The sequence below is a fragment of the Haemaphysalis longicornis genome, unplaced genomic scaffold (assembly GCF_048455015.1).
Source record: "Haemaphysalis longicornis isolate Haplotype H1 unplaced genomic scaffold, Haemaphysalis longicornis Haplotype H1 scaffold_9, whole genome shotgun sequence".
Taxonomy (NCBI): Eukaryota; Metazoa; Arthropoda; class Arachnida; order Ixodida; family Ixodidae; genus Haemaphysalis; species Haemaphysalis longicornis.
Genome location: NW_027526460.1, coordinates 76,971,282 through 77,114,671, shown reverse-complemented (window position 1 = coordinate 77,114,671; position 143,390 = coordinate 76,971,282). Strand labels below are relative to the sequence as shown.

Sequence of the window (143,390 nt, the reverse complement as noted above, 5' to 3'; positions counted from 1 at the left end):
GCTTAGCTTGAGTAACCACGGTGGTGATATTTGGAATTAATGGAAAACGGAATGTCATGTTTGTAAACTCGCGTTTGGAAATAATGCAAATCATAGAAAGCGGCATGGAGTCAGAAACATAAATATCACATGCTCTCTGGAGTTACCATGAAAGAGCAAGTGCCTTTATGCCTCCAACCATATTGATTGATCGATCAACTGATCGATCGACTGATTGATTGATTGATTGATTGATTGATTGATTGATTGATTGATTGATTGATTGATTGATTGATTGATTGATTGATTGATTGATTGATTGACAGCGTCAGGTGCAGATGTTACGACCACGTGGTTGGGACACCCGCCCGATGGAAGGCGACCAAGATACCCTTGCTGGCTGTTCGGATTTTCGTCCCCGGGTATTGCTAGGTATCAAAATACAGGCTGGTGAGGAAGGCCATCCACATAGGGGGCGTTCGAAGTGAAGTTTGGGGCTATTAGGAATTCCCATCAGATCAGGTTTATTTCCAGTTTTACATTCCAGTTTTCACGTGATGGCACCGGGTGCCAACGGAATGACAAAAATACGGGTGGAGGAGTGCTTAAAGATGTATATGGCAAACAAAAAGGGTGTTGTGGGAACGTCTGCTGGTCTGAAGCTTAGGGAAGATGGAGGCGGCATCTCTTTTTAGCCTTGGTCGCGGTGACGGGTATTCGCTTCGGTCCTTACGGAAGGTGGTCAGTACTTTGGAAATTCTGAAAATTCTGCAAATTTACCAGCAGCGCCCTAGAGAACTTTTTCTTCCACCATGGACATGGGTAATAACTACACAAGCGGGTAGGAGAAGGCACTTTATTGGTGAGCACAAGCAGACGAAAACAGGGCGACGAACATTTGCAGTGATTACATGACAGCGGGCAGCGCTTCTGTCGGTTCTCTATTTAATGGAATAATGCTGTCCCCCCATCCCCCCCTCCCCAAGAAAGGCGAAATGCGATAAGGTTGTTTGTGTAAAGCAAGGCCAGCGCCGCTTGCGTAACCTTCCCTACCGCGTGAGCTGATAATGGCGAAACATCTAATTTCGTGTTGCTTTCTAATCCTTACCCTGCCCGTTGCCCTTCCGCTTGCGGCTGGCCTGAGTGCTGTGCTGCCGGGCAGCGCTGCGTTACGAAAACTGTAGGAAACGACCTACACGGTTCTTCTAGCCTTCACAAGGTGGCGGTTCTACGCCTCCATGTTTAGGGCTCCTAGGATGCGTAGCTTCACTGATCCGTGGTGCGGCGCGTGGTGGCAGACATGTCTAAGGTGCCCCTACTGCTCTTTTTTGAAAGCGGCTGACGCGGCAGGCAATGTTATACAGGTGGTGTTGGCACGGCCGAGGTACGTCATGCTGTGCCTATTCGTCATAATGACGTCACTTCCGGAGCACGTTTTATTGCTGCGTCGACAGCAATGCCAGCGTCGGCTGCCATCTTGTAGAAAGCAGAATCAGGATTGGAGAGCAGAGCTGCTGGAGAACCGTACTCCTTCACTTTTCCTTCTCCCAGGACGAGTATCCTAGAAATACCGAGAGTTGGCATCAGCGCCAGTTCATGAGAGAATACAACGACGTTTAACAGCGCTTATCATGGTGCCCTCCTACGACAACACGCACCTTTTATCACGCCATTATCAGAACAGCATTGCCGTTCCATACAACTATCATCGAAAAAGCACCTTCCGAACCGCATGCCGAATTATAGGTGCGTATTTCCTCGCTAAACAACAACTGCGTGTGCCAAGATTGCAACCAAACTAATGTTGAGCATGAAGTTATAAGTAACTAACTTGCCACTCACGAAATTGCCTCGAGTGTTGCACTAGGTTTGTATTAAGGACTGTGCATGAGCCTATTCAAGTACGAAAGCAGTAAAAGGGGCACTGCTGCGCGCGTAGTAGTCTGATACTAGTTGGGCAGACTTGGAAATGAATGGTGAAAAGAAAAATCCCCTGACAGTCTGGCAAACAAAGACGCACTATCTACAGCACATGCTGATCTTTAATGCTTGCTCTATTGGCAATACCAAAAGTACAGCTCTCGATTTGGTATTGGTGTCATAATTTCAGGCTAAAAGAGACGCCCCAAATTGCAGGGTACGTACATTTGCGCCCATGTAAGGTGTACCTAACAGTGAAGCGAAGGGACAGTTACTACTAGTGACACGTTTGACAGCTTCATGAACCTTCAAATATTGTTCGTGCAATACTATTTTAATTTGCGTTACTTCCAAGAAGTGTTCTGTAAATGTAAAGCCCTTCAAAAATCAAAACACAAAACATTTGAACGCTACCCACTCTATACCGAACAAATGACAGATGTGCTGTTACACTACACTATCCGGCCGGAGGGGCGCACCTGAGTTTCAGTTTCAGTTTCAGTTTCAGTTTATTCTCGTTTTGAAAATACAGTGTGTAAGAATACATATACAGAAAGGGGTCCCAGAGTTATAAACTGTAATGGGACCCCTTCCACAGCACTACATTGTTTTCCTGCGTTAAATTTGTGCTTGTAGACAAATGCAGATTTCTGTATAGTAAAAAAAAAAAGCTTTTCTGGAAGGACCCATCGTTATGGCTGCATTGATTTATTTATGCGAGGTCGAACTGATTCCAACGTTATCCTGTAACAGATTTCTACAGGTACGGTACAGCTTTTGGACAGCCATGCAGTAGAAGAAGCCCGTATTTCGGCGCGTTTGATCTCAACTATAGAGTGCGTACCGCCATCTTAGAATTAATACGGAAGTACTTTTTCAGGTGTGCTGATACGGTTGCATCAGCACCGAGAACGTGCACCTGCGCTGTACCAATATCGAAGGTATTGTTCAGCTTAGTTATTTTAATTCATTTTGGGTTGACCCGTGCGCCAGTAGAACACAGTCGGCAACGCGATTAGAACACGTGATTTCGAGTTGCGATATTCGCTGGGATTGCACAGTGAAGACTGAATTTATCTCTCAAAAGAGAGTGACAAAGCCTTCTGCAAGTTGCCTTCTCTCGTAGTGCAAGGTAAGCCCTTCATCTGTTGCAGCGGGCTGTAACTTCGAAAAACTATTGCAGCATTTTCGCGTCTTTAAGATTTCGAGGTAAAATCCCCCTAGATCCGTCACACATCTCAGAGACGGGAAAGGAATCTACCGACATGCCTCCGGCGGGACGTTCATCATCCACTAGAGGCAGGTAAGACCACCGTGCCACCGACAACGGCAACTGATACCGATAGCAGGCGCCATTTACACGCAGGAGTGGTCCCGACCGCATCAACCTGCCCCGAACAAGAAGAGCCGAACCTTGTTTGCTTCACCGCGTAAGAAAAAAATTGGTGCAGCCTGCACCAGTGGTGCAGGCTGGAGAAACAACATGAGCTGGCTTTGGAGATCCGGTTGTTGCACCTCGTATGAACTTTAGAACGTGCGGCTGGAAGTTCTTCATGACTGGCAGGCCCGGATCGTTTTGTCGGCAGGTTTGACATCTCTCCCAATGTGGACCGCATTAGCACGCGCTAGAACCCGCGGCAACCGGCTTCGCGATCTCGGCGTCAGCAGCGCGAACTCGGCGACTGTGCTCCCCACTCCAGGCACGAACGCACGTGAATTGGCGAGGAGAACAGCATGCGAGAGATAACGTCACGAACGCTGGGCAGAGTGTTCTTGAAGGTCGAACTGGCCGATGCCTGCTGCTTCTCACGAAGCGCACGTTCACGTGCGTTCGGTGTTTTTTATATTTTTGTGGGCTCATCACGTGGCGCAAGCCCACGCTCAAGCCTGGACGACGCCAGGCGCTCCTCATGAGGCGCGGGCTCATGTGCACGCAGCTGTGCTGTGTTTTCTGGTAATGCTTCACGGAAGATCTAAAGCTTAAAAAGCTCTGCTGTTAAAACCCAATCACAGCCTTAATCGCTCAAAGTCGGCCTCCCCTAATTCCGCTCGAGAACTCCATGCGGTGCGCATTTTGACATCCGCTACTTACCCATCGCTGTTTTGATACCAACCAGGGGCACATGAACTTTTTAACGCGAAAGTGTTTTACGCCCGCGTACACCAAGATCTCACTGACTTCATATCGGTCACGGAAGTGAGGTTGAGCCCACGAACTATCTCGCCTCTCGCCGCAACGGGAGGTACGAGGCGCTCTGCCGACCGCACTGTGAACAGAGACGCAAGCAACTCTACGAACGCGCCTTTTGTCCTTCCCTATGACTCATTCAGATGGTGCTGCCGTCTAGGAGAGGCGAAGCGGAGTAGCGCATGATGACGCTAATGAGCGCCGACAGTTGGCGCCTTGATGCCAGCGCCTTCTTGTACGGGGAATGCGCGTGAATTGAGGCACCTTCTGCAGTCGCGTTATTACCATGAGCGTTACGTGTTTCGACCTGCTGTTCCTGTTCATGTCATTTTTGGTTTTGTTGTCCCGGAATGAAAAGGTTATTTTTTTGTTTCTTGCGTGTCGGCGTCACTTCGTCTGGCGGGGTCAGGCTCGCGAACCCTTGGCACATGAAGGAGGTTCCTTCAACATTCAACTGCTCCTGTGAAGGCACCTTTCACTTTCGTGTCTTATCAGTTCCCGTGAAAGAGGAATCAACCACAATTTTTGGGTATTTTGTGATACGAGCACCCCTGGGGTCGCACCGTATCTCACCTGTCGTAGTCCAGTACAGTGTGCACGCGATGCGCGATCGTCAGGAGGGTGCACTGCGCGAAGGCCTCCCGCAAGGTGATCTGGATCAGCCTGTCCGTGTCGCCATCCATCTGGGACGTGGCCTCGTCTAGAAGCAGGATCTTGGAACCCCGGAGGAGAGCTCGAGCAAGGCAGACCAGTTGCCGTTGGCCCACACTGCACAATCACATGTGCAACACATATATGTAATTCCCTTCATTGTCCTGACAGGGGATACCTGAATGTAAATAAGCAAATATATCAGTGTGTACTTAATAACAGTATGTATCGAAGTACGTCGCTTCTCATGACAGTCACCGGTGAAGATAATGCATGCTCACCTGAGATTGGCACCTCCGTCAGCAGTCTCGAGCTCGAGACCGGCTGCGTGTTCGGTAACGACGTCGGCCAAATGGGCTTGGCGCAATGCTCGCCACAGTTCTTCGTCCGAGTGCGAACACGTGGGGTCGAGGTTCAAGCGCAATGTGCCCCGCACCAAGCTAGGGTCCTGCGAGCGCGATGCATTGAGAAGAATACAGTCAGATTCACTAACAAATCTTTTTTCAGGTTGTTATAGCCGCTTCATGCCTAGCTGCCTTTTTATGCAGATTTATTTGCAGTGGCGTAAGAGGTTAGTAACTAAGTGAGGGGAGGCGTGGTTGCCTAAACTGACATTTTTAATTGTTGAACAGTAATCTGCACGCTTCAGGAGAGCAAAACAGGACTAAAAGGTGGAAGGGAAAAAAAACGTTCTCGCACGTGGACCTCAACTGGTCGAGGAGACAATGTAGGACTTGCGAGATGTTTCGAAGAAGTATATGCTAGTACAAGCCCCCATACCATAAAAGAGGTGTCTGGTTTTTACCCCCCCCCCTCCCCCCTCCCCAAAGAAATGCTTGTTATTTCCTTCTGTCCCGTGACCCCCTAGAAGCGTGTTCATGAACTGCGTTCTGGTACGAATATAATATTCCTGGGACATTTGACAATATTCCAAGAGCGGCAAAAATTTTTGCTCATCTACATTGCAGCCAACCTATGGAAGCAGAGCTTTAATATAAATCCGAGATTAACGTTGGCAAGCACATCAGCTGGAGCAACGATTGCCACAAAAATTTCAGGTCTCTTGCCCCTGCTATATTTGGAACTGGAGGATGAACCGTCGAGCGAAGAATTAACGGCCCAGTACAAATATTTCCATCTTTCCGTCTAATTTGTACCCGGAAACAGGCATCAAAACATATCAACCAACTCGGTATTTTGGTACAAAATAGATATTGAGCCCCGGTGAAACATCTAGGACTCCGCTTTTCACATAGCGAGGGCTTTATGTGAATACTTGCAAAAATATACAAAAAATTTTGGTGAATTTTGTAACCAAGGTATCAACAGCCAACAGAGCAGTACAGCGTTTCAGTATATGCCTGATTGGGAAGAAAAAATAATTTTAGTGGAAGTCCATTCTCTCGATCCAGTGTCTCTAAGGCCGCGTGAATTCCACTAGTTTTGCACGCAGTCTTCATTTACAGGACTTCAGTTTAGTGACGTCACGTTAAGCCACGTTCGGAAGTGATAGAACTTCCGGTGCGGACATTAGTGACGTCATAACTGTCGTAACTTTACTGCTGCTGCCACGTCTACCGAAGATATTTGCACCAACTACTTCCCCGAACTACTTCACTTTTTACCGAATGGATTTGCACTGCCACTCCGATGTCTTTAGGTGTCCCCTTGTCTACGTAACTCGATCAGCTCACAAAGTGGACATGGCGACTTTATCTATGCTAGTGATGGGGCTATACTCGGTTACAACTCAAGAACGGCACCACCTCATGTAGTGTATCACTCCGCCAAAGCGCCGGACCCGTGACGTCAGTGCGCGCGCGTTTTGAAAGGGGTTTGCTATGAATGCGTGATATCGTCTGCCTTGTCTCACGCAGTTTGTTTGTCGTCACTGGAGTCGTTTATAAGCATATTAAGCCCAAGAAATCACGGGAACGGCTCACGCCATGTTCAAAATATTCCCAGTAACGCCCTACTTGCGCCGCGCGGAGAAACATCCGGCTACGGTGATAAGGCACAGCGGCAACTTCCGGTGCCGTTCTTAAGTTGTCACCGAGTATAGTATGCTACCCCACACAGGTCACCTTTGAGCAATTACCATTGCAACATGTTTGACGTCCGCAACATCTTTTATTATATGGCTTTTTTTACGCCATGCGGGTAATCGATACACGGAGACGGACGTATGCTACTTACAGTATTATTCGCAGCGTCCAAGTTGATAGCTTTTTTTAAAGTTGTGTTAGTTTTTAACGAATGCGTTCGAAACTTGGTGAGGCCGAAACTTGGCAAGGCGTCCTTTGACGGAGGTGCTGGTGCGCATCGCACCACTCCCGCAGTTTCATTTTTTTTTCTGGTCGACCTTTCAACAGGCCGTCAGGAAATTAACATGTTCGAATATCCATTTCGGAATTGGTTATTCTGTAATGCGGATGGCTGCTTCGAAGAGCGAAGTGTACCTGAGGGATGACCGTGATGCTCCGTCGAAGTTTCTTCAGTGGCACGCTGGCGATGTCGAGACCGTCAATGAGAATGCGACCTTCGGAGGCCCTGAGCATGCGCAGCATAGCGAGAACGAACGAAGATTTTCCCGCCCCTGTGCGGCCAACGATGCCCACCTGTTAGAAATGAGCCGCATCAACAGATTCAGTGCGCTACCTCAGGTACTCCATAGCATTTTCTTTATCAATAATTGATAACAACACTGGCAGAAACCAGAATCACATAATTTATACAAACAATTCTACGCAGGAACACAATTAGGGCCTCAAATGAGTCTCGGGTTACATTCTTAGCAGTCACTGAGTGCCATGGCGCAATGCTGAGCAGAGATGGTGATGTTAGTGTGATAATTTTAGTGGTATTCCCTTATTTGGTCAAGCCGGAATTCCCGAATCATTTGTCGCATTTTTTACTCTTTTCTTAGGGCACGAAAAGAAAAGAGCACGTTGTGAAGAACGTCTCCTTTTCATAAAATGCTAACGATACGTCACAGGCGTTCTGGGCAAATGCCGTTTACAGGCTCAGTGGACAGTACAGTTGGAGCTGCACATTAATGAATCAGGTGAAGTGGTTGTGGGGACTTGGTGCGGAGAAACGCCCGTAGCATCAAGATACTAGGATGCTGGGATGAGTCGGGCAGATGCTTTGGGCGGTGATCTGGATTTCGCCTATGGGATCTCGTGGATAGCCGGTACACACATACAGGTTGTATATGAAGCAGCCCACGCATACAGAAAAATTTTTAGTGGAATCATGGAATAGTTACGTGATACTTTTCAGATTTGGTGCGGTTACAGGCCACTACGCGGTTTTATTATTTTTTTTGTCCAACTAAATCTTTCGGTGCTCACGACTAAGGCGCGAGCTTTTGGGAACTATCCAATGAACGCTCTGTCTACAGAAAAAACAGACCAGTTATATTAACTGACACCAAAACCAAAAGCCCTTCGCCCCTTTCCTGCACAGTGAAGCAGAGATACAAGCACTTCATTTGGCGAGGACAATAAAAAATGGCCTTATGTTAGAATGCAATGCTCATAACCTCTTTTTTTAGACAACCCGACAAAAACGATGATGTCCACCGATACTTGCTCAAAGTAAAAGTCGATCTTCAGGAAGCGTGTACCTACGTTTTTCTATAGGTTCGAAGCACAAGACAGAAGTGTTTCTTTAGACGTCGCGAACGAAAAGCACAATTACATGTGCACTGCAATCGTCTAAGCATACTTATCAAACGTGAGAATGCCCAATAATCAAGATTTATGCTACTTTACGCACATTACATCTCGATTGTAACACCAATATGCACATTACATCTCGATTGTAACACCAACCACCAAGCGCACTTTGTCTACACTCTAAAACGTCTTGCGCACTTATTTTCGCCCTTTATCAACCAATCCTTAAGGTTAGCCTCTCACCTTATTCATTGGCTCCACAGTAAATGTCACATTGATGAGCACATCAGGAGTAACACCCGGCCGGTATGAAGCTCTGTACTTTTCGAACTCGATTCTGCCTTCCGAAGGCCAGCTCTTTGCACAGTCGTCGTCCAGTGCTCTCTTTTCATCGCCGGAACCTGTTTCAACGTCAGTCTGCGAAACAAGGTTTAATTAGCGCGAACAAACCACTTTGATTGCGACGGCCGAAGCTGTAGCCCCGGCAACCAACTTACTTCTGGAGGGAGTTCCGCATACTCTAGGCAACGCTCAAAAGACACCAGCATTTGAAGAGTGTTGAACATCATCACGCAAAGGGTCATCAAAGCCAACGGAACCTGCATTGAAAGTTAGCAAGAGCGTTTTCTTTTATCGGCGCCGGCACCCCACAACATCCAAATCTGTAATGCGCAGATGAATTGGCACCGTGAGCCTTTCGCATTCATGCATGTTCTTCAGGTCTAGTAGCAAGGTCACTAGCTCCCCACTCTTGGGCAGAGAACAGAACAGCTGTTTCTTCGGCTAGTGCTTTTGACAGTACGCGTGGAATAATACCGCTGGCTATCCTGAGGTGGGAATGGGACTTTCTGAGGTTCCCCTGATGGCGATAAAAGTATATCCGAAAGGTGCGTAAGATTGTCGTCAATTTTTCCAATACATGGTGGTAGTCGCTGGCAGCAGCGCAACATGTAGAAGACAGATCGAAGCCATTCGAAAGCGTAAGGCAAAAGCGGAGGAAGTAAAGCGTCTCGGGAGTTCAAATGGACACCAGAGTTTCCACATTCAGAACCGTTAAGAAGTTCTTAAATGTCATCAAACTTTTTCTCCCGTTTTCGCGATTTTAGACCCACAGCCCGCGTACACTGGGTATCACTGCACTCTCACCGATGTGGCGGAGCTGAGGGCGACTCCTAGGCTACTGGCGCTGGGAAGGGAAGAGCCGGTCGTGTTGACGAGAAGAGTAGACATGACGACAACGAAAGCGCCAGTGGCCGAGATGGCATGTGTGAACAGGTAGCACGTGCAGAAGGCCCCGTAGCCACGCAGACAGGTGTCGGAGAGACGGAAGAAGTGGCTCCGGAAACGTTGGACGACGCCATACGCACGGACACTGCTCAGGGCATCAAGGGTTTCGGTCATGTGTTGAAAGAGCCTTGATGACGCCGTGCGGTCGTAGAAGCGGGAGATGTGGGACGCACGGGAAGAAAGGTTCTGCATGGGCAGGGATGAAAACACATATCATGTTAATACAAATTAAGTTTTGCAGGTAGGCAGATGTTCATGAATGCAAAAATGTCTCATTAGAAATTTCGGCTAGATCGAGCGGGTCATAATTACCCTGCACCTTTTTTTTCAGTCCGCTTCGACTCGCCCAGGTGCATTCATCATTTCATCTTTCTTTTGCGGTCAGCTCCGTAAAACATCACAGAGCACAAATGAATCACAAATTTTCCCTTCATGAGCTCTGAGATCTTTACCAACACCTAAGCCTGGGAATCAATCGAAACACTCGCTAACTAGTAGTGAACAAATGGTGGTCAAGCTTATATGACGCAAGGTTTAGAAAATTCACCCAGGCCATTTCTTCTTTCTGTAACCCTGCCCGATCGGGAAAGAAACCAACTTCCCAGCCTTGTATTTTACGCACACCAAAAACCTCTCCACTCCCCAAGCTAAAAACCCGTATTAGATTTCGCCATTTGCAGAAGATTTCTAAGAGCAGAGAGGTGCACCTACAATGCCCCAGGCAAAGATGATGGCGACCACGACGGTGATGAGAACGACTGTGGGTACTTGCGTTCCAACCACGGCCACCCTGGCGGCCGTGAGGAGCACGCCTTGAACGCTCTGCTTTCCGCTAACAAAACACTCCGCGTCCACGAAGTCGATGTCGGACGTGAAGCGGTTTAGCACGCGGCCGCGCGGGGACGAGTCGAAAAATGACACCGGGCTTCGGAGGACGCCGCCAAGCATGCTCTCCTGGAGGGAGCGCGACAGGCGACGTGCAGTGGCCGCCAGGAGTACACCGCCTGCTACTCGGCACAGCACTGTAAAGAAAACAGACATTATCCCGGTGCTGTAGGTAAACGTTATTGCTAACGAGTTTCTAGGGATGATCCAAACGACGAGAAAAAGTAGGGGCTGGATTTACTATGGGTTTGGGTGCATTCGAACAAACCTGTAAAGGGAAGCACGGTGATTTATTTTGGGGAAAATTAGTTGTGTTCGAGTACAACTAATTCCTACAAGAATGGATATTATCTATGCGCACCTCCATCGCAAACGTATGTGAACGGAACTTGGAAACCTACTAGGCAACATCAGAGAAAGCTTAAGTCAAACCACGGAGACATGCGAAGAGAATGACAGGTTCACCGTGCGGAGATTACAAGAATACTTAAGGTTATTCGGGAACAAACTCGTGTAGGCGATATCCGAGCTGAACCTAACAGTTGGTATGGTAGGTGTGATGTGGTGGAGAAACAGCAACAGGTGGGACTTTAAAGTAACAGAACAGCTGTCAAAGGACAGGACTTGAAAGTGGGTATAAGTATCGATTGCGGAGTTGGAAGAAGATAAAAATATTTCCTATTTAGAGCAGCAACAAGTAAGCAATTAATTTATCCAAGTAATCATGCCGCACTTATTTACATGTAATAGCCATTTGAAGTGTCATAATACACCACGCTCAAAATTTCCTCGTGAGAGCTGCAGGGACCCCTGCGTGGTGACCTCTGGACATGTCGCTGCGAATTTGGATATGACCGCTATTTCTTCACCGGTCAGGTTAATATTGTCACGTAACACCTATGTGGACAATGCCCCATAGCGCCATAACCCGTCACCGAAGACGACGAAGAGGATGCGGCTGGCCCGAGCGATCATGGCCGCTTGTATATAGATCGCACAGCTCTGCGGCAACATCTTGCAAATACATCACTTCATCGTCGCCCATGGTTCGCCTCATCACTGTCTTTCCGCCACGTAACAATATGATTGGCCCAGAGAGGCTCATTAAGGGAGGCCACAGGCCCCGTCAGATTAGCAAATTACTCGTCCAGCTAGTCGGGCGTATGGATGTGACTCTCTTCAGAATTGTCGTGCTCTACATGATGTTGTGGCACGACATCCGCGGGGGTATGAGAGTCCGTAGACTGCTCCGCAAGCACTCACGGCCGTGAAAGACAATAGTGACCTACAAAAGGAGCATTAGATCGCTATAGCGCCGCATGTTGATGCCGTAGGCCCCACTTGACTTTTATCCGCTGCTCCGAGTTCTGCGGTCGGAGAAGGTGCGAACATCGTTCCTCACAAACCTCTGTAGCGGGGAATACCCCAATGATGATTTTATCGAGATGGTTGAGAAATACACACGAAAATTGGCCACGTAAGCATGGAAATCTTCATAAATTTTAATTCATTTGTACCCCACAACACACGACGGGTTAGGACTCTTTTGTGCAGTGGATATCCACAGCTGATGCTGCTAAGATGACAATTAATGGGACATTGGCTTAAATTGTAGCCCCATGTGCAAGATATTGCCTCGCTCTAATTAAAATACTTTTCGAAAGATTTATCTGTTTGAAAAACACTCGTATCAAGCTCAGCTGAACGCGATTTTTGATTGGCACTGGTCGGGGCGTACAGGATATAATAAAGTTTTTCTTTTCGGAGCAATGAAAGCAATGCAGATCAGAAACAAAAATTTTAAACGATGCACTCCACACAAACAAAATAAATTCAGCTCCCCATTTTAGAAATATTCCCGCTGTCGTTACAGAAGCCGGTATAAAATTTTTGGCCATTACCTTATATATATTTTTATTCTTTCCGCATAAATAGTAGAACATAGCCAGTAATGATAATCACAGTGGTAGATTATGGCGTGAACGGAGTCGCTTCGGCTCCACCAATTTCTTGCTTAGTGACAACCCCCAGCAAATCTCGAGCAAGAATGGCCTGTCGCTTAGCCCGGCGAGATTTTAACAGCGGAGCTGTTTAGGGGCTCGCAGTGTCCGGCGGTGCCCGTCACGCCAGGCGAAGGTACGTCGCTGGGCCGACAGATGGCGCCACCGCTTTGACGACCGTCCGGTCGGGCGCCAGGTGTTGGGGAGGAGGAGGGACAAGAAAGGAGAATGTAAGCATGTAAGAGATAGCGCGGTCATCAGACCTGTGCCCTGTATTGGGAGGCAAGACTTTGCCTTGTAAATATTACACGTTCAATAAACGCTTTCTCCGACCATAGACGCCGAATGGCTGGAAGGTCCCAGTGCACTCGCCCGTGAACGCTCGCCCGTACGCGCTGCGGAAACCAGGGACGCACTAGGGCTAGAACGTCAGCGTTCGCTCGCCCGTAAACGCGAGCATCAACTCTATTGTATTATCTGATTTTAGAAGCATGGAACTGGCTTCAATTTTCTCCAGGAGTGCTCACCGTCGACGAGGCAGAGGCCGACAAGTCCCCCAATCCAGAAGCTTCTTTGCTCGGCTGTCAGAACGGCGTCCTCGGTCGAGGCATCCGTCCACCCTTTTATCCAGAGCTGCTCCCACGCCGACGCAGCAGCCGAAACCATCAGCACGGCCACTGCAGCCAGGGCCGGCCACTCAGAAAACCGGACGAGGGCGCAGAGCAGTTGCCACCCCGACTACGAGAAGGACAGCGCAACCGCGAAACCACAAAGAAATTAGCTTTGCTCGAATAGTCCTTCTACGCCCCCCCCCCCCGACCCTCCCAATAATAAAGTACCTGCAACTGTTGCCCCCAGCCCGGCACTCTGTACAAACAAACCCCATTCCTCACACGCAGTCCCCGACCCACGTACGAGCACTGGGTGAACCGGCTGTCAAGCTCCAACCCCTCGACCCAGCGCATGTTGATATAGAGGACACGAGCAGCTAGCAAGGACCAGCGCATCCTGGACCAGAGGACGCCCCCCACAGGGCCGGTGCTCTCACCTCCATGCACCAATGAGCTCGAAATTAGATATGTTTATTCTCTCTCTCTCTTCCTCTCTCTCCAGTTCTCTCCCAGAAGGCACGTACGTTGCGCAAGAATGGAGACTGAAAGCGTATGTACAAAAGACCTAAAAGATACAAATAACAGGCAGAGAGTGCAGAGTTCGACATAGAACCTGCGATGACTCATCATTTACAACTGAGAGAACGCGAAGTTCTGGACACAGCCCGCTGCTACAAAGCCTAAAGCTTCACGGCTTACGGCCACCATACGCGCCGCATATATTACCTGCCTGTGATCATGTGTATACAGTTGAAACAAATTATGAAACAGGTTGATTCAGATTCATTTTATATGTTTAAGCAAGCCTCATTTGGATCACTTGCATCCTAGTCGCGCCCAAATGGATGTTTGCACGCTTTAACATGTGCGCAACCGGTGCTACTCAAATCTCGGCTTATGCGTTGTACATTGCGCCTCTACATACCTCTTAGGATAAAAGCTGTTCTGAAGGATGTAATATTGTGTTACGCTTCATATTTGGCGCAGAGGCCTCCTGTGGTTGACATTCCAAGTTCTTCCGCATTGATTGATTGATTGATTGATTGATTGATTGATTGATTGATTGATTGATTGATTGACTGATTGATTGATTGATTGATTGATTGATTGATTGATTGATTGATTGATTGAACTTCTTTACTGATCAAGATGGCATAGATGATTACGCATTTTATAAAGCATTGTACCATACGCCTCTACGTCTATGGGCTGTTCTATGAACACGCAATACTGTGCTAGGCCTCAATGCATTCGCACAGGCTTCAGGGCACAGAGATATTTGTGGTTGACCAGCCCAGTACTTGTGCGCTAAAAATTTTAGTTTTATTGTAACGACAGTGTGCTAGCCCGGATGGGTTTGTGTAAGTTCGTGGTGCTATTTCAATGACATACCAGCCCTAACATGTCCAAATGCTGCAATAAACAGCAACGTGGATAACGTGCGACGGACGTTTATGCCTTAGTCTGAAGCTGTATTTTTCTATGAGCTGATTTTGTGTTCGTTCGAGGAGTTTAGGATGCTTGTTTGAGCGGAAATCGTACATGAGCATATTTATGGATTAAGCTCACCAGTGAATATTTGTATAAACGCGTGTGTGTGCGTGTGCGTGCGTGTGAGTGTGCGTGTGCGTGTGCGTGCGTGCGCATTATGCATATATGTGTAAGCCCGCCTCGAAGCTAGGCAGCGGGAAACATCACAAACCATTTACTAAATCCTTCGCAATTGGCGTGGCGTATTCCCCATAACGCAAAGGCCTGCCAACGTTGTTTTTTTCCTCCCCCGTATGTTGCGCTGACAAGCATACATATGTATCCGTTGTCGCCGCTTGCGCGCCTAACAGGCATTACGCACAACCTGTACTTCTGGTTCGTTTCCGGTGGAACGAGCCCCGCAGATTGTGGGCGGAGTCGTAGCCGCTTACAAATATACCTCGGTGATGGTCGTACATGTAGTTGCTTCTCTTCATTCAAGCAATAGGAAATTACACGTCATTTATTTCTCATCCCTTAAACTATTTCATTTGCCCTCCTGAACAATAAACTGTAGCTCCGAGCAACTCGGCCAAAAGCAGCCCTGTACGCACCACGCCAGGCTTTCGAAAGCACATATATTAGACTGCTGCACTTTCGCGCTGGAAGCGGCTGACATGTGTTCAGATTCTGTGGCACTTTTAGCGTAGTGTCGCCAAAGGATGCGGCAGCACGATGATCGCAATCTCAACGAACCCTACAAGTCAGCCCATAAAGAAACTGCCTTTTGGAACTGTAGCTGAACGGTATTTGACCCAAAGTAAAGATGAACGCCGGGATCATGCAAAACATTCGATCTCTTGTACATATTGTTATGGGGGAAGAATGTATTTACGATGTTTCTACATTAGGATTCCAGGTACCACCTAAAACGAGCAGGACCGAGCACATGTGCCTGAGGATGAAGGTGATGATAATCGCGATAGATGGCGCCACATCGTGCACCTCTGGCCAAGTGTCCTTGTCGCGCGTAGCATAGCTACGCCTGGTAAGGATATTTGAATATTTCGGAAAAGAAATACGAACTTGGCCAGCTTACCTTTGTCGACTCTGCAAGTTCTTCTTCAGTAATTTGACCCGCGGCGTCACTGTCATTCACCATATCTCCACCCGTGCTTGAAGCAGTCGATTGAAAAGAAAATAGTCGTGTCAAAAGAAAAGATTACAGGCAGGCACAATATTAAACCTTTTTTTTTTCAAGTAGAAATAATGTTGCTCCACTCTCAGGGTGTGTCCATGTGTGTGTATGTGTGTGTGTGTGTGTGTGTGTGTGTGTGTGTGTGTGTGTGTGTGTGTGTGTGTGTGTGTGTGTGTGTGTGTGTGTGCGTGTGTGTGTGTGTGTGTGTGTGTGTGTGTGTGTGTGTGTGTGTGTGTGTGTGTGTGTGTGTGTGTGTGTGTGTGTGAGTCTCGGTGTCTGTTCTTAGAACGCAAGTTAGAAACGCTCCAATTCAGCAGTGCATTAACTTATGCAACGCTCTTCCTCCGTGTTCCTCGGCTGTACCGCTAAGTGCTTCTCGCAATTGGCGAAACATTTACAAATATGGCACTGGTTTTTTTTAGTGCAGTAGCTACAGACAGATTTTCGCTGATATCAGGATGACATGTGGTGTGAAATTGTGACCTCAGGGAAAGACCTTTTGTGATTGTTAACGATGCGTTTCATCCCGAAAATAAGCATTTAGTAAACCCGCTAAAATATTTTAAATGCAGAGCATTTCAGTAACTCATGATGTCACCCGCGTTGACGTCCGCAGTCGTAGTCCGCACCGTCGTTGTCCGCACCCATCCCCTACACTATATAAAAAAAATACTATGCGGCGCCTGGTTTTGACCCCTCGACCCTGCGGGCGGAACGCAATGTACATGGTGCTCTACCCACTGCGCCACAAAGCCGACACAGAATGGGAGGCTACGAACGCGCCTTATATCCTTGACTCATTCACACTATATATAAAAAAAAATACTATCCGGTGCCTGGTTTCGATCCCTCGACCCTGCGGGCGGAACGCAATGTACATGGTGCTCTACCCACTGCGCCACAAAGCCGACACAGAATGGGAGGTTACGAACGCGCCTTATATCCTTGACTCATTCAAACAACGTCAAGAAGCTGCTGATACAACGCATTCACTACCACCAACTCCCCAAACACTAAACGTTAACGCAATACACCCACCCCCTATGCGACGCATTTACTCGAGTCCCCCTCGCGGGGAGATGGGCCCAATTTTTTTACAGAGGCAGGAGACGTCGAACGAGGTGATCTCAGCGACCTCGGGTCTGTTTCCTGGCCACCACAATTTATTCTGCATTTTCCTACTGCGTTCCATGTTCCTACAACGTTCTTACTGCTGTTGAGCATTTCGTGAAAATGTTATTTGGAAACATGAAGCAATAAGGCGTTCGCTTGTTTGACCAAAGTACTCCTGTAAAATTTGCCTCTTGTCAAAGTAAACAGTATTTACAATTACTAAGCGAATAATATTTTCAATGAACATAATTCTCTATTTGTAAAGTTGGTTTTATTGTTGTTTTTGTTGTCGCTTTTCTACCCATTTTATGATTTTGTTCACCTTATGAACAACAAAATTAGCTTTTCCGATTCGGAGGCTTTCAGGCTTTCGTCCGTATTTTGTGTGCTACTGCGAGCCACACTAAAGTGGGAGCGATAGATGACCAAAGGGGCTATATACACTGAAAGTGCTTAGTTTGCTGCAGGTAAGTAAAATGGTGTTTAGCTTAAAACATAAAATTGCAAAATGTAAAATTCATTTGCTGGCATTAAACCCAAAACTTTCTTTTGTCACTACACATTGGCGAATGTTGAGACCTAACTAAACTGAAAGATAACAGAAATACTAAGCCACGAGCAGTTGCGTAATCTTACCAGTCCTCAGCTTTTGGCTCGAGCAAATTCTCTTTCAGAGCAAGGCGAAAATTTTGTGGAGACGCGGGGTCCTTAAGTAGTTCTTGAAGAGACCCATACACCTTAGCGCCTTTGGCGTGCACCAATACGATTTTGTCCATGTGTCGCAGGTATATTCCCTGACTGCACACCATAATTCGTGTCTGGAACAAGAAAGCCACCAATAAGATCAATTCTTTTCAAAGTTTTCATGCGTGTCTTCAACCTAATCAAGGCTCTTTTTTACCTCACATAGCATTTAACCTTTATTTCTAACAACGTTGGTATGTTGGCAACAACCGGCAGGTAATGAAGCGTAGCGGTTTCGCTAATTAACTTCTCCCGAGTTATCAATTAATTTATTATTACGCGCCTCTTTTTATCTCAGTGGAAATGGGAAGCTTTTGAAGTTACGGTATTTAGATACTCGGTTAATGTCGAGGTTAGTGGATGTTATTGGTTCGTACCTTAACTATTTGTGTCATCATGTTCAAAAACTTTCGGCATCTAGAGAAATTTTAAAGGCCTCCGCCATTTTTGCTTCTGCCTTAAACATGGATGCCGAGTTTGACCATATCTGTGCTAGCTGGAGTTGGACGGTATAAACATGGCAGATACACTGAAAATGTTATCCGGTCAATGGTTAAAATGGGGTTGGAACATTGCCACAAATATTGGCAGAAATACGCGCACACGGCAGCTTGGTTTGCCTCATCAGGCGTCCTTTACATGCTGGAAGTTTTACCTTGCCAGCAAAAATTATGCTGTTTTAGGGCTAGCAGCGATAATATTCTCCTTCAGAATAAGCTTGCCGTTATTCATGCTGCACCTGTTTCGCGCCGCTCAAGCCATAAAAAACATACCATGAACCCGTACTTCAGCAAAACAAAAAAAAAAATGTGGTTGTTATGCGCTCCGGTATACACATGAAGAAGTGTGTAGCGAAAAAAAAATACTGGTGAGGAAATAGGCGACATATTGTAAAACCCAGCGTTGGTTTTGTTCGTTCCTTCATTGATCGATGTATTTTTTTCGCTTCTGGTAGCCACCTGAGGAGATGAAGGAATTTTTTGTTGGAACAGAGACGAATGTGCAGGTGTATGTTTAGTCGCATTTGCATTCGTTCTCGCTCGACTTCTCACGATAGGGCTCGTCTTGTGCCTTATGTTGCCGTTGTTCTAGCGGGGGTTCCTTGTAACGTCATTGTCTTGCAACGCTCTTTGACCCACTCACTCTTTCACCAAAAGACACCATACGCATTGATCAGGATAATAACTATAGAAACAGTAGTAACCATAATAATCATAATCTGATCATAATCATCCTCCAAGCCATGAAAGTGACGAGTGAGGGTTTATCAACATGAGTACATCTGGACGAACATACAAGAAATAGGCAGTTATGAAACACAACCTATATGCACTTTGGGCTTTTCCCTTGCATCTTTCGTCACAGCCTTACAAACCACTCCCACTTCATCTACTCAATAAAGCGTTTCTTCCTACTACTACTACTACTACTACTACTGCTATGCTGAAACAGTATAGTCGCAACGTTTCTAGGCGCGTGTCCTTCTAGTAATGGCAAAGAAAAATATTCGAAGCTTGTTTGATGACCAAGCTCTGATGCTTAAACCACCAACAATGTACTTTTAGTGGACTGTGCCATCAAATCTTTCCGTTTCTTTAAACTTTTATGAGGTGTATGCCAGCAAGCAAGGTGAGGGCGTATGTCTGGGCCGATGGAGTAGAGTCAGAAATGCTGGGAAGAAGGCACCGGCATGCCCACCTTTTTTCTGAGCAGGCCGGAGTGGCCAAGCACATCGTTGAACACGTTGTTGGCCACTGCCGGATCGAGTGCGTTCAGCGGGTCGTCCAACAGGTAGATGTCGCTCTGGCTGTACACAGCTCGCGCCAGTGAAATGCGCTGCTTCTGGCCGCCGCTTAGGTTTGTGCCCTGTACGAAACCCAACGCACCTTTTCATAAAGAACATTGGAGTTGGCCTAGAAAAGGTATTTGTGCCACTCGAGGGCGGAATATTTAACGGTCTGGTTTTTGGACAAGACCGAACGCAATTAAGCGCACCCATGAATACTTTGTCTTCATGTGTGTGGAGCGGTTTGAATGTTGTGAGTGCCTGTCTAAAACGTGATTTCTAAAACAGGCTACCAGCGTCCACATTTAGGCCAGGAACAGCCATACAAAAGCCAGGAGTGAAAGCCGTGGGATTGAAAGTACCGCGGAGACACGGAGCATTATCCTATCTGGTTTTTGTAAGTCCTAAACTGCGATGACAGGCTCAGTTTAATTGTTACGCAGAAGGACGTTCACTTCACCGTGAGAAAATAAGTATTCGCCAACTCTCCAGTTCACCGAAACACAACGTCAGAAGAAACGTCGTCGATGAGGCACCAAAAACCAAGTTTTGTGTTTTAACCCTATGCAAACGTTCAATCGGTGCAACAAAACTGGACCAGCGCTGCCACTGCAATTGCGTAAATCAGTTTTGTTGGTGTCCCCCAAATCCAACACACTAGTGGGTGGATATGTGAATGAGCGTGACCAAACCTTCTATAGCGCCGCCGCAAGGTATTGCGACAGGAAGTCGTGGAGAGAGAGACCTAGCGTTGCATTGCACGTCGTGCTTTTTACCAACAATTACTAAAAACGTGTTCGGAGCACTGTGGACACATGGATTCGCTTTAAGCAAAGCTATGTCGTAACCTGGAGTATGGTAACTACTCGGCCGTTCCTCCCTGTTTTGGGGTTCAGGGACTCATTTGCTTGCTTTCAATTGTTATTTGTATAGTTACTGAGTTGTACAGATGGAAGTATAGCGACTAGCCAGATGATTTCTCGCACTGTATCTCGTATGGAAATGTAAGCGATTAGGTTGACCGGGAAAATGCACCGCTCACAACCACATGTGTGCGATTGTAGTGGGGACTATGGTTCAGTTTAGCCCACTGCTTGAACGCTGGCATAAAGTTAATACGCAAAGTACTCTGTTCTTGCTTCAGCAACGACGTTTCTGCTTATGGTGTGTACCGGCACAATGGAAACTTTGGCAAGATTTGTCATCTTACGGTGAACAGAGAACTTCAGGGTCGGAATAAAACGGAGCCTGAAAGAGGTAGCCTGTGATCACATGCTTACTTCTATTCTGGCATTGCGTTACTGACAGAATTGTTTTGAATAGAATTAGAATTCGCATACTCACAGACTGTTCTTTTTTTCATTCGGAAGATGAAAAAGGTTGCACGGTCGAAGTTCTATCGCACGGTAATAATTAAAATAGGTGAGCGCAAGTGTGCCACATGTTCTTTCTTAATTTTGCTGCACACTGCCCAACCTCACTTTCTACAAAAGCAGCTGCATCTCGTGGGCCTCCCCTTACTACGCGACTAAATACAATCCGAAATGTTCACACATCGCAGCTCACAGTCGAACTGAACTTTCTACGACAGCCAATGCACTTTACAGAAGGATTCAGCAAGAAGTGTTCCTAGCCGCTACACACCGGTTTCGTACCTTCTCTCCGATCTCCGCCATGTCCCCCGCCGGCATCTTGCTAAGATCGTTGAGCAGCTGGCAGCTGCGGAGCACGCGCTCGTAGTTTGCCGGGTGCATGGCCCGACCGTAGGTGATGTTGTCACGTATCGTCATGTTGTGAACGTTGGGAAGCTGCGGCACGTATGCGATACGACCCTGCAAAAAGAGAACGCTTTGTTTTGGCTGAAAGCAAGACACCGGCTGCAGTGAGAGCGCATGTAATTGGTGGGAACTACTGCTGAGGCGTTATGTCACGCTTGATTGTGCGTACAAACTGTAGGAAAGAACTGAGAGAGGGAGAAATAAACGTTTAATAAAAACGAGCAAAGTGAGTGAGTAGAATGGGTAACTTTGAAGCGAGTGGTGGAGGAGGGCTTGATGCTGTGTCGTGTCACTCCGGTGCGGAGCGCAAGTTGTAGTGCCAATTAGTTTGAGGCCGTAGTGGTGCCGCCCCTAAGGCTCACCTTGGTAGGCGAGCCGCTAGCTTCTATGGTTTCCTCACTGAAGGGAATGTGTTCATAGTTACCACAAAACGCAGCAAAAGAGCAATAACACGATCTCCCCTCTGGTAAAATAATATGGGGTTGGCCCATTTATCACCAGCTGATATGAATATTTGATTGCAAAAGTCTATGGAGCCTCTATCATGCGAGAGCATGCTCTGCAGTATTTTAATTGAACCAACCTGATAATTTTCATGAACACGCCTTGAGTATTCTTATAGCGTTTATTTTGCCACATGGCATAGATTAGGGAGTATGAGTTGATGATTAGGAAAGTTGATTAAACGAACATGAAGACGTTCACTTCGCGGATGATGTCGGAGAAGGAATGACGATGAGGCCCATGTATCCACGTGGTGCATGTGGTCGCGTCGTCGACGTGGAGGCCCATGGCCTCAAGATGTCGCATCCTTGTCGGACGCAAGGCGGGGCAGGACCACAGCAAGTGGTGGATGTCAGCTATTGCATCGCTTCCGTGGCAAACTGGGAATCGGAGTTGGCAAAAAAATCTCGGAAGTGAGGCCACTGGCGGGTCACGGCGGGAGTTCAGGCCCACCCGAATCCTCCTAAGCGCGACCTCCTCCGCACGAGTAAGACCCGGGAGGGGGGTGACAGCACACTGTAAAATGAGAGCCCGTGTGCGGCACCGCACGTGTTCCTTCCTCGTCAGCAGGAGAGGGACAGCATCCAACTATAACGGGGAAGCCGGAGATGGAACAAATGCTGCTAGCCGGGCTGCTACATCTGCTTTGCAGTAGGTCACGCGGAACCCACTCAACTTGAATCTCGTGAGAAATTCGTGCCGCAAGTTGGTGAAAAATTTGGGCCAACATAGGGCTACATCTAACTAACCACAGTAAGCGGACTGCTCGAAGCGCATCCGTTCGAATCACGATGCGTGTCCCGGGCTGCAAAGTGATTCCGGTTATAGTCAGCAGAGTCTCTCTAGTGGCTACAAGTTCCGCACAGAACGATGCTGGAGGTTTCGTGACCTTAAATCTGTACGTCTTGCTTCGAGCTTGATGGCTAGTCCCATGAATGGCAATGGCAATCACAATGTCTTGAATACTGGCGTCTGTATATAATATGGTGGAGCCGGGTGGAAGGTGGCTATCCAATTCGATGATGCGTTGTTGAAGGGCAGTCGCCGAATAGTTCGAATCTGGACGACGAAGGTCAGTTGGCTTGTTGCCACTCAATCGTCTTCCATGCAAATGCTGCCCTTTACCATCCTTGCTTCCATCTTCATTGACAAAATCCTCTCGTTCCATTCTCTACTGATTTACAAACAATAAAGCTACACTGCTGGCATCGCTTTAACGCGTCGAGAGGCCGTTTCGGCTGCTCAGCCTGTCCATGCCGTGTCTCTACTGCTTTGGCAAGGTCACGTGTCATGTCGCTGTTGTTGTTGTTGAAAAACCTTATTCTGAGCCTGGTGATGTGGGAATGGTTTCTTATTCCAGGAGACCATTTGGACGACCGTGCTGTCTCAGCCCTGGACACCAGGAGTTGCTGGGCATCCAAGCCGGCGGTGGTCATGAGGTTCTCCCACAGCTCGCGTAAGGACAGAGCCAGCGAGATGCTACAGGGATGGTGCTGCGCTGTCATTTACTGTGCAGAGCACGCGCCTATTATCGTCTTCCGCTCGGTATCTATCACTGCGCAGGTATCCAGTGGAAACCTGACACGTGCTGTATCGCTTATCGCTGCGCTTGGATAACGTCTATATCCACAAAACGTTGGTTTCAATTCATGACGCAACATGAAGTTACATCTGTCTAAAATGGTTAAAACAAACGAGAAAATTATGTGTCACACAAAGAAACTGCGTAACCTCACTTAAATTTGGTACACTTACTACTGACATTGATGTTCCTTGGACGCGTTTCATGTCACCCAGGATGGCGGACAGCAGAGAAGACTTGCCACAGCCAACAAATCCAACGATGCCAATGAGAGAACCAGGGTCAACTTGAAGCGTAACGTTCTGGAGCTGCGGCTCTTTGATTCCATTGGTCTGACGTGCCCACGTAAAGGAACACTTTTCCATCTTCACTTCACCTGCAGAATGTTTTCAAGAATAAACGCAGCTTAATTGGTATGTGTTTTTTTAATGCGGACGTTTGCAAAACACTGTTGCCCTCAGTTATCAGTCTGTCACAAACTCGAATGCACAGCGCCTTGATTTACTGCGCTTTTCCACTTCGGGCACGGGGTACAGTCTAGGACATCCTGGCCGGCGCTGACTCAACGCACAGTCACGAACATTCGGAAGCCCGCACAACTGAGCTAAAAGAAACAAATCACCCGCCCCCTCAGTCTCCCTCTTTGCACAAACCGCCGCTGCAAAGTACGTTACAAAAGAAGTACCGCTGCTTCAGGGTATCCAGAGAGTTGGAGAACGATCCCGGAGCCGCGTCGCTTCCCCGCCGTGAAACGCAGAGGTTTCTAGATAATGGATAAAACGAAGACAGACCAACTGCGTCGGACGCTTTGAATAGTTGCCTCTCTCTGCTTGGTTACGGTCGGGTAGAAATTGTGTTTAAGTGTGTAGTGCCGAGTCCACTTTGTCGAGACAGCTCAACATATATATGTGTGCGTGCCTACGTGAGGGGGGGGGGGGGGACTAAAATCTACAACTTTACCTTCGAAGTGAACGACTGCTTTTCCTATATAAGTGACAAATTGATTCGTTGCGTCGTATAACCAAAACAAAATACTGTTCCTCAAAGGATCGACCGAGAGAGAGGGACCATACTATAATCTTTAATAAAAATATTGAAAGGTAAGCTACCTATGTCACTGGAAAGACTAGTATACAACCAATAGGTGGTATTCATTGAGAGGTTTAGCCGTCAGTTTCTTCGCTTGGCAACACTGAAATGGCCACGGACATGGCCGAAGCGCCACGGACATGGCGCAGCTTACGCCACTGCGGCCGCACGCCGAAGAAACAAAATAACACCGGCGTGCGTAGTCTGCCCCGTTTCAATCCGATTCTCAACGGTGGTGTAAACAGAGGAGTTATTATTCCCATTCACATTGGAGTCGAGGCACGGCGGGATAGAGCTTGGAATGCCAAACCCATATCATGGGCTTAGCACGGACAAGTACCGCCATCCCGCGGAGCCCGACGTAACCAGTGACGGCGCATTCACATGGTTGCTTGAATGAGTGCCTCGCTATTGAATACAGGCTGCCGGCGATGACATACGAAGTGGAAACTTGGCGCCTCACTAAACAACTACAAAGCAAACTTAGGTCGGCTCAACGGGCCATGGAACGAAGGTTGATAGGAGTAACGATCAGACACAGGAAACGCGCTTCGTGGATCATGAAACAAACTTGAGTAGAAGATATCATGGTCCAAATCAAGAAAAGGAAATAACCTTGGGCTGACCACATAGTTAGGCGAAATGGCAACCGGCGGACAACCAGGTTAACAGAGTGGCTAACGAAAAACGGGACTAGAAGGGGAAAGGTTCCATAACTCTATGGAGCGACGAAATGCGAAAATTCGGAGGCAAAGATTGGACTCATGCATGGCAGGATAACAGCCGTTTGAGGTCAATGGGAGAAACCTTCGTCGTGCAGTGGACTTAAATAGGGTTAGAGTGACGACGACGACGACGACGACGATTATGATGATGATGATGGTGGTGGTGGTGGTGATTACTATTCAATGCAACCTAAAGTGCACGAAGACTTTCAGCAACCATGGCCTTAGCTTACCTTATATGAACATTTATGATGCCTTTAATATTTGAGCAACCCAAGTCGTAGATCTGCTGTTACTTGAGAGCTAATCATCCACCTAGCATTCAGCGAATTTAGTGCTATTTTATGCATATTATTGTGCTAAACGTAGTAATTTCTTTTAGTTTAAACTGGATTTGTTATTTGACCAGGAATAACAACGATTATCTTTTGTTTCTGTCCAAAGGTTTTTATGAAACCATTCGCGTTTAAGCGTTGTTTCAGCTATTTTCACCAAAAACAGAGAAACTACGTTGTTACCTTTTCGTTTCCCAAACTCCGCCCCTTGATCTCTTTTTTTCTCGTCGATCTCTTCAGCGCTGCAAAACGCAGCAATTCGCCTCAGAGCAACAGTCGCCTGCAAAATATCAGCAACAAAAATACCAGTACAGGGGCACGTACCCAAAGGTTCGTCACTGCCGTTACAATGTCGCGATATGTCATGCATGCTACATAAACTATGGAGAGGCATGGGCGTTCAATAAATTGCAGCAATGGGAAGACGGGAAGAGAACCGTCCCTATTAGAGCGTTCTAGGTTGTTCTGTTTGCAAAATTAAGAGCAGAAAGCTAGCTCAAGGAAACCAAACATTTCAAGATATTCTTCACTATAAACATCAAGTTAGTTAGCCACACATCTTATATGTGAAACAAGCACTTATAGCTTGTCCTAGAGTATAACGGTTTATCTATGCATACGCTCCTTCAATTCTCACCTCAGGGAGATTTTCATAAACGCCAGTAGCGTTGAGAAACTAAACCAAATGTGGAGGCGCTAGCCATCCTCACAGGAGTAGCACATCCCGCCACCTCGAGGCCATAGCCCGAATTCCGGCTAATGTACCCATCTTCGATTTGTCGATTATTTTGCTGTAGCGTTATGAAGGTGCTGGTATCGTCGTTGGCTAATTTTGTAAACATTTTGCTGTGCTAACGCTGAGCTTCCACGTTCGAACCGAAAAAAGTGAATTGAGTAAAATGAGCAAGTTATCTCTGAAAACTGTTACAGTGGTTCCCTTTTGCCGTATTGCGGCATGTAGGTGGATAAAGAGCGGTATTTCTGCTTTGTGACGCACATGGCAGAATTGATGACGAGCATGCGTTTAAATGGCGGTGTCCAAAAAAATTGTCACGCTTCCACTAGTGGTGCAAGGTTGGCGAAACAGCAGAGCTGGCGGCTCCTCTCCCTTCGTCGGAGACCCGGCTGTTGCATCTCGCATGGATTCCTGCTGGACTGAGGACCCTAGCGCACATTACAACGCTAGTAACAAAGTTTATTCTCTCTCTCTCTCTCTCTCTCTCTCTCTCTCTCTCTCTCTCTCTCTCTCTCTCTCTCTCTCTCTCTCTCTCTGTTTCCGAACTTGCCGCTGAAAGTTCTCCGTGACTGGCAGGCCCGTATCGTTTTGTTTGCAGGCTTTCACTTCTTCCGCAAAGTGAACCGCGTTAGCGCGCGCTAGAAGCGGCCTCAACCGGCATATATGCCTTTTGTCTCAATACTCCGGTACATACCTACAGGCGCGTCGGTTTAAAACTGCTGCTCAAGGCACCATATTTGTTTTGAGCGCTTATCTTACCGCAGGGCGTAGATGAAGCGAGCATATGTTGGCGACTTTCGCGTACACTGAAGCTTATGAGCTGTACATTCGTGCATGAGTAAAGAAAGGGCTATGGCAGTAAAAATCTGAACTGTGCAAATGATTCTGCTGAGACTCGTTTGAATCCACAGCTAATCAGTAAAGATCGCTTTTTGTGGCCATGGCTGTTGAAAATTTAACCATTCGCTACTTCATCAGGACCCCTCGACAGACCCTCCACCCCTGTTATCCTATATTGATTTCGTTACATACCCGCCACGGTGGCTCAGTGGCTAAGGCGTTGCGCTGCTGAGCACGAGGTCGCGGGTTCCATTCCCGGCCGCGGCGGCCGCTTTTCTGATGGAGGCGAAAAGCAAAAACGCCCGTGTGTACGAGATTTCGGCGCACGTTAAAGATCCCCAGGTGGTCAAAATTAATCCGGCCCTCCACTACGGCGCGCCTCATCGCCTGCGTTGCGTCGGCGCGTTAAACCCTACAATCAAATCAATCAATCGATTTCGTTACATAAAGACTAAAACCAGCGGTATAAAATGACCAGTTCTTAATGATTGCACTAGATATATAAAAACAGACCTGAAGGAGAAAATACCTTGCTAGCAGTTCTGAACACTTCAGAGATGCTGTTCGTAGTCAAGTCGACAACGTACAAGAGTGATATGCATGTGAAAGAAAGAGCTGGGCTTAAAACAACCTGGTGTCCAAAAAGATCCATTGTTGAGAAAAGAATGATCATCAACTGAAACAAAAAGAGCAAACCATTACTTTCATGTTTTCATTAAAGTGTTTTATTGCTCCTTTCATAATATATATCTTTCTTCTATTTACAGGTGTGTTGAACACGTGCAGCCGGTTTTGTCCCGGCCTGTCAATTTTTTTTCTGGAAGGGGGGGAGGGAGCATGCGAGGAAGCCTTGTTAACTAGGTCGAACATTTTTTTAACTCCACATTATTTCGCAGACCTAAAATTAAATTCGCTATTTCACGCACACCAATCCCGCAGGCCAGCCTGTACCTTTAAAACTACGAACTTTGTGCCTTGTTAAATGTTTTGTCGATTTTCGACGCGAAGAAAGTACTGGTCTATTCTAGCTGCTGTCATGCATTTTACCATAGTTACTTTTTTTCGTTATGATATTTAATAAGCCTCCGCGTCAGTTTTGAAATGTTAGATGGCATTTTAAATGTGTTCTCGGAGACATTTATCAGCAACGACGCCAATTTAGAAGAAATCCGCATTGGCAATATTACACACAAATTGCAGGAAACATTTCGTTTGGCGTATACTTGTAAGCATAAGACTGCAGGTTTTCCTAGTTGTCACAGGTTATTGTCAGGATATGTTGTAGTAATGTGGAAACCCACCACTGCACTGCAGGAGCCGTACAGAGAATCGAGAACGGCGTCAAGAACATTGGCCCGGAACAGCCACTTGAGCTCGACGTCTCGCGACCGCAGTGCGTTTTCTCCCAAAGCATCTTCCCAAGCGTACATCTTTACCACACGGACGGTCGATAGTAGATCGGACATGTACTTCAGCCTTTCGTCACGAGCCTTGATATTTCTGCGCTGTAAGAAAAAAATGTGAATGCTTCATGATATATTTTTTTGTAAGACGAATAAATCTGCGTATTAACAATGTTCGTCAACCATACCTTGAGGGGACGCAGTCGCGTCACTAAATTCCTAGAGGAGTAATATTGCCAATTACAAAAGTATAAAAGCACCTTTAAGGCAAAGCTTATATGCAGTGCTAACTAGGGTTCTTTAGTATGTCTAGGCCACAGTGAGGGAGAAAAACGCCGAAATCGGAGGAGCATAATGCAATGGTATGGAGATGACCCAATCACATTACTATACACGTTTGTGCGAGCCTGTGCTGTCTGTGGTGCGACGGACTTTGAAGTGTCTATAATGACGCCGCAGCTGTAACACGCGGCAGCCCACAGAAATATGCCTAGGAATGAGATGGAATGGAACACAAAATTGTCGCGCGGCGAGAAAAGGGACAGGCGCTCACTACAGCTACAACCACCACCAGCCGAAACCATCGCAATCGTTACGAAGAGAGGATTACATGCCAGGCATAATCCCTCTCACGATGCAGATACTCTTGCAACACACGACAAAACCCCGACACACCTACCAGTAGACATAGAAGATAGCGTAGCTTAAAATAAAACGTAATGCTTTCACATTTTCACAAGTAAGCAGTTCTTAGTGCCCCTCCGAATTCGTCTAAGCTCTGACATCACCGTTTTCATGGGTAAGAATTAGGTTCGCGTTTCTCCATGGCTGCGGTACCCTCACAGTCCTCGCATCTGTCCTGTTACATCAGTCAGGGTCTTATGTTTATCACATAAATGATAGGAAGGCTGAACTTCCAATTACGCCTATTTTATTGCCGAATCGAATGTCAAAGGCAAGCGATGGGCAGATAGATGCAGGTACAAGAGCTGCAGCGTCTTTCATCTGCTCTAGCGACTGTAAAGCTCTTACGACTGATCACCTCCTGTGAGTGCTCGTTCCAGGCATTCACCGATCTTTCAATGTTGTTTTCTGTCAAACTTCTGTCCTCATTGCTGGATACTTCGGTCACCACTCTTACCCAGAAGCGTTTCTGAAGCGGTGCTGACACCAGTGGCATGACCAGGGTCAAGACCACCCAAGCAGCACAGCAGAGCGCAGGTCCCACGCCCGCCCTCTGTGCCAGCATCCAAAACAGTAGGGGCATGGTGGTCACGCCGCAGAAGGTCAGCGGCATGGAGTAGATGCTGACGCACAACTGGTTGCAGTCCACGCCCAGCAGCGAGGCTACATAGCCCGTTGGTTCGGTGGCAGTGCTCGATAGCATCGTCGCCTGCACAGCGCAAAGTTAGGCCGAAAGGGATGCGCGTCAATAGTACAAGCGCGTGTTGCCACTGGCCACGTGAGCAAAGAACGGGGCTCCGTTAAAGGGACCCTGTAACACTTTCGATAAGCCCTTTCACTCTTTCCTTCCCGTCTGGAACCACTGCAAAAGCTATACTTATCGCCAGCACGGAGCGGCGCTGCGTGATTTGCTCGTCGCACCAGATAAGCCTTTCATTTCTCCTTTGTTTTTGTGGCTTTTTTTAAGGTTGCTATCGAAAAGTGTTAATTGGTTGAACTGAAGGAAAACCGGCCAATAGCCGCTACATGGCCTTAGTGACGTAATTCGAGCCGTCGAAGAACGTCAAGACCGGGAAAGAGAGAAAAATCTTTCGAGCGAGTTTACAAATTGTCTGATGGGCATAAGGCAGTAATGTTTGGCTGAGGTACTTTGCGATTCCCTAATCTAAGTACTCGGAGTGTTGGGTGACTACGTTCTGCCGGCATTTAAGATTTCAAAAAAAGTTGGAAAAAGTGTTGCAGGGTCCATTTAAGGTTTAAACACAAATGCGGAAAGCGACTCGTTTCGGCACTCGTTTTCCGTCGCTGGAAACCGGTCCGGCAGCGGTGAGGAACATGCGTGAAGGCTACAGGACCAGCTAAGAAAAATCGAAGATATGTTTTTTTTTATATTAGCATCTGAAATTTGTCTTTCAATTTTTTTCTTCACACTTGCGTGCCCGCTGAGTCTTAACCGTATAATATACAATTATAATATTCGACGTGTTTGTTAAGAAGTGTACGGAGCACACGTGAGTAGAATTTCAAGTTTGTAACTTAAGTACTTTTTGTAATATTTAAGCTGAAAGTTCGAGCCAAATTGCGCTCAGAGCCGAATTTAACATTTTGTTGAGAAAAATCTATACGCGTGACTGAAGCAAAACTTTTTAAAATAAATTTACACCAGGTTTAAAATGTGCACAAAATTTACAAATTGCCCCTAGTAAATATTTTCGTAGCTAGACGTCACTAAAGTTGGCCGAGCCGCACGTGCATGTAGCGGCAGGGGTCCACCTTGTCACGTTCCAAATTTTTTTGCGGTTAGACAAAATATTTCTCGGGAAAAATATTGCTGATTCTCAAAATTGTAATAATCAAGCTATCATATAAAAATATTTCTACAAATTGAAGTGGTCGACCAGTTTCACTTCGTTCGATCTTATCTAAAATTACCCATCAGCGAATGGTCGAACCGTTTCGTCGTGAACCGGTAACCGCTATTTCTTTTTTTTCTTTTTTTTCAGTTCCGTGGCTCAAAAATAACGGTTCGGGTTCTGATTCAGTTCTGAGACAAATACCGGTTTGGTTCCGGTTTTCGGTTCGGTTCCGTTTCGACACCCTGCATACAACTTTTAACACATTCCGGACATTGTTGTGAACTGGTCGGGAGGTTTTCCGTCGAACTACATTTAAGCCCAGCGAACGCTTAGAGCTGAAGTTCACGTGACGCAATCCCTAAAATAGCTTTTCCTGATTACGTACCTTCTGGAAAACTACACCCTGGAGGAGCGCCCGCGTGCGTGAACCGATCACACCCAGCAAGTCCATGTAGTAGCTCGACATGAGCCACTCGCCTATGCACGCGGTCGTGAAGAGCAACGACGCTGTAGCCATTCCCGCTCCACCAACGCTGGTGATCATGAGCCTGCGCAGATAAGCAGGTTACCGCAACAACCTAAAAGCCCGGTTGAAGGGACAATTATCTTAGGATTACACTCGCAGCCTGTAGAAAAGTGTAGGTCCTTACCGAGGTTGCCATACTGGTTTCGACACGGAAGAGCACACCTTTTGGCTACCCAAGCTGACGGTCATCCGAACGCAGTGCCCTTCTTACGCAGCAGCAATATATTTGTAAATAAGTTATTTTTATGCCAACGGGCATTCTATCGCAAAAAAAAAAAAGCTCTTCAGGAGGCCTTTCCAAACAGCTCTTTCCGACCCCTTAGAGTGCAATAACACGACAGCACTCGGCTATACTTAGACAAATACAGACCCGGTCCCCTCCCACTCCTTACATGATACACAAATTAAAAAAAAAAGGAAGGCACCGTACAATGCCCATACTGCGGCGAGCACCCGGACATGTATCACACACTTTTCAAACGCGCCCAGAAACCCGCCCATACCTCACGCCACCGTCTACCTTCTCGAAGTGGCAGGAGTGGCTGGCTGACTCAAGCGCTTAAGGCCAGCGACGGCTAACTGAGCGGGCAGAGAAGAAATTCTTGCTGGGCTTGTTGGTGAATAATTGCCATGATATTTGAATAGCGCCTGTCTCGTCTACTCTGTTCCTTCGTCCGTGTTTTTCGTACCGCTTCAAGTCATGAACGGGCAGAGTTGGCCCTCAGTTTCATACCCGGACCACCGGAGCACCCTTAATTAATAAAATTATCTCGCGCTCTCTCTCGCTACGTTATACCGGCTGCGTGTAGACAAATAAAAATTGTTTCGTCGAATTCTACAACTACTCCTGTTTGGAATATTCCGACAAGCTGCTGTATCGTGTTAGCATAAAATTCTCACTACCCCAATACCACACCTACTTTCAAACTGATTAATGCGCACTTCTGGGCGAGTTTGTATTGAATTTCCAGCAATACTGCCAGCAATACTCATCAATACTCAGCAATACTGTCAAACCCCTCGCGCCTATACCACTTGGTGTAAGAGCGCCAGCAACTCCCGCCCTTATCACCCATCTCCAACCCAACCTACGAGCAGCGAGTTGACCGGCTGACCAGCTCGGAACTTACGGCCCAACAAAAACATTTAGGGAAGCTTGGCCTCACGCGAAGGACTTCAATGGCGAATATGTTATAGGTGGGAATTGCAGGACCCATAGTTAAGTTTCAGTATCATTGTTTATTTGCATAGTTGCGCTGCTAGAATTAATCGTCGTGTGCCTAGAAAATTGTTCGTCGTCTTCTTCGCAGCGAGTGGGGGACGCAAAGTCATCCTCAGCATTGCAAACTTCCAGCAGCTCTTCGTCATCGACCAGAGGCAGCGGTGGCGGTATCTGCAAATCGTCTCCGGAAGGACTGGCACACACGTAGGCGTGTCTCAAATTATCCATAATGGCTTCTAGAGAATGCGACGGTCGTGGGGACCTCTCCCATGCAGGGTGTCTTTTCATCTTTAGCATTATGCAGAGGTTTTCTTACATGCGCAGTAGCGCTTGACAGCAGCGGTGGAGGTGTTTTTTTTTTTTTTTGCTATAGCCACTGCGTGTGCGAGGACGCTCGGTGGTCGCCGCGAGGCATGCGCTAGCGAGTGCACAGCATTTTCGTGGTATTTTTTCCCGCAACGGCGAACTTACAGCAATGTCAAAGATGTTTTGGTGCTAAGCGAAGCAGTGTTCGAGTAGTGGATCAACAACTACTAAAGTGACAAAAGACATGAGGGCATAACTCACTCGAGCGCCGAAATCCTGGCGAAAATACAGGCGAAGTAGGCGAAGAGGCACAACAGCACGCGAAGTGCATCTATCCACATCACGCGGGTCAGATTTGCCACGAATGACCATTTTGGTGACTGAGATTTCGCCTTCCGGTTCCTGGAGAAAGAATAAGGCCGTCACCGGTCACATTGTTTTTTCTTTACTGTAACATACACCTTCTTGTATATACACGCAGAACTTGCCGAAATGTATTTTGCAAAGCTATGATTCTAATGAGATGAAAGCAGCCTCAAGAAAAAGACCCCGCACAATCTGCCGCGATTCCAGAACTTATGGTTTACTTGTAAGGGTAACAAGAGCTTGTCGGTGTGCTGTAGGGGGAGCACAGGTGTAGTGGGGTGGAACACGAACGTGCAGAGATGCAGTTATACCAGAATTCATTCACCATCTCGCACTTAGTGACATGATTAGGTATGGCCAACGACATATGCAATGTGCACGTCACTTAAAAACATGCACACATACGAATAAGTTGACGCTTGCACACGAAAGTACAGTCCCCTACCATGTGGTGTCGGCCTGCCAGCACACTCCATCTCCCGCCTCCATCCTTAACGTTTCTCCCGAGCAGTTGGGAGAGATGTTAGGTATGGTCAGCTCTGACAACGCTAGCCAGATGATATTCCGGTCACCTTCCAGGGGCTAGAACCAAGGCCCAACGGCACCTCAACTGAGGTCAGCCCATCAATCGAGTGATGGGCTGGCCTCAGCTAAGGTGCCGCCGCCATTTGTTTCAGTAAATGTTTATTTTCTCCCTTTCTCTCTGACAAACACCTGTATGGTGGCCCCGTTTTTAAGACCGACCTGCATAGTCAGAATTTACCTGCCAATTTGGCAATTCTACGCCCCTTATGCGGCGCAGCAGCTTTCTTTTGTAAAAGGTAAATTGCAAACGATTGGCACGGTCTATTAAACAAAGCCTGAAATACAACTTGCATGCCACTCAAGTCTCCTGATGCAAAAATCAGTATTTGAGGACAGACACCACCAAGGGTACATGCCTGTGGCGTTCAGGACACCGCGATAATTATAAAGCTAAAGTTCATGTTCACAAAGGAAACATCTCAGTCTACTTGGTACATGCGTTGCACCATAGCAGCGAACTGCTACAGAAAACTTGTAAAAACAAAAATAACCCCATTTTTCGCATTGCAGACATGACCGGCAATGGGAACAAAAACTTCCGTGTGCGCTGGTGTGGAAACTTTAAACTGCAGCAAAGAAGTATAGGGTAAGCGCAAAATACGCACGTCTCGTAGTAAGTTTATCTTCAACCCGCAAGCTTAAGTGCACTTCAGTAAAATTGGCGAGCGAAAGTGTGAAGCTTCCCAGCTGTAAGAGGGAAGGAGTGAAGGAATAGAAGGGCTTTCGGAAGAAGAGAGAGAAGTGAATGGCGTAACAAGGGAGGAACAAAGCGCTGTACTGTCACCAAAGTTCAACGCGGACGCCCATCAGTAATTAACTAAATACGAACAAAAGCACCGGATAACGCACCTCCCTTTCTCCCGGGAAAAGACCAGGTGAATTGCTGAAAACTGCAGATTCAATGCCACGCCATCGACACGTGTACAGCCAGCTACCCATCACGTGCACATCACCGATACGATGAACGCGATCGTCTGTCCAAGCTAGGATTTCGCTACAAACTGAGCCTTCTACTTTCACTTCAATCGCGAGACCAATATCTGAACAGGCAAAAACAAGATTAATTTTTGCGATTTTATTTCTAAGAAATTCCCTGTTCTCTATTGAGCTATGTTTGCTATATACCAAAACTTATTGGAGTCATTGATTGATTGATTGATTGATTGATTGATTGATTGATTGATTGATTGATTGATTGATTGATTGATTGATTGATTGATTGATTGATTGATTGATTGTAGGGTTTAACGCGCCGACGCAACGCAGGCGATGAGGCGCGCCGTAGTGGAGGGCTCCGGATTAATTTCGACCACCTGGGGATCTTTAACGTGCGCCGAAATCTCGTACACACGGGCGTTTTTGCTTTTCGCCTCCATCAGAAAAGCGGCCGCCGCGGCCGGGAATCGAACCCGCGACCTCGTGCTCAGCAGCGCAACGCCTTAGCCACTGAGCCACCGCGGCGGGTTGATTGATTGTTTGATTGATTGATTGATTGATTGATTGATTGATTGATTGATTGATTGATTGATTGATTGATTGATTGATTGATTGATTGATTGATTGATTGATTGATTGGCTTAACGCGCCGATGCGACGCAGGTGGTGAGGCGCGCCGTATTGGAGGGCTCCGGATTAATTTTGACCTCATGGGGATCTTTAGCGTGCGCCGAAATCTCGCACACACGGGCGTTTTTGCTTTTCGCCTCCATCAGAAAAGCGGCCGTCACGGCCGGAAATCGAACCCGCGACCTCGTGCTCGGCAGCGCAACGCCTTAGCCACTGTGTCCCCACAGCGGGTTTATTGGAGTCCTATAATTCACCGAAGAGGTTGGGGTTGTTGACCAGAATAACGAACTGCAGCATCACTTTTTTTGCGGGATTATTTATTTAAACGACTTAGGGTGTCAGGCTTGGGGGGCTACACGATTTGACGCCAGCCTTCACGTCATGTAAAGTAGAGGATCCTTCCAAGATGTTTAAGCTTCAGTTGCAGCCGTACCGGGCGTCGCTCAAAAATCGGTGCAGCAAAATAAAGCGGAGGAAAATGCTAGGCCAAGAAGTGTGAGAAGTGTCGAGGAGCCAAGGGGCCGACTATCAGGTGTGGGGAGTGCGTGCCGCACCGCAGGTATTAGTGTGGGGACGCGCGCGTCGGGGATTGGCTGCGCCTAGTGATGACGTAAGCTCTGACGTTCTGGTGTTCTCCTAGTTGAGAGAAACGGCGAGTACTCGGCGCCATCAGTGTCCGATCTACCGATAAGATGGGTGGCCCTAGGAAAGTGCTCTCTCCCGAGGGAGAAGCAGAGCGTCGGCGAAGGAAGCGAGAAGCCGATCGTGAGCATGTCAAGCAGCGTAGAGAAGCTCCGTAATTCCGGGCGAGAACTGCGGAAAGTAAAAAATTTGACCACCTCCGCAATATAGATGCGACGACTGCGGAAACAGCGGAGTTGGTGGTCTTCACTACCAGCAATAGCAGCAGCTTTACTAGAAGAAAAGAATACAGTTGTGAAGGGTGTGGGAGAACACTACTGGAAATCTCAGTTAAAAGGCCGTAGAAGAGGCCAAGTCAAAGCTACCGAACAGCTAATATAAAGCTAAAAATAGCCAAGTCAAAGCAATGGAAAATGTCAAGTTAATAGCCATAGAAAAGGCCACGTTCAAGCTAAAGAAGGGAAGAAGGGACAAGGTATAGATGTATAAAAGCCAAGTTACAGCTGTTTAAGATAACCAGCTCTGCTGTTTTCTCAGTCTTCGCATCTCAATTCCGAAGGTGGCCGCCTTTTTTATTACTGCGACTGACAACGGCAAAGTAATACGAGGAAGTTCACGGAAGACACAGTATTCTCTTTGAAACTTCAACACAAGCCCACCTCTGGACTACAATAAACGCTTATTCTCTCTGTGTGTACATTTTCGAGCTAGGATAAATTAAAAAGTCATACTTAGGGGCTTTGAAAAGTCCGCAAATGAACCTATACCGGTAACTGAGCAGTTGTAATTATTTGATAGGCCGCTTGGCACAGCGCGGCACACCAGGCTTAGTGGTGTTTTCTTACAAACAATTTTAAATAAACCTGGAATCCCTAGTGCCGATCTATATTTGTAAAGGTCACTTTAATCCGTACATGAATTGAACAGCGACGTCAGCTTTCTCCTTTTTTGCCAAAAATCCAGCTGAAACACGCAAAATAATTAAGTGGGCAAGGGGTAACACAAGATTCAACAGGAACTACATCTGTCTAATCTGAAACGATCAATGTCTAGTGCGCTGCTGTCATTTCGATACGAAAAAAACGATATGTATGCCCCCCCCCCTTACTGATAACAACAAAGCCATGTGGAGCGTTATACAATCTGAGATAGTCACAGCTGATTCATTGTTGCAGAATAATTACGTCATTACGCCTAGTGGCCTGGTACTTAACTTTCAAAAGTACATTATTGATTTTCGGTGGAAATCCTCCTTCCATAACTATGTTTTTGCTCTGACATTCCACGAGATTTGGCCTATGCAAACATGTGCTCGGAGTACATATCTAGCTTAACGCAAAAACTGAGTCACGTGTCACAATGTTTCTACACTTTTTAGCGGTTACACAACGTTTATAATTTTTTGCTTGTAAAAACTTACGGCAAGATGATAATACAGCTTTCGAACTTTTCAAAGAATACCATAGGCATTATCCGGATTAGCACACCGAGGTATATGAGATCCAGCTAGGTATTAGAATCGATGTGCCGGCAAAAAGCATTCCCCAAAAACAACCTAAAAACAGAACAATATTTTAGCTTGCGCCTCCTCTCTTGTCACCGGGATTTCAGTAAGCCCATCCTAATGCACAAATGCTGCTCAGTGACGGGTACAAACACAAGGAGACTCCTAATACACTTACCGGTTCGAAAGACGAGAGGTGAAAGCTTCGACAAGCAGCTGGGATCGGACGCCCCTCCGGAGGATGGGGATCTGAGTTCTTGATTTGGATTTCGTCAGTATGTCATGGAATAAGCTGCGCTAGAACAGATTCGAGGGCAACTGTAGGTTACATTATGCTAAAATGGCAAGGATAAGCTGGTGCGTGGCGAAAAGCCATGGAAGGCCAAATTGACATTGGTGTTTTTCGCCGATTTCGAAGTCAAAGTTAACCTTTTTACTCTCAAGAACAAACTTGCTCATTAAAGCTTCTAAAGCATCACGAGGGCTGGTCAGTCAACTTTGTGCTATCATCATTGTTAAAATCGGCTTTCAATGCTAATTGTAGTGACACGTTGCAAGCTGAGGTAAGAGCCAAAAAATAACAGTGCATCTGCTTGCTTTGTTGCCAATGTCATCAAAAGACGATAGTCGCCCCCCGCAGATGCCACGTACGGTAAATGCCTCTTTTCTTTACCGCTCACCTCTCACACACTTCTCCCGACCCACTTCTACCAAGATAAAGGCGATTGAGGTTTGCTAAGGTCAATTCAATTTTGCGGCGTTCCGCTCCTCGCGCGCCATATAATGCAACCTTTCGTTACTACTGGGCTTAGTATGCTACCACGAGGGCTGGTGGGCTAGTGTCCCGCGGGAATGCTTTTTGTATTTTGATCAAAACATTTTACTCAGCAGGTTTTTTTTTTCACTATCTATTACAAAACTTAAGCAGCCATGTAATTCTAATTACAAGAACACTGAAAACCACTTATGTTTTAAGGTTTTGTTTCAAATATGCCCAATGTTTTCTTTTTGTTCAGCAATTTCCACAAGTATGAACATTGCAACCAGATTTAGTAGTTTGTAAATGTTTTACCTATATAAACGTTTCGTTCAAGACTTCTATTAGCATTCGGCCGGGTGGCTTAATCGAGAGGCCGACAGACATACCCAAATGTCCGAGTTTAAGTATCCAAACAAAGACTATTATGAACACATTCAAAGAACATCGACATTCAAAGAACATCGACACATTCGAAGAACATCGTCCGAGCACATCGACCAAAGAACATAAAGTTAGATTTTGCCACTAGCAAGATGCCTTAACTAGAATTTTGTTTCTTCGTCTTAAAAATGCTAATGCTTGATGATCCTCTGAGACTGCGAAGTTGTTTCACGTTTCGCCATACAAGAGTCTCGGAGGTAGTTACTTCCGCCATATATTTTTCATTACCCACTAAAACTCTGATGTAGAGCTCCCCGTAACCACGGTGAAACAGTGATCCTTAGCAGACCAAAAAACACCCTTAAAATTGAGCGATATCTGAAATGTGGCTCAAAATTTTATACAGAGTTTAAAAACATGAAGGAACACGATATGAGTGGCTTAACCAGCATCTAAACGAAACATATAAAGCAGGACAATTCCTTGTGAGTCTCCGCTGCATTCCAGCCTCAGCTGCCAGGGCCTTAACTGAAGGCGTATTGAGCAGAAGGAATTTTCGTGGACCCACTTTTGGGCACACACAGAGAGGCAGAGAGCGACAGAGTGAAATATTATTAAGCAGAGCCTTGCGAGTGTAAAGCTTTTTACAAGTAGCTTTGCGTCATCTTGACGGCTACCGATCTCTCAACCACCGGGAGTTGATTGCATGCAGGTGGGAGCTCGACAGCACGGTCTCCTACTGCTATATCATACAACTCCTTATAGACCAACTCACGTGACCCTTATGCTGTCCCATTCCTAGCAAGCAGTTTTAAAAGCCTAAGGCTTATGTCTTAATTGTCTTACGTTACTTTTGGTTGCTCTCAATCCTTGTCTTCGATGATGCGCAATGTTTAATGCTTCAGAAAAGTGGTTTTGTTACTTACGGAAGCAGTGTTGTACAAGTTAACCGTCCTAATACAGAAACACTGTCATTGTCTAGAAATCGCCAGGACACCTGTGGAAATCAATGATTCAAATACATTGGTGAGGGAAATGCAATGCGTGCACACCTCAACAAGAGCACTTCACTACGCTAAGGCTCCGCGAGCTGTAAAAAAGTGAGCCAGAACTCTAAAGAGTACACTATTTGCGATTTTAGAGTGGCTGAAACACTTATTTTACACTCAATGAATCAGGGAATAGTTTACTTCGCCCTCGAAAGAACTCACTGACACACACATTTGTAGTTTTTCACAACTCGAGAAGCGCAACGTTGCATCAGAGTGGAGTAGGTGCTGCTGCACAGCTGTACCTGCACGAATTATTTTTTTGTTTTTCCCAGCACGCAAATTTTAAAAATGCACTTGTTTCATTCGAAACTTTACTGAATTATTTACAGATCCCACAAGCCGGGATGAGCAGCTTAACAAATGTGCACTTCTGTTACGAAGTATAAGGTTAAAACTGTACACCGCAGAGGTCTTGAGGGGATATATTTGGCATCGAAGCTGCCCCAGGGTCATGAGGTGCGGACCATTTGGCGATTTTTCACGAGCGGCAATATCTCTGGACACTGGTTATGCTTTTCCTCAATCAGTAGCCCAACGCCTTAGCCCATAAGCACTTAGATTGGTACCCAGACCTTTTCATGTGATGAAGTGTTAAATAACTTTGTTCGTATAAATGTACATTTCGGCTGACGTCCACAGCTAGGTTAGCAGCCGGCAACGCGGTGTTGAATGTCCAAGATGTCGTGGAACGTACCTTCGAACGATTTCGTTTGAGAAGCACGAGGTCCCGGATACCGGACATGAAAAAATTTCCAGCCGTGCAAGCCGCCAGAAGAAAGGTGATAAGAAGTACATCACTCTGAAAACTCAGATTCGTGAATGTTATCTCCTAAAAAGAAAAAAATTGAAAATTAAGAACATATCAGTGGATGTACATAAAAAAAAGGGCACACAAAACATGCGGAATATGTCGCCCACTGCGGAAATACAGCTGCCGTTCCAGAACGCGAGGAATACTTTGAAAGCGTTTCATTTCTTTAAGGCGAAGCTTTCAGTGTCTCACTGATAGCATATCTCGCTTCAGGAAAGCCAACTTTCTCTGACGATGATGCTGATCGGGGTTCAAGTAAAGACAACACTTTTGCAAGGGTCCTTCTCGTTATGAAGCCAATGCCTATCCGGTCGCGCCATTCCGGCACCATCGAAGCAGTTTGGATTTGGAAAGGGGTGCATAAACATGCAAAATTAGAAAAATCATGCCCCGTCTACGACGACGATGGTTGAACGCGAAGCCTCCTTCGTGCGCAATTAAATGGTGAATAGTCTAAGACAAAGCCACTGCGATCAAAAGTGCAAACTCGTTGCAAGTCAAAGTCCACGAGCCCAAGCTTTTTTCTTCACTCTGTGGTTTAGCAACGCAGCATATGGAAGGAGGCGCCAAAGTCCAAACCATCTGCCAGTTAAAGTGCAAACTCAAGCGACAACAAAAGAATCTCTCCCGAGAAAGCTTCGCGTTCAAGCACCGTCTTCGTTAGACGGCCGGGTGCATGATTCTTTTTTTTTTCAGCGATTTTTTATTTCGCTTACGGCAACATTTTCCTTTTTGGTGTAAAAAAATGGGTTCATTACCGCCATTCTACTGTATAATGCTGTATAAAACAGGCTCTACAGAAATGTAACGCTTAGATAAAAATAGAAGGTTATTAGGACAGGAAGAAGGAAAGGGAAACCAGTGAAGTGTGTGCATTTACTAGTTGATTAACTTTATTACTCGATTGAAGTTTGTGTTAACACTGGCATTGTTGTTATTGGGAGAAAGTAGCCTTTAGAATGAACCAGAAAACTTATGTTTTATCTTCATGCTTCCTCAAAGTTTATACCCATGCATCAAACCAATAGTGCTTTATAATTCCCCTTGGTCACAAAGAATTGCACCCTTGCTGCTCCTGAAGAAATATACTTCTCTCTTTTTTTAACAAAGCTTTGATCATATGGTTAACAATGTCAGTGCTAATTAAAATTTTACACCCACCTGAAATGCAGCCGTACGGCTACAAAAGGAAGCTATACAGCTTGCTCAAACTTCGCAGCTGAAGAAAAATTCCAGAACACAAATACTTACTTCATTTTGGGGATGTCCCCTAAATCTGGCCGATTAACAGTGTTAGTGTGTGACAAATAACGTAAATCGATGTTGCAACCGAAATCCAACATTATGATCTCTTATAATTTTGCATGTCCATGGCTTTTTAACAGGGGTTGGCGTACGGCTACATAGGGCGCATACCCACCTCACCACCTCATCTTTATTACTCGCAATCAAATGGTAAATAGTCAAAGACAAAGCCGCTGCGATCAAATGTCCAAACTCGTTGCAAGTCAAGTCAAAGTCAAAGACAAACTGAGCTCCTTGGCCCCAGAACAGACCCGCTGCAGATTACGCTGCAAGGAGTGTAATCTGACCAATTTGATGAATGCGGTTTCTTGCAATAAGTATCTTGACAGTTACTCTAGCTAACGTTCGGAATCTCTCGAGGAAGGTAAACGTGTCACACCTGTGTTATTGGCTGTAGAGTCGTGCAGTCGTAGAATGCATCGAACACAGCGGCTGCAGTAAGGAATCCGAGCATTGCGCAAGCGAATCCAGAAGGCGGTAGACATCGCCTACATCGCTTCCAAATAAGATGCAATAAAATCCCCTGAAAATATTGCAACATGTCAACTGCGCCGACTGTGCCGATTATCAGTGCTAACAATTTCGGACTGGATGTCCTTAGAAAAATGTAGTATAAGTGCTTTAGACACGCTATATTTTTCACTACAAGCTTTCGCTTCTAACACTAATCTTGCAAGATCGTGGATGCCAATGCCATGCTTGCGCACTTAGTAACGAAGTGCTGCTGGTCATATAGTTAGGCGTGAGTGCTTTTGGCTTTGTGGAACCTGTTCGTACCTCATCGCAAATCGCAAATACTATCTTGAACGCAAAATAATGATTCATCTTCAAGTGTAACTACGCAAAACTGCTTTTCACATATCTCAATCAGCAGTAGTTCCACCAGTCCACGGTGTAGGAATAGTCACCGGTCTCACCGCATACTTTCCCGCCTGCCTCCATGCTGCCATGAGCATGTGTTACAACCTGGAGGCCAAGTTAAATTGAGCATTTCTCTAGGAGAGGACAGGGCATCGTGCCGTTAGAATCGAATTATGCATGCAGCACTTATTTTCACTAGGTGAAGAAACGAACGAAATAGCCCGCAGTCACTTCTGACAACCCTCTTTATTGGCGTTCCACAAAACTAACGTATATTATTTCGAAGGTTGTTGGAACACATGAGATTTGTAGAAGAGTTTGGATGGTTACCCTAGTCCAACGCTCCCGTAACGTACTATATAAAACACTATTTTTGTAACATGTTATTTTTCCTCCATTACCGATTTGGTCAATTAGGGCAAACGGAGTGGATACCAAGAGATGGGTCTAAAAAAAGGGGAAGGCCTTTAACGCGATCGAGGAATGAAATAGAGAAATTCGGGGCCAAACAGTGGACCCTGGGCCCAGAAAAATGGGAAGGCCATTAACCCGATGGAGGGATGGAGTAACGAAATTCCGGGGTAAGCAGTGGACTCGAGCGGCGCAGGACAGGGATGGTTGGAGGTCAGTGGGAAAGGCCTTCGTCCTGCAGTGGACCTGAGTAGGCTGATGATGATGATGGTAAGATCGATTTATGCTCTTCCGACAGCTCTATGTCGTTAAATCTACATGAACACACTTAAATTTACCGTATGACGTAAGCAGCATATTTAATGCCTGATTTTTCTACTCGGTTATTGAAGGGATTCCACAAGCATTAGGATGACGCATCTAAGCTAATTTGTTTTGTAAAGAATTAAACTTACAAAGCTAAGCGCCATGCAGAAGTCGCATGTTGCAGCCACCAAAACGGGACTGCTCACAGCATCCGCCACCCGTCCATCCGCCAGAGTCAGGTATCCTTGCACGACTCCAGAGGCAGCGGCAAGTATAAGTAGGGCCTGTATTTTGAAAAAAAAAAAAGAATCCGAAGAATTTTCTGTAGCAAATCATTCAGGGATAATTTGTGAAGATGGTGATCAATAGACACCTGCAAAGTTTGTCATCCTCTCCTTTCCACGACCAAGTAGAGGGCTTCGTAAAAAAATTGGGTACGCGAATAAAAAACCTTGTGCATTCCTGGCTCCAACACATCTGCTCCATTAGTGCGCACGTTCGTACGGCATGGCAATTCCTTGTCGTCACCAAGACCAACGCCTCACTCACTAGAGACGACCCGTTTCTCAACAACCAGACCGACCCGTCTCGCTCACGCTCAGAGAATGTAAGCTTGCACTGCCGCGCACGTTTTATAAGCATGCCACATCTGCTAGGAACAGCGATCGCTCAAGGCCATGTGACATAACACCTCGCTTTGCGACAACAAAGAAAAGCTAGCACTACTGGCTGCGTGACGTCAACAGATCACATGAACTGCACATTTTTTTCTACACCACTGTGACGCGCCTAATTAGGGCGCAAAGTGAAATATAGCATTGCCGCCTCTGCTGCACTAGCTTCCTTTTGGAGTTCGAGCCTTCCCGAGCTTGGGTCCTGCAGTCGGTGCGTTTTTTCCACAAAAACATATCGGCTCGGCCGCTGACAACCTCTCGACACGTTCGCTGTAAAAGTAGTGATATACTTCCATCATCATTAGCCAAAGAAACACAACAATAAACTATTGCGATTACTTTTCGATAAGAACCACGTCCCGTTAAGTTAAAAAGTGGCCCGCTCTTTGTAAAAAATGTTTGGCACCATCTGTCAATGGAAGTCGAAGTCATATTCTAACTGTAGGTGCTGGTCATGGCTACCCTTTCTTAGTTTAAGTGCCAGCTTGGTATGAACTGGCGGAAGTGCACAAAATGGCCAGTAGTGGCGGCCTTTAGTTTAGGTTCACCGTTCTTGTCTCTTTGCAATGGCGTCGCCCTGCACCCGTATGTTTCGTCATGCGCCAGGACATCTTTATCCCGTATCCCCCTTCGACACTGGCTTCTTCCGACTCGAAATACCTGCTTTCCGTCCCCTCAACATGTACCGCCAAATAGGCGCTTCAATTTCAGGGGGAGCAGTTTGTTAGCCAAAGTGTGGAGCTTTCAAGTGCTCCTCACACCTTTTTGTTTTACTTTCGTTTAAGTAGGTATATTAGGCTGGCTGGTTGCCTGACCCACTGAGTGAAACACGTTGGCATTTACGAAACAGGACTTAAACAGGAATAGTATGAGTTACTAATGCCACTTAAGTGCAATGCCCGCTTCCCTTTCGTCAAAGACATTGCGTATTAGAAGATATCTTCCAATGAGCTCTACAATAACAAAGACGGTTTATTAATGTGCTTGGGGTGGAGTTGAGTTACAGTTATTGGTGAAGTTATGATGCCGAGATGATGTAGGTGCGGGTTCTATGGTGCTTGCCCAAGAGGTGATCTTGCTTCTCTGGACATCAGCTTAGATGATGAGCTACAAGTGAGGTAGAAAAAACTGCTTCCAGTATGAGAGGAGATTGGCTAGTGACGCACTTTTCCCACATTATATGTAGCCTGATTGTACCTGCAAATGCAGTGCATGTATACCTCACGTGCTCGCGGCGGGAGTGTTGCACACAAGCGATTAGCCGACGCGCACACTTTTGCGCATGGGTAGGCCGCATTCTGTTGTCGGAGATTACAGCCAAAACCGTCCAGATGATTCGGTGATGAACGTGCGTGTACTGACGACCTGAAAGCGTACTTTCACAATTCTACTCTTAGCCAGTCCCCCTTAGCTTCACGTTCGTGAAGCACATGCCAGATACTCTCCCTACAACAAGGTCGACCTTGGAGTCGCCTATTGTCAGTATGAGTTGTTATAATCACGTTCTACCTTTATACATCGTAAATAATATTTCCAGGCGACCACTATAGGGCATCCCGCATGAAAATTGCACTTTGTGAATGATATTCAGAAAGGGTATGGTGATGCTTCAAGGGCGCTTGCTGTGTGTCCAGACATCCACTGGTAATCATCCACGATCTTAGAATGCGTTCACAAAGAGAGTACCACCAAAATGCATTGAATCATACATAAACAACCACGCCAAGCTGTACATTAGTACGACTGTCTCTGTTCCCATACATTCTTGAAAAAGAGTGAAGCCCCATAGCGTGAAACCTACAAATTGAACGATGTCCAGAAGCGTCCAATAGGGTCCATGGCTGAACACCGGGTAGTTGTTTTGATCAGCCTGGTGGGACCCGAACACCAGCAGGACGATGAGGGTGCCGACCTTGAGAAGCTGCGCCGCCACTTCGATTGCATTCTGAGTGTTGCCTGCCTGGAAGAAAACACCAGACACGCTAATGCTCGCACTTGCAAGTGCAAGTGAACTGAAGAAATAAACTTGAGTACCGCAGTAAATTGGGCGAGTTGTGTGTTTGCGCTGTATCCTTCCTGTGAAACAGCGCAAACACAAGGACTGAGCAGAGGAAAACGAGGACACACAAGCGCTGACTATCAACTGCTTTTTAATAAAGAAAATCGCAAATATGTAATATTGAAAGAACCACGCGACACACCGTGCACCGTGAACAAGGAACAGAACCCATGTTTCACAGTCACATTCCGTCTGTTTCTTCAATAAAAATCATCAATAGCCGGCCAAAAAATAAGAGAGAACTAGTACATGACCAAACTACGCCCGTTGACCTCAGATTCAATGGTGGTGCAGTGAAACAATATGGCATAACTTTGATATCGACAAGAAGAATCAACGAGGCGTTTCTACCCGCTCAAGATCAGTGCAAGTGTATTATTCAGCGCAAAACTTTCCTTTCTTCCATGCAGTGTCATGAAAGATCGTGACTCACAGTTTTTCTGTCAAAATTATTACAGTTTCACGTTTCGGCTCTGTACCATCGTCATGGTACAGAACCGGAACCTGAAACTAATAATTTTTGCCCGGAGTTTAAAACTCAGTATAACGTAATTTTTGAACTTCAATTAAGTCAGCTCATTTTATTACCGCGTACTGACGCAACTTCAAGCGAGTGTGTAAGACCTCTTCTTTTTACTACCCGCAAAAAAAAAAAACAAATTCATTGCCTTCTTCTGCACCAAATAATTCGAAAGCTGCTGCTTTAAATACGAAACGTGCCCCCATCAACCATTTCGAATATTCAAAGTTATAATCACTCCGCTAGGAGTTTTTAGATTATTATTACAATACGAAACAAAGCTGAAAAACTGATAAAATTTAAACTGCTGGCGTACGCTTTTAACTCGCTTGTAATAACTGGTCGAAATGGTAACTGGCCCTGAGTTTTGCGGTGAAACTTGAAGGACGTCCACATGGAAGTCCCTGTTAGTGTATAAAATGTGCAAAATTCCTACGTTAGGAACATGTCCCTGCCGTTGGCGACACTGAACTCGTATTGTCCTGTGCCACCCGCATCGTATTCCCGCTTGAACTAACGCACTCATCTCCGAATTTCATGCTGCTTCTCGGTGGAAAACCGTTGGCCACGTCGCTCGGGCCTCTTTGCGGCGCTTCGCTTTCTCTACAAGTAGTGGACACTTTAATTTCCCTTCTTAGTGTACTGTCCTGTATATATGTACATATGATGTATGTGCCCCTCTCACTCTTTCTTCTCCCTTTCCTGCCTGTCTATTTTTTCCGTCTCCAACACCCCAACACCAGCAGGAGTTCCGGTGTAAACCCTTAGGTGAGACAAAATCGACCTGCTGGGGGACGTTCCTCTCTATTATTCGTAACAATAAACTCCTTTACTCATTCCAGTCCAGCGAAAACCACCTGTGTGCAAAGAGTTTACCGTTGTCACGTGGAAAGTATGAACAGATGCGCAAACACATTCCAACAAAGGGTTAAAAATATAGCCATACGCTCGAAAGTGCGCAAGCCATGGCTATACCCACTTAATAACTGCACTGAATGAAAAAGAAAATTGGTTTTATTTCCCCCTTCAGAGACCCAGCTACAGAAGTCTTGTCAGCGAATTATGCAAGCTTTTAAGTTCCCCATGTAAGCATGTAAGGCTCCCATGTAAGGTTCCCTTGGCTGGTTCCGCCAACGACAATGTGGGGCTGACTCGATTGTGCTGCATACTTCACAGAGTTGCTGCTCGCTGGAAGTTTGTAAAGCCATAAAATTGTTCTTGTTTGCAGTGTCAAGTACCGCAGTCCCGCGATGTTTATGGCTGGGAACGGCACCTGTTTCCGCCCGGGCGGATACGACATACAGTGGCCATAAAGCGCACGTGGTTCGGTCAACTACTTTTCCCAACATAGCAGCGTAGATGACAGACTCAACGCACTGCGGAAGCTGTGGTGTACCACTGCAGGTCCACCATGAGAACCAGGGCACAGGACACAGTGGAAAGCCGTGGACATTTTCGGCTGCTGATAAGACAATCCTATAGCCTGCCTTTGCGACACTTCTGAAGACCAAGGAAGCATCCTGGGAAGTCATGTGGATAGACTCCGTGTATGATGTACGTAAACATGTTGTACTCTATTGAGGTGCATTCCCCCGAAAACAAATGAATGGGTCGGCGGGAAAGTCGTGGAAACGATTGGAAGGTATGGAAGATGGAAAACGCCTACAGGACCCCTGGAGGACAAGTACCATCACCGATGTGAGCCCATAATCGGCGTCCCACTTTCAAAGACAGTGCAAACTCGTCAGGATTCCGTCCAAAGCCAGCACAACGTATTGGACGCGCTGCCCACACGTGCCGTCGGACAAGACCAGTATCACAAGAAGGCGGTGTGACAGCCAGGCCACTTGCCTGACTGCGGCTCGAAGCGTTTTGTAAGCCGCAGTCACCGCAGTCTGCATAGCGATCGTAATGAGTATGTAGCGGCAATCGCGTCATCGCTACAAAACGCACTTGCGCTATCTACGTTGATTGCGCAATTAGTAAAAGAGCAGTTGTCGTCGTTTTGTAAAAGCGAACACGTGGGCCTGCGAAAAGGGAATGGCACTGCCTCTTAGCACCGACGCACGATTTCTGACCTCTATGCAACCACCGAAATAGTTTCGCAGTGTCGTCGGCGCAATGTTCAACAACGCCATTGCTCCACACATGTGTTGGGCCGATGACGCAACAACCGCTGACTGCGCTTGCTTTCTGAATACATGTGAGAGCAGGATAAAACCTCCCCAGCCTTACACTCAATGTTGAAACATCAGATTGGAGACGCACGAGGCATGCTTTGATCCTAATGCAGGTTTTGATGACCCGACAGTCCGGATTTCCGGCCTCCTGTCACAAGTACGTAGGCAGGCCCATTTCCGAACTGCTAGTACCGGTCGGGCGGTTCGTACATGCGAACATTACTTAGCGCAGAGGAAAAGCATTTGAAATAATCCACAAGTAGATAAGCGATGGGTGCATAACCTAGGTAGCACTGTTGTTTTAATTAAAAACCTATGTGAAATCGGTGACCCGCCGCGGTGGCTCAGTGGCTAAGGCGTTGCGCTGCTGAGCACGAGGTCGCGGGTTCGTTTCCCGGCCGCGGCGGCCGCTTTTCTGATGGAGGCGAAAAGCAAAAACGCCTGTGTGTACGAGATTTCGGCGCACGTTAAAGATCCCCAGGTGGTCAAAATTAATCCGGAGCCCTCCACTACGGCGCGCCTCATCGCCTGCGTTGCGTCGGCGCGTTAAAACCCTACAATCAATCAATCAATCAATCAATATGTGAAATCGGTTGATGCAAAAACCAATTACAGTGAATGCGTCTAGGTTAAACAACTGCATTAAGATGAGGGGACGTCACTCCACAAAACTAAAAACTGGGGCACTCAAGCGCTATATGGGCATCTTCAACGCTGGCGGATTGTTTGTTACGAAAACAAATTAAAAACATTGCATCTAGGCTAAAACACTCCTCGGGGCACATAAGTGAACTTACGGGTTTTGAATGCGAAATCTTTATTGCTATCCCTGGCAACATTTATCAAAAACTCACGCCGCCTAGGTTATACGTACACAAAAATCAGACGGCGTAACTGCACGAAGCTTAAACCGGGCTAAGACGCGCCATGTGACTCAGCATTTACGCTGACGGATTGCTTGTTACAAAAATGAGTTAAATCAAACGCATCTACGTTTAAAAAACTACATAAAAATTAGGCTACATTATTGCACACAAGCTAAACGGGCCTTTCACAGGGGGGGGGGGGGGGGCAGCATTGACCATTGACGTTGAAAAATGAGTTACGATTAGCTGCATAAAATCGCCGCCTCTAGGTGTTACGAAAATTCCACGAAGGCGCTAAACTCTGCTTACGTTCTTTGAAGGCAAAGAATTATGGCTCCCAGCAAGCAGCCAAAGCATTGTTTTTCATCGAAGCTTAATACTTCAGGACAAACCCGAAAAACGGTTCGTTCCTCGGAGCGTCAATCTGACCTTCGAGCTCAGTGAAGGTCAAGCGAGAGCATCGTGCGGTTGCGCAGTGTAAGCGTCTGATCGCTCGTTCATTCAATATGGAAGGGTGTGGAGAGGGGGATAGGAAAAACACGAAGGGTGCATGCTATCATAACAGGAAGGACACAAGGAGGCGCTGGCTGCATCCAAATTAACTGTGCGTTAGCGCCTACAGCACCGACTGCGCCGAGCAGCGTCTGCGTTTTGTTTTGCAGTGCCTTTTCGTGCGCGTTTACTGCGTGCTCTCGGCGAGAAAAACACGGTCTTTCAATCGACAAACTTCGTTTAGCCACGTTTAACAACGGCAAATTTATACATAAATTCAGTTGCACTACTATGTTGTGTGCTACAACCGGTCATCCATCTTCGCAGCTCATAATTTTTTCTTTTTTTTGGCACGACGAGAGAATCTGCCCTCACGACATTGGTAGGCAAGGGCTATGCGGAAAGGATCTTCTGCCACCATGAACTGCCCATCAAACGTTATGACGACCACACGAGCATTAGTAGAAACTTTTATTGTGCCCGTGATGACAGAAACAGTTTTCTTTTTCGCCATTCACTCCGGAAAAATCGTTCCCTTCATTGCCTCGTTCAAATCCGTCCCAGTAGCGTCAAATCAATCCCTCACGTTCTTTGAAGCCCAAAAGGCCCATTATTACCGTTATGTTCTCGTCGGAAATGTTCTCAATTAACAGCTCTCTAAAACATTGCAATCCCCATTCACTACGACCTACACCGGGGCTGCCGGTGAAAATTACCGCACTTGTTCGACGCTGCCATTGTTCACTAAGATTGCTACAAAGCATATTGGGAATTGCTCTGTAAAATACTGGTTAAATTGTGACATCCTGTAAACTCACGAGTATGAATGTCTAGTTTGTTTGTCGACTAACTGCGCCTTGCTAGAATATACAGGTAGGTATGCTTAACAGGGCAATAAACTTAGGTAATTACACCTCTGGGTACTTTCTCTGTCTTAGACGTACGTATACACTATATTTCTGGCTAAGGACAGAGTCATCGGCATAGCTGAACTCGCTTTTACTTCATTAAAAACTCCATATCGAAAAAAGCAGGCCGTTTCGGAACGTAGCCCACTACTAAGTCTCTAAACCATATATACAGGGGTTCCATGAAACTCCATCGCCAAAGTGACCTTATTTTTATTAAGCATTAGGATCTACCCACTTGCCTTACTAGCTTTAAATTGCTCCTTCACGAGAGGGATACTACCATAACACTGGATTTTAAACCATTTCTACCCCGTTTCTACTCAGCTATCAAACTCGCCAATAACCTTAATACCATTGTAATTTTGTGCCACACTAACACCCTACAGTAAACGAAGCTGACAACTAGATGTCTTTTTTACTTCACAATTAGGCTTTCAGCGAACCAGTAGTCACACTAAATTGTTGTTCCATTTTTAATGTTTAGTTTTAACTCTCGGGTATTGTTTATGACAACAATTTGACAAAATCCCATTGCTTCTGTCAAACGACAAGCTGCTTTTCAAATCCGTATTTTAGTAAAAGCGAGCCCGTTCTTCGAAACACTTTAGGTCGTTTTGCTTTTACGTTGTCCTTTATTCTCGGTCCGCTTAACTAGTTCATCGAGTTCTGGCGTAACACACATGTGACCCACTTCTGTCCTCCCTACATTTCGAAATACAACTTCCAGGTCGTACGGAGAATACTGAGCTGCTGGCAGGAGGTCGCCTCCGAAACTGCATAGCGTGAAGGGAAATGCGATATTTTTCAGCGACGAAATATTAAGCAATTTTTGCTCTATCGGCTGTAAATCGACAGCAATTTCTGCTGTAATATCAAATGCGTAAGCATTGCGCTACGTGAATTCAACGGGGGTACATGCCTGTCCGTCTGTAAATATTGATGTGTCACTCTGCCACCGCACACGAAAAATGCCATTAAGAACAGGCCCGTAGAGTGCCAAACCATGTAAATCACCCCTTAAGGTTGTATTCCTGGCAATTCAGCTGGGATAATTGTGAAGCCGACTTTAAGGGACTCAGTGTACAGCGTTCCAGAGCAGGACATGGGTTACAGGGACAATTAATCAGAGGCGCTGGGGCCTGGGTACTTCGATATCAAACTGCTTATTGCACTGCCCCTGAAAAATGTCTTGCCAACAATGCATTGATTTAACTTAGCAAAGCGGATCTATAAAATGCTCGCTATATAGCGTTTTATAGGGATACATAGGATGTCTTGCGCGGGAATTTAGTAAGAAACCACAGGGGCCTCCTACTTTGATAGCAGACATCTGATGCAGCCATAAAAATGTTCTCCCAGCAATGCATTCCAGTCCTCCCTGTTCTCATGCTCTCCCAGCAAATGTTCTCCCAGCTAAGTAGCTTAGTGTGTAGCATTGCGGCTTGCGCGTGTTTTTGACAACGCCCACTCGGAAGCTAGTTTCTCCAACCTTTTCCTGTAATTTTCTCATAAACTGTAACGCTGCGGGCACATTATCTCTCACAATGACAAGGCTGTAATCAGTTATATAACCTTGTTTATAGGGATAAGGCAGTTGGCATTGTGGTCTTTACCTCTCTTTCTATATCCTCTCTCTCTCATGCTCTCTCTCTCTCTCTCTCTCTCTCTCTCTCTCTCTCTCTCTCCGTGTTTCCTATGTCGAAACTGACCTCTGAGCCGAGAAACAAATTGCAGATTTCGTTTTGCTCTCCAATTACATGGGCCAATCGCTCAGTGTTTTTTCGTCACTGTACATTGGTTACCACTACGATCGATGAGCAGAAATTTCGAAGTACGGTAGGTGAACCAATAATTAGAGCGAATCAGCATACCGTGCGTACCGTATGATCCGTGTCTAAAGTGTGAACTGGGACGCGACTGCGCACGCGCGCGCGGGCATGTACGGCGTTGCGGCTACCTTTCATCTGAACGAATGCGTGGGCAAGGTAAGGGCCGGCCGCCCGTCAGTGGAACTAACCTACCTGAACGAATGCGCACATTCCCAGTCGGGTCCCGGTACACCCGGTACGCACGGAATACACGGTATACACATACGCTAATTCTCTCTATTTTTTACCAAACTGTTTTACAAAACTTCCCGGGTATTCGGCTGTCCAAATCGGTCGTTCAAAAAGGCGCAAGAAAAGCCCTTGCTTACCATTTCGACACGGTTTCCCATTTCTGGGCTACAGATGAGTACGGTCGGCACTTAGCAATCAGGGATCCTCGCTGAACGCGCAGACTGCAGCCCGTTCGATTACACCTGTTTACAGTGCGCAACTGACTGCACAGCTGTTGTGCTTCCTCCTTTTTCTGTTTCAGTCCGGCTTTCCGGCCGGATGCATCCCCTACGCGCCATCTACGTCACAAATATATGAGCGTCATAGTTTTTCCACCGTTCGTTCATGGCGGCATTTCCCCTGCACGAGGAAATGCGAGGGCAGGGGCCCAAGTCAGGCATCAAGACTTTAGCCTCTGCTCCGTTTTCTGTAAAGAAACAAAGGAAGGAAGGAAGGACGAAAGAAAGAAAGAAAGAAAGAAAAGAAGGAAGGAAGGAAGGAAGGAAGGAAGGAAGGAAGGAAGGAAGGAAGGACGAGAGGGAGAAATATAGAAGGGAAAGAAAATGGAAGGATAGAAGGAAGGAAGGAAGGACAAAGAAAGAAAGAAAGAAAGGAGGAAAGAAAGAAAGGAAGGAAAGAAGGAAGGAAGGAATAACGAAAGAAATAAAGAAAGAAAGGAAGGACGAAAGAGAGAACTGAAGGAAGGAAAGAAAATGGAAGGATAGAAAAAAGAAAGAAAGAAAGAAAGAAAGAAAGGAAGGAAACGAAGAAAGAAAGAGAAAAGGAAGGAAGGAACCAAGGAAGAAAGAAAGAGAAAAAGAAGGAAGGAATGAGTAAAATAGAAGAAAGAAAGAAAGGAAAACCAAAAAATTAATAAAAAAATACAAAAGAAATAAAGAAGTCAGTAAGGAAGGAAGGAAGGAAGGAAGGAAGGACGAGAGAGAGAAATATAGAAAGGAAGGAAAATGGAAGGATAGAAGGAAGGAAGAAGGAAGGAGAAAGAAAGAAAGAAAGAAAGAAAGAAAGAAAGAAAGAAAGAAAGAAAGGAAGGAAGGAAGGAAGGAAGGAAGGAAGGAAGGAAGGAAGGAAGGAAGGACGAGAGAGAGAAATAAAGAAAGGAAATAAAATGGAAGGATAGAAGGAAGAAAGAAAGAAAGAAAGAAAGCAAGAAAGAAAGAAAGAAAGAAAGAAAGAAAGAAAGAAAGGAAGGAATGAAGGAAGGAAACGAAGAAAGAAAGAAGGAAGGAAAGAACCAAGGAAGAAAGAAAGAGAAAAAGAAGGAAGGAATGAGTAAAATTAGAAGAAAGAAAGGAAAACCAAAAAATTAATAAAAAACAAAAGAAATAAAGAAGTCAGTAAGGAAGAAAGGAAGGAAAACGTGTGCAGCCTAGAAGGGAGTCGTGAGTTTTAGGCTAAATCTCTCGAGCACACACACGCAGTTATTTAATACATGCTACTAGGAAGTACAAACAGGAAGCAGAAAAAGCGAGGAATATAGTTCACGCGTAGACGTTTGTGTGCGTTTTTCAATCCACATGCCTCCTTTCTTATATGCAGCGGAATAAAGGCTTTTATTTTAGACTTATCCTAATCATACGTACTCTTTTCAACAGTCGACAGAGAACACATAACGCTGAGAATCAGAATTATTTCGACACGCTTCAGCGCGACTTTTTACGTGATGTTATTTATAATGCAGCTTGCGCAAGTGAGGTCGACAGACAGGCAGCCACGAGTGCTGTGGCGTAGGTGTTACGTCGGTGCTGCCACAGACAGAAACAACGCATTTTTCTGTCCTTCAGAAGAACATTTTGGACTCTCGACTGAGATCGTGTACAGCAGCACACCTATTGATTCGCTCTGAGAATTAGCGAGATTCACTTGACCAAGACTAAACGCGCTTGCCATTCGGTTTATGTGGCGTGGAACTAACGTACGAGGATCAGTCCACAAAACCTGCGATTCTTTTCTTTCGCTGAAATTATTTCCACAGCCCAACGTTAATATGATTTCCAACCAATTTTGGCGGGGTTTGATCCTGGTTTGATCTTTACCTTTAAGCCTAACAACTAGGATGCAGCTGGTCACGGGACACCAATGGGGGAGGGGAGGGAAGGGTAAAAGGGCAGAGAGGAAATTAAGGTAATTGATTGGATTTGGAGGAGAATTAGAAACGAAAAAAGCGGGTAAATGGAGGGAGACGTGCGCAGAAGGGGAGGAGATGTCAGGTGCGTAAAACGGCGAAACAAAACATTGTCATGTTAGGCATTACAATCTTCCCAACCATTGGGCATAATTTTCTTATGTAAAAACAGCGTTCGTGCTAAAGCTGTGCCTATTATCTCCCGTTATAAGTATGATTTAGTATATTTCAGGTCGTATTAGCATGGAATGCAGCCTAACTCACTGCTTCTATTACGTCAGCAATGGAAGTGTTATGCGGCCAAAACGTAACCGGCGTCATTATGTGAACACAAGAGGAAGGGGGCGGGGGTGAAGAGAAGAAAGAGGAAAAGTGATTGTGAAGTGGAGCAGCTTGATTTATGCAAGGGGTAAGTGACGTAATGCAGCTGCAGCCAGTCAACGGCGCGCAGGGTGGGGCCACGTCGAACCATCTCGGCCTCCTCGCCACCGTTGCTGCAGCCGCTACTCCCGCCACCGTCGGAGGACCATGGAACACCCCCTTCCTCCGAGGACTCATAACTCCGCGGCTCGGACGTAAGCTGCCGAATAAAGTTTGCTCTTTCTCTCTCTCTCTCTCTCTCTCTCTCTCTCTCTCTCTCTCTCTCTATATATATATATATATATATATATATATATATATATATATATATATATATATATATATATATATATATATATATATATATGAAAAAAAGGGGGACACACGTCGAAAAAGGAATGGTTTTTAACGTTTCGGCCGGAGGACCGGCCTTCGTCAGAATAACAGCGGTCAGAATAACAACCGCCATCGCTGTTATTCTAACGAAGGCCGGTCCTTCGGCAGAAACGTTAAAAACCATTCCTTTTACGACGTGGTCCCCCTTTTTTTTCATAAGTTTGACCGCTGTCCAAGAAACTGTTGCTTGCAACTATACATAATATATATATATATATATATATATATATATATATATATATATATATATATATATATATATATATATATATATATATATACACGTATACACGTAGGGAGCAATAAAACTTGGAAGATGGTAGAGAACACAAGAAAAGAAAACTTCGAACAAGGTAGAAACCACGATTGTTGCCAATGTTTCAGCAAAAAGACTTGCCTTCGTCAGGGAGGCAAGTCTCTGACGGAGGCAAGTCCCTGACGAAGGCAAGCCTCTTTGCTGAAACGTTGGCAACAATCGTGGTTTCTACCTTGTTCGAAGTTTCCTTTTCTTGTATATATATATATATATATATATATATATATGGTTCATTGTGGGAATGTCCCTGAGGAAGGAATTTCCACTTCCGAAACTGTCGGACTAATTTATAATAAACAAGTTAACCGCAAAGTTGTTCTTATCTTTTACCCCTGACCGTTCTTTTGGCCCGTTGCAAAACTCATCGAAATCTATATATATATAATATAAGTAAAGAGTCGGATACACAGCAAGAATAACAAAGAAGGTTTACTCACGTAGACAACAAAAACATGTAACTGTACTCTGATGAAGGCAAGTCCCGTTGCCGTTATGTGAGTAAACCTTTTTTGTTATTGTTCTTGCTGTGTATCCGACTCTTATACTATTTCTGCGCGCTTCGTGAGGTTTATCTTTCTCTGAATATATATATATATATTGTAGCATTGATTATGGACGCGATGTCAGTAATTGGCACAGTCGTTCATTAGCTGCGAAGACCTATAAACCGCGCTTCAATATATATATATATATATATATATATATATATATATATATATATATATATATATATATATATATATATATATATATATATATATATATATATATATATATATATATATATATATATATATATATATATACAGTAATACCTCGTTAACTCGAACTCGCATATCTTGAAAAATCGGGTCAGTCGAAATTTTCCGCGGCACCGAACATTTTCCTATACGTCCCATGTATATTTTTCCCTTTATCTCGAAGTATTTTTGGGTCGGATTGCGGATAACCCGAAATCTTGACGGGGAGTGCAACGAAAATTCCGCCGCCGGACCATTTCACAAGATTCGCGCGATGCTGCCACGCCTGAAGTCCGTCGATTTTTTTTCTTATTTAGCTGCGCCTGCCATACGTCGATGCTTTCCGCTAACGCAGGGGACGGCGGAGACGACGGCGATGACGAACCACCTCGAGAGGTGCCGACATCTTCTGAGACGAGAAATTGGCTGCGCTTACTTCGAAATAAGGTCGAGTGCAGCGGCGGGGAAGATCGACTGATGCGATGCGTCAAGCAGCTGGAGGACGCCTTCCTAGGCCCGAGTACGACCGCAAAGCAGACGAGCATTAGGCAGTTTTTCTCTGCTAAATATTGATTGATTGATTGTAGGGTTTAACGCGCCGACGCAACGCATGCGATGGGGCGCGCCTTAGTGGAGGGCTCCGGAATAATTTTCACCACCTGGGGATCTTTAACGTGCGCCAAAATCTCGTTCACACGGGTGTTTTTGCTTTTCGCCTCCATCAGAAAAGCGGCCGCCGCGGCCGGTAATCGAACCAGCGTCTTCGTGCTCAGTAGCGCAACGCCTTAGCCACTGAGCCACCGCGGCAGGTTCGAGTGATAGCTCGGTTCTGGCAAAGCGGTTGCGAGACAGACGCTTTTGTAGCAACAACTACCGCGCCTAAAACTGAACCGCAGGCCGCACGCAGACGCTGCTTGGCATCGTCATCGCAAACGGGCAGGGTTGTTCTAATGAGCCCAAGGACGCGGATTCGTTTCCCGGCCGCGGCGGCCACTTTTAGATGCAGAGCATCTGATTCTCTCGCCTTGTCCCCCCGGCGTCGTCGTCGTTGTCGTCGGTGGCGGCGTTGTCCACCCCTCCCCCATTCTCCTCGCCGCGCCAGCTGCACTCTCCGCCGCTCACCCCCTCTCCTCTCCAATGGCGAACACTCTTTCGGCGTTGTCCACCCCTCCCTCATTCTCCTCGCCGCGCCAGCTGCGCTCTCCGCCGCTCACCAACGCCACCTAGAGGAAATTCTAGGTGGCATTGCGCTCACCCCCTCTCCTCTCCGATAGCGAACACTCTCTCGCGAGGGGCATAGGATTGGATTCGATTGGATTGGATTGGCTTGGCTTGGATTGTATTTGGATTGGATTAAAGTGGATTGTGTTGGATTGTGTTGCGTCATAGCCGCGGCACGTTGCGTCATAGCCGCGGCAGACGGGCTGGGGCCGGCGCATGTGCAGTACTCTCTTCCGCGGTTTCCTCTCCTTCGGGCGCGCTGCGCATATAACCGGTGTGCCGTTCTCCGGCGAAGCAACATCCACGCTTGTCTCAAACACCTAGAGTCCACGCCGCTTTACAAGTATGCCAACGTCGTCATCGACTCGGACCGGCTTACGCAGTCCCCTCAACGTTATGCGCGCTATAAAACGCGGTCCCTTCGCCGCTCCGCCTATGCGTCGCATCTACACAGGGGTTCCCGCGAGGGGAGGTGGGAGTTTTTTCTGATGGAGACGAAAAGCGAAAACGCCCGTGTGCTCGAAATTTCTGCGCAGGTTAAAGATCCCCAGGTGGTTAAAATTAATCCGCAGCCCTCCACTACAGCGCGCCTCATCGCCTGTGTAGCGTCGTCGCGTTAAACCCCACAATCAAACAACGGGCAGGGGAGGCGCAGAGTGCGGAGTGGGGCTGAAGTTAGTCGAGTGACCTTGGTTTTCGCCTCGAGAGCGCGCACTGAACGCACACATTTTCTGGTGGCATGCGCCCTCTTTCCCCAAGTCTGCACCCCCCCCCCCCCCCCTCCGTTAGAAAGAAACTAACGATTCGATACTTCCACTCCGAAGCAAGGTTTTAGGGGATTAAAAGGCGCATTCACCTATTTTGCCAGCTTCTGACACATCTGAATAATTTGAAGCTGTATCCCGCACAAGTTTGTAGCACACGAGGAGAGAGAGAACAATTTACTCGGTGCATCGATCAGAAGGTCGTCTGTAACTCGTCCTTTCAAGCTTATTGGCGAGGTTCAGCGCTCAGAGCTCCTCGATAAGTACTCAAAATGCGTAGGCTTCACCAACGTATTTTGAGATGCTCTTATGAAGACTCAACAGTCTCTATAATGCTGCGCACCAAGCAGCGGGCACCAACACGCGCATCGCACAGCAGGAAATAGAACTGCTGTCTTCTATTTATTTCATTGTTGTTCACTTGTATCAGATGCACATTTTGGTTTCTCTTCCCAACGCTTTCATTTTTCTGCACCGTCACAAACGCCTTATTTGGAGATTTGGGGTTGTTTGAAGGCTCACAAAGTTCGTGTGGATATTTTCTTCAGGGCCTTAGGCGGGGAGGAGTTTTCATTTTCCGGAGGGGGCTCGGCCTCCCGACTTGCAGACCAAGATGATGACAAAATCACCCATCATATATATGTATACATACACACACAGAGATACCATCATCATCATTATCATCATCATCAGCCTATCTACGCCCACTGCAGGGCAAGGGCCTCTCCCACAGATATCCATCATGACCTCACCAACTTGACCGCATGCGTATACGTACGTAAAGACGCACACACACGCGCGCAGGCACGCACGCACACGCACACACACACACACACACACACACACACACACACACACACACACACACACACACACACACACACACGCCTCTCGTACGCTTCTAGTGCGCTTGTCCTCCTATGGCAATCCTTCGAAGGAATACATGGAAATCATGCAAGTAAGCCGTCCATGTCTGCGCCAATTCAATGATGCCGTAAGCTTTTGACCTCAATGAAATTTTAAATGATAACGTAGAGGCAACTCTAAAGACATGTCAACTGGTAATGGCATTGGTAATGACACTTCGGGAGAATGTGGGGGAGGGCCTGGGTCAGCATCGCCGGGGGGGCCGCGTATGCTTCAGGCTATAAGGCATACAGCACATTCTTCACAAATTGGCTTTCGTTATGGCTGCGTGCAAGAATGTGCATATCCGTAGCGTGCGTAAATGCAATGAGAAGGTTTGTGCGACGCCACCGCGAAAGGCGCAGACAACGTACGCCCAGAGTACTCGAAGGCGGCGTTTGTGCTCTGAATTTCTATCGCAACCATCGTTATCATAACGAACTGACTCTCATCCCGAAACCCGAACAGTTATGACATTATTACGGTTTTGAAGGCTTGATATACTCGCTAACGAACGCAATAAATATTATACGCGCCGGTTTTCACTATAACCAGAATCAAAACCGGATACGTCCAAGCAGCTCTTTATTGTTTTTAAACCCTTCCAAGCGTAAAGAACAAATCCTGGCATACTTGTGATGGCGTTCTGTGAACTGATGAAAATTAAAAAATTACTCTTACTCTCTTGTCCTGGACTGAGGACTCCGCCCTCCGACCAGCTCAATTTTAATGGTAAATAAAGTTTTCTCCCCCTCCCCTTCCTCTTGAGTGCTGTTTTACAATAACGCATATTTGAATATTGGGAGGATATGGCTGCGGGAAATGTACCGAAATATTTCTAGAGATCTGAACAAACATAGTAGTACTATATTTTTACCGTAGACGTGACTCGTTTTGCTCAATAAGATAGACAACATCGCAGTCCTGCTTCGCCGGTGAGTCCACCCCCACCAAGAAGCATGAATCGCGCTATACCCAAGCGCAGTATGTCAAGAAAGTTAATGCAAATATATCGCGAGCAGCTCGCATGCCGATGAACATTCCGCGAGAAGAGAGCAAAATCATTATACGGCCGAAAGGCGGTCTGAACACGGGACGCGTCGAAGCCCCAACCCTCACGGCAGCCATATGGACGTCCGTAGGGATTACCAAAGCAGAGGCCATGCAGGATACGATCTGCGCCAACGTGGCACAGAATATCATTGTAGTTAGCACCCCGGACGAGCAACGAGCGAGACGATATGTCAAGCTGCGCTCGCTGATCATTGGGGGACAGACTCACGAAGCTAACGCCTACTTCGCGGCTCCGCATGATACTTCGAAAGGAGTCATTCATGGGATTCCAACGCCGGACACCGCGGCAGACATCTGCGACAACATCATACACCCAGGGAACCCTACAGCCATCGAGGCCCATCGTATTGGAGAATCAACAGCGGTACTAGTCCTTTTTCAGGGACAGAAAGTACCCTCTACCGTGAAATACGGCGCGACACTCGTCCGATGCAGCCTGTATTGTCAACACCATCAAGTGTGTCGAACCTGTGGCAAGATAGGCCACCGGCAAGATGTATGCCCGCAACCAAACGTGAAAGTGTGCTTCGCTTGTGGTAAGCCTAACCCAAGCGAAACGCACGCCGAAGACTGCAAGCCACGTTGCAAGTTATGTAACGGCCCCCACCCGACGGGGGCGCCGGGTTGCAGCAACCGCTTCAAGATGCCATATTTGGTAAAGAAGCGAAGATGGGATCACGCGAGACCTACGTCACCGAAACGCGTCAGCATAGCGAGCGGGAACCCTGCAGAGTTTCCTCCTCTCCAGGCCAGCCAGCCAATGGGGAGACGCCAGCGCAGCACGAGCCGCAGATGCACACGCGCTGACTCCGCCCAACCGAATCGCGCCACGTCGCGCGGGCGGGAAAGCAGGAGCAGAAGCAAGCAGCGCGCCGCTCAACCTGCACGCCGCGAGTCTCGCTCCCAAGAACGTGCCACGTGGACTGTTTTGGTAACTAACCGGCGCAGAAGCAAGAGCCGCACACCACAGCTCGAGGACAAGATGCGAGCTTTACAACAAGCCAACGCAAACCTACAGGCGGAGAACATGAGCTTGAAAGCTCAGGTCAGGGAATTGAAGCAAGGCCAGGAGGAAATTCTACGACTACTGCGTACGGCACAGCTACCCGCGGGAGCGCCTCAGTTAAACCCCACATGGTCCCTGGGGACTGCACAGAGACCACCCACCCTAACGCCGCGATCACAGCAAACGCCCGTTCAACCACAGACTACGCCACCTCAAACAGAGGAAACACCTGCAGTTACTCTCACAACACCAGAGTTCACAGCACCGGCCCCGCAACAAGAGGAGGAAGACATGAACGAGCAGGAGGTAGAAACATCCCGATCCTCGTTCAGAGACCGCAAGGCCGTGAACAAAGAACGTGAAAGTACTAACGTACGCTTGAGTAGGCTCGAGAAGCGCAGCGAACTGCAGGACAAGCGCCTAACTGCGCTCGAACGCCGAGTCACTGCAGGCTTTGCAAAAATGGAGGCACTATTGAACCAGCTTATTAACGCGAAGAATGGAGAGAGCAATCCCTGCAACCAATCGCCAACACCGATTTAACCAACATGGACCGAAACCTCACAACCCGCACAGGACTGAAGATCTGGCACTGGAACGCCAACGGCTTTCGGTGTCGAAAGGCGGCACTACAGCAACACATGACAAGCGCCGGACAACTGCCAGACGTTATAATGATACAAGAGACCCACATGGAGGACACACCGTCACTGCCGGGATACCGAGCCTACTCCAGCCCGCCCAGTGCGCGGGAGTGCGGCAAGGGAGCCGCGCAGGGTGTGTGTACCTTTGTGCGGAAGGGACTCACTTCCATCCACCACGAGAACTTTCTCGGCCGCAGCTCCATTGAGTACTGCGTTACCGAGATCGTGGTGGGCAGAAGGAAACAAGAAGCCATACTACTGGTGAACGTTTACAGCAACCCCACACACGGGCAGCAGAAATTCAAGGCACTCCTACACAAGACTGTGAAGACTAAGCCCAACGACACGACGGTGGTGTGCGGCGACTTCAACGCGCCGCACAAAGAGCTGGGGTACAGCCGCACCTCGGTCAAGGGAAGGGAACTATTAGAAGAAGCGTCGAACGCCGGCTTCGTGCTTTTCACGGACCCGGACACTCCGACAAGGATCGGCACATCGACCACAAGAGACACCAACCCGGACCTCACCTTCGCTCGGCTCTCTGGCAAGACAAGAGGAACGGTGACCTGGCACAACACCGGCCACAACCTAGGCAGCGATCACTACATCATAGAATTGAACGTACCCACAACGGTGCACAACGACCACAGAAAATTCAAGCACAAGCTCACAGACTGGACGCGCTTCCGTGCCACCCTCGACGAGCTCGACCACAAGATTGACGACATCGAGGCATGGACGGGGCGGGTCGCTTCTGCGGCCGACTCGGTCACCACCGAGCTGGACGTAGAAGAAAATATCAAGCAAGTCGACAGTAAGCTGGCTCACATGATTGAGGCCAGACAGTCCTTGCAAAGAAGATGGCAGAGGCAGCGACACAACCGGCGGCTCCGGAAACGGGTCGCCGAGCTGGGCCGCGCCATCGAAAAGTACAGCAGAGAGTTGTGCTCACAGCAGTGGTATGCGACGTGCAGCGCCGCCGACGGACAGCTGCACAAGGGGCAGACTTGGAAGCTGCTGCGGCATCTGTTGGACGACAAGTCCACCAGGGGCCACCAACAGCACAAGCTCGCCCAAACGATCTACACCGCCGTCAAAGAGCTGGGCGAAGAGGAGGCCAGCAAGCGTATCAACGCCAAGTACCTCCCCGTCGAAGCCAGCGAGACTCACACCGAGCATAGCGGCCCGGACAACCCTGAACTGGATCGGGAGATCGAGGAATGGGAGGTTCGAGCGGTACTGCAGGAGCTTAACTGCAAGTCGGCCGCAGGGCCGGACCGGCTTCACAACCGAGCGCTGCGTAACCTCAACGACGGGGCGATCGCAGCGCTTGCAAGATATTTCAACAAATGTTGGAGAGAAGGTAAACTACCGAAGCAGTGGAAGGCGGCCCGCGCGGTCCTCATACCGAAGCCCGGCAAGCCGCCCAACATCGAAAACCTGCGACCCATCTCCCTGACGTGCGTCGGGAAGGTGATGGAGCACGTCATGCGAAACCGATGGAACCGCTACCTCGAAGAGAAGGGCCTGTACCCGGACGCCATGATCGGCTTTCGGGAGAAGCTCAGCACCCAAGACGCGATGATACAGCTCCAGCACGAGATCCTGGACGTGTCGGTTCCCACTAACGACAACAGAGCCGTCCTTGGCCTAGACCTGCAGAGCGCTTTCGACAAGGTGCGCCACTCGGCAATCCTGTCGCAGGCCTCGCGGCTGGGACTTGGACGAAGATCCTACAACTACATCAGGGACTCTCTGTCGAACCGGACGGTGAAGATCCAAGCGGGCAACCTACAACTGGACGAGAAGACCCTAGGCAGCGTCGGCACGCCGCAAGGGTCCGTGATATCACCGCTGATCTTCAACCTGGTCATGATCGGCGTTGCGGAGCGGCTGAACGCGCAAGTCCCGCAAGTCCGTTACACGATCTACGCGGACGATATCACGCTGTGGGTGCCTGGCGGCAGCGACGGGCACATCGAGGAGACGCTACAAGAAGCTGTGAACGCTATAGAAGACCAGCTGGAGGGCACCGGGCTCCGGTGCTCGCCGCAAAAGTCCGAGCTCCTGATCGTCCCGCCGCCGGGGCGGTACAGGAGGAAAGCTACCGAAGACTCGGAGCGGATCGTGCTCCGAACGGGAGACGGGACCGTCATTCCGAAAGTCTCGAGGCTCCCCGTCCTGGGCATGGTGCTCGAGGCCAGTAGGAGCAACGGCGCTACCGTGGACAAGCTCGTCACGAAGATGGGAACTGCAACGCGACTCATCAAGCGAGTTGCGACGCGACACAGGGGGATGAAGGAAGCCAGCCTGCTACGACTGGTCCAGTCCTTCGCCGTCAGCCACGTCGCTTACGTCGCTGCGTTCCACTACTGGAAGGTACAGGAGCGCGACCGGATCAACGCAGCCATCCGGAAGACGTACAAAGCAGCGTTGGGCCTATACAACTGCGCAAGCACAGCCAAGCTGCTGGAGCTGGGGGTACACAACACCCTTGAAGAAATTGCAGAAGCGCAGCGGACCTCTCAACGCGAGCGGCTCCTGACTACGCAGACGGGAAGAAGCATCCTGGCCAAACTCGGCCTGGGCGCGAGTATTACAAGCAATGACGAGCGTGACGGCGGCGCTCTCCCGGAGGGAGCCCTCCGCCGATTAGTGGTGGCACCCTTGCCGCGGAACGTGCATCCCGAGCACAACCGCGGTCGACGGGAGGCGCGGGCCAAAGCGCTCATCGAAACCCATGCCACCGACACCGGCGCCCTGTACGTGGACGCCGCCAAGTACAAAGATAGAGAAGACACCTACGTAGCCGTCGTCGTGCGAGCTACGACGGGCGAAGTCTACAGTGCCTGCAGCGTTCGCGTGCAGCGGGCGCATCAAGCGGAGGAGACAGCCATCGCGCTGGCTCTCACCGACGACAAGTGCACGACGATCCTGAGCGACTCCCGCACAGCGATCCGGAACTACAGCAAGAACAGTGTGTGTGCTAATGCAGTGCGCGTTGTGAAGTGCGGTGTCAGACAGTGCGACGAGAGACTGCGGACTCATCTCCGCTGGTTCCCGGCGCACCAAGGCTACAGTTGCGGGAGCTCCCCCAACCGCAACGAGACGGCGGACGCCGCCGCGCGAGGACTCACTCGCCGCGTGGTGGGAGCACCGTCCCTCGTCTCTGCGGAGGAGCAAGCTGAGCAAGCTGCTGCGAACGACGCCAGCGACGGCGAAGACAACAGCTGCGACGATGAAGACGCCGAGCCCGTAACGAGCTACGCGGATGTATTGGACTGGTATCGGAGCGCACGCCGCTCTATGCCGGGCCCGCACCCGCTGCTCTCGCGGGAACAGGCGGTGCTCTATAGGCAGTTGCAAACGAACTCGGTGCTCACGCCGGCGCTCGCACGCTACATGTGCCCCGACGTCTACGACAGCGAAAAGTGCAGTGTTTGTAAGAGTGCTACTGCTACGCTGACTCACGTGTTGTGGGATTGTGAACTGCATCCAGAAGAGGCGGCTGCCTACCCAGGCAGGCTGCCGAAGGACATTGCTACAGCCGTGTTAGCACAGGACTCAGTGAAACAGTTACAGGCGGTCCAGCGGATCGAGGCAGCTCTCGCTCGCCAAACGCGCAGGGATGCATCCGACGCGATCCAGGGGCTGAAGCCTCGCGGAGAGCGTTGGATTCCCCGACGTAAGCGACGGGACAAGACTTGATGACTGCCCCCACATAGTCAGGTAGCAAGAGGGCCCTGCGTGGCACCCTGCTACCTCCGCCGGAGACTTCAATAAAGTTCACCTCTCTCTCTCTCTCTCTGCTCAATAAGCCTCCATACTGGTTAGAAGCCTGGTATAAAACCAGCATACACACAGTAGGTTATTTGAAACTCAACCTGCATTTTTTGCGGCCCATAGTGCATGTCGACTTTTTTTTTTTAATTGCGACAGTATGCCCTTTGGCATAAGGTCCTACAGGTACAAGTTTGCACCCGTTTCCCGGAGGAAGTCCAGAAGACAGCGGTGGTGGGGCCCTCACAGCCATCGCTCAAGATCGGGGGGTCTCCCCGGATGCAGGCCTGTGCCGCGAAGGTGTCGGGATCTCGCTGCACTCAGGGAAGGGAACGTCCATAGCAGGTGGTTGGTGTCGGCGTCTTCGGCAGGAGCCGTACAGAAGGGGCAGGTCGTGGAAAACAGGGCCTGGTATCGCGGTGGCCACGCCCGGGTTACCACAGGAGAGAGGGCCACCCCAACTCGTAGTCTACGCAGCAGGACCTCCTCCCAGCGAGCGAGCCCACTGGGAAGGTCTGTTCTACACGGTGGGATGAGAGCACGTGTGGCGCGACGCAGGTCTTCCTTTAGTTGGACAAATTGGTCATGTGGGTCAGTTGTCAGCAAGGGCAGGGGCCGTGGACCCGGCGTAACGTGACAGAAACAATCCGCCGCAATATGAGCGGGGATAGTATTACGCCGTATCCACGACAGTGGGAGAGGGCAGGGGCACGTGTCCAGCAGGTCATCAATGTCTCTTGAGACAGACGAGTTGGAGGCTGCACGTCGCCAATCCCGTATGGCCGCCGTTGAGTCCGTGTAAATGTGTGCCGTAAAACTTCCAGGAGCTTGAAGAAGTGCCGGTAGTAGAGCTTGCAGTCCGTACCGGATGACTTACTTTCATGCCATGGCAACGTAAAGTGATGTGATAGAATACTTTCGAGCGTTCGTTCAGCAAGGTTTCAAAAACTGTCTTGCGTACGATTACCGGGAATGGTAATGCCTTCTGCCAAACCCGACTGCCCCGATGGTCTGGAATTTGTTTTGGTCTTGCATTTTCGCCGTCGTCGGTTATTTGCAGCTGCCTGTTCCCTTGGTTCGAAAGATTGCTGAGTACCGAAGCTGACGCATGCTCCTGCCCTTCGCGCTCAGCACATGAGCGGCTTCGCAAGGAATGGGGCGACGCCGGCAATGCTTCTTCCGGAGCGATAACCAATACTACACTTTATATACGCCTTAATTGAGCTAGTGTATGCGATGTGAAGTCTTTTATTTTGATATAAAGTTACGCACACGCAAATGCTGGCGCGGACTAGTATCAAAAGTCAACCGAGCGTAAAGAAACATCAGGGAGAGCGAGCCCGAGTGAAGCAGACGACAAATGCAACAATCCCTACGCTGACGTCACGGAGACGCGCCGGGAAAGAAAGTGTCGTTTTATGGTCGGCCGTTCTTAATTTCCGTTTCTTTGCCCCAGAGGAAGCTCTCAACCTTCGTGAAGTCAGCGAAAACTGCTCGCAGACAAAAGTTTTGTTCTGATAATACCAGAGGGAAATCTGTCGATGCAATTGCATGCCGTAGTGAACGCCGCCATAGCAGCTCGGAACGTTCTGCGTTCCTCTCCTCTTTGGCTTGTCGTGCCAGACAGCGTCTTTTCGCTACGGAAACCAAAATCAACATCAAAATCAATGAGCGTCGTCTTGCATGACGCTCCTAAAAATTCCCAGCAAATAAATCTCCTGGAGCTCTCCTTTTCTACTGAAAAAACAACTTAAAACTTGTTCTTTTTTTTTTTACAGCCACTGACAGCTTTTGGGCTTGTAGGCCAGCTAAGTAACAATGGCAGGCTTCTCCGCGGTCGCAGGGATATATGACCCCATGCTCACTGAAGCGTGACTCATACAGACACTGCGGCGATTTCTTCTAGTACATATTAGTGTGAAACCCTTTTCAATAAACAATTCCCATCTATGCTAGCAGACAATCGGCGGCGCGAAATCTGAGCCGTGTCCAGTATCATCAGCAGCAGAAAGCATGACGCCAGCCTCCATACCGTAGCCGTAGCCGCTACCGCGGCCATTTATTCCATTTATTCATTGCGTTGCCGGCATTGCTCGGAAGCACCTCGTGGCGAGTGTTTGTAGCGCTGAAGGCATCGAACGCTTCTGTCCACGTCCGTTCGGGCTTCTGTTCATTGAGAAAAGGTGCAGACATGGCGAAGCCGAGGGTGTTTTTCGACATGGCGGCCGAAGGTGCCCCGATTGGGCGGATCGTGATGGAGCTTCGCAGCGACGTGGTGCCGAAAACTGCCGAGAACTTCCGCGCTCTATGCACTGGTGAGAAAGGATACGGCTACAAGAATTCCACCTTCCACCGTGTCATACCCAACTTCATGTGCCAGGGCGGCGACTTCACCAACCACAACGGCACCGGCGGAAAGTCCATCTATGGGAACAAGTTCGAAGACGAAAATTTCCAGCTCAAGCACACCGGCCCAGGCATCCTCTCCATGGCCAACGCGGGCCCCAACACTAACGGGTCGCAGTTTTTCCTCACAACTGCTAAGACAAGCTGGCTGGACGGAAAGCATGTCGTGTTCGGCAGCGTCGTGGAAGGAATGGACGTCGTGAAGAAGGTCGAGTCCTTTGGATCACAGTCTGGCAAAACTTCCAAGAAGATCGTCGTCACCGACTGCGGTCAACTGTGATAGAACGCGTCTCCGCCAGACATCCTCCCTTTCCTCTTCCCCTTGGCTTGCTAATAAAAGTTTGTCTCGCCTCAAAATATTTGTCGTTGCGTTGTTCTTTTTTTATTACTCTAGGGCGAACAAAATAACCTGCGGCTTTGTCACAAATGTCAAAGGAGCCGGTAATGTGTGAGGACGAAAAAGATATTGAAAAGACATGGTTCGAAAAAAAAAAGTGCCCATGCGTATCGTACTCCGGCTTAATTGAAGGTATTGTGCGTGAATGCGGCCGATGTGCGAAGGCGCATGTGTGATTGCTTCAAACAAAAGTGTTTCTGCCACCCATCTTTACTACGCGTCACGTGTTTCTTGGCGGTTTGCGACGTTTCCGCTAATCCGCGCTACCCTGAAGGATTGCATACGCTATGGTCAACGTTGCGATGGAGGTTAGCGGGCGTCCCTATCAATGTGCATTGAAGATGGAACCAAGATGGCGATGAAAAACGAGGGGGAGGGGTGACAGTAGAGAGGGAGAGGGGGAAAGCGCGCGAAATGGTGGTGGTGGCCCGAAAAATGGCGCATACCCACTTAGGGGGATTGGCCAAGAAGAGTTATGTTTTCATTACAATCAATCATGCGAGGCAAAATAATGGAGCAGAAGAAAGAATTTGGCCTAGGGTAATGAGAGAGAGATAAAAAACCCGACAAAAACAACAGAGAGCCGATGAAAGGATGACACGAGAACACCGAGAACGAAGAACAAATCCAAGGATGCTGCCTAGACGATGAGGTGGCTAAATTAGGAAGAGCCCCGAGTAACTGAGGTAAGCAGGCGCTTGGATAGCAGAGGGGAGGAGGAAGGCACCAGGCGTGAGAAAAGACCCAGGGAACACATCAAGCTTTTCTTTCTGCTGCAGGTCGTTTGTTATCGCACCGATTGGATTGGATTGGAACAAACTTTATTGTGCCTGCAGTTGGGCGCTCGCGCGCCCCTACGATGACCTACGTCGTCTTCGGGGTTGCCGCAGTTTCCGTTACTCGGCGCGGGACCCGGCCTGCTCGCCGTTGCTGGCTCGCTGGGTCCTTGCCTCTCGAGCGCCCCGAGGACCTACTTGACGTCCCAGAGCTGCAGCGTTGGTCGTGGCTCTTCGCGGCTGCCTCGAGCCGCGGCAGGATCGTTCTCGATCGTGCTTCGTGTGGGTGTTTGATGGAGTCCCTCAAGATGTGCGTGTGGTCTGCCGTCTCCCTCCGGCAGACCTTGCACTTGTCGGGCGGGTATATCTCGGGGTACAGCATCCGATGCACCAGTCCCGGGCTCGGTAGCGATCCGATCTGGAGCTGGCTCCGCCCCCGCTCGACTCAGCCTCCGGTGCGGGGGTGGGAGAGTCCTGCGAGCCATGTCACTGTATTCCGTCACTTTCTTTCAGTTCGCGACTTTCTTTTTGTTTCCTGAACAATCAGTTAAACTACCAGCTCCAACCAGAGCACAGTAAACAATATAGCCCTGGTTATCATCTCCATGGGGGCACATGACAAACACATCATCACCATCAATGCAGCATCATCCTGGTATAGAAGATACTCTGGACGGGGTGGGGATAGTCAATTTCACTTATATTCATCGGTCGCTGCCAATGTTAACAACCGGTCCCATAGAAAACTTTCTCCAACGGAAGGACGATCTGCGTCGCGCCACACGTGCCCTCATCCCACCGTGTGGAACGGACCTCCCCAGTAGACTTGCTCGCTGGGAAGAGTTTTTGCTGCGCAGACTTCACGTTGGAGTGGCGTTTTCGCCAGCTGTGACCCGGAGGTGGCCATCACGGTACCATGCCCCGTTCCATGGCACCTGCCTTCTGCACAGCTCCTACCGAAGAAGCTGATGCGGACCATCTATTGATGGGTGTGTCCTTGACTGGACTCAGCCAGAAAGCGACACCTGAGGCGCAGGCTTCCGTCCTGGAACACCCCCCGAACTCCATCGGTGGCTCCGGGGACCCCACCACCGCTCCCTTCTTGTCTTCCTTCGAGAGGCGGGTGCCCATCTCTACCTGTAAATAGGCTATTTTTATGCCAACGGGCATTCTATCGCAAATAAAAAGATTTAGTTTATTGCGAAGGGTGCACTTTCGCAGTAAAACAAAAGGATACCCAAGAGAAAATGCGTATGGTGGCTGGTCCCATCTGGTTTACGGTTGCATTCCCAGCTGGAACTAGCCGGTCCCACTGGGACCAGGTATCACCAACTGGGCGCCGCTGGGAATTCAACCATAAACCAGCTGGGACCAGCTACCATTTTCTCCTGGGGAGCGCTTCCCGGTTCCTCACGTTGTGCCGTGGGCTCGTGCTCCCGCGGAGCATTTAAGCTTTTTTTTTTTTTTCTGCCGGTTCACCAATTCTCGAAGGCTGCTGTAGACTGCAACGCCCAGGACCATCATTGTATCTTCCCGCGGTTTTGCCCTTTGGGGACATAAAGCTGGGCCACTGTCATATGGATGTGTGCCACTCCGTCCTCTCATTCATTTCTGCGACGGTAGACTGCCGTGCTAGTGCTATTCAGATCAGATTGACTTCTTGAGTTCCCATTCCTCTGGTCTTTTTCTCTCTCTTTTTCTTTTGCTCCTTCATTTTCGTCCTACCTAATTGGTTTCCATGACAAAAACAAATTCTTGGTTAATCGGGTGCTAAGTGGGGCCCGATTGACCAATGATCTGTGGTCGCATGCAACACCATGCGTCCGCAGAACCTGGTCCTGTCCTGCCTGGTTCTCCAAAGCATCGCGGGCGTGTGCTCCCACGGCCACAGCAGCAACGTTCACGGAGCCTGGTCTAGTTTTGCCTGGTCCCAACCCACCATATGAGCTCTGTCACCGTTTGGCCAGCGGCTTCCGAGGAACCCGCCTGGTCCTGCTGGCTTGACTCCATGTGTCCACGGGAGACGTAACCGACAAGCGGGGCTTACGCGGTTTGCCAGCACATACAGCGGCGACGCCCTGACGACCACGGCTACGCGGCAACGGCTATAGCTTCCAGGCGCGTCATTTCAACCCACTGAGCACCTACAGCGTGGCACGATTACGCCGGGAAAACGATCTACGCATCTCGCTCAGTAGACCAGACTCGTAGACTTTTGTGACTTTTGTGTGATTAATTTTTGTTTTGTAGGCCTTGTTTATATTGTTGGCCTGTGGGCGAGCATTGTCTCGCGAGTGAAAGGTGAATAACTGTGCACCCTCGCTTGTGCCAGCGTCAATCTTTACTAGGATAAGGTGATACACCGCGAGCGATAACCTTCAAATTCTAGATGGCAAGTACGTTCGTACTGCAGAAGGTACCTTACAAAGAAACTCTATGGCACAAGCTGTTGCTGCCGCCCGCCTCCCCCAAGCGTCGCGTGTTGACACGGGTACGCTCCCTCTCCAGAATTGTTTAAAGGCTGTCTCTAGGATTCGGGGTTATACGAGTGAAGAGAAAATACTTCGTCACTTGAGATTTACAAACGATATTGTCTTGTTCACTGAATCAAGGTAACTGCGAAAAACTCTAGCAGCTGCACTCAGAAAGCTCTCAATGGGATTAAAGATGAATGCGAATAAATCGAAACTATGGGTGGTTTACTAGCTTTTCCCTTGCTACGCCAGGTGTCAGCACATTTCTTACCGGTTTGTTCCGCCTTTTAATTGGGGGCGGCGTTATGTGGTATTGGGTAGTTCCTCTACATACGTAGGGCGGTAAAATTGCGCGACCCCTTTCTAACGCACCGCGGCCGCCCTCACGCCGTCGTACGTGGAATCCAATGCCGTGCACCGCAACCCTCCACTGGCCTGCCGCCGACGCTGTGCCAAACAATGGCGGCCGAAGCGCGGTTGATGGCGCTCCGGTAGTTAGAGGTGCGACGGCGGTGCTCCTGCGCTCCCAGTGGTGACTTCCCCGCATACCAAGTTGGCGGGCGGTCGCGCAACCGCAGATTTGATACCCTTCCGTGCGGGGGTTATTTCGAGTAACTCTAGTATTCAGTAGTTTCTTGGTTTTCCTCTTGCTACGCCAGCCGTCAGCACATGGCTTGCTTTTTTTTCCTCATAGAGGATACTCGCTAGCTTTTTATTTTCGTTTTACTTTATTTTATATTTTTTATTCATATAGAATCTTTTGGCGAGGTGATTGTACAGTGGCGTAACGACAAGGCCGCTGTGCAACGCCACCCCGTTACAAAGGGGAAGCCGCTAAGTATCATCATCATCATCACCGCCGCGGAGGAAAACAATCCACTGGAAGCTAGCTATACACAGCTCCGCTTTAAAAAAATCAAATGTGAAAGCAAAGAGGAAGTTAAACAGTCCGCAAAGATTAACTACCCTCAACCCCTCACTGTCCAATGAGACAGGAAAGGAGCCCATTAGCTGGTGCCTGAACAAGCCACCAACGGCCACCCTTTGTGGTTATTGCCTCAACTCACAACACGTAATCACCGTTGATAACTTCGGTATGGGAGCCGTAGAGATATATGGGAGCCGACTCAGGCCCTCCAGTGTTGTTACTGTGAACACGTTCACGCAAGGTGGCCAAGGTTTCCCCTGCAGGGATGGCCACTTGCCACCAAAACGGCACGATGAACGGTAAACGACAAAAAACGATTATTCTGACTACACTTTTTCTTACTTGAAAATTCGTGTACTGGAAAATTGGACCTTTTTCCAGTACCGGTCCATCTAGCGGCCGCCGCGGCGAACTAAAAATGGCAGTAAGGCACGCCCCAAAGAAAGTTTGGCTTTCGGAGAACTCGCGCACAAAATATCCTGGCCCTGCAGTCCCTCCCTCACTGACCCGTCACCGTACCTTCCCCATGAGTCATGGTAGCAGGCTCACGTTCTCGTGACTAATCTGCAGTGTTCGAAGCGCCCCTTTTCTTTTCTTTTTTTTTTTTTTTCATTTTCGTAACCACCTCACTGGCAGCCATGTGCTGGCAGCGTGGTCAGCATCAAAGGTCTTTGCCCCTTTTCTTAGAAAACCATTATTGCGTACACATACGAAACCTCTAGTTAGAAAGTTGTCGATTCCAGCTAGAATCTAATAATCTATTCATAAATGAAGCTGGAAATTATGATTTCTTGCTAGAAATGCTTTTCCCATTTTCACGGGCGTTGTCAACTCGCGACGCTTAAGGCGTGCAGCAGAAAACCTTCTGCAGTTCCTTGGAAAATTTTAATGGATTCTAGAACCGCGATTTTGCAAGAGCATCCACAGTAGCGCATGACATCCTGGAAAGTGGTCAAAGGGGAGAGAAGAAGCAATTTGCCTGCAGCCCCTGAACAGCAAATGTCAGCAAGAAGTGGGAATGTGTCCATACAAGGTCAATGTCCTTTTGAGGTTGATGTCGTGTGGTTGAGAGACAAAGGTGCCATAGATGCAATTCCCGAGCTTGGATCATGGCTTGGTGCCCCCCGGAGCGTGGGTTTGGGTTCATGCTCGGGATCGGTGAATAAGCAACATTTTTTTTATATTTTTATAACTGTACTTTGCTCATTTGCTCTATAAATACGGTTCAAAATTTGTACTAACAGTGTTTGCTCTGGTTTCAAGGTTGCTTTGTTTTATCGATGACTGCGAGGTAACCAGTGACTTTCGAGCTTGTGTAAGGAAATGCAAAGTTGCTTAGACCTTCTTGCACCTGGTTCCATGTGCTTTGAGGCAATATGTTGTAGACCATTTAAAAGAAATTAAAAATGTGTGAATTAATAAGCTCGTTCAATAGCTGCACCTTTTAAAAAATTTAGGAAGTTCGGCCGGTTGAGGTGTCGGCGAAACGCCAGACAGTTACCGGCCTCTATCTCCCCTTCCCCCACCCCCAACAACCACTTCCTCCTCCTCCTCCCTAAATGCATTATGAAACAATGTTAAGATACACACTTGCCTGAAGCAATTTTTCACACGTGTAGATCTAAATCCTGATACTGTTTAAGCAACCAGTATTTTCAATGCTGAGGGCTTGCAAAAAAGAAAGAAAAGAAAACATAAAATATTGCACCCTCAAGGCTAAACATTACTTTTATGACACTCCCTAAATGTGCACCGTCATAAATGTGCACGTGCATTTTAACTACCTTTTTCACAGTGCCTATGGAGGGACTAGTACTTCCTATAATCTTAATCTTTTGTGGTCCATTGTCGGGCCCTACCCAACAACGCAAAACGGCCGTAGCGGTCCGTTGTCAAGCTGTGCCCGACATGTGTGTTCAAGGCTAAATTTCCCTGTTTTTCTCACAGTGATGCGCCCACATCCTTTGTATACATGACGCACCATCTCTTGACAGATAAGTAAACTTTGAAGTTTTTTCTTTTTGCACTAGGGTGCAGCAGAATGTTCAGCACGGCCTTTCTGGATCCCAGAGAGTTTTCTTGTGCACGCTGTTCCCTGCGACGCATGGCCACTTCCTTATCGCGTGCGTTATACAGGGGTGAACTTAGAGAAAGCGATGGTGAATTCAGTGAGGACGAGAATTGCGTGCCCCCACCAGTTAGCGATGGCACTGATTTGATAGAAGCAAGCGATGAAGAGCATGACGGTGGCGGAGACAGCACCGCGCGGATCCTTGCTCTGTGAGCTACGCATTTTGTTGAAAGACAATGAAATGGCGGTGAAAGCTTTTTTTTTTTTTTTTCTGGCATCTAGAGGTGTTCATTGCTCATAGTTTTATTTAGAGGCGCACACAGCTGCAGAATCATGGCGAAAAAGAGCAGGAAAACCTGCGGTACTGCCGCAACCTCATCAAACAGCTGGTGGGTGATCTGAGGGCTCGAGCCAAAAAACAAGGCTGCACGTACGGAGTGCGCGGAAAGGCTAGGTGGGATGAGCCATTTCATCTACAAACTCCCAGGTAGAAGCAACAAAGACTGCGCTGTTTTTAGCGACAGAAAAACAAAAGAATGCAGGTGGGAAATTATTGTTCTGCAAAACCTGCAGTAAAAACCATGGCCTGCACTCAGGAGAATGTTTCAAGCAGTTTCAAACGCTGCTCAAATATTGGTAAGGGAATTGCAGGCTGAATGCAAAAGAAAAAAATAAATATCCTACGAGTTTTTCTTGCACAGTTCGCAGTTTTCTTTGTGGCGCCATTAAATGGCAAAATAGCTGCAGACTGGAATGGCCGGAAATTCGGTAAAAAATCCGGACTGCAACGGATTAATTGTGGCTGGACTGTTCCACAGCTTTTTTTTTTTTTTTTCTGGTAAATGTAATTGTCAAACCTCTGGCTTTTACTTTTTTGATCAAATGGTAACGTTTATCCACTACGAACTCCACAAAATGCAAATAATAACAGAAGTACCACATGTAAATACAACAAAACTTCCTATTTATTAAGAGTTGCAGTCCATGAAAGCGGCCAAGGAAGGAGGAGACGAATTACATCAGAGGGACTTCCTATTCCCCAGAAATCTGACGAAGGGCTGCACGTTCTTTCTTTGATGTAGCTAATTCAGCATGAAGTAAAATTAAAAAGGTTTCAGTATTAACGCAAAAGGCGCTAGATTACTTGGCAGTTGAAAATCTGGCGGCAGTGTCGTAGCTGAGGCATTGCATACAAAATGGGCAAAGGAGCAAAGAAAAAAAAAACAGGTAAAAGAATGCTTGTACAGTCGAACCTCGTTACAAGAGACATAGATGTACGAGACAATCGGGTATAAGAGACACTATTGGAATGGGAAAGATAGGGCCGCTAACCAGGTGAGTACCTGGTTAGCTGCCCTATCTTTCCCATTCCTTTTACTTCTTTTATAACAGACATCGGATATAGAAGAAAGTTATTTGCAACAGACAAGTTATCCTTGAATTTCGGTCAACAAGCTTAACAGACATTTTAACTTTCGATGCAGTACCACCAGCCGTTAACTGCAGTTGCATCCGTTGTGGAAACAAAGGGGGATGTGTGCAGTCACTATTACAACTTCAGCAAACACACACAGTGGTTCAGTCAGCTATGAAACGACGACGAGAAGCTGGCAATGGAAACCCAATGTGCAGGAGTGGTTAAAGCTTACTGCCAAGTGTACGAGTGTGACTGCACATGCGGGTGCCGGACGCCTGCGCGAGCCAAGAATACCAGGAGCATGCATTAGCCATGTCTCCCGATCACATAGCTCGCAATCAAAAAGCATCGCAGATGTTGAATCCACAAGCCTGGTGAATAACCAGAGCACGCAGCGGAAAAAGCTGTGCACTCTGGCTATTCATCAGGCTGTCAGACGCAACATCTGCAACGCTCCTTCTTACGCATCCAGTGGAAGAAGAGAAAGCTTGAGGGGGCTGTTGCAAGAAACAGAGTAAATACTGCCACAAAGCAAAGAGAGATTCAGAACCACCTTATAAATGGTGGGGGCAAAACATGAATTAGAATAAACCCTTTCGACATGCTGTAGCGTTCCTTTGTGCCTGTTTTCGTCGTAGGGTGCCTACATTGAACTGGAGGTTGATCAGTGAGTGAAAACATGGCACGCTGCTTATAAGAGACCCCTTATATGAGAGACAAACTGCTCCCTGCTGTGTGTATCTTATAAAAGGGTTCAACTGTATTTCCAACAGATTACTCGTGGAAGCCCCTGTCAGCAAAATAAAGCAGACAAATCGAAAGAAAAAATCAGCAAACTTGGGTCTGGATGGGAATTGAAGAATGCTTCCGTAAATGTTGTTTTTGATAGGGGATGCGAGCGCTTTGTTAGTGCTGGGGACGTTAGAAATTTTCAATTACTGAAACCCAGATAGCAAATATTGTACAATACGATCGAATATTTGAAAAAAAAAATTAGTTTTCACAGATGCCTACCAAGGTGCCAAATCCGACCTGCCAAGGGATAATTATGGTATCATTACTGTCAAAGTTGGTGGGTTGCGACACCAAGATCTAAACCTTTTCAAATCCAACGACAGCGAGTTCCTGCGACCTGCATGGCTGACACCTTGCCGCAAAAACTGGTCGCATTTTGTTACTTTTTGTACAGGGATTATACCCACAGTAGCTTTCATTAGCATGGCTAACACAGGGGGACACACTGTGGAGAAAGAAATACTTTTATTGCAGAAGTTAAGCATTGCTTGACCCACTTCTTTGCTGCACACTTCTCCCAGTAGGGCAGGCAGTGCAGGAAAAGAAATATATGCAGCAGGTGTAGAAGGAAAGAAGGGCACTTTTTTTTTCCGTTATCCACACTACCACCCAGTTAGAAATATGTTTTCTAACTTTTCTCCCAATCCCCAGCTTGCACATCACGGCACACACATCCCACACAGCCACCGTTGCAGGTTGGCACCATAAACGTGCAATCGGAAAAGTCACACGGGGGCATTGAAGTCTCTTTCCATCACAAGGAATGTACGACTGCTTTACTGCTCTCACAGGTGAACCAGGTGGTATCTCACTGCAGAGTGAAAGTATGCTCTCCCCGCGTCCCCCACCAAAACGTCGCCCTCTCTTCAGTCCTCGCCGGCCGGAATGGCATCTTCCAGGCGCCTGACAAACTTTATCCGCAGCTCGGACGTGGAGTCCCCCTTCAGCTGGTCGTGCACGAAACAGGCCACCACCTCCGTCTGGACCTGGCAGTTGAAATGCGGTGGAAAAAACAGTCACACAAGTCAAATTCCTGCCCGAGTCACACCAAAAATGGGACCTCTTCCCGCATAACTTTTGCTGCCACTTCATAAAAATCAGCAACAGCACGCAGCAAAACATGTTTGGTCCATATACGTCATATAGTTTCATACAATAATAACTAGAGGGGAAATTGGCGCTAATGTCAACGCGAACTTTGAAGCGGCGCTTACACTTCAATGGGAATGATGGGTAGTTCTGGAACCGGATTGCGCAGGATCAAAACGGGCCTACGGCTGCGCAAATTGTGTTTTTGACAAACAAAAACTCTTATTGTTTGGTTCACTGCTTACAAATTACATGGCAAACAAGAGAGCTATGACCAAAAAATGGTTTTGTATGAAATAAAACAACGCGTTTAAATAAAAAGCAGACGCGGAGTTGAGGAGGTTTGTGGAGTAGGTTTGCCATTTGCAGGGGTGAGACAGCTGAATCAGATTTGGGAGCAGTTTTTGGAGCAGCGAAATCTCGATTCTGGAGCAGAAGAACGACGTTTATCTTATGTCACCTTAGAAGCCTCAAAAATCAAATTTTTGGCTACTCGGGGTGGGGGGGTGGGGAGTGCACTTTTTATTCAGTTTTGAATGTACATAACACTGGAACAGCCTTTCAAAAACGATTTTCTACGAAAGTATCACAAGGTACAAACTGCAATACCTTTTTACAAACCATTTTTAAATTTTTAGGCTCTATGCATAGATAGCGTGGAGCTCGATTGAAAATATCGAATTGAAAAACTAAGCAATCGTAAGGCATTTTTATTATCATGTAAATGCCGAAATTATTATTTTTGTAATCCCAGACTCAGCTTTAAGCACAAGTGTAGAGCCAAGGCAAAGCTAGCGCAAAGTGACGTGACAGTTGGCGCACCATCCACCACCCCCTCCCCCTCCCCAGCCCTCCCATTTCAATTCCCACAGTGCACGTTCACTACGATCGTAATTTGAGTAACGTTGGTATATTTAGCTACCTTCCTTTCGGCACTAAATTTCACTTCAGATAGATGAACCATTGCAATATTACTAGCTTGCAATAATAGCCCGTCCCGCAATCGGACACTGCTTGAACATTTTGAGGCGATGTAGCCTGCGCCGCCACTTGTGCATTGCCGATCGTCCCATTCCCGCCGCTCGCAAGGCAGCAATAACTGAGCGTTTTATAACACCGCAATGAGTCCGAAATTTCACTTCAAGCACACATTGCACCTCACACTCAAGGCCGAAACACGGCGAATTCGCAGGCACCACGTTGTTTTTTATGAACTCCCGTCTTTCGAGTCACGCAACTTTCCGCAACAGATCAAACGACTGAATGTAGACCCAGCCACCCCCATAACCACAACCACAGTAGAAATCGGCAAACAGCACTGCCTGAACCACGACCAACTGCTTCGCCAGGCGGCCATATTTCCGAATCTTCACCACACAAAGATGGCGGCGCCCACTAACGCCGTTCCGGAGATACGGCGCTCCAAAAATTGTCGTTTTTTCATCTACTTGCACAAGTAGTTTGTTGCCTCAGTACATATTTTTTCTACAGGACTTTGCAATGTTTTTCGATGGGAAAACTTTGAAAACGCACAGAATATAACATGTGCAAACCTACATTGTGACTTTCAAAAGAACTATCTCGGGGACAATGTGGGTTTTTTATTGAATGATGAATCAATTAAACCTTTACGAACAGCACCATTTGGGGAAAATTATGTCGTCAGTAAGCATTTTTCTCCACTGAAACTGAAGAAGAGTTAAAAGCCTCGGCTCTTAGACTGTTTTGGCGCAGTTTGGCGCAATTTTTGCAATTTTAAAGCTTTTGGAGCAGTCTGGCGCAGCAAAACCAATTTGTATCAAAACTGCGCAATATGCTCAGCTGTCTCACCCCTGCATTTGCCGCTAACTACAGAAGGACGTGAGCTTCTCTAAAAAACGATTGGTAAAAGTTTCAGTGCTTGTAGTTTTTAATATTACGAAAAGTTTTGTGCTACCAAAAAAAGAAACCGATTACCTTTGGAGAAGTTATTCTAGCCTGAATTACTGACATTCATCACTCTGCGTTCCCATCAACCGCCGGTACTACTGGTCTACGGCGTAGGAGCTGGCGTTTGCACGAAAAGTGTGCCTATTCCAAGCAGTTCGCTACTGTCCTCAGCTTCGAAAATACATTGCTCTGCCAAATGAGCAGCGCCGCAACTCCTAATTCACAGGCAACTTCGCCGCATGCAGCGCCATCACTTGTGTTTTTGTGCTCGCTGTGCCGGCAATGAATTGATAACCCACCGGACTCACAACTCTGGTTATAAAGCATTCCCACTCAGGACAGCGTCAGTGCGCGTGCAGCATTCAGTGCAACGAGAAACGTGTTTTGAACACTGCTTCCAACATTGGCAAATGCATTCATGCAAGTCCAAAACAAAAACGAAACTGGCTGCACAATTCAATCCATAATAACTTCCACAAGCCATCGAGTGCCAATCCTAATCCAGAACTGCCCATCATGTCCATTGTGGTGGACGATCGCAGTGCTAGATTCCTCTCTAGTTATTATTGTATGAAACTCTATGGCATAGGTCACTTGCTTGCCATCACTGCATAAATTGGCATTTCACTAGCCCAATAGATCAAGGCGCCACCACTGGAAACACAATCGTCAACATCAGCCTGTTTGCATTCACTGCAGGATGCAAACATCTCCCATGTTTCTCCCAGCCTTTCCCATCTTGCAATGTAGTCCATTCATTGCCCACAAATTTTCTTGCCACCTCCCTCCATCGTGTTTATGGTGTTCCCCTACTCCTTGTCCAATTTCCGAGTGGCCGCTAATATTACCTTGACAGTCTACCAGTTGTCTGTTCTCCACACTACCTCACTACATGTCTTGTCAAATCCAGTTCTTCCTCATAAAGGGACCCTGAAGGCAAAATACAAGTTGCTCTGGATCAATAGATTAGCTGACCAAGAGCATGAATACACCAATTTCACACTGAGTTTCTGCAAAATAAGGCAGAGAATAGGTAGTAAAAACGTGAAGACTGGTGTCACTGCCCCTGGCTACACTGCACAATTTACACCAAAAGTGGTTGAAATTTCGAAACAAATATTGCAGCAATACGCCTCCACAAGTTTATAAAAACTTAACTGGAAGTTTTTGCACTGTCATGCTTGGACTTCAAGGAACAAAAAATTGAAGCCATTTTACTCAACGTGAGAGCTGTCGGAAGTGCAGAGCCGTGATTCGCCATAATAGGTTGTACCACCGTTATCCGCTCACTGCAGTGCTCGCGCGCCCCCTGCCTGGAATTGCACCAGTGGGAGTTCTGGTCTCTTTGTGCTTGCTTTTCCTCCCGCACGGGCTGGGGTTGCACTGCCATTTTTTCCGGTTACTATCGTAAAAACCAACCCAACAAGTGTTCCTAACTAAGTGAACGCAGGTTCTGCTGGTTAATTATGTATATTCATTATTTTGCCTCAAATGTACCTGCAGTTTCCTTTGCACTGAAAAACAGGGAGATGCATGACAAGCGCCAGCGATTTACAAGTTTCAAACGCTTATGACTATATAAACCACTTGGCTTTCGAAACCTCTGTGGGACGCCGCGACGACAGCCGCTACGACGGAACGCCGTGCGGCTCTACTTTGGTCCAGCAAGCTCAGCTACGACGACAAGGCGAGCACCTAAAGTGCTCTGCACTTAAAAAAAAGGTAGGAACAACGTCATGGAAGCCCAGCCGATTAATCAGCCGGCGACCCCAAATGCCAACAAGTTCCTTTCAGTGCAATACTCGGCCAGATGATTAATTGTGTGGCCATTGTACAGTACTGCATGCATAGCCACTTTTATTATGACCCTATCCGGGATTTTGCTGCGCTAAAAAAAAGCACTGGAACACTTATTTTGGCTTAAGTCAGCATTGAAGTGTTCCCTGGCGGCCATTGGGTGGCACCACTCATCCATGCTCGAGGCAACACCACTATGCGAAGAGGCGTGCTGCGCACAAGCAGTTGGTTCAACGCCAACCTTCACATGGCCAAAAAAGGATAATACACTTTTTTTCATTCAACGAAGTGTCAATGCTGATCGCGGATCACATGAAGAAATATTTTGTTCAGTGGTCCAGAGCAGCAAAGGACTTGGGAGTTCGGGAAAGCATGGCTGATTTGACCGAAATTGATGAAACCGCTCGGTACATGGTAGTTGTTTTTGGTTGCTTCTATACCGCTACACATCACCACTGTGTCGCTTGCTTCCAGTTTATTGTGACGCAAACAGCGGCTGCAGCAGCTGCTGTTTATGTCATGGAATCGCTGTGAGGTAAAGAAGCGAGGGAAATGCGTTGCTTGATTAGCGATTTCTCAGCAATTAAGGCATCTTTCAGCACCAAATAATGGCTATGGGAAGGTCAGATTTTCGTTTGAAACCAACTTGCTGGCTGCCTTCAGAGTCACTTTAATTTAAGCAATGATGTCGTCCAGCCGAGTTTGTTTCAATATGGGATGCTCGTTTTTTATCCCCAAGCATCGCTTAAACCGCCATTTTTTTTCACGGCTCTTTGGGGTACGCATTCAAAAAGCAATCTGTAGCACTCTGCCCTAACTGATACAGGGAGCTCCTTGTATATCTGAAGTATAGGATTATCTCTTGAACATCTCCAGACGGACAGACCGAACAGCTGGGAGCCCTTGAGAGAACATGTGTTTGCTTTTGCCGGCCTGAGCCAATGGCACGGTTGTGCATACGACATCGTATGTTTTAGTGCAGGAAATGAACAAGTGAGTCACATGGCCATTCCCTTCTTTCCTAATTATGTAGCTTATCTGAGTGAAGTTTACATTAACTCTTTCGGGACCGCTCCATAGGCCATCGATCACATATGATCGATGGTTTCACGAGCCTGCAGAATGCAAATTTTCGCTCGATGGAACACCTAGCGACATCTAGGAGATAGTTTGAAAACTATAGTTTTCTCTTTTGTGAAGTTTCTTTTTTTATCGCCAGGCGGCAACGCATCAGATATTTTATTCTGACGGACAGTGGTTTCGAATGTAAACAAACATGGCGTCATACTAGCGCGAGTGCGATAAGAAATCCGCCTCATCTCGTCTCGCATATCTTCGCCTTCTACTGTGGATTTTAACGATGAGAGTGGCAGTGAAGAGTCGGAATGTGGCTTTAGAGATTGGATTTCAGCTCGAGTGAGGATTCAGGTGTTGATCAGCCTGGAACATCAAACCGCGCTCAAAGGTGGGTGTTGGTTTCGGTTTCCATTGTCTCTGGAGTAGGTATGTGCGCTTGAAATATGTTCTGGCTGGTTTATATTTGTTCGCTAGGGTGTTAACTACCTATGGTGGTGATCTCCTGCCACCATCTCAGAAAGGGATCAAGTTTTCGCCGAGACGAAAGCCCGGCGTGTACCTGGGCGACGACGTAGCCATGGCCCTAGTGCCAAAGAGATCATGCGCAAAACAAAAAACCAGTTATACCTAGCCGCATCAAACTTTCGCGATGAAGAAACAAAGCATTGTGTTAGATTTTGTATATCCTGAAATAATTTTATTCTTTTTTAATATTTTGATATTTACGCTTTTTTCTATCTTTTTCTGTAGTTTTTTTACAAAGTTCTTACTTTAAGATTTTTTCATGGTTCTATCGTCAGTGTTGAAGTAAAACTTGGTACTGTATGTCAAAGAACATATAAATAGCTGCATTTTGGTATATGCTAAGGTAAGATGGTGCCTTTGCTTTATGTAATAAAAATTTGTAGCGAGACCTCACTTTTTCGGGCGGTCCCGAAAGAGTTAGAAGTGGGGTCAGCATGATTCTAACAAGGCAATCTTTTGAATGAACCAAGCTTGTGTTCTGTCAGCATGGCCCTTTTAAAGTCTGTATTAAGTTACCTGTTTTCAAGAGAGATCACATCTGCAATATTCTTTCTGTTCGGTCACTATAAATTCTATCACACTCAGCCAAAAAGGCAAACACCCATCAACAGTAGTTCAACGGGATCATGAAGACAAAATACAGTTCGCTCAATAAAAAGCTGCTTTGCCCCGATAGCAACAATACCAACTTTACCACAAACTTCAACCAAGTAATGGAGACATTAAAACACACAAAGCAGTGGAAACTTCCCAGCCATTTCCCGATTTCTCTATGATGTCTCAAAATTTTGTTCGTACAATTGGTGGCCGCTAACCTAAGTTACCGCCAAGAATGACTGGGTGATTATAGTGGGGCCTCCAGTTCCAATTGACCATGTAACGTGAACACTAATGTGCAGTTAATACATGGAAAGTGTTCAGTGCTGACCCACACTGCAACACTCTTTTTTCTGTGTTGTTTCGTCAAAAAAAAAAAAAAAAAATTCTTTCATAGCCGAGATGGAACAGTGTCAGTTACCAGTGGCTTTTCAAACTGCAAAGTTGTACTTTGTCTCTGTGGCCCCTCTAAACACAAATAAGGCTAGCCAGTGAATAAAAAAAAAAGCGAGGCTATATCACTTTCCACCTGTCAGACAAATGTGGCTAGAGAAGAAAGCACGACAGAAATCGACAAGGATTGCAGGGGCCACAATCTTTGTAGTCAGTTTCACTAGCGCAGTTGCTCAGTTATCGTACATTACAAGCTCACAGTTTTAAAACCGAGTCATTAGCAGCTGTGACGTTAACCCCGCTATCAAAGTATGGTTTCAGCTAGCACAGCTGGTCATGTCGTCCTCAGCGCGAAACTAGAGAGCTAGTTGGAGACCCGGGACACTTTGACAGGTACTACCAAGGTAGAATGAGATATGCACAACGGAGCGAGTGAATTTTGCATGTGGCCCATCCTGGCGAAAGGTCACATATGCGCAGAAATAAGTTACGGGAATTCGTGTCCAACCTTGGTATAAAAAAATCATTGTACAAAAAAACTTGCAACCATTTTGGCCCAAACCAAAATGCTTGTGATTAGGGCCACCGCTGCGCTTTGTGCCCGTTCACATTACTGTTACCTTCATTGCCAAAACAAGACAAGCGACCAGTGTCGCTTGCACAGGCAAACTCATGAAGTTCTTTAAGACTTTGAAAAATTAGTGTAGTAATGTGCGCTATTTTTGCCCTCACAGGGATGAAGTCAGATAATGGCAGAGTGAACGGGTGCCAAACACATCGGTGGCCGAAACCAAAGTCCTCACACAGGGAACAATGGTCTTTTCATACCAAAGGTTGGACGCAAACTCTCGCAACTCCATCTACTCTGTATACGTGGCCCGCCACCAGGATGTACAGCACGCATTGAAAGCCACGCGCTCCACTGATTGTAGTATTTCAATATATCTTAATAGTACTACTTCCCGCTGAAAACATCAGATTGGGATCTTACACACCAAAGGAACACCGCAGCTGTGATGTGCACTGTACTGAAGTTTTATGAGTTACAGGTTACAGACTTCCCATCCTCCACCTTCACCCAAAAAAAAATTCCTCCGCATTTCCCCGAGGGGGAGAATGTGAAAGTGCGAATGCACGGTTGTCGGCCCGCTTGCGGCGCTTGCGCTCGGCCCCCGCAGCCCACCGCCTCGCCGCCTTCTCTTCCATCTCTTCAATCGGGTTTGTAGTATCACGTGTACACCACGCAGTTATCAAGCCGCTATAACGCCGCTGAGTCGCCAACGCACGCCGCTGACGACGTAGTTTGAATGCGTTAAAGATATAAGGCGCGTCACTAACACTGATATCACCGTCGCGTCCGTGGCTTGGTCGGTAGAGCGTCGCGCTGCGGCCGCAAAGTCCTCGGATCGAAACCTGGCGCCGGATGCTGTTTCTTTTTAAAATATAGAGGAGCACTGCGGACGCCGCCGCCGCCGACGCCGGCGGTGGATGGTTTGGGGTCGCTTATAAAGTGCATTCGCACTTAAAACTGCCCCGCTCATGGCTGGGAATGAAACTCGTGATGGCGACATACTTCACAGCTATCACAGCAAAATCAGTTCTAACAAGCTGTGCGGCAGCTGAAACGACGTTCGCTTCAGCCCAACGAGAAATAGGTCCCACCAGGTGCTCACCATCTCGAGTGCCCCCCGAATCACCCCGGGAATGATGTTGCTGTACTTGAGGTTGACATGGCTGTCGGGCAACTCGACAAACTCAGTCAGCGGGTTGCTCTCCAGGATCAGCGAGAACTCGTCACCGGCGGCACTCCAGTTGGTGATCGAAGGGTTTATGCCCAGGTACATCTTGAACGCCATCTGTGTGGAAGAAAAAGAAAAAGTTATTAAAAACAGGGACAGACTATTTTCTTCAGAGGGTACAGGTGCAAATTCAATGCAACGTTTGAGCTCCTTGAGAAGAGAATTAACAATTCCTTGGCGAGCCTTCTTCAGCGAGTCAATCTTTTTTTTCTTTTTTTTTGGACATCGATGTGCCATACTTGATCATTCCTTCTACTAGAGATGGTCTAACAACTTAGAGACAACTACACCAACTGAGCACCTTTCAAAGCTTATTTTAACTCATTGAGTGTTGCAAAAGCAACGCGCACTATCAAAACGAAGGGTCAAATGAAATACACCCCCTCCAATGGCCCACATAGGTGTTGCTGAAGAACAGTAATACCAGTAGCTGTTAAACTTGTGGCCCCAAGAAGACTGAGCTGCTTTGCTTGCCACCCGATTTTTATGTTTCGCACATTTGGTCCCACTCGGATGAGCTGGAAAAAACGAGCGTTGCTGTCCGGGCCACAACACGAGGATGCAAATGTGAATTCCCTCAGCCGAGCTTCCAACAAGGCGTGCTGAACCTCTTTCTGCTACAGCATGATGATTAAGCAACTTCAAGTGTTCGAAAATAACGTATTACTAGATTTTTTTTTTACACTTTCCTGCCAGGAATAAAGCCGTGATATTGGGTAGTATAGCAAACAATTTTTTCCCAGTTGCAAAAAATATGCAATACATATATATAAGTGTATGGTATTGAATTGTACAAGAGTAAATCTCCTTTGCGCTGTTGATTGTATCAAACAGAAATGCTTATTTGAAAAAAAAAAAAAAGAGAGAGAGAGAGAGAGAGAGAGTGAGAAAGCTGCACAGAAAAGTTTTGAAAACAACACAAAACAAAAACATAAGCAACAACATTGGTGTTGTTCCCCAGTGAAAAAATACACCCAAAATTTAAGATATATACTAAGTACATATACCACCAGTGCAAAACTCCTGCAAATATCAAATGCCTAACTATACAATTTCCTGACTTACAAAAAAATGTTAGCACTAGTGGGGTTCGTGCCACTGTTCAAAGCAGTTCCTCAAAACGTAGGTTGGTCACACATGCTTCGCAGAAAACAACACCTTTCTGCTCCAGTCTTATTTGTTAGTAGCATAATTCAGAGTTCCGATATTTTGGTACATTTCCTGGGGCCTGGGTTGAACAGGGGTATCAGGCTCCGGGCCAGTTTCGCACAGTGTCGCTTTCGATGCTGAAATCTGATGATGAAAAGTGTCCTCGGAGTCAGTGCTGCTAATGTCAATCCAAAAAGTCGCGCGTAGAATCATCCAAATCACTAAAAATACGGTGTTTCCGCGGTGTCGTAGTGCATGGTGTCAACACAGTCTTGGGATCATCCAAGTGCTGTCACTATACACCGCGGGAAAAAAAAAAAAAAGAGAATGTAAGTGTCTTTGCTTCTCAGCAGGTGGCGCCAGCTCTCAGAGCACACTCGGGAAGCGCGAAATTCGAATGGGAAAACATCAAAATTTGAACTTGAAAGTACACTATGAACTTGATAGTACTATACTATCGATTTGAGTAGGCGTGGGCAGGAAGGTGTTAAATTGTGCCCTCTGACGAAAGGCTTCCAATGAGACAGGGAACATTTTCGTTAACGCCGCACTAGCAATAAGTGCACTGAAAATATTCACATGAAGGTAAGATGGCCACTTAGCTAGTTTTTGAATGGCGGAATGAGTTTTTATTTTTCTACTTTTTCGTCTATATGTTGTTTGTCATTGCCTGCACTTCAGAGTAGCTACAACACGGGGTTACATTTGATGATTCTCCACTGCATTGATTTTGCCCTTTTCGTTTACTTATCTGTGATCTTCTGGCGCCTCGAGTTTGCCTCATCTTAGGCTGCCCGTAATACATTGGCTTACAGTGGCATGTGGCATGCACCATGCGGGCGAGGGTACTGCAGGCCACAAAAATGGCGCTTACGAAGACGCAAAAGTGTAGAAACAAGTTGGCCTCTATCAATAGATTACAATGCCGTGCGTGCAAATACAACACTCGTGCTAACACTGGTCGCCACAAGTGGTGCATTAGCATGCACAAAATGCCAAATGCAGAAATACACCTACTGCTACCCCGAACGCTTCCTCGCACTACAATTTTCGACGTTGCAAATGATGAATTGGAAAATGGGGTGCTGGTGGAGCTTGTCTAGGCAGTTTCTTGAAACAAACAGTCCCCTTGAGGTCCCCTCAGCACTGGTTAACTTTGAGACTTCTTTCTCTATTGCCCCAATGTGTTTGTATACTTTTCATGAAATTAATAAACCGTGATTTGATTTGAAACGCAAAAACAGGTCCGTGTATGTAACAGTATAACCTCCTGAGCCCATACATTTCGAAATGGCACAACTTCTAGCTTTTTAACACTATTAAGCAAGTTCCTTTACTACAACAGCTGGTAAGATTTGTCTCACATTTGATTTAAAATAGCTTTGAGTATGGTCAGAGCACTTGTGTGAGTGAATGCAAGGGCTGCTGTACCTTTTCCTGGTGTGCGCTTATGTACCACAACCAGTGGCAAAAATCCAAGATTACTGGCACAATCAGCTTAACGGCATGTGCAGCCGTTACAGTTCCGTAGGGCGTGTACAGTTGCTGCACTGAGAAATCACACACGTAGTTTTCACTGCTTCTCCATGGCAGCAGCACCCGCCTTGCTGGTGCTGCCTGGAATGACTGTGTAGGCCGTCTCTATAATGTGTGACAACATCCTTTGTGTCACATAAAATACGAGATGATACGAGAGAAATTCCAGCTTAAATTACTTCTTTCGAAACAAACAAAGCATTGTTTGCCATCAAAGAAAAGAAGCGGAACCAGCTCTGAATAGTGTGGTCTTCCATTTGAAGCGAAGTCATTCAGTCTTTAGCATAGAGTTTCATACAACAACTAGAGAGGAATCTGGTACTGCAATCGTATGCCTCAATGGGCGTGATGGGTAGTTCTGGATTCGGATTGGCACTCAATGGCTTGTGGAAGTTACTATGGATTCGATTTTGCAGGCAGTTTCGTTTTCATTTTGGATTTACATAAAGGCATTTGCCTACGCGGGGTGCTGGAAGAAGCGATCAAAAATACGTTTCTCCTTGAACTGAATGCCGCACGCTGACTGACGCCGCCCTGAGTAGAAATGTTTTATTACCCAGAGTTGCGAATTGGATGGGTAGCCAATTCATTGCCGCACAGCGAGCACGAAAACACAAATGACGGCGTTCTGTGCGGCGAAGTTGTCTGCGAATTAGGAGTTGCGGCGCTGCTCATTCGGCAGAGCAATGTATTGTCAAAGCTGACAACGGTTGCGAATCGCTTGGGATAGCCACACCTTTCATGCGAATGCTGGCTCCTACGGCGTAGAGCAGCAGCACCAGCGGCTGATAGGAACGCATCTCGATGGATGTCACTAATTTAACCGAGAATAACTTCTCGAAAGGTAATCGGTTTCTTTTTTTTATGAGCACAAAACTTTTCTTAGTATTACAAACAACAAGCACCGACACTTTTACAAATAGTTTTTAAAGAAGTCAGAGTCCTGCTGTAGTTGGCGGCAAATGGCAAACCTGCTCCACAAACCTCCTCGACTCCGCGTCTGCTGTTTATTTAAACGTGCGGTTTTATTTCATACAAAACCAGTTTTTGGTCACTAACTTTCTTGTCCGTCATGTAATTTACAAACAGAGAACCAGACAATAACAGTTTTTTTGTCAAAAAACACCATTTGTGCAGCCACAGGCCCGTTTCAATCCTACGCAATCTGGTTCCAGAACTACCCATCATTCCCATTGAAGCGTAAGCGCCGCTGCCATGTTTGCGTTGACTCTAGCACCAGTTTCCCCTCTAGTTATTTGTACGAAACTCTATGGTCTTTAGGACTCCTTTAAAGAGTAATTGAGTTCAGTAAGTAGACACCCGAGTAGTTTTGTTTTTGGTGGAAGGCAAAACACATGAAGGGAACCAAGCTGTACACGAAGGGCACGAGCTAATAAACGCACGCACCTGGACTTTGTCCGCCGTGTCTCGAAAGTCGTAGCACCTGCCCACGTTTGTTCGTGCCAGGAAGTCCTCGATGAGTCTGAGTCCTATGTTGTATCCCCTGCAAGACAACGCAAGAATTACACTCCACGGCCTGATCATGGAGTATTAAGACAACAGTGCTAGAACAAGCCTGGAAAGCAATCCCCATTCGCCCCTGCTCCTTCGGTCTCAAATGCGTTTAAACTATCCCTCGTTTTGCTTTAATTAACATACTCCCAACTCTGCTGCCAGTATAAGGAGATACGCTGCACTCAGCAAAACTACAGTTTACAGCTATCAACGACAGCACGGAGAAAATCCTAAACCTGCCTAGCAGAGATCTACGCGGGGCACACTCAGGGCTTGCGTTGCACGAAAACAAAACTTTCGGTTTACATTTAACCATATTAAACGCCCCTATCAATCGATCCACACCATGCATTTCTTAAAATCAAAAGCGCTGTTTGCACTGAACGCAAGTTCATGCAGCAGCAATCTGTGATAGTTTCTGGCAGCGCCAGTTCGCTAAGTGCATACACACTTACATTCGGTCCAGCTGCTTGTTGACCTCCTCGTCACTCTCGTAATCCTTCAGCATTTGGGCTACCAGGGAGCCATAGGTTAGGGTGAAGAGCTCAGAGCTCTAAAGAGAGAGGAAGGGCGGATCATGGTAGGATCATGGTAAGCCCACGGAAGAAACATTCCCGTCACACCCCCTTGACCACTGGCATTCCGCGGCTTAGTTTGGACCCAACAACAAACGTGACTATGTTTCAGAAGGCAAAACAAGCAACCCATACCACTTTCTTGGGGTCCGTGCTCCTCACAGCCTGCCGAGACATGGTGTAGTGGGTAGGAATGCGCCGAGCGCGGAACTTGAGAGTCCACTACGAATCTATGGGAAGCCGATCAAGCCGGGTGCACTGGTGGGGATAATCTGAAGGAAGAGTTCGTACAACCTATTTTTACACTCGCACTGCAGCTGAGAAACCTTCGAATCAATGTTCTGAATTAGATCACTGAAATGCACCCTATGTAAACACAAAACTTCGCTGGTTTCCCCATGCCTTCGTCCTCAGCACGCTACCATCAGCATTCCCGAACGCAGGCCGCTTACCAAAGACGCAGTTTCGCCAAGGAGAATGGTTTCGCCGGTTTCGTCAAAGCGGGTTAAAAAAACAAACAACATAAAAACTTGTTTATCAAATTACAACTCGACTAATGATGCATAACTAAATTTTACATTTATATGCGTAAATACTAATCCAGAAAACCAAGAAAGCGAACTTCACGCAAGCGGCGCTACCAGCGTTCTTCCTACCTCTAAACATGGCAGCTTCCATGTGTCGTGTGTAAAGACGTTCCAATCTGCTTTTGACAGAGCTGCGCACAAGTTCAGAGACAATGACAGACTTTCAGGAAGAGCAGAAAAACGAAATAGAAGCTTTAGAGTCAATCTACCCTAGTGAACTTCAAAGTAAGCCACTTCTCGCAATCATTTCTGCCTCCCGGTGTTCCCGTTCACACAGCGCATGCAGTCAATCAATCTTCGATTCGGGTAGATCGCTACGTTGTTGTGTTATTTCCACCTCTGTTGTTCTTCCGCAGTTCTGGAAACGAGCCCTTACCACTCCTTCACGATCGACATCAAATCCGACGCCAGTGATCACCCCGAGGATGAGCAGAGTAAGAGACATCTGTTCGAAAATCTGTACAGCCGGCTGAACGCCTATTGTGTTCCTTCTCCTTCGTCACTGTTCCAGTGTCGGTGCAGCTCAAGTTTACATACATACCCACGTACCCGGACGAGGGACCCTTGATCGAGGCCACGGAGTACTCTGAGAACATGTCGGAAGAAGACGTCAACGCGCTGATGGATATTCTCAAACAACAGGTGAAGTTCCGGCTCCCACTATTCTTTAATCGTATTATCGCCGACCGACTACCGGGCCTCTTTCATTGTGATTCTGCGGCTGCGCACTGCACATTGCTTTTGACGCAATCCGACATTAGATTTTCACATGGAACTCCCTTCGGTCAGGTGGAAAAATCCTCAAACTAGCCCGCAGCCCTGGTGTATAAACACGAATACGTTGACAGGAGGTATACGTCATTAACCCCCGCCCCCCTCATTGTGGAGCTGGTTATGACGGCAGTGACCATGCCATTTGATGTATGTCCATACAAATTTTTGTTCTCAGTGATATGTCATAGCCTCACTCCTTTCCTTTAAAGTGGTACTGTACTGAAGGACCCCTGTCTGTGCTGTGGACCATATAAGGCTTTGCACAGGGCTATATGAGTAATCTCCCACAGGAGCTTTGTTGGTACAACTAGCATCAACTGAGTTACTGCATGTCGAAAAAGCACGTTCCTATCCATCTCTTCTGTTCATCTTGTAATTGTGTAAAGAGTAACGCCGCGGTGGACGGACGAATTCTGTGCAGGAACAACTGCTGGGTAAGCGCTTTTATGGCCAGTATAATGGCAACGCAAGTTATGGGCTTAATGCAGTTCTCCTGCTATAATTGTGTCATCCTAATGCTCGTTGTTGTATTGTGTATAGAAACTAGTGTACACCATGCTGAATACTTGAGTGGAATTTTGGCTTTCTTGTGCTATGCTCCAGCGCTGTTCTGGTATGGTTGTAGCAGTGAACACATCCATCAGCATGTGAATGCATCAAGTTCCTGAAATATGTTGCAAGCATGCGGAAGGGAAGTGGAGGCAGCTGACAGTAGCAGCTTGGTATTTTTACCTCATTAAGAAAACTTGTTTTGACTAAACACTTTCATACATGCATTGCATGACGAGGTGGTTTGACGTGCGCATCTACTACTCACAAAACAGCAGCAGACCCGAGTAGCTTACACAGTTCCTTTCCACAGTGTGTTCCCATGTCTCGCAACAAGTGCACAGTAAAGTCAACGAACACGATAACTTGTGGGCATACTGGGTGCAACTTCAATTAGCTAAAGATGTTGGTGCTGACGAATGCCGGACTATGGGAGTACGATGCATGCGCATTACTCGAAGTGCACAAAAAAGGTGGCCAATAGCAGGGGTCTGGTGCAGGGCATGTAGAGGTGGGGATGACGTCTAAAAACGGCACGAAGAATGGCAGAGGTTTGAAGCAAGCACGTGGAAGAGGTGGAAAACTCAGTAGCATAATCGTGAGCGTTTTGCACATGCAAAAATGGTGTTTGGTTCGTGTATTTCAAGCATGTAAGCTCATGGTTGTGTGTTTATTGACAATGTTGGAAACGTGTTTCAGAGTACCGTCAAAGCAAACGGGGCGAAACACAAAATACGGAGCAGGGGTGTTGGAATGCTGGGAACTTTACTGCTGCACTTATCAAAGCATTTTAGCCTCTCCGTTTGTGTGTGTGTGTTTGAAAGAGTGATGGAAATTTACTCGGCTAAGGAGTGCCAGTGTGGTCTGGTCATCATTACATCCCCTGTCATTCTGATGATGATTAAGGCCATGATGATTCATTGTGGCGGCATAGAAACTTGGGGTGGGGGGGGGGGGCAGCATCACACATTGTGACGGGTGGAAGACATTTTGGGGGGGTGAAGGTACAGTTTGAGTTTCCTGCAGTTATCTCACAAGGCAGGCAGCATGCAGGTACACCCTCTACTGGAGTGATATTTTGCGGGGTTGTTATATGAATGCCGTCAGTTAACAGCCACTACCATGTAGCCCTGTTGAATGCCATTCTCCAGGCGGTATTTACTCCCCCTTTGCTCTCAACTCGGCCATGTACAGCCCTTTGTCGTCCTTGTTATCACTGGCTTTTTTTGTTGAGAGTGGAGTGGTGGTGGTAGTCAGAGGAGGTTGGCGCTTGAAAGTGGGAGGAGCCCTCAGTCCGGGACTCAAAAGGGGGAGGGGGGTTGTCCTGCATGCCTGGTCCACCAGCTGTGGCTGGTCTTCTGGGTTAAAGCTGCACAGCGCGGCCTCCAACTGCTTGAGGGTTGGGGTACAAAATAATGGGGGCTGCCGTTGTGTTCTGCCAAGCCCAGGTTGTGTGGTACAGTGTTGGATGTTCGTTGTAGTGTGGGCATGTTGGTGTCAGGTAGGCTATTGCCTTGTTTTATTATTATTTTTTTTCTTGGAGAATGTTTCAGTTTACGAACCAACTGTTCTGCTCATATTTCAGATTTATTTTATTTTATGTTTTCGTTTTATGTAGCACTTTATTTCATTCCTTCTGTACAGAGTAACAATAACTAAGAGGAGCAACTACTTTACCATTTCTCATTGAGACTTCTGGTGGTGTGCGAATAAAAACATCACTTTGGAGGACAAGTTTGCAATCGTCGTTTCCACGGTGATCGTAATAGGTGGGTGGCGCACCTAATTTAAAAAAACGGCTCCCGGCCCCCACTCCCGGCAGGTGGAGGAGAACCTAGGCATGGTGATGATCTTCACGCTGGTCTCGGCAGCCACCGAGTGGCTCAACCTGCACCGAGAAGACGTCAAGTCGAACAAGGCGGAGGCCAAGAGGTTGGCGAAGGAGAAGGAGGAGGCCGCAGAGAGGGTGAGGCCCCTACACTCACCTTTAAAGGGGCAATGCAGACAAAACACAAATTTGGTTAATTCGAAAGATTGCCTCGCTAGAACCATAATGACGCCATTCTTAACCGGAACTTCGCTCAAATAAGCTGTATAATTAGGAAAAAAGGGAATGGCCATGCGACCCACTAGCTCATTTCCCGCAACAGAACCTATGATGTTATATGTGCGAGCTCTGCGATTGGCTGAGGCCGTCAAATGCAAATTAGGCAGGGTTTATAAGCTTGCCGAACAAGCTATGTGTGCTTAAATTTAGGGCACATTTTTTTTATAGCAGTAAGAATGGTGGGGTAAGCAGTGGAAGTTACGAAAGCACACGTAAACATAGAAGTACCAATGCGTACTGCTGTTGGTACTAGACACACTATGCTTGGCTTAGCTGCACGGCACCGCGAATCTTTGGGGTTGTCTCAGACGACACTGGCCGATTGGCGTAAGCGACGTTTTCTAACGGGACCATATTTGTCGAGCGAGCACAATGTTTCACGAAACGATTATTTTCTCCCTGAACAACAACAAGCCGGGTACAAGTACAGTGATAAACAAAGCAAATGCAGAAAACGGCCCGTTGCGTAACGGTAGCGCCATCTAGGTTGACTAACGGTAAACAAGTCTTCGCTTCACACCAAGCTTAGCTTGAAGACCGATTGTTATGATGTCTTTGCAGACGTCATTAAAACACACGATTTAGCGGGAGAATCAGAAGTTTAGCTTAAATTGATTTGTTTCTGAGTGAATAAAGCACTCTTTGCTTCCGGAGAAGCCCTGGGGTCACTATAAAACACGAAATCGTTCGTATAAAACAAACTTGTATTTTGTCTGCATTGCCCCTTTAACGTCCTTTTTTTGCTGTATCTCCAACTGGCTACTCCATACATACTCAGCAATCGTTTGACAGGGACCGTGCAATGGTGGTGGAACTTTCACAAAGTTAAGAGATCCATTTCGGGAAATTCCTTATTCCTCTGTTGAGCAAAAGCTCTGTCTGAAGTTGGAAAGAAGTGAAAATACTGGGCGTTCTCAATGACCGCCTCGTGAACTGCTGCAGTAATGTCGGGCTGGTTTGTGATGCGATTGTTGTTGAATGCTCCCTTAGTTTACAAAATATTGGTGTTTATCTAGTTAGGTACTTTATTTCGCTTTGTTCATTCTTTAGCTGGAAAACAGCACAAACAAATACACGAGAGAAAGGAAGACACGAACATGGCGCCATGTTTGTGCCTTCCTTCCCCTCGTGTATTCAATCGTTTGCGGTGTTTTTCAGTTGTAACGTACCAACTCGCCCACGCATCCAGCTTTACAATGTTTATTTCTACTCCAAAGAGCATTGCTTTTCGGGAAGAGAGGATCAGGAGAGCTTTAAAGATTTTCCAAGTCCCACGGGGCTTGGCAGCATGCACCTACAACAATGCAATGGGAATCTTGTTGATGCGAAAATAGAAAGCGGAAATCACGTAATAGCAATCAGGGAGCAGCACAGCAAAGGGGATCAGAACATGGGTATCAGGAGGCAGTGCGAGGATAATTGTAGGAGTGCGCTGTGACATATGAAGTAAATCCAAGAGGAAGAAAACAATAAACAGTGCGGATGTACGTCTTGAACAAACATCTTGTGAACTGCGAGGTTTCAAATAAAATCTGAACAACATTTTTTTGTCAAGTAAAACCACAACAACAAAAAAACAATGCAGGTCAAGTATGCTATGCACACAAACATCAAGGTTATTTTTTTTTTTGCTAGGTTGTTCAAAAGGCAAGGAGGAGAGTGCTGTTATGTTTGATTACTATAGTAATTTATTTGAGCTGTCCTTTTGTTGAAAGTGTCACAAAATCAGGTGCAGCAGGCCCACACCACCAACTCAGTGCTGGTCTGAGAAAGTTGTTTCAGTGTGGCAAACCTGCTGCATTCAAGGCAATGCACTGCGGTGAAGCTACGCATTCGCAAGAGAGTCTATTGCCCTTCCTTTTGCGAGTATGCATCAGGTCGTGAGAATCTCTTCAGAATGCAAGCTTGGACCATCTTTAAAGTATGTTGGGTGCTGTTAAAGCATCGAAACGACAATGAATGAAGTATGGATGACACAAAGTCTTGTGTGTCATCTTTGTGAGCTTGCAAAAATGGAACTGGGCTTCAACAGCCTCTGTGACCCGCCACGGTGACTCAGTAGCTAAGGCATTGCTCTGCTGACCTCAAGGGTGTGGGTTTGATGGCCGCTCTTCAGATGGAGGCAAATTTGGTGCTCGCTAAAGATCCCCACGTTGTGAAAATTAATCCGGAGCCCTCCCCTATAGGAATCGGACAGCCAGACGGGTGGCACCACCACTCGGCTCTCCCCTCGTTACTGGAATGGGCGGGCACATTGGACTGTGCAGCCTTTCGTGGTTTTTGTCGCGTTTGCTTTGGGGGCTTTTAATGTTCAGGTGGTGTTGCGAGCAGATATGTGCGGGGAAACAAAAGCTGGGAGATTCTTTGAGTTTTTAGATGCTGTAACACCTAAGTAAACTTGCGGGACAGTTTTAATGTTGGGTATGGGCCTCATCGATATGGGCACTTTTTTTGGCACTCTACACCCAATTTCAGTACGAGTAAAGTTATTAGTATTAGTACTCATTTCTGCCAGCTTACATTATTTTCGCTGGTTTAAATGACTACGGTTTCCACACTAGCCTTAACGGTGGGATACCTGGATACATGTGCTTTGAAGAGAAATGCACTTACGAACAAGTTCAATTACCGTATGGCGACGGAAACGCTGTGGCAGTTTACAGTTTCTTTCTGTAACCATGAGCTTTGTGTTTGCTGTTTTCATGATTGACAGCATAGGAACATGAAATGAAGCGAAACTCCCGCATTTGTAGTGGTCATTTTATCGAGAGTTAAAGTAATTCAACCACCCAACAGCCCAAGCTACACCCCCTGCCCCCTCCCCTCCTCCTTTCACCACCTTTGGGGAATATAGGCTGGCACTGGTAGACGATGTTAAAATGTGGTGAAATATTAAAGTAGTATTAAAAAATGCGGTGAAGTGTTAACGTCAGCCCATGTTTTTTTACTGCGCAAACATTCTTGACCGAGTACCTCAGTGCAAACCGTGTTATGCTTTGTCAATACATTTGTTGTCATAAGAGTAAATGTAAATCGTTGAAAGTAAAAAAAAAGATATAACCAAGCAGAACAAAAGTCACCCAGTTTGAATAAAGACAGCCACAATCTGGCAACTATCATCTGTTGCAGGAAAAGCATGAAAATAAAAATACTACGTTGAAAATTAATAATTAATAATTACTTATTAATAAATTAATAAGTAATTGTGCACTTTCATGTGTCCCTGAAAACAAAAAAGGAGAGCTGGGGACGAACTGAGAAAATCGACTTGTATTCCGATCCTGTGCTCTCTTGTGATTGGCTGTCTGGATTGATGCATTTAAGGAAACCAAACAAACACAAGGTTGATGAAACAGAAAAACCGCATAAGAAGACAATTCTCTATATTTCTGGAATTTTTTTGTGCCGTGGGCTTTGTTTAGTCAAACAACCTGTGACAGCGGTTTCAGTGCACTGCAAGCGACGCAGTTTCTGTTTATTCAAGGACTTGTGGTAAAACACGACCGGAGCATTCAGTTGTGAAAATGAAGGCAGGTTTTTGGCACCCTGCTGTCTCTCATCACAGTAATTGCTTTTTGCAAAACCGTGAACCAACTAGCGAGCAACCAAGTCTTATTAGAGGCATAAAGCAATACTTTTGTCAAATATTCCCTCCACCCAATTTGTCGTCCGGCCCTGCACCGTGTCGGCTTCATGCAACTCAGCCCTCTACCTCAAAACGTCGCCGACCACTGCGTTAAACCATTGTCATTGTTAGACGAAGGAGTGCATGATTTTTCAAGTGTAGGTGGCAGCTTGTGTGTAAAACGCAACCGCAGCATTCACTTGTGAAGCTGAGGGCAGGTCGCCCTCCTGTCTCTCGTCCTTCAGCCACACTGTAATTGTTTTTTGAAGTAACCAACTAGCCAGTAGCCATTCCAAGTCTTATTACAAGCAAAAAGCAATGATTTTCCCTAACAAGCATTCTACTGTCTGGAACTTACTCTGGAAACGATTCCCAATGGTTGTTGTAAACGTATTTCTGTGAAAAAAACTATGTTTCTTCTGAAAGTTATCAGGTTACGTAGCGTCGTCCCCCCAGCCTTTTGCTTTTGGTGTAAATCTTTGAGGTACCCCCCAACCCCCCAACTTTGCCTTTAGCTTGCGTGCACGACGCCGTTCTTTCACCAACTGTGAAAGGCCAGCACCGCAGCATACTCGGATCGGCTGCCCACGGTGGCTTTGCAGGAGCATTTAGCCGCAATTTATTCCTCGACGCGCCAAACTGCACACAGACAACAATGCTGCATGAAAAATTTGCACGAAGGAACGGACTTGCACTTCCAGCTTGACTTCCAGCTTGGCGCATTGAGCATCGTCTGCGATTGGAAGTCACTGAGTGTGGGTGTAAATCATACACATGGCGTGCTTGTAAAGGTCGCCTCCATTCTCAAGATTTACCGGTCTGAAAAGTGCTTGTGGTTATCTAGGCTTTGCAAGTCGGACCTCAGAAGAGCGATAGAAAGCCATGCACAAATGTGGTGCACTGACTGCCATCAGCATTTCACTGACGACCGGTTCGCCACAGGCAGCGCTGTTCGCTGAAGCGATGGTGGTGCCATACAACGGCCACCCAGTCCCTATGGTGCTCCTCATCACCTAGGTGTAGCCTTGGTGTGTTAAACCCAGCCATCGATGAACAGCCTTTGTGACCTGTCTCTCTCCTTTTTACTTTTCTTCCCAGGCCAAGTTTGAAGGCACCCGAGTCACTGTGGAGTGCTTCCTGGCGTGGAAGCAGAAGTTTGATGCGGAGATGGCGGAAATCAGGAAGCGGGAGAAGACGCTGATCGCCTCGGGAAAGCTGACGGGCCGGGAGCTCTTCGAGAAGGACAAGAACCTCATAGACTCGGACCTCCAGTTCATGCAAGAGGGTAGGTTGTTGCGCGGAGGAGATGAGAGTTGGGAGGCCTCGGAGAGTGGGCACGTGAAACCGACACACGGGAAGTGTACTTTCTACAGGGCCACGGGGTTGCAAGACCAGTTAGCACAGTTTAAATGTTGGTGTTTTCAGCCGTTTTCAGGATTCAGCTGTTTTTGTAGTGCTCTTTGTGAGTGCTCAGTTTATATACAGGTTGTCCTTGCTATCATGCACCTGGATTTGAAAAAAAGCAATGGCGTTAATCCAAGAAAGCCTGTGCATAATTTTTCCAGTACGCGAAATTTAACCCCAAACATGCTTGTCGAGCAGTGCCCGACAGCGGACCGCTGTTTCTGTTGTGTTGTCGGGCAGGGCCCAACATCGGACCCCAAAGGGTTGAAACGGCAGAGAGCGCATGAGCACGAATGCACAGTTTAGGAATGCTTTATCAGCCGCACCGGGGGGATTGTACGTGTCGTACGCACTGTTTATCCGAAAAGCGCCATCTTGCACACCGCCCCGTCGGTGTAGGGCCTTGTTTTGTGGTGTTGCGGTAATTCCGGCCAGCGGAATGTCAAAAAGAAAAAAGACAGTTTAAGGGGGGGGACACTGATCTTAAAAAAGAGCTTCTTTTAATTTTCGAGTAAACTTTGTGAGACTTGTCAGTCTTGCTGCTTTTTTTTTCCCACTGATTTCGAATGTGCCATTATTTTTTTGACTGGTCAATCGGTTCTCAAGTTAATTAGAGATAATTAGACATTTTCGGTCAAACAATAGACAAAACAGTGTTTGTCATAAAACTGTTCCACTTTATCATTTTACGCTGTCTCGAGTGAGTGCACGCAATTCTTTGTCGAGGTGACTTAATAGAAGATGCACGAAGTTTTGGCCGGAACCTAGCGCAAGGCAGCTTTGCTGTAAATTGCCTCATCTGGGAAAGAGAGATGTAAGAATGTGCAGAAAGGACAGGTGCGAAAATACCCATTTTGCAAATTCCTGATTTTCTTTTTTATTATTTTTTCTCCAGGTGAAGAGGATGTCAAAGTGGACGAATCGCTGTTCCAAGAACTTGAAGATTTGGACCTGGAGGAGCTTGATGAAGCTGACGATGTAAAAGCATGATGTTAGGAAAAGAGGAGCTATTAACAAAGTGTTCTTGTTCTATTGCCTGTTTCTTTTCTCTTTTTTTGTTGAAGAATAAAGCTTTTTGTAACATATACACTTGGTGATAAGTCTGTAGTGGTAAAAGTATAGTGGGTTTACGAGAGTCACGTATGTATGAGGAAATGAACAAGAAGTTTTAATTACCACAATACTCTACATCTTACGTCGCAGTATAGAGTGATCCCTCGTTAACTCAAAATTGGATGTCTCGGAATATCAGTTTAAGTTGAAACTTTTTTTTGTCGTGTATTTACTTCCCATAAGCACTATGTATATGCCCCTTTTTATTTCAAAAAGGTTTTTTCGAGGGACCATGGATGTCTCGAAATGTTGACAGAGAGGACACAAGGCAAAGCACTACAGGCAGCTGATGAGGTGTCTGTTGGAACGCTTAGCTCCCACCACGCATCGAACGCGGTCGTGAACGGCAAATTTACGCAGACTACGCGCCGTACGAGGCCAATGTCCCCATTACCGGAATGCTGTCCGATGGCTACATCGTTGAGATGGCTGTGGACTATGCAGCCAATCATGCGGACGACCAGGATGCTCGAGAAGTGCCTACAACGGCAGAAACGAGAAACGTGATGCGCCTGCTTCGCAACAAGGTAGGATTAGGGGTGTTGCCCAAAAACTGGTGCGATGCATTGAGCAGCCTGAGAACGTTTTTCTGGTGCTAGATCCAAACGTGAAACAGAGGCGAGCGTCATGCAGTTCTTTCTTTCGGAATAATAATTCATTTTTCGTGAAAATTATTTTGCCTTTGTCACAAAAGTCCCCCTGTGCCGTGGAGCTTTTGTTACTACAACCAGCTCTTATTTCAGTGACCTGGCCACAAATTTTCGGCATTTCACTGAACTCGAACCTCCGCCGATCTCAAAATTTTCAGCGCATTTTACGACTTTTGAGTTAGTAAGGGATCACCGTATTGTGCTGCTGTCCAAAAAGCAAATATACTATTGGGGCCTCTTCCTCGCACTTTGAGCACATTTTATCCAGCTAGAATTATGTGATGAACCCGCTTTGGAAAAGCAGCTGCGTGTTCTTGTGTATGGAGTTTGGAGATTGTTGAACGGAGAAATAAATTGCTAGCTACGCTTACAAGCAATGCATGAGCAGGTGAGCTACCATTCCTTTGTTTTTTCTCATTCTGACTCTCCGTAAAAAATTGCAGCAGTGTTGGTATTTTGTATATATTGTTTGGCCATTATGACAGCCCGGACGTTGACGAACGAATGGTATTGATAAAAATACCTCAGCTTTGTTAAAAACACTTCAACTGTAGGGTTTTGCCTTTACTTGCTATTTCTTTTTTACACTTGGGACAGCATTGGGTTACTTAGTTTAACCAGAAAGGGCTGGTTTAGCCTACCATGGCTGGACGGATGTAAGTAGCTTGGCACAATTTTTTTTAGCGGTACGAGAAAAAAAGAATGTGAAACTTACTTGCGCAGTGCTGTGTCAGTGCATTAGACCTTTTTGTTTGCTGTTCTGATTAGAACACTGAAAATATGTTTGCAAACGTTAGATATGCAAGGGTTTGTTTGCAGCAGAATAATTATGGGTTAAAAATATATATATAAAGCAGTTATGCACTATGTTTGTCGGACTGCGTTTTTGCCATTTTTCAATAGTTTGTGAAGTGTTACCCAGGAGGGGTGGTTTGGTTTGAAACTTGACACCCGCTGTAAACTCTCATGCCAGCACATGTAGGCTATAAAACAGGACTATCATACTTTTGGTCCTTCACAATTATGGGCCGGGAATATTTTCTCAAGTTTCTTTAATGTGTAAGGTAACGTTAGAAGTGTCTACAAATGAAGTAAGAAAGCCTAGAAATCTAGTTTTGCGTGATGTGTTTGCATTCACACAAGTTTTTTGTCATGCTGAAATCTACCAATGAAGGCATTTAAAACTAACATTGGTCATATGTTGTTAACCAGCAAAAGGCAACGTATAACTCAAATTTGGAACAAACAACAGGGCAGTGATCGTCAACGACATTAGAGCACAGATAAGAAGAGCATTAGAGGTGCTCTGGACAGCACCTAAGACGCCACATCACACTCCCTACAAGCACTTCAAAACGTTTGCGATGTAGCCTTCTCAATATGGGCTTGTTACTTACTGCTGGTGGACTTCGTGGGAAAGGTTACAATTAGGCAGCGTTCTTCCATTCCTAATTGCAAGAGCCCTGCTATGTTAGTTGCGCCTTCAATTTGTAAGTGCAATGAATTGCAAGTGCAATGAATTTATGGCGTTCCCTTCTCGAAAGCAACTTTATTTGTGACACCAGGGGCACAGAGCCGTTGTGCCTCTCTGGTAGAAATTTTGCATGCATGGTCACCAGGAGACTTTTCTTATGCCATGTGCATTAAGATCACGTGGAGAGCACGCCAGAAGGCCAGAACCCAAGCTGCTGCATGAGCACAGGAAATGCGGTATGCTGGCAGACGGCATCACTCGGCATCCTACCAGAGGTAACGCAACGGTATGCCTTTGATGCTTATAGTCGTTTCACATTCATTCCAGCGGTCCTTCCACTCGTGGCTACATTGAATAAAATTGCCAGAGGATCAGCAGCTGGTGTCATCATGCATTGAGAATGCACAGGAAGTAACGTCCAGCAGATATCTGCCTAGGCTCTAGTCAGAAAGCGAAGGGAATAGGTGTGGAGGAGGAAAGAGAGTGCACTGGGGATAGTGTTAAGCCGGTAAGCTGGGTCAGCTAGCCTAAAAAAAAAACAACTAAAAATTATTGTTGTTTCGCAAGCGACAGCCCAACAAACTTGCGCAAATGGGACGTCTGCTCTCGACCCAGTCGGCCATTTAGCGAGGCTGTTAAGAATAAAAATTTGTGACACAATCGCCTATACTGGACCCCCCTGTGAAGGCAGAGATATTTTATTGATTTTTAGCCGTTTTTTTGCGTTGTGTTCTCTTTTACTTTTTTCCAGGGGTTCCAGCACCCTGCGAAACAAAATTTCTGCATACGCCATTGCTTGCCTACCTTCCCCAGTTCAAAGAATTTTGCCGATTGGTCCTGAATAATAAACAGGATGTCCTCCCAACACGATTTCGCACAGCAAAAAAACGAAGATGACACCAAAGCATAAAATAAATTTGGTTCATTAAAACGAAATGAGTGGTTAACAAATGGCACAGGATGGGTGAAAAATGGATAGATAAAACACCCAAGCATTCAATCTTTCAGTGAATCTTTCAAATAGTCAATCGTACACGTTATGAGCTATTGCTCTAAGGAAATCTTTGACTGGCTTTGTCGGCGATTTAGGGAAATGTGCATTATGCTTTCACTTGTGCAATGATTGCTCTTTTTTGCTTTGGTGGCTTCTGGCTTTGTAGCAAGGATTCTATTTTGTCTTCAGTCACTTCATGTTCTTACTGAAGGTGGCTAAGGAAACGGCGGAAACAGGGTTGCAACGTGCCCACAGCTTTGAGGAAGCCGCTGTGCCAGCTCTCCACGGCATTATTTCCCTTGGCTTCCGTGCGGCTATCGAAGGCTGGGCAGACCACAGCTGTTGAGGAAATTGTGACGGCGTTCGAATCACAATGCCGCCCGGTAGTTGACGTGCTTTGCCCACGATGCAATTCTTCTGAAACCACGAAAGTTGCTGTGAGGCCGCTCAGGGGAAGTCATTCGCTTGATTTCTTTATTGGGAGCACTTCAACCCTAGTGCTGTCTGTAACATGGTTGTGTCCTTTGAAGACTTTCAAATCGTGCATTCCTCGATCCATGTCATACGGAGTTACCACGTGTCCCTTGCAGGGCCCATAACGCGACGCACTTCCAGTAAAAGCAAAACGAAGGCGTAGCCATCCAAGCAGAACTTTGGTTTTCCACGGAGTGTTGTAGTGAAGTTCATTGCACATATGCTAATGTTTCGGGGTAAATATCTGTATACGTACTGTATACCACCAAACACATGCAAAGTTGCCAATTCCACGATACGAGTGAAACGCCCATTCGCTGAAAACAAATACATGCATGTGCACACACCGGGACAACGGCATGCTTGGGAGTACTCTATTAAGCGATTACATGTCGCTGGCAGCAAGCTTGCGCAAACACTTCTGTGCTATATAGCTCTCTTTTATTAGACAGAATAAATATTCGATGAACGGTGTTCGATGAGACGTCTTCGATGAAAGGGCATTCGATGAAACGGCTTCTACGAAACAGCATTTGATGAAACGGCGTTAGAATAAGTGTCCGGAACCAAGAAAAGCACTTCAGCAGCAATGGCCTGAACCACTCTACGGCCCAACTAGGCCAAACTAGCGACACTAGCCCAAGCCAGCCCAAACAGCCGGCCCGGCGGTGATGATAAACGGCCGTTGCAGCAAAGAGAGAAGGGTCGGCGCGGGAAAAAAGGTTTTTTTTTTTTTTTTGAGCTATGAGTTGAGGTCAGCTGACCACATGATAAAACTCACTGTAAAAAAAAAAAATGTTCAGGACTATTTTGTACTCTGCGGCGGTATCTAGTTTTGTCAATTTGATGTCCGTTTCGAGCGAGCTCTCATTGACTGAAAGAAGACGACTAAATGTGATGCAAAACATCCAATGCAACTATGTCACGACTGAAACGGACGCGGAATGTACGAAATGTACTACATTTTCGAAACGGACGCCCTGGAGGCACCCTACCTTGTTCTCCCATCGCCGTAAACATCACGCGATGGCGACGATGACAGTTTGCGCACGACCGGCCGCATTCTAGGATGATACAGCGTAAATAGCCCGTCTAGTTCGTGAAGCAAGGGAGAAGCAGACAGACATGCAAGAGTTGCAGCAGAGCAAGGAGAGGCTGGCGCAGCTCGACAAGCGCAAGGTCGAGATTGAAGCCGCCATCGCTGCTCAGAACGAGATCCTCGACGCCAATGGAGTCGGCATGGACGAGCCGCTGGTCGACAACGACGGCTTCCCGAGGTCCGACATCGACGTGTACAAGGTGCGGCACGCTCGTCACCAAATCATCTGCCTGCTCAACGACCACAAGGCCCTTATGAAGGACGTCGAGAGGGCCCTGCACGACCACCACGCTCAAATCTCGCGCAACGGCGCCGGTGAAACGAGGGAGGAACAGGAGCTGATCGCGGAGGTCAGCGCCTTGAAGCCGTTCGCCGTCGTCGGGAACGTCGAGAACGGCTCGCCCGCTCAGACCGCGGGGCTGATGAGCGGCGACAAGATCGTGAAGTTCGGTTCGGTGAGCGCCGGCAATTTCAGGGACGTGATGGATGTCGCCGCCGTCGTGCGGCACAGCGTGGGCCAGCCTGTGAACCTGTACGTCAAGCGGGGTTCGAGCACCGTCCCCGTCGTGCTCACGCCGAAGCCGTGGCACGGGAGGGGCCTCCTGGGTTGCGCGATTATGCCCGAACAGTGAACTGGGTAATTGGGACTGCGCAAGTGCTGGCTACATCGAACTGGACGTTTACGCGCGTTTTTAAGCTACCTCGTCTGCGCACAGCAAATGTCCCGCTGATTTGGGAGCAATGTGAAATTGGGGTGAAGAACCTTTGTCAATAAAGGCCTGTCGCGGGCAAAAGTAGCAATGTGGGTCGGCTGGTAAAACGCAGCACACTGCAGAATGGGAGAATGGGAACTGCCGTGTAGTCCCTGGCCCTGCACTGTTGTGTGTTAACCACATCCTAAATTAGTTATGTACGCACTGAACTGAAGGGGTAACGTCATGCAGCAATTTTGGTGAGCAAGGCGACAAGCATAACTTAATGGGTACAGTAAACGGGCGGTGTGGGTGGAGACAAGATACAAGCCCCCGTCCAGGAGTGAGCGACAGTGATGGGGGGGGGGGGGGGAGGGGGGGGCAGCAGTGGCAGTCTATTATCCCGTTTCTTGTTGCTCTCACCACACTACGTTTACCATGGAGTCCTGCCTGTCGCGTAGCTCATCGAAATCGCTGCATGTGGTTAGTCCTTCATTATGGGGCTGGTTCGCAGACACAAAGTGTTGCAGCAGCGCTACCCATAACACAGGGCTTGAGTGCATCAATTTAAGTGTCACACTAGTAGGCAATTTTGCGAATCCGGCAAGTGTGTGGTCACTTTAACCAGCATCAGATGTAGAATACTGCAGCTTAATTTTTATTTGCATCACGCTGGTCGCACCTCCTCCGGTCTTTGTGCTGCTTGCGGTGAAATTGAAACAATTGAACACTTTTTCTTGAACTGCCGCGGTTTTTCTTTCATTCGGAAACAGTATCTAGCCGCACCAATTCAACGCTTTGGCCTTCCTCTGTCGATGCCTGTGCTCCTTTCGTTCGGGACCACGTCCCTGGGGTTTTGTCATAGAGGGATTATTGCAGCCATTAACACGTACAAATCAGACCAGGCGCTTGTCCTGCTAACACGTTCAAAAATTTTTTTAGCCTTTTCTCCCAAAAACGGCATCAATCACTGATTCTTCTCTAGATGTATTATAAAATTTGGTAACCGTTTCCCAAATTCCGACAGGCTGACTGTATAGGGCTATGAAGTGGCCGTTTCAGCCCCAAAAAGCCACCCCGTTTCTTGGCTGATCTCCCACGTGGGTATGTGACACCAGAAAAGGAACAACAACAGTTCCCATGCTTTCCATTGGCCACTGTCTGTGGTAGCTGCTGTTATGGGAGACGGCAACCAACAAAAGCATGGTCTCCAGCCACTGGCAGGTCTTTTCAGGGGCAAAGCCCCTTAGTTGTTGTCGTAACCATCATCTCATGTAGTCACGGTACTAAAACACCAGGACAATTCTTTGCGGTGCGCTCATGAAGGTAACGCGTATTGAAAGAACACATCGGCCCACTCGTTTTCCAACGCCTCATGCTAGAACGCTTCATGCTGCAAAGACACGAGACTTTTAAAGTGAACCTCTAGCCCCCAAAGGTTTCATCTTTGTTGGCAAAAACGCCAAGGCACAAAGAATACACTTACACACTGCATGCTTCGCCCCTCCCCAGGTTTCATGTTAGTGAAGATGGCCCGGGATTTTTATTTCACCCACAAAAATGGTTACGACGGCAGGAGGGTATAGGCTGTTGTGCACATGCAGTTGCAGAAATTGCTGTGATGCTTGCATGAGAAGGAGCACTTTGACGTCTATAGTTCATACCACAAGCTAGGTGCACCACTGCGGAGGCTACATTGTTGTCCACAGCCCGCCCCCTCAGGGTGCCTAACTCACCGCGAAGGAGGCGACAAAAGGTGCCGAGGCCTTGCGGTTCCACTTTCCGAGAGGGGCGAAGGGAATTTCCTTTCAGGACCCCTTCACGGCGAGATAGGCACCCTCAGTGAACGCACTGTTGACAACAATGTAGCCTCCACAGTGCTGCACCTAGCTTGTGGTATGAACTATAGGATTGCTTCATTACAAAAAGGAAAAGGTAGCTTGTTATCTCAGTGACCTAGGGTCTGTCTTTAGGTGCAGTATCGCTGAAGTTGAACCTGTGTGCAGTCTGGCATTGGCTATGTTGCAGCCTTGCAGCTGGCAAAGGCAACACTGAAGTTGCAAGCAGGGCCCTGATGGCGTTTTTGGACTTGTCGGCTGTGTTTTGTGTGATATATCTGAGTGTGCGGTGTGGCTTCACTTGAAATGTTCTGGGGACGCAACTAAAAAGAGTGTGTGCCTATGACAATCACAATTGTTCGTCTGTGAGCATCACTTGGCGAAAAATCGCCGTCCGTTTACAGGTCCCTGTAATTAAGCCTTTTCAGCGAAGTTGTCATTGGCTGCATGTAGCTCAAGGCACCATCAAAATTCCCATGTGCTGCGGTGGCCTAACAACATAGCTATGCAGGTGGATTGGCCAGGGACCATGACAGCAGCTGTCAGAGGTTGGTTAAATAATACCCATGTTTCCACGAGGGAGGAATCGTGGTAGGAGCAGACACTTTGAAACCATAGCTTCAAATCTCTTTTCTTCATTCGCAACCCGTTACTCATCATTTGCAGCAAGCGCTTGGGAGCACAGCTGGCATTACCTTGGAACGTAACTCGTAGTCCTGGCTGTCACCTCTAATGTTGGCCTCGACATCTGTATCACTTGATTCCAAGCCCAACATACCCATTCAGGTGGATTGGCCAGTGATAATGACAGCCATCAGAAACTCACTACCTACTCAACAATTTCGATTTGGCTGCAGTGCCAAGTTACCCACCCACAATTCACACACCCACTCAAGGGGATTGGCCAGTGGCGGTGTTGGCCATAATGAGAAGCTCAAGGCAAATTCACAACGTCATCATACCCACCAATGATTTTTCCCACATACCCACACAGAGGAGTTGGCCAGTGACAATAATTGAAGTCTTCAGAGAGAGAGAGAGATGAAACTTTATTAGGCAGCTCAAGTCCGAGCCGCGGAGGTTCACGGCCGATTCATCAATTCCTATTGGCAGCTACGCCAACACCCATGTCTACACATATTCTTCCACAAATCGGTGAGAAGCGGTGCACATGCATTCTGACACCATAAGGTGGAGCTTACGGGCCCCGTATTCTGACTGCATGGGGGCTATGGCTGATCCCTATGTTGGTGCAGCTTTGAGGACACCACAAAGCCAAGCTCTTAAAGAGACATTGCTCTGGGAGGTGTACACCAGAATGAACGATGAAGGTGTGAATATAGTGTGTGCACGTCCAATGCTCAAGGGGCAAAATATTTAGTTTTGCAAATACTCAAAAGAGACATTTAATAAAAGCAGGCTTTGCTGTAAGATGCAGATTTTAACTTCATGGCATGCATTTTGGAGGGAAGGGGGAAGTTGGCTTTTTGAGGCAACGCCGAAGCAGTGCAAGAAAGCCTAGCATGTGTAAATGTTGCATAGGTTTTCGTTAGCTAAGGTGGCACACTGCTTGCATTTAAGGTACAAAAACTGAACGTGAGTATTTTTGAAATAGCTCCGCACGTGAATGACCAAGAATTATAGCTTTTTGACTGACCTTGTAGCAAGGTTAGAATCTGGAAAACAGTGTTAATGCGAGCTTGTTGGCATGTACTCAAAAACCAAAAGCAGCGCTAAGACGGGACAAAGAAAATGTGAGACGAGACTCGCCTTTTTTTGCCTCTTCTTTGTCTTGTCTTAGCGCTGTTTTCTATTTTTAAGGTCATGTTTCTTTTCAGTTACTTGAGGGGCTCCAACCAACCTAAGAAGAAGAACTCGCATTCCTTTACGGCAAAGTCTGAGACAAGGTTTTTTTTGCGCAGTTTTTTTTATTGAGCGCTAGTATCTGATCACGAAGGTGTGCCGAGTCCTGACCACCGAAATTATTTTTGACGTTTACACACTTTTAGCAACGGAATGGGAAATTGAGCTACAACTCCTCAATAAAGCACAATAAACCTTGTACTTTGCCTTCCAAGAAATCCACGCAAACACTTGTTCGCTACTCATTCAGCACCATTCTTGAATTCCAGTAATTCTAAACAGAACATTTTAAAGCCGCACGATTGGCAAAGTGTTCGTCGACCTCGGCAGCCTTTTCACCACTTTGATGAAGGAGCAGGAAGTGAGCAATAATAAAGAGCTTGCCTGTTCACTTAATAATGCGTGAATCGGGCTGTTTCCTCTTTTGTGTCTACTGCCCTTTCCATTTATCAGCCCAGTGCCTCCTGTCTTGCTGACTGCAAAGGGCGTGCTCATTCACGCGAACACCTGCGGGCTGAGGCACGCTTGAGACCTCAACCGCTCTCCCCCGCTATGCCGTTGTCGAACTTGCTGACATCATGCATCTCCTTTTATCTATACTGTGCAATGATTTGTTCATTCCTGTGGAGGCTTCGGCTACGTGCGCAGTTTTCTTGTGGTCAACCCTCCCAGTGCTTGGGTACCTAACCTAGCTGCATAGAACACTGCTCAAGCTCAGACAACTCGGCTCGACTGAGCGCAGATTACGGATAGGCCACACACATGTAACACACTCCCACCTGCTCACGGGATCTCCCCAAGACCCCTGTGCAGCAGGTGTGGAGACAGCTTATCCGTGATCCACGTGCTACTTCAATACAAAGTACTCCACCCAACACGACACAAACAATTAGCCAAACTCTACAGACAACACATTCCACCACACCCAGCGTTTTTCCTGTCTGATGATCCCATGGTTTCCATCAAGCGTGTTTTTAAATGCTTAGCAGAAGTTAAATTTTAGACCTAATTTCATACCACGCATAATCACAACCTTGCCTTCTACACCAGCCGTCCTCATTATCTTTGACCCATTTTAATTGTGTTCTTGCTCACCGATTTTAGAGTATACGTCTTAATCTCTCATATATAACGATTGTTTTGGCGCTCTTTGCCCCAGTCGGCCTTGCACCATAAAAATTCAACCATCATCATGATCGTTATTGACTGAGCGACCGAGAATTGCTGTTCGCCATGAGACAGAGGGCCGTGGAAGCGTCTTCTCATTGTTCAGTGTAACCTATAGTTTCAAATCAGCTTGAAGTGTTACTAGGTATGCAAACGCATTTGGAAATTATTTCCCCTGGAAACAGAAGTATTTGTGCCACACCCACCAACGTGTAGGTCTTGTTAATTCCAAAAACCCAGTGGAGTCGCCAAATAATTAACGCATCACCTTATAATTCCATCGTTACATAAAACACATAAGTACAAAATAGATGTAAAACATCTTCTTAAAATTCACTAATTAAATTATAACGAGAAGGACCCCTCTATATCACACACTTTGTAGTACTTTAATGCAGAACTTCAAAATCCAGGACCACACTCTTGTAACCCTTGCCACGTGTCATCATAAGGTATTCAGCAGGTCTTCCTGGATGTCAAAGCAGAAAAAGAAAAAAAAAGGGCAGGTTAGTAAGTCTAAAAAGAGTTAGTTGCAATCCAGGGCAAAGCCACACGAGAGTGACTTGCTTCAGAATTAAAATAAAAACTTGCTTGGTGTTTTCCTGTCAACTCGCATTTGAAGAAGCGTTTGTTGACGCGTGCATTTAGAAAGTGAGCTGTCGTCACATGGTCCAGGTAGCAGTTACCTTCAAGCGGAATACGTGTAGTAGAATGCCAAGAACTGAATACAAGTACTAGTAGAAACTGACAGTGAATTAAAATTGATACTCTCGGATATAAATATCTTTGCTTCTTTGTGTATAGAGCGTCTAAAGCATGGCTACAAAAAAGAAAACTTAGGCAGTCCGTACTTCATACATCTATGTGCTCATGTACTACGGCAGTTGTTCTCAACCACGAGTGTGTTAGGTATCCCTTTCGGGATTGCAGAAGTGATGGGGGACCCAACGATGAACTGTGCATATTAGTGTCATAATGTCAAACAACTTGCACCTGCAGCTAAAGTCGCTAACATCTATTCATTGCCCGCTGTCGTACTACCAAACAATTAGCTCGTGCAGCTAAACATCGCCCAACCTTTTCTGTGTTTGGCTTTTCCGCATAGCTAGTGTGTCCTGCAAAAAGCCAGCTTTATAACATGGGTTATGCGGAAAAATTAAACGTAGCAGTCATGTAAAAGTCCAGCATTACCAGCAAGGTTTATCAAATGGGGGAAACGAATGGAAGCGCGGGGAGAGAGAGAGAGAGAGAGAGAGAGAGAGAGAGAGAGAGAGAGAGAGAGAGAGAGAGAGAGTTTCGGGGAAGGCTGCGCGTGCCCCTGAAATTCCCTCGCGGACCTCCATTTGAGAACCACGTAAGAAAATGGTAGAAAAAGTCAGAGATACGAAATTGAGGCAAGATGGAAAAGTGTTGGAACATAAGTTTGGCGTACATTGCCGCGAAGAAATGCGGTTTTCATTATGTTATGAATCGTGAGCAAAGGAAGTACCGTAATTACCCGATTCTAACGCGCCCCCGATTCTAACGCGCACCCTATTTTCCTGGCAAAAAACCGAAAAAACTTGCACTTCCGATTGTAACGCGCACGGAACTTTGTGAGCAAGAAAAAAAGAATGCGAGATAAACGGGCGATTTATTTCTCGAAGTAATCTCACCCATCTCCCTCCTTGTCGCTCTCCGCTGACCACAACATGTCGTCCTTGGTGCCATCAAGCGCGTACGCGATGCCACACTTCATAGCGAACGTTCACCCATGATCGATGGGATCATGGCCCACGCCTCGCACGCCCATCCTACGAACTTCTACAGAGGCGCAGGCTTCAGCCGACCACTCGTTTTGAACGCGCGAGAGCCGCTGCTGCCATTGCTGTTATCAAGTGCGCAAGTGGAACGATTTGACGATTTGTGTGAACGCCGATCGAAAAGCCTGGGCGCCTATGCTTCCTGCGTCCGAAAAATTGTTGCTAAAAGCTTTGGCGCCATCTCCGAGATGGCAATGGGCGAGACGAAATTTCCGTTGTTTCGGCAGTTTCGGTTTCGTATCCGATTCTAACGCGCATGCGATTTTTCGACCTATTTTTCCGGAAAAAAGGTGCGCGTTAGAATCGGGTAATTACGGTATATTTCACTACAGGCATACTAGTGGCTCGCATGACCAGTACTTCGTTGCAATGGCACTATACATATCGACAGAAAACTTCTTTTTGGCTTCTAATTTTTACCGATTATTAGTTTATCGTTCAGCCAACGTACACCAAGGCTTGTTTCGCGCAAGGAACGTGTGCTAGGCGTTTTTGCATAGCTTCGGTGTCATGCAGAAAAAAAAGTACAACCCAAAGGGGCAAGCCCTGCGGCGAAGATGGAAAGTTCGCATGTCGCGCGGCAGAACCATATTTTATTTCTATGATTAATAAATTTCGGGTGTTCTATCCGCAAGATGAAACAGCGTTTAGAATCGAATCGAATAGCAAACATCATTCGAAAAACATAATTTGTCAATATTTACGCATATATTAAAGCAGCTTTGCTTGCCCTAACTTCACAAGTCCAAATTTTGGTGTTGCAATATGCCACAGCTAACGTGCATATTTGTAGACGGCCATAGGTTAATCTGTACGACCTTAGGACCTTTGTGGGACTAGAAATGCATCTCCGTCAACATTTGTGTTTTTCACACCTATACGAGGGGGAGGGGGGGACATCCAGGCACAACATTACTATATTCTAGAACACTAACATTGAGCTTTAGAACCAGTAACTTTGTACGAGCTGCGCTGCAGACACACAACTAAACGTGCTTAACATCAACTAAGCACTACTCTGTGTATTCCAGTAATGAGCGGTATAATAAAAGCATGCTTAACGTTCAAACATACATTTCACTAAAAACTCAATGCTTACCAAATCCCTCCGCTGGAAAAAATAGTTCTCTTTGTTTAAATGCGTCGCCACTAATGCGTAGCGAGGGGTCAGCTTTTCAAATATTGCTTTTAAAGACATTTAATGACGAGCTGTCCATGGTCAGGAATTCAGGTGCGATCACTTGAGCTGCTGCAACAGGGGCAAAGTGGGGAGGGGCCAACCCATATAGACCACTCCCCAGATAAGTGCCACCGACATACCACCTTAGTCGCACACAAGTTTGAACGCAGGAAGAATATTACTGGGTACTTGCCTAATGCATTGGCATGTTCATGCCTTAATCCTTAAGGAAGGTCCTTATTCCTAACCTTGCAACTCATCCTGTTTCTAACGCTAGGAGCAGGGCGATACAGAGCTATCCCTCATCTCATTCTCATCCTCACTTAGTGGAGAGATAGATTAAATGCCCTCAACAATGTGCCTCACTACAGTGGAGAGAGGGATTAGAGGAGAGGGAAGAGATGATTTGGGGGTCATACAGTGGCAAAAGCTTTTCTTCAATTCTCATAATCCATGAGGAGGAGGGTATTATATATTTTAAAATATGATGCGTGCAAGGTTCTTAGGGAGGAGCTCTGCACCCATTACGCATGTCACGACACATCATCATGGCCACAATTTAACTGCATTTTCAGCAATTACGATATCATTGAAATGTTATCCCACTCATAGCTACAATGGAGCACGCACAGATGGGCACCCCAGCAACCTTTCACTAGTGCCATGATGCTTGCAGCTTTGAAGAGGTTAAACATTTATTCTCTACAATCGTCTGCATTCCTCAAGAAATAAAACTGGTGTAAACGAACTGTCTTTTAATTAAAAGCCACTATATGGTTCTTGCATTTCACACAGTGCTACAAGAGGATAGTTGCTAAGCATAGATTTTCAGCAGGCGTAACTAGACTACCAATTTTTCTGCGGTTTGATGCACCTGTGTGCCTTACGTAAAGGAGGAAATGCTGCTTGGAAATTTTTCAGCCGCAATTGTCAAGTGACAGCAAATCAGGTACAACAATATGTCGAAATGTTCAAGCCCCTCATTCTGCCTGGCTGGTAAATTTGTAATTATTGTGTGAAAGAGTAACATTTGCACGGAATTTTCTCAGAATTTATCTTCGATGGGAAAGTTTGTGGCTATCTACATGGAAGTGCGAAATATCAGGCAAACTGCTGCTTTTGAGGTTTTTCAGGTATCGTTTAAGCAAGCATTGTGTGACTTGTGGAGCTATATTCTTTCTTACTGGCTTTATGTTACGCTGAATGAGTAGATGCCTTCATTTACCTAAACACAAAAAATATTACTTATAAGGGGTTGACTTAGAATTTAAGCTACGAGAGCATTTTTATGAATATGGGATCCGTATGGGATAATTACCGCATTTGCACGATTCTAACGCCCCCTCATTGTGACGTGCAGATAAGTTTGCTTATGAATGTTAAAAAAATGATTGATTGATTGATTGATTGGTTGGTTGGTTGGTTGGTTGGTTGGTTGATTGGTTGGTTGATTTATTGTTGATTGGTTGGTTGGTTGGTTGGTTGGTTGGTTGGTTGGTTGGTTGGTTGGTTGGTTGGTTGGTTGGTTGGTTGGTTGGTTGGTTGGTTGGTTGATTGGTTGGTTGATTTATTGGTTGGTTGATTTATTGTTGATTGGTTGGTTGGTTGGTTGGTTGGTTGGTTGGTTGGTTGGTTGGTTGGTTGGTTGGTTGGTTGGTTGGTTGGTTGGTTGGTTGGTTGGTTGGTTGGTTGGTTGGTTGATTGATTGATTGATTGAGGGGGCTTAACATGCCGACACTTTACAGACGATGAGGCGAACTGTAGTGAAGGGCTCCGGATTAATTTTGACCACCTGGGGATCTTTAAGGTGCGTCGAAATCTCGTACACACGGGCGTTTTTGCTTTTCGCCTCCATCAGAAAGCCGCCGCGGCCGGGAATCGAACCCGCGTCCTTGGGCTCAGCACCACAACGCCTTAGCCACTGAGCCACCACGGCGGGTCATTTGAAAAACATGATTTGACGCCAATCTTGCCGCGCTGATGTAAAGGATATGGCACCACGTACCTGGCAGAAGACATCTTAGTTGACATAAGCAACTGTGGCAGTAAAAATCTTTCGTGCTTCATAAAGTTGCTTGCCCAGTTCCTGCGAACATTAAAACTCAGCGAGGAACATTGGAAGCCGGTTTCAGTTTTGAGCCCCATTGTAACACTCCCGCAGATTTTAAGGCCACCTTTAGCGAATAAGGGGGCGTGTTAGAATCGTGAAAATACGGTAGTAGAAAAATTAAAAACATTAAAAATCACAGGTTGAGACACACAGTGAGAAGTTGGCTTATTTTAATATTTCTGACGCATTAGTATAGGTATCCTTGTCGAAGGACTTTAGACATTCACATCCACATTGTGTGCATGACTGTCTCTTAAGGCACATATCACCACCCTGGTCCTGGTGGTGCTTCCCACTAACATAAGCCGTAAGATCGATGCCATTCAGGACACGCTAACGCTAATAGTTCAGAACGTGTCGTGACCGGCATACATACATTGGCCAGATTTTGAGCTCAAAGCGAGTTGCACATCATGTTGTAAAAAGCACACTGCATAATCTGGTCAACTGCTATATAAATTCCAAGGAAAATCTTTAGGCTGACTGCAGACTTAAGTTCTCAGAACTTCTAGCAGCTAGACACGCACGGTTGTGGCAGGAACAGACGTATACGGCTCACCTTAAGACGCACAGGGGTAGATGGCAACTCCTTCAGCTCTGGCGTCTGCAACGAAGAGGAAGACTTGCTGATGCCCTGCTACATTTAGACTAGAGAAACTTTTTTTCGTGAGTTTAATTCAACCAAGTACACAACGAAGGCGTTTTAGATGAGACATGAAACGGTGAGATTGATTTGCAAAGCAAGTGGTGTTGCGATCATAAACCAGGAGCAGAGGGAGAAGAACAAAAAGGCTGACGATTACTGCACTCCCCAACGCGAAATTTGTGCGCTGCGCAAACTGCACTTTTCTCGGTTACGGCGCATAGCTTTTGCGTCTCAGGAAGTTATCGCGTGATGAGCAAACGCACGGCGGCGCGGCTACTCTGCCGTTATCTCGCATCGCCGCCGCCGAGCATGTTGTTGTAAATCGTGTTTGAACCTTCCGCGCAAACGACAGCCACGGCATGCCTCTGCGTCGGCGGCGCGAGCTGCGTCTCAGGAAGAGATTTTAATCTGCATCTTGCGAAGGGACCGCGAACTGCGTCTCGACGGCACGCGCTGCTGTGGCGTCATCTCGCAACGTGTCGCCACCGCCCAGCATGTCTCACTGCCTCCCCTCACACTTGCGCTATGCGTCTCGAACCGCTTCGGCATACCGCCCTGCCCCTCACACTTTCGCCACACTTTCCTTCTCTATTTTCTTTCTGTCTTCTGTTCTCCTTTCGTTCGCTTGGTTAACGAGGACAATGCCGCCGTCAAACTAAAGTAACGGACGCCAAAGTGCCACGCACAAAAATGCTCGTGACACACATGGGATAGGAAAGCAAATGGGGAGTCCTTGTTGATTCTTTCCTAACAGGACAATCAATGGAGAACAGCGTGAAGAAGAGGTTGTCTCAGTATCATCAGGCTGCTATTTACTATCAGGTAGATCTCAACAGTTTGCAAACAAAACTGCGCAGCCTTTCAACAAACACAGAGTGAGAAAATTGTTTTGCAGATGAATGAAGAAAAAAAATGTCACATTAGCACATGAAATTTCGAGTGTTAGCGAAAAAAAACCCTTAATTAAATCTAATGTAAATTTACGATAGCTCAGTGCACGATGAGGGACTCTTCAAAACATTAGCAATAAAGGGGAGGTGATGCTGAGCAGCAAAATGGGCTTTTTTTTTTTCATGTTAGGACCTATCTGGGATTTCGTGGAAGACAATTGAGACAGCATGTGTTTTGTGATTGGAACAGGGCTTACAAAAGGAACTGCAATAAAAAATTGGTTTCGAGGGTTTTTAGGCAGCATCCACAACTCCGTTTCCAACATCTGGTTAGCTTTCAGATGTAAAGGAGTGAGCGTGGCAATTCTACGAAACTCGAACCATACCGTTGAACCCGGCTTCTGAGTCTCGTTGTCTGAAACCTGGAAGGAGAAATAGCAATACAAACGTCACTGAATTTCATCAAAAATTTGCCGTACTGAGCAATTCAAGCGAAGCAATGTATCTACACGCGTGCATGCACATGCATGGATTGACCAGAAAGCAGCAATGCTCAAGGTTGAACAACTCATGTACTTAACAAGTAAGTTGTAATATAATGTATACTTCGGTATAGTGAACGAAACTGTTGCGCAAATTTTGTGGTTGCAGCGCGTCACTCACGCGTCCATACAGTAACTTTCGTCTATCGCCTTTCTCCAAACGGAGCAAGTAGTCAGGGGTGCCAGATCCTTTACCAAGTTCACCACAAGTAAAAAAAAAACCTCCGGTTGTTGAACAGGCGTAAACACAGTGAGATGGAGAGTGGGAGTGAAGATCTGCATGCCACAAATGGCTGCCATGATCACACACACACACACACACACTCACACACACACACACACACACACACACACACACACACACACACACACACACACACACACACACACACACACACACACACACACACACACACACACACACACACACACACACACACACACACACGCGCGCGCACGCACGCACGCACGCACGCACGCACGCACGCACGCACGCACGCACGGATATATAAAGATCAATATTAGAATTGTGACAATGCAACTGCTGCAAATGTCGAATAGTCTGGCAGTTTAGACGGATAGTTGGGCCCAAAAAGGCAGGGCTAAATACACTCACGAAAGTAAAAATAAACTTGATGTTACCATGCAGTTTAAAACACCAGCACTCAAAAAGGTAAACAGGTCCGTTGCAGATCCATTATAGGCAGATAAACATGAACAAGTCCCTGCGCTGCGCGAGCCCTGTAGCATCATCCGTTTGCGAACGAAGCACTTCAAGGAACCGCAGGGGTGAGCTTTATTTCCTTAGTGAAAATGTTAAACTAGGAATTCAGCTGGTCCCAACTGGTCCCAGTTCAACTGGGTTATTGAACAATTACCAGTTTGGACTAGTTGCAACTGGTCCCAGTTGCAGTGAATCCTGATTGGGACAAGTTGACACTGGTTCTATTTGGGACCAGCTGCAAGTGGGATAACTACAGGCTCAAGTTTGAACAGGCACAAGCTTGTCATTTAGACAGGTACACTGTGCCTCTTGTACTGTGGCTTAGGGGAAGTAAAGTCCTGTGCTACTTTAAACGCTTTTAAGTGAGGCATGGTTTGCGTGTATCGTGGCCAGAGATCCATGGTTCCAGCAATCGGGGCATTCATCAGAGCTATAAATTAGGTCAGGTACACAGGAAGCAAAAAAAAAAAAAAATATTTCGCATGCGTTTTACCGCAGGCCAAAGCAGAGAAGAATAAACGCAGCGGATATTGGTGCAGATCAAATTTACAGCGTAAAAGAAAGTCTAAGTTACACTCCCAGTTCATATGCTTCAATGCATGCACCCCAGTGACTGCACGTATTACATAGCAGGAAACGAACCTTGATGCGTATGCATTTACGGACTCCTGCTACTAGTAAAGTTATCCTCTATAAAGCTACATTTTGATGCAGAAAATGCCAGGTCCTGGCGTGATTCCTAAAGTATGTCACATGAAAAAAAGAAAACGAGAACTGCAATGGAAACAATATCGATCAGGCAAATCTTTTTTTGCTCGCGGATAATTTGCTTTATCGACTGCATCGATTATTGGTAACATACCCAAGAGTTTACCAGTCCTTCCTAAAGGCAGTTGAGGGAAGCAACAAAACTAAAAGTGCGTCCAACTTTCGCTGAAAGTGCGTCCGATCGATCGTAAAACCATCAAACACCTAAATCGCAAACGAATTGTACTCCGTCTTCATAATGGATGCACGTATTTTTTTCGCGATTTTTAAGTAACCGCTTGACGCAATGGAAGTCCGCTTTCATGCACGCGCCATGTGTCCAGAGATTTTATCAGAGCTTTTCGGTCGACCAACCGGTCTATGGGAAAGTGAAATACTTTTTGTTGACAGAATGCCATGGGTACCACTAAAAAAAGGTTTCGCTTTAAAAAATGCCCCGGGTGCAACAGAAAACTGGTCCCTGTACGGTGCTACACACGCGATCGACGCCACTGCGCATGCGCAGAGGCAGTGAAACCGATTGTGGGCATGTGCATATGTGCCTACCGTGCTCCACACCGGAACCGCTCGTCTGCGCTGCCACATCTAATTTCACCCTGATTTCCCCGCGGGCGGCAGAAAGTTAGATGGGCAGATGAGATCAAGAAGTTTGCTTGGATAAATTGGTCGCAGTTAGCACAGGACCGGGGTAATTGGAGAATAATGGGAGAAGCCTTTGCCCTACAGTGGGCGTGGATAGGCTGGTGATGATGATGATGACATACGGGAAGAACAAAGGGAAACCTCCAGGAGTTTCTGCAGTTAAAAAAGCTGTGTCTAGAGCCGAAGAACCAACGTAACATTACCGCCGACGCAAGTTTAATTCCACACGATGCTCCTGATTGCTTGAAAATCTTTTCTTTCCCTGCTCTTTCTGGGCTTTTTTAGAATAACGAGGCAATATGTTAATGTATATTCGTTAATGCGTTAAGTGTATTTGTTTATTCGTAAACCAGACTCATAAGAAGCAGATCACCATCTCTCTACATGGTGCTCTATCCCTAAGCATCAAGGTCGTGATGGCATTCGACTCGGGCGCAAATAATGCCGAGAACGTACGTGCCATGACCCGAAATGTCTGAAGAAAAAAAGATTACGAACGCGCAATGTAAAAAGTAACCGATTACAGTTACAATTAGAAGCAAGGTAGTAATAGAGAAATGACTGGAGTGATCTGTTCATTTGGAGGTTACATTTCATACAAGTTTTTTAATGCCGTATCACATATATATGTACACATATAAAGCGTGGCCTAAATAATAAGGCCGCCGGTAAACACCGTAAGAAAAATTAGACCTGCACATTCGTATAGTAAATTTCCATCAGAGGTTATTTTACTGATGCACGCTACCATGCCAAATTTCAGAGCGCAGCCCTACTTTTGTCAGAAAACCATTTCTGAAAATGTATGCGACGGACGCAGACAGACACGGCACGGTGGATAATCGGGTAATCGATTAGTACAGGAAAAAAAGGAATTGAATTACAAGTGCCGTTTTTCCTTAAAGGAAGTAACTGCAGTTTTGCAAAATTACATTGAAACGCAATCGATTAGAAGTAGTCTATTCATTATTACGCGGTACGTAAAGTCTGGCCGTCACCGCCATACATACGGCCTAAGCCAGTCACACATGACGTGATTAAAATCACCCTTCATCCGCTGGTCCAATGTTCGAGAGCTTCTAAAGAAAATTGCTACATTGTCTGCAGCATCTAGCACCCAGAACAGCCAGCAGGACACACAGTGGTGCCAGGAATGGACCACTCACCGTAGAAACTTTAAGTATCATCATCATTGGTGTCCGTCATCAATCCATGGTTCACTCGAGTGAACCATGGATTGGTGACAATTTTGGATTGGTGACAACTGGTGACAAGATTTAGTGACAACTTCGCAATTGTCACTAAATCTTGCTCGCCCTTGTCTTCGCGGAAGTTTTTGTCCCAGCAACTTAGCTTCCCAAACTCACCTTAAGGGGCACAGGGATGGCCGGCAGCTTCTTCAGCTCGGGTGTCTATAACAATTAGGAAGACACACGGGCACCCCGCTTCGTTTAGGACTAGCAATACCTTTTCAAGGGTTGATTAAACTGCATAAGGAAGGCATCCTACAGGTGAAACACAAAACGGTGAGGTCGTGCAGCAAAGCAAGAGGTGCTGCAATTATAAATACAAAAAACGTATGAAAAAAATTGCGCATAGCTGGGAATCGACGCAAAACGAAGCAATCGAGTGCGCTGAGAAGTACGAGGCCTGAAGAGAAATGTTCAACGTCTCAATCCCCCTGAACCATCAGTTCTTGACATGGGCAGTGATAAGTGCGAAGTGTAACAGCCGAGAAGAGGCATACATCCTCCATGGCGGCCAGTAGAATTGCCGTTTTTTTTAAAAAAAAAAGCAAATATAGCAAGACAGTTTTATCCTTAGATGCTGGCGCTACAGGCACGGCTTTATACAGTTCTTAAACAGTGAGTCAAGCGTATAAAAAATATGGATACCGAGTATACATATAGCTTGCATATCATTGCACTCAATCTATTCTCGTTCTGCATGGTTCACGAATTGTGCCGAGGCTTTGCGAGTGTGACACTAGTGTGGAATGATTAACGTCGGGGGACATTTCGGCAGTGCAATTTTATAGCTATACTTGGGAACAAGTTAAGAATGGCAATAGCTCACGTTCAATATCACTGCGCCTAAGCGACGGACCCGGGTGTGAATAGGCGCGTGCGTTTTGAAAGAACATTGCTATGAATGCGTGATTTCATCTGCCTTTTCTCAAGTAGCTTGTTTTTCGTCGCTGCAGTCGTTTAAAAGCATATTAAGTCTACAAAATCACGAAAACGTCTCGAGCCATTTTCAAAGTATTCCCAGTAACGCACTACTTGCGCCGCGCGGAGTAACATCCGGCTGCGGGGATGAGGCACCACGGAAACTTTCGTTGCCTTTCTTAACTTGTGCCCGAGTATATAATGCCGTCGACCTGTGAATTGCCCTGAAGGAATGAGAGTTCGCTTGCACAAAACTCCAACCATACCGTCGCACCAGGCTTGCGAGGCTCTTTGTCTGGGACCTGGTAAAAGAAATTACGATCCAAGCGTCACTTTTAACAAAAGGTTGTTCCACTCAGCAATTCAAGCGAAGCAATATCGACATGCTTCTATGACGTGAATTGATCGGAAAACAGCAATGTTTAAGATTGAGTTACTCAAACATTTAACTAATCAGTTGTCCAATACAGCGCAGTGCGTTATGAAAACTGTTGAGCAAAGTTTGTGGTGACGTCCTGTCGTTCAGGCGTCCATACGGATTCTTTGGTCTAGCTCCTATCTCCAAGCAAAGAGGCATAAGCGTAGGCCAGGAGGGCCAGAACTTTCTGTTCAGATAAACTTCGAAAAAACTTGAAACATTTTGCGAAATTAAAAAAAAAAAGATGCTCTGAATATAGAACATGGTCATATGACGCATCTCGCAACGTAGAATGGAGAACGGCAGCGAAAATGTGCATGCCGCGAATTGTTGCCAGTAATCTAACAAGAAAGTTTTTGAGCCCCTTGAACCAGAACCATCGCATATAAATAAAGAAAGACATCATGGCAAAGGTACTGGTGCAGACGCCCAAACAGTCTGGCAGTTTGCAAAATCCAGCCCAAAAAGGCCCTGCTGATATATGTTGCTGAATAGAAAAAAATTGTAACGTTGCTAACAAGTAGTCTAAAACACTTGAGTTCAAGTATTAAGGGACGATCTGTTAAACGCTGATATGGTCCTAGCCACTACCACGCTGCGACCCCACGCCATGTGTAAGCAACACTGTTCGAAAGAATATTAATGTAGCTATGGTGGTCACAATGTAGCTGAAATTTCTCACCTTCCACTCCGCCCTCTGTGCATCAAGTTGCGTCATTGGGCAACAAATCATAACGTAATAGTAAGGTAACGTGATTAAGGGATGCACTTAACGATGACCACCTCAAAAATACCTCGCACGGGCAAGCGACCCGGTTTAATTTTTATCACTAAAAATTGTTCATGGCTACAGCAACGAGCAGCTTGTTAATTTTTAAATATGCTTAAAATAAGTAGAAATTACCTTCTCCAAGATGTTCTCCTTTAGTTCAGATATATCACTAAGAGGCTGCAAAATAAACATAATCAAAGATGTAAAAAATGCAGTCCAGTTAAACAAGGCTCAATTTAACATGCTAAAACGAACCCAGGATAAAAACGTGTGACGGGAAACCAGAAGAAAATTCCACAGTGCATTTGTAACACTAAATATAAAGCAATCTGTCAATTTATCAGTTGATAAGAAAATTCTTAACAAAGAATTCTTAACAAAGAATTCTTAACAAAGCACCCACCGCTGGAAACATTTATTGCAATGCAACGCAGCGGTGAACTTCCGCCCGTTCCGCCGCCGAAGCTTCTCCAAGTACAAGGATGCCATGCCACCACCACCACCGCCACCACCACCATCATCATCATCGTCATCCTGGTCATTACGGAAGGTTTTTAAAGGAAAGTCAGGACAGTTCTAAAAGTATTTTGAGATGACGCTAGGTCATGATTTATCATCTACCACCCGTTGAAAAGGGAACGGTAGTACCACCACCACCTCCACCATCATTATCATCATGACTATTGCAAAACGAACTCCTAGGTTCCTCCAACAATTCCACTCTTGCAGTGCTTTCACTCTTGCATCCTTTCCCCGAGTTTTCCGACTTCATTTCTCCATCAAGTTAATAACTAGCCTTCGTGTACCTCTAGTCCCGCCTCTCGGCAGTCACTTTGTCTCTTTGGTGGTCCACCGACTGTCACTTCGCCCTTCCGCAGCTCAACCATACCTAGGCGTAGCCAGAATAAAACTTCTTTCTCTCTTCGCACTGCATGCCCAGCCCATGTCCACGTACTTGTCTTTCTTAATTTGCGTTGTGATGTCTTCCACCTGAGCTTTTTCTCTGATTTACGCTGATCGTTTCCTGACCGTAAACGTTGCTTCTGTATCACCCTTCTTTCCACCGTCATGTCTATTTATACATGAGCTTCCGAATGGCGTGTACTATGCTTGCGAATGGCTCGTAAAAAGAAATTTTGATGGCGTAATTAAAATAAGATTACAGGATCTTTTGAAGATAAAATTTAGCAGTCTTTTCGCTAGCGATAGAAAGCTGAGAGGTTACCCTTATATATCAAGAGCTAAAACGCACAGTTTAGACGTAAAGTGCCTCTCAGCGGTGGCCCGCTTGGTTCGCTGTGCTTTCGGGGGAGTGAGAACCTGAAAGAACCTTTAAATGCATCGGCATGCATTGCATGTATTCCGGCAGGAGATCCATGAATCCAGCAATCGGGTTTTTCGTGAGAGCCTCGGAATAACTCAGGTGTACAAGATAGGGAAAAAAAAAACCATCTCACGAATGTACATTAAGGGACCCTGCAACACTTTTTGAACTTTTTTTGAAATCTTAAATGCTTGCAGAATGTAGTCACCCAACACACCCAGTAATTAGATTAGGGGGTCGCAAAGTACCTAAGCCGAAAATTGATGCTTAATGCCCAACAGATAACTTGTAAACTCGCTCAAAATATTTTTCTGTCGTTCCCGGTCTTGACGCTCTTCGACGGCTCGAATTACGTCTCTGAGGCCAAGTAGTGGCTGTTGGCCGGTTTTCCTTCAGTTGCAGCAATGAACGCTTTTCGATTGATTGATTGATTGTATGGTTTAACGCGCCGACGCAACGCAGGCGATGAGGAGCGCCGTAGTGGAGGGCTCCGGATTAATTTTGACCACCTGGGGATCTTTAACGTGCGCCGAAATCTCGTACACACGGGCGTTTTTGCTTTTCGCCTCCATCAGAAAAGCGGCCGCCGCGGCCGGGAGTCGAACCCGCGACCTCGTGCTCAGCAGCGCAACGCCTTAGCCACTGAGCCACCACGGCGGGTGAACGCTTTTCGACTGCAACTTTAAAAAAAGCCACAAAAACAAAGCAGAAATGAAGGCGTATCTGGTGCAACGAGCAAATCACGCCGTGTAGCTCTGTGCTGGCGATAACTATAGCTTTCGCAGTGGTTCCAGACGCAAAGGAAAGAGTGAAACGCTTATTGAAGGTGTTGCAGGGTCCCTTTAAGAAGTGGATGTTGGCGCTGATTTATCGGTTCTGCAAGTTTTACACCCCAAGTTGTAAGCTTTAATTAATGTAAGCCACTGTGTGCACTCCATTAATTTAAGAGGAACCTTGGTGCGTGTATGGATCTACGAAATCGACCATACCTGAATCCCACTCATGCTTTCCTCCCGAATGCCGTATATGGGTGCAGAAAACCGCATGACCGTACTTGGTTCCTAGAGTATGTCACAAGAAAAAGAAACGGAAAACTTCAATGGCAACAATGTTGGAAGTGATTGGGGAAAAACGGCTTAAAAAGCATCAAGTTGTATTGCGAATTTCCAAAGACATATTACACATACGTCTGCTATGACAAAATCGCGAACCTAGCAAGTTGCAATGCGCAGCAGTTTTGTCAACAAAAATTTCAGAACAATCGTAATAATTGATGTCGCGCCTATTGGTCCCGACCTAGATGTCATTCCGGTAGTTTGCACCGAATTTTCATGTTTGAGAGACGGAGAAATAAAACTTATTATCCACTTGACAGCAAACAACACAATATATTTTCAATAAAAAATGGAGCTAAAATTCGTTTTACGAAAAACTTCGCTATCTGTGACACATTCCTCTTACTGCTTCTGCTGCTGCATTAACTGTTATTGAAGTGGTGAGAGTTGGCTTGCAATTAACTGCGTCTTCACATATTAGAGACCTCATTTACGTTAGTAATCCGGAAGTGACAGTGCCACCAAGCTCTGTCACAATCAAGTCTCTGCGTCTGAGAAGCCATGTGCAGCCGCTAATCGTCGACGACTGTAAAGCATTGCCATCGAATGGAAAACTTTATTTTATGTGTGGATAACGTCCCCGTACCCGCACCCCCTTTGTGGTGACTTGACGACTAGATTTTTACGAGTTTCACAACTCACAGGTCACCGCGGGTATTCAATGACGTGAAGCGAACCCGGAGGAAAGCGATACATACCTGAATTTCGCCCCTGAAGCTTTCAGCGAGGCTCAGTTTCGATGGAAAAACTGCCATGACGTCACTTGGTTCCTAAAGTATGCCACAAAAAAAAAAAGGAAAACTAATGATATAAGAGCGTCCAATCAGGAACAACTTAGCGCGCGGATAGGTCGTATTTCCGAGCACATACACAGAAAATGCTGCGTAGAAGTGTAGGAGCGTTAGTCAAACCTCCATTCCAAAAAAAATCCAAACCACACATCCCACATGCAGTTTGGCTTGTGGCGGGGAATTTCCCCCCGTATAATTTTGTCACAATTCCAAATTCAACCGCACGCAAAACGTTCCAGCTCCTGCCCCAAAAAAGCCTTCAAAGTTTTCACACAAGACGTACGGTTACGCACCTCAAGTGGCAGCCGTGTCATGGTTCCCGTCATTGGCGTGCTTGAGGCCAGGGGAAACTTCACAGCCGTCTTCATGGCAGGCAGTGGCGGATTGCCTTGCGTAAGCTCCACGGTGTTTTCACAGCCAATTCTCGCGAGGTACTTCTCCAGCCTAGTACGAGAATGAATAGGGCCTGCAAGGTGGACCACAGCAAGGCAGCATTTAGCAGGTATTGAAACGGTCTGGCCTTGCATTGGCCTGGCTAGAGTATCATTTGTACAAGACGGGAGCGACGACCCATGAGGTGTGTGCGTAGGTCCTGTTGTACTGTTGAGGACTTTCGGTAGCCTCCCCAATTACAACGGTGACAGAGCATGCGCGACAAGAATGAAGGTGGCAGCATTGCGCCACCGTCAAAGCCGCCCTGGTGAACATCTTCAAGTAATTTTGAACCAGGACCAACTGCTTTCAATTGGTTGCAGCTCGGATTAACTGACATCAACTGGTACCAGAAGCTGGCCCCAGTCGGGGAGCAACTGGTCCCAACTGGGAACCAGGTGGGGAACAGGTGATCCCATCTCAGGCCGACATGGCCTAACCCCTTCGTCTACGGCGCGCTCAGAAGCTGCCACCACTACTAAGAGCACACGCCCAAACATTTCCGCTGTTATATCAGTTGTGTGTGTGCGAGTGGAGTGCTTCCTGACTGGACACTGATGCAGGAGAGGACTTCCAAAAAAGAATCCGCCGCGGTGGCTCAGTGGCTAAGGCGGTGGGCTGCTGAGCACGAGGTCGCGGGTTCGATTCCCGGTCGCGGCGGCCGCTTTTCTGATGGAGGCGAAAAGCAAAAACGCCCGTGTGTACGAGATTTTGGCGCACATTAAAGATACCCAGGTGGTCAAAATTAATCCGGAGCCCTCCACTACGGCGCGCCTCATCGCCTGCGTTGTGTCGGCGCGTTAAACCCCACAATCAATGAATAAATCAATCATAGGGGCTACATGCGCGTCCACAATGAAGTGTCACCATGTAATATTCAGTCTACTTGTATAAATTAAGGCCTGTAACCTCTTCAAAGACCTTTGTTATCTACATCGTCTTTATCTGCCGGTACCATAGAGCCCGGTGTTAGCAAGGCCGTCCGCCCCCAAAACGACCAACTTTCGCCCTTTCATTAAAGTCCGGCACCCTTCGTTGCGCGTGCCTCTATAAGAAAGCGTGCTTATACAACATTTCCAGATGCCATAATTTTAGATCTTTAATGGCCTTCCTTCACTGTTCTTTTAGGAAAAACGCTTATATAAGCTCCGCTAATCAACCATTCACATTTTGTGATGTCAGAGTCAAACCACTGAAAGGCTCTATAGGGCGACGATTTTGCTAAGTTCTATCATCTCCATAGTAATTATAACTCCGTAATCGAGTCGCTCTGCTTTTTGCCCGTCTTACACCCGAGATTTTTTTTTTTCATGTTTTGGCAGCTGGAGACACGCTAGATCAACAGGGTCCTTACGCTCATGCAATTCATGAGAAGGTGCTGCCATGCCACAAGCTGCGCGATGCCACGAGCGAAAATTAAAAAAAAAACACATGCAACACAACTTTGTGACCCCAGTAGTAAAGAGCGATAAGGCATGTCTAGGTAAATCTGGGGTTAGATGTTGGCACAGATACATGAATTGGCCGCCCTGCGGACACACTTTCACAGTTTAAAGGGGCCATGAAGACAATATAAAACTTCGGTTAAATAAAAGGGTTCTTTCTAGCGATAATAACAACATCGACTTTTTTACTGCAAATTTAAAAAAAAGTAATCGTAATATTAAAGAAGACAGTTTATACAGTGGCGACTACCCAGCCACTTTTCGGCGATTTTTCTATGACCTCACATAATCTTGTTTGTGCGATTGGCGACGGCCAACCAAGGCCACTGAAAGAAAAAAAACAGAAAAGACTGGGAGATCGTAGTGGGACTAGATTTATTTGATTGTATCACTTCAGTGCTAACGCGTAGTTAACGCACTGATAAAAACTTTTTTAGTGCGCCCCATAACACGTCACTGCTGCTAATATTACGTCACTGCGGCGCGAAATTTCAAAGTTCTTCAAAATTTCTTGCGTTTTTTTCGTTTAAAAAACGTCGTTTGTCACTGTAACGGAGTTGAGTAGGTTACCAAAGTCTAGTTTTTTCAAACTAAACAAAGTTGTATTTTGTCTTCATGTTCCCTTTAAGGCCATGCAAACAAAATAAAAGTTTCGAATTCACACAAAAGACTTTCGTGCCGATAGCAATGGTAATATTAAGGAAAAAGGATGAAACACTAATAGCTGCTCCTCAGCCAATTTATGTCGATGTCTCTGTGACGTCACAGGATCTGGTTTGTGCGATTGGCTAGCGCCGACCAAGGCCACAGCCAAGAAATATGGCTGTGTGATTGTAGAGGCGCTCTGCTTCTGTTTGATCGCATTACTTTAGTGCTAACTGGCAATAAACACACTGGTAATTACGTTTTTAGTGTTTGCTCTATTGAGTCAAGGCTCCCCCTCTTGCGTCGTGCTGACATCGCTAGCGCGAAAGTCGAAAGTTTTCCAACATTCCTTGCATTTTTAGGTTAAGAAACGTCTTTCGAGGCTCAAATAGAGCTGAGTTAGGCGAGAAAGGCTATACATTAGAATTTCGACAAACGGAAATTGGTTAAACGGAATTGCCGCTTGAACTAAACTGTAGCCTGTAAGTTGGTTGGTTTTGTATTGAGATCAAGTAAACAAACTTTCGGTAAACGGAACTGAAATTTCTGCCTCACCGTGTAAACGGAACCGAAACTGGAACTTCTTGTCAAACCCATGGCCAATAGCATTAGCTTTTTCCGGTTCCGTCTGTTTAGTTTTTGTTTTCTTTTTTAGCCTCGCTGTAGTGAGCAGCCGTGTTAGCGAGACGAATGCAACATCACAGTTCTTGTTCTACTCGTTCGGCCTCGATTCAAGCCACCTAGGTTACAGGGCTTGGGTCCTGCCACCTCGTTCGTGCCATCGTGTTGCTACTGGGGCTTCATTGCCGCGATGCCGTCTTCTAAATTCGGTGGCCCGTAAGCAATCGTGAAGTCAAGGCCTGAGGCGTGCACACCACGCGCTTACTATAGAAAAAAAAGGACATCATTCTCGTCTTCGAAAGTGGCTCTTTGATTCATTTTCATGCATTTTTAGGTTTCAGTGACTAAATGTTGCCAAATGAGCTTTGTGAATGTTGTGCCTGAACTAGTTTTCTGTAGATTTCTGAAAAAAACTATCAGCTACGTTCAAGTTCCAGGGCTTAGAGTTCCTTTAAGAGTGTGTACGCACATAAATTTTCACTTTTGCACACCTCTCAGAAAAGGGAGCTCCTGTTAAATGCAACTAACTTTACAGCGAAGATGTTAGCCTCTCGTTGGTCGGAAAATTTCGTGCCGTGAACAAAAAATCCAGACAGGACCCCGCAGTTCTCTCCCAAGACGCCGATAGTATGCGTCAGGCTAATCATGGATGCAGTCTAGAGCTCAGTATTTTTGTAAAGACAAAACCACAAAACAACAAGCATTAAAACCGCATATTGGATGATCAGGCGCCGGTGAACAGTGGGGCCCTCCCCCCTCATGTGTTCTGGTAGAGATTAGGTTTGCAGCTGCTGACGTCATGTGACGTCATCTGACTTCATGCGAGGCCTAGCGCATGCGTCAGGCTAGGCATGACACAGCAGTTCTCGCCCAGGACACTCAGCGCATGCATTAAGACCCAGCATTTGCCGCCAGAGAAGCCGAGTGCAAGCTAAAAAAAAGCCCACCGAGATGACGAGGAACAATTCGTGCCCTCGCCCATAAGCATGCATGTGTAGTGGTCTAAGTCAGCTTCGCAGGACATCCACTTCCGCAGGGCGGGATGACAGCCATTTTTTTTCGGTCCCTTGAAGTTCCGTTTATCGAGAGTCTACTGTAGTTCTTTCGAACTGAGCTAAGCTGTTGTGCTGCCGAGCCCGAGGACTGCAGGTTTGATTTACGGCCGCGGCGGCCGCTTTTCAGGTGGCGGATGGCTTGCACTGACGTCACCGTAGCTGCCATGTTTGTGACCTACAAGCACAGAGAAAGGCTGCACACTTATGTGGTGCTCTTATCTTTCGGAGCACTAAAAAAGCTGGATATGGGTCACAAAAAAAGGGTTGTGATGACGTCATGTGCTCGAAAAGCCGTCCAGATTTCGGCGCACGTTGAAAGTCCCCGGCGGTCAAAACTATTCCAGAGCACTCCGCTGCGGCGCGCCTCATAGCTCAAGTGCAGCTTGGGCTCGTTAAACCCCAAATATTCTTTTAAATGGGCCGTATTTTGTTTTAGTGGCCTTTCAAAGCCCGTCGCCTGACATACCAATAGGGATGCGGCTAACTCGTGTATAATCCTGAGGCCGTTGTGGTTGCTTTGGGCCACGTAGACCCTCTTGACCTTGCTTTGATCTGAAAGGGGAGGGATAACAGGGCAAAATGTGATCAATGAAGTCCAGTGTGAAAAAATCGTGTAATTGCCAACACGGAAGCTGACAAATGCAACCGATAGCGCTAAAGGTACAGTCTTTGTCAAAATTTTGTAGGCCAAGCCGGAAACGCGCAGGCTGCAAAAAATTCAACGTACGAGCTTACGTCCCCAGCTAGGCGGAAACCTTTTATGCAGGAAAGCTAGAGAAAGCACAATTTTTTCTTACTGCCTTAAAATATATTTTTTTTTTCACATTGAAAGGTAAAGCCAATTATTTAAATTCTTTGTGGTCGGGAAGGCTTAGAATTGGCCCACAAAATTTTGACAAGGATGTAAATGCATGAGGCGCAAGCATATGGTTCAACGAGCAGGATTTGGGAATCATCGGATACAACGAAGTAACTACTGAAGCTTGCCCTGCCTTACTTCAATTGATAGGGAGTAGAGCCAGTTAATGAACTATGGTTTTATTTTATGTAGCCTCCATGGCGGCTACATAAAACAAACTATAGCTCCCCTAAAACCATCAACCATAAAACCAATAAAACCATGAACCACTCAATGCATTTAGTGACACTGAAAAAGAAATTGAAAAAACACGCTAAAATTTTAGGGGAGTGATCTAGTTTTGCTTCTGTGCGGCCAAATTAGGAAACCAGAGCTTATGCCAGTGAGTGAAGATTGAAAACAATGCTTTGAGCCAGAATCGGCAATGCCCATAAAGATGCATGGCGTGTGTTTGTGAAAGTGTAGTGCTATCTATGGCAGCGGGAGTGAAATAATTGGAACACCTACAGTGACGCAATCATGTCTCGTTTATATGGGCCCCCTTAATATGGACACCCCCAAATATGGGCGAAATTTTCGGCTACCGGTCTCTCGCCACGCAAATACAAACCCGCAGTCCGGACTATGGACGGTTATTTTGGGGACGAAACGGGTTAACACAGGCATTTTTGTCTCGTTAATATGGACATGGGTTCACAAAGGAGAAAATATAAAAAAAGTGGCTAGTGACCCTCAGAGGCCCCAGCGCGTACAACGAATTCACTGTTGGCCGAAGCATGCATGCATGCATTCATCTCGGAACGCTCTTCCTTCCAGCACCACCCAGATAGAACGAGATAGAGAGCATTCGTGATGAACGAACAACAATCTATAGTAGTGACGACAGGCTGGCACCCTTTTCCTATCAAACAAGATTTCTCGACGTGGCATACGCCGAAGAGAACAAGCCGTGAGTTTAGGGGCAAGATAGTTGTGGTAGTAAACGTTTATTAGAGCAAAAGGGAAAGGGAAAAGGGTGGTGGTGAAGCGTCCCTAGTCCACGATGCCTCTTGACCGGGTGGATTCAATGGCCAGAGAAACCAAGGCCCTCTGGCGGGCCGGATCCGTCAGGATGATAATAGCATAGAGAAAGAAATCTTCGCTGAGCATAAAAGGCAAGGCTGCACGCTTCTCTAATTCGGCGGAGGCAATGGCTGGTGTTAAGCGTAAACGGACCAAGCTTTCTGCTCACCTCAAAAAGTAAATATGCGAATCCAAAAGCATTTGTTCAATACGTGAAAGACTGGAGTAAAAAACCTCATGGCCTTGATCTGGCAAAGTCGATGGGACACGAAATTTTGAAAGAATCTGAGTAAAATAATATTATAGAAAAAGGAGACTGCTTTTTCTACAAAGTGGGTCCATTTTTAACTCTGTCATATGAACCAGTTGCTGGAAGCTAGTGCAACATAGAGATAATCATGGTGGCATTCTTGTGCAATGCAAACCGCACTAACAAGTGAAACCCTATTGTTGTGGCGAAGGCGGAGTAACCGCGGTGTTCGGAAAGGCATATGACCCAAACATATATTGCTCCTACCATTGCAACAAGACAGCATGAATGACGGGAAAGTTATTTGAAAGTTTCCCAGCAAGATTCGATCGCTTCTTGAAGACTGAGAGGAGAAGGGCTATTTTTATGGTTGATAACGCATCATTGATTAATTGATTGTAGGGTGTAACGCGCCGACGCAATGCAGGCGACGAGGCGCGCCGTAGTGGAGGGCTCCGGTTTAATTTTGACCACCTGGGGATCTTTAACGTACGCCGAAATCTCGTACACACGGGCGACAACGCATCATGTCACTCTGTTCGGGCCAACTTTGAAAACCTCACCCTGAAGTTCGTTCCACCCAACATGACTGCCAAAATACAGCCTTTGGACGCAGGGATTATTCGCGCGGTGAAAGCACATTTCAGGAGTGAACTTGTGCGGCACTACATCGCTTTTGCGGAACACAACAAACCGCAAACTGTTGACTTAAGGTGGTGCCTTCAAAAGCTGAAGAAGGCATGGGACGCGGTGGTGCCTCAAACAATTGTGAACTGCTGACGGCATGCAGGCATTCTTGTTAACAGCTATGCTATGGAAGATGACCACGGGATGGATTGCCTTCTACTCGCGGTGCTTCGTGAAGCTCTTCGACAGCTGGGCGCAAAAAAGCCAGATGAAGAAGCATTGGGCTTCTTGCAAATAGAGGAAGAGACCAACGTTTGGGTGCCTGTGAGAAACAAGCAGATCCTGGAGCTTGTCGGCGTATCCGCTCAACAGTCACAGCAAATCGAAGAAACCTCTGCGCCGACAGAAGCAGCCGATGAAGGAAACAGACGAACCATTACTAGACGTGAAGCTCGCCGGGGCATGGAGGCGGCTATAGCATACCTTGAACCGGAAGGACACGCAGAACGCACACTTCAAGTAGCCAACGTGGTACACTTTCTGGAAACTACACAGTAGCATCGAAGGCATCAGGGCAAACACACATATTCTCGTTTTTTGGCTGAATAAGCCATGTACTTTTCTCGAACGATTATCCGTTAATGTTTTTGACCTTGAATCGTTATTATGTGTGACTCCCGTCATGGACGATTTATCTGGGGAACGGAGGCGCCCATATTACCTAGAAATGACTTTATGGTGAACAAATTAAGCACCTGTCACTACTGAGCAAAACGACTGCATTTTACTAGCGAAAAATAGACGCGGACGAAGAAGAAGTACACAGGACACTCGCTAGCACGTCCTGTGCTAGCACGCTAGCACGCCCACTCTAGCGAGTGTCCTGTGTACTTCTTCTTCGTCCGCGTCTATTTTTCGCTAGTAAAATGCAGTCAGATAACCAACTAGCCCAACTTTATGCCTTAACTGTGAGCAAAACGATTTACTACAATGATCATCTCTTCTAAGAAATTCAGTCATCACTCCCAGCATTGTTTTTGTACCACTGCCATCAATCATTCCAAACAGGGGCGTAGCCAGGGGGATGCTTCGGTGACAGAACACCCCAACAAACATCATGAGAGGTGTGTTACATACAGGAAGGCGTCCCCGAATTGCCTCCGTCATCTGGGATAGCGTGGTGAAGGGCGGCCAGCAAAAGTTGCTGCCTTGGGGATGACGACAAGAAGCCGAAGGCAAAAAAACATGGCGAGAGATGAGCCGAAGCAATACAGGAACAACACCCTTACGGGCGAGGGCGAGATTACAGCAGAACTCGACAGGGTGACAGCATGGATCTGCTGCTGCAAAACGAATTGAACTATCCCCCGAGAGGGCGGTATACGCAGTAGCCGGGACGGCTTCGCGGCTTTCCTATTGCTTCTATTGTAACAAGAAGAGTTAGCGCAGGGCAACAATAGTAGATGCCGCGTTAAATCTTCTTGCCCCGAGAATTATCGTGAATACGACGAAGGTCCGACTCGGACGTTCATGCCCACGAGCTCGTACCGGCTGGACCTGCGCTCGGCCCGTTGCCTTACGCTACGCCTTGAATAAACCCCCACAATCAACGACCGTCGTTACTGCTATTCCCCTTTACACTATATATACAGCCAGAAAATAGTACAGACACACAAACACTCCGAGTTCATGAGAGGCCGGCAGTAGCGGCGCTCGTTGAGTCTGATAGAGGGGGGATAGGAGATCTCGGATCTGGCTTCCCCGTCGCCGAGACAGGTCTCTACATGAAGGTCCCTTGGCTTCGTGTTTTGTAGCTGCAACGGCTTGAGCCACCACTAACGGGCCCCGCGCGGCAAGCTGATAATGATGATTGATGATTTCTATTGGTTTCCCCTTTGTTGCGGGGTGATGACGTGTCGCCTTACCAAAAAGGACTAATATATCTATGTTTTATACTCTTCGTCTAATACTAGCGCTGCTTAGGGCAGGCAGAAAAAAAAATGATTAGGCACAAAATACTTTTTTTTCCCTGTTACAGGTGGTAACTGTCCGAGGCAATATTCTCCTCTCTGCTCTTCCACCCGCATTCTAATCTCCTTTTCGTAGGAGGGTAGGCTCTGCCCCAAAGCACAGGAGCGCTGCACGAAGCTTACAGTACGCGTGAACAGAATAGGGGCGCGAGGAATCGTAACAGGCGCGTTTCCCCCTCTGTCCCCTCCCCATATCGGCCTTTTTTCGGACAACGGTATTAGCAATCCGCTACGGTATATTAATATCTTAAAATGAAAGCGTGAAACTTAGATAAGGAACTACAATGAAATAATGTTTACGCGCAGGCTCTCTTTCTAATTAGGTTTCTTTTTTTATTTTTGCTGACGGGCAATAACACCCCCGAAATATATGTCTGGCTAAACCACTGATACCAAGGTGCTATAACTGCGCATGCACGCAGCACTGCAATGATAGCGACGCTAGGTCATTCCGCTTTTCAACTTTCCAAATATGAACAGATGAATTGTAGTAAGATTACAAGACAAAGTAGCGCGGAAAATTACGGACGCTTTTGTGAAGTTAGAGCTCAAAGGTACGGTTTTCTCTTGCACTTCACCTGCCAGCATCACAAAAGAAAAACGCAGTACTAAAGGGGGAGGGTTCGGGTAGAAGCTGGCATGTTAGAGCCCAGCAGAACTCAGGGGATCGATCAGAACGTTTTCTCCACTGAACCCGCAAAGCTCTTTTTGGAAAATAAGGCAGGTGGCTTGTTCGTAATTCTGTTTGCTTCTAATAAGGTCACACTGCTACGAGGGCCACTCAGAGGTAGTGCAGCGGCCATTGTGCTCGTGGTTCTAGCCCCCATACTTGTAGCGTTCTCCTCTGAATATTGTAGTTTTAACAGTGGACCTGTCGTGAGTCGAGCCTTTCAGTCTGTCTGCCGAAGGTCGTGCGTCACGCACGGGTAGGAGCACGGTCTTAGATACGGCCGGTATCCCAGAAACCGGTTTCCAGACCCACCGATAGAGGGCGCAGCAGGCGCAGTGCTCTCGCATGTGCAGGTTCCTCTCTTAGCCTGCCGCCGCTGACGTTTAGTTACCGGTTCCTTTGCGTGCACCGTAGAATTTGCGAGGCGACGGCGCTGTCTTTTTCGGACGTGCTCCCGCACACGTTCGAGCCGACACAATAGAACCACATCTCGGCTGTTTCAGCAGATTTATCACTGGATTGAAGTGGGTTTAGTTTTTCCTACAAGTGTTTTCGGTGTAGGCATTGTTAACGTTTTTTTTAACGCAAAATACCTAAATACTATATTTAAGCCACAAATGAGGCTCGGTATGGTGTTGTTCTCCAGTTACTTTAGTTCGCATCAATAAATAATTAAACTGGATCGTACGACATTGGAAGACAAACGCCGGAAAGCTGCCAATGAGTCACCTCCCTTTCCTGTTTTCCTTGTCATATAGTTTCTTTGATCGAAGTTAGCATTAAAACTAGCACTAGAGTTATTTTCAGGAGGCAACTTTTCAATTGGAGGGGATTTGCCCGCACATGTCTCCGCCAGAGCCTAAAAGAGCCCCCATTTACTTTTTTGCTGCGTTAATTGTGCAGGACTAGTTTATACTTGCAAGTAACCATCTACATTTCCGTGTATGTAACTGCCTTTGCTACGTACAGAACGAAAACGGCATAAGACCACTGGCGGAGTCAGTAAAGAACTCTTTATACACAAATTCAACTTAATTGCGGTGGTCCTGGAACCATGCATGCAGTGGTGTCAACTTACAGCCGTGAAGGCCCAGTTGCTTTTCGGCCGAAGGCATTATCCAAGTCTTCCACACTTGGGAACCTAGGAGAACAGTCAAGGCAGTTCTAATGCACTGCTGTGACTGGCTTGAAAGATGCTCTAGTTTTTCTTGTAACCGTAGCAGGAAAACTTCCGTTGGGGGTACTATCAGCAAATAAATAGACAGATGGCAGGTCCTTGTTGCATTTGAGGTACTTGACAAACTCCGTGATGAAAGACCTCGTGTTTTTTTTTCTTTCTTTTTTTGACAGAATTTAAAAACCATTGCTTCCCAAATTGAAAAAAGTTATGAGGAAGTCCTGCTAATGTTTTTCTTTGCTTGCACCTGAAAACGAATGATGCCGCATTCACTTCAGTTGAAAACACGGATGCTCGGATAAATTTTACGCAATGTTTTAGCCCCAACTTCCTGCACTGAAGGCCTTCTGCTTGTAAAGAAGGCGATAACAAAATGATATCGTTTGTCGTTGTAACGTTTTAGTTACGCAGCAATGTATTGTACTTTAGCAAAGAACAGGACGCAGTTGAATGTATTCTATGTTAAATAAAAGAAGCAGTATGGCGAGAAAACACAGAATCCGGTTGCGGAAACCAGACGGCCCGCTGCACGAACAATAAAACCGAAAGACCGGAGCTCCACGCGGGATTGATTGGTTTTAGAGCATATGTGAACAGCAATTTCCAAGGATACGAAGAGAACAGTGACGTGGGTGTTTTCGATGCCATGCCTGGTTGCTGTAGCGCTGTTGGTTCACGGAACAGTGGCAAGGGTTGTACGGCTGAAAAGACACAGACGGCAGAGATCATTTTCTTAGCAAATAAAAGCGCACTGATACTGCAGTTACAAAGAGTTTCGAGCAATGCAAGCGTAAGCACCAAAGTGCCGACCAGGAGGCTGACACTGGCGCACACAGAAAGTGTGTGCAAGGAAAACGCTAATTATAGCCTCTTGCCCTGATTTTTCGGGCGCTGCTCTTGTGACCTTGCCGTACATACCACTGGTTTTCTTAAAGCACAATTAGACGGCGTTCGCCTCCGTGCATCGCGGCGTCTCAACGCAGCGGCAGCGTCCGCCCGGTCGCCGACAGTCGGCCCGGTCGCTGCCAGCCAGCAGAGAGGTCGAGCGCATTTTCGCTGATGGTGTGGGCGACAGGTGCGTTGCGTCAGTCATATATAGGGAAGGACATCGGTTTGGCCACCCTTCACGTCCGTCCGGCATCAACGCAAATGCAAATTAGACTTCCTCGCCCTGCGTTTCGTACAGTGCGCACCGGAAGCTGTGATTCCTGCTTACCACAACCGACGAGCCAAGGCGACAGCGTTGGATTTCACGGCAGATTTTAACGTCGAGCTTCGAAAACCAGCGTTTAAAGGCCTTTGTGGACGGTGTCTACGGCGTGCGAGGCTGTGATCCTTCCCAGTCATCGCTGCCCTCACAGAAAACTAGCGGTGCGATTGGACATGTGCTCGCCAGGAGTACTGAGACTTCGCACGTTTCTCCTAACGTCTCGTATTTCCCGACGCACTTGTCACTGCTTCGCTTTAAGTTTAGTCCCACCTGGGTGGGATCCGCCAATTCATCAATTGCATCACTGCCGACGGCATGTAGCGGGAAATTTGAATTTGTGATTATTTGTGACCGGCGTTGAGCGAGTGGGATGGTCTTTCTTTTAAATAAAACAATTGTGGGTTAGTTGTCTCATGGTGCCTTTGGACACGCTGAACAACTTTAGTGACTATTATATTTAGCAACCAACAATACTTTTATCATAGAAGTAGAAACGCATGATAGCAGCCGGTATTGGTCTCGCCCATTTTTTATGGTCGACATAAAGTAGCACTTCACGGAGCAAACAATGCACCAAGCATGCCGGCAGTCCGCATGCGGTGCTCTTACCCGGGAGAGGGCGTAAAATACCCTACTCGTCAGTATAAAAGTTGATGGCCGGCTTGGCTGCGTAATCAACGGAAGTAATTACTATCTCAGATCTCTGTTGCTGGCTGCCGTACGTGTTATACGCTCACACGATAAGTAGGGATAACATAACAGCTATCGCTATTATCTGAAGACACATGTTGGGTGCACTTGTACACAAAGGCTAAGCATTTGACCGAAATTTCTACAAAGCTCATCTCCTGCTGCGGTTATCAGGCAGCGCGTCCGCAGTGTTCAATAGCTGAAATTAGTGTCCCTTTAAGAACGCGTGATTACTAAACCATTGGCCGGTGCGGTTATTTGCCATTTACAGTGTCCTTTCCTCACCATCCTTTATGTGGGGAAAAACGCTTAAACAAGCTCCGCCATCCACATTGATTGACGTCAAAGGCCAAAGCTGTAGCGCTGAAAAACTATAAAGCAGCCATTTCACGCTCCTGACATCTAAGTCCTAACATAGTTTTCTAATCCATGATGTTTAGATAGTTTTCTAATCCATGAAGTGAAGACAAGCTCAGCGGTGTCAATGCATAAAGCGCAAAAACGTTCGGGTAAGGGATCCGGTTTCTGACGCGGCTAACTGTTCCGGTGACCTCTCCGCGGGACGTTTGCAAGCCACAAGCTGAGAATGCCGCGGCCGTGCGTCGTCGAGACCAGGGGGCGCCCACTCCCATTCCGTCATCAGTGACTTCATCAACGTGACGTCATTGATGGCGTCATCAACGTCATCAATGACTTTCCTGAGCCAAGTTGCACCCTGAGGGCTGCCGATCGGTTCTTGGAGCGTGTAAACGTGTGTCAAAAACGCGCAGTTTTTCGCGCATGGGTTTCTTCCTTATGGAGGTGCTGCACAATTATGCCACATGCTGCGCCATATCGCTGGTTGAATTAAAAACGCCAGCAACACAATTTTCAGACCACAGTTGTACCTTGCATGAATGCACAGAACTGTGTGTAAAATTTAGAACAGCGGTAAATTTTGGAACAGATAAATAAACTGGACCTACTGGAGGACTTATACAGCTCAAGGAGAGCCGTCAAGACCAAGAGAGCATGCCAACAAATTTGCCATACTAGCTTACGTATTGGGATACGGCTGACTTGAGTGGAACGCTGAGTCCGCTGTGGTTGCTTTGGCATACTTGAATCCACTCGACCTGGTCTGAAGGGCGAAGGGACGAAAGGGGAAAATAAATAAAACACAGGCGAAACAATTGTGCATTTTCCCACATGGAGGTTGGCTCTTGTAGCCGCTAGCATTGGTGGCACATGGCACATGACAAGAAGAAAACATCGTGTTGAACACCCCAAACAGTTTAGTTGTGAATTACCGGCTACAGCGAAGTAAATATGAAGTTTTTTTCCTGCCACATTTCATCTGGTAGAGAGGGAGAAAGAGCGATAGAGTGAGATGGAGGGAGGGAGCAAACTTTGTTGCTCGCAGGACCTAGGTCCAGGTCGTAATTGCAGTCTTCAGTTGACGGGGTCGCGGCAAAAACTTCAAGGCACCAAGAATACATTTATACACTGCATGCTTCGCCCCTCCCCAGGTTTCAGGTTAATGAAGACGGCCCGGGATTTTTTTGTAGCGCAGCACTTAAGCGCCCGCTTCTGTGGTTTAACGGCGCCGCCGCCCAAGTGCTGCAGAATGTTCATGCGTGTCCTTACTTTCATTTTAAAACAGCTACTTCTAGCCGGAAACTTGTGGCGAATTTTTATAATTGAAGCACCTTCTGTATTTGTTTTTTTCTCCGCTCCCAATCCGGCTCTTTCTTTCTTTTTCCAAGCAGTTAACCGCATTTTTTTCTACTGCACTTTACAATTAGGACGTTTTAGAACGTGGAAAGTAGTTTTGTTTTACCCTGCAAATTGGGATTTTTTTTTAATTTCTGGCTTCTAGCCCTATTCATTTATTTTATATTGGCTCTAAACCTGCCATAGCCTTACTGGAGCGGGTATTGTCCCCCACTTTATTTTCTTTCTTTAGGGGGGGGGGGGTAGGGGGGAACACGGAATTTTTAAAAGGATTAAAAGGGTCCGGTGCACATGTTCATAGAGAGCTTCCTGAGCAGCTGGATGTTCACTGTCGCTGTCGGCGGGAGACAGCCAGAGCTCCTAGGAAGGGATGGAGGCGAGGGATGGGGTGAGAGATGGTGGGGAGCATTCCCTATAAGAATGAGGAATGGATGTGTAGAAAGAGCATGTGGGACAGGAAGTATGGCCAGGGCGTCGGTAGATGAGGTGAAGAATGTGATGGGAGGGGAGCGAAAAGGTTTGAGCCTGCCGAATGATGCACGCAGCCCCACGAGTTAC

General features: G+C 46.8%; 6 protein-coding genes across 7 annotated transcripts; 3 read left to right on the top strand and 3 right to left on the bottom strand.

Moving 5' to 3' along the window:
• Positions 1-474: 474 nt before the first annotated feature.
• On the bottom strand, positions 475-53,669 carry LOC144151373 (ATP-binding cassette sub-family C member 2-like). 2 transcript variants are annotated; one of them, XM_077682404.1, is made up of 27 exons: positions 53,548-53,669; positions 46,124-46,282; positions 43,798-43,932; positions 42,450-42,593; positions 40,649-40,783; positions 39,829-39,899; positions 37,940-38,053; positions 33,360-33,500; positions 31,430-31,592; positions 29,646-29,897; positions 28,403-28,606; positions 27,631-27,777; positions 25,709-25,805; positions 23,550-23,752; positions 21,168-21,344; positions 19,425-19,592; positions 17,619-17,800; positions 15,771-15,846; positions 13,118-13,328; positions 10,417-10,727; positions 9,565-9,891; positions 8,916-9,017; positions 8,662-8,835; positions 7,198-7,356; positions 5,020-5,186; positions 4,661-4,855; positions 476-1,540 (listed from the first exon to the last, which is right to left on the bottom strand). In XM_077682404.1, the coding sequence occupies exons 1-27, from the start codon at positions 53,566-53,568 to the stop codon at positions 1,387-1,389; spliced, it is 4,389 nt and encodes a 1,462-aa protein (XP_077538530.1). In that variant the 5' UTR covers positions 53,569-53,669; the 3' UTR covers positions 476-1,386. The 2 variants fall into 2 exon arrangements, with proteins under 2 accessions (XP_077538531.1, XP_077538530.1); XM_077682405.1 differs by lacking the exon at positions 19,425-19,592 and having other exon boundaries at positions 475-1,540.
• A 15,188-nt stretch (positions 53,670-68,857) lies between these two features.
• On the top strand, positions 68,858-69,530 carry LOC144151767 (peptidyl-prolyl cis-trans isomerase). Its single transcript, XM_077682904.1, has one exon. It carries the CDS (start codon positions 68,991-68,993, stop codon positions 69,483-69,485), a length of 495 nt encoding a protein of 164 aa, XP_077539030.1. The 5' UTR covers positions 68,858-68,990; the 3' UTR covers positions 69,486-69,530.
• A 9,294-nt stretch (positions 69,531-78,824) lies between these two features.
• Bet3 (blocked early in transport 3) lies at positions 78,825-92,510 on the bottom strand. The gene is made up of 5 exons (XM_077684716.1): positions 92,180-92,510; positions 91,925-92,022; positions 91,362-91,458; positions 87,144-87,326; positions 78,825-79,049 (listed from the first exon to the last, which is right to left on the bottom strand). The coding sequence occupies exons 1-5, from the start codon at positions 92,219-92,221 to the stop codon at positions 78,930-78,932; spliced, it is 540 nt and encodes a 179-aa protein (XP_077540842.1). The 5' UTR covers positions 92,222-92,510; the 3' UTR covers positions 78,825-78,929.
• Positions 92,511-92,689: 179 nt separating this feature from the next.
• On the top strand, positions 92,690-102,177 carry LOC144153069 (RWD domain-containing protein 1). The gene is made up of 6 exons (XM_077684715.1): positions 92,690-92,856; positions 92,988-93,065; positions 93,143-93,273; positions 95,777-95,920; positions 100,785-100,971; positions 101,986-102,177. The coding sequence occupies exons 1-6, from the start codon at positions 92,784-92,786 to the stop codon at positions 102,078-102,080; spliced, it is 708 nt and encodes a 235-aa protein (XP_077540841.1). The 5' UTR covers positions 92,690-92,783; the 3' UTR covers positions 102,081-102,177.
• Positions 102,178-106,785: 4,608 nt separating this feature from the next.
• LOC144151383 (26S proteasome non-ATPase regulatory subunit 9) lies at positions 106,786-107,691 on the top strand. The gene has a single exon (XM_077682420.1). It carries the CDS (start codon positions 106,921-106,923, stop codon positions 107,524-107,526), a length of 606 nt encoding a protein of 201 aa, XP_077538546.1. The 5' UTR covers positions 106,786-106,920; the 3' UTR covers positions 107,527-107,691.
• A 7,802-nt stretch (positions 107,692-115,493) lies between these two features.
• On the bottom strand, positions 115,494-140,035 carry LOC144153269 (uncharacterized). The gene is made up of 12 exons (XM_077684920.1): positions 139,833-140,035; positions 139,121-139,183; positions 133,011-133,096; positions 128,640-128,812; positions 128,254-128,325; positions 127,430-127,501; positions 125,249-125,293; positions 124,193-124,228; positions 123,126-123,170; positions 119,469-119,504; positions 118,106-118,150; positions 115,494-115,505 (listed from the first exon to the last, which is right to left on the bottom strand). Exons 1-12 carry the CDS (start codon positions 139,946-139,948, stop codon positions 115,494-115,496), a joined length of 801 nt encoding a protein of 266 aa, XP_077541046.1. The 5' UTR covers positions 139,949-140,035.
• Between the last annotated feature and the right edge of the window lie 3,355 nt (positions 140,036-143,390).

Coding starts and splice junctions, on each gene's coding strand:
- LOC144151767 (XM_077682904.1), top strand. CDS start 68,991: ATGGCGAAGCCGAGGGTGTTTTTCGACATGGCGGCCGAAGGTGCCCCG.
- LOC144153269 (XM_077684920.1), bottom strand. CDS start 139,948: ATGATCTCTGCCGTCTGTGTCTTTTCAGCCGTACAACCCTTGCCACTG. Junction 119,505..123,125: donor CCATCCCTGTGCCCCTTAAG/GTGAGTTTGGGA, acceptor TTCTCCTTCCAG/GTTTCAGACAACGAGACTCA. Junction 118,151..119,468: donor CTCAGAAGCCGGGTTCAACG/GTATGGTTCGAG, acceptor TCTTCGTTGCAG/ACGCCAGAGCTGAAGGAGTT.
- Bet3 (XM_077684716.1), bottom strand. CDS start 92,221: ATGTCTCGGCAGGCTGTGAGGAGCACGGACCCCAAGAAAGTG. Junction 92,023..92,179: donor GCACGGACCCCAAGAAAGTG/GTATGGGTTGCT, acceptor CTCTCTCTTTAG/AGCTCTGAGCTCTTCACCCT. Junction 79,050..87,143: donor TTCGGGGGGCACTCGAGATG/GTGAGCACCTGG, acceptor TTCAACTGCCAG/GTCCAGACGGAGGTGGTGGC.
- LOC144153069 (XM_077684715.1), top strand. CDS start 92,784: ATGACAGACTTTCAGGAAGAGCAGAAAAACGAAATAGAAGCTTTAGAG. Junction 93,066..93,142: donor TCACCCCGAGGATGAGCAGA/GTAAGAGACATC, acceptor TCACTGTTCCAG/TGTCGGTGCAGCTCAAGTTT. Junction 100,972..101,985: donor CCTCCAGTTCATGCAAGAGG/GTAGGTTGTTGC, acceptor TTTTTTCTCCAG/GTGAAGAGGATGTCAAAGTG.
- LOC144151383 (XM_077682420.1), top strand. CDS start 106,921: ATGCAAGAGTTGCAGCAGAGCAAGGAGAGGCTGGCGCAGCTCGACAAG.
- LOC144151373 (XM_077682404.1), bottom strand. CDS start 53,568: ATGGGAAACCGTGTCGAAATG. Junction 46,283..53,547: donor TGGGAAACCGTGTCGAAATG/GTAAGCAAGGGC, acceptor GTTTTCTTCCAG/GCAGGCAACACTCAGAATGC. Junction 5,187..7,197: donor GCATCACGGTCATCCCTCAG/GTACACTTCGCT, acceptor TCGCGCTCGCAG/GACCCTAGCTTGGTGCGGGG.